Source organism: Acromyrmex echinatior, chromosome 7 (assembly GCF_024713525.1).
Source record: "Acromyrmex echinatior isolate Ae372 chromosome 7, ASM2471352v2, whole genome shotgun sequence".
Classification (NCBI taxonomy): Eukaryota; Metazoa; Arthropoda; class Insecta; order Hymenoptera; family Formicidae; genus Acromyrmex; species Acromyrmex echinatior.
In genome coordinates this window covers 15,724,465-15,868,643 of record NC_141858.1, presented here as the reverse complement: position 1 = coordinate 15,868,643, position 144,179 = coordinate 15,724,465, and the positions used below count along the sequence as shown (strand labels likewise).

Below are 144,179 nucleotides of genomic sequence, written 5' to 3'. Positions count from 1 at the left end.
TTACATTTCACATTGTACAGGATTAAAGTATCAAATAAAGAATGATAAATTAGATGTATTATTTGAATTTGTAACAGTAAAACATTATATTACACAATACGAACTGTAGTTTTTAAACGCTTCATAAGATGTATCATCTATCGATTCTCAAACACATTCAATGCCGTTTCGAATCGTCTTATATACACGCACAGCTTTAATTGAAAATGTTAAGTCATGAAAATTGCTATAAAATTAATAATTATCAAAATAATAATAAAATAAATAATACATGAAGAAAACCACTTTTTAAACGTGTATGAAAAATAAATATTAATTCAGTTAATTAATATTACAATTATGAAGAATTATTGTTTTTTTTTTGTTTTCAGTTGTTAATATATACAATGGATTGTTGTTAATACAATACATACGTGCATGAGGCAAACTAGATTATGCTATATAGATTATGCTTATATGTACACATATATTTGACTTTTAATTGACATAATATATTGCACAAGTACAACCTTCGAACAATCAATAATATTATAATACATAATATCAAATAATATTGCTCTAGGAGTCACTCAATCTTCATCTTTTTTCTACTTTTAATTGATTTAGATGAAATTTTCTATATATAAGAAAGTTATATAAATAATTTACAGTTAGAGAATATCTTAAAGATTTATCTGATTTATATTCGAGATATATCAAGATTACAGATTTAAACATACACACAGAATGAGTCAATGATGAAAAAAAAAAAAAATTTGTTGGACATCTGTTATACATTACGTGGTTATACATTAGGTGCTGGCGTCTTGGGAACAATCTTTTTGATCGTGAACGCTACACTGGGAGCTGGATTGTTGAATTTCCCACAAGCCTTCGATAAGGCTGGCGGGGTTGGGACTTGTATCGTGGCTCAATTTGTCTTGCTTGTATTGATCACAGCTACTCTGGTGATACTGGCCAGTTGTAGCAATAGTACAGGCACCGATACAATGCAAGATACATTCGCTGGATTATGTGGATCCAAGTCACTTGCTTTCTGCGGAATCTGCGTAGCTGTTTACAGTTTCGGTTGTTGTTTAACGTTTCTGATAATCGTTGGTGATCAGTTCGATAGAGTGTTTGCCACATATTATGGTCTTGATTATTGTCATACGTGGTAATTATAAAACAAAAGAAATGTAACGTCAGATTATCTTTATTTTAGAAATTTAATTTTTTAGGTATTTATCTAGGCCATTTGTGACAGCTTTATCTTGCAGTATATTTATACTGCCACTGTGTTTTTTTAAAAGACTGGACATTCTAAGTTATGCAAGTTCTATTGGTTGTATAACCATCATTTATGTTGTATGGTTAATTATTTATAAAAGCTTCGGAGAACAGAATAATACTGTATCACCCATAAAAATCTGGCCAAACAATGGATATGAAATTCTACAGATAATACCCATCACTTGCTTCGCTTATCAAGTACGAATTCTTAATCTATGTATTATTCGATTAAATACGAATTTAATATTTTATACATTAAATATTATATTAACAGTATAATCATTATATAATAATAATTTTAATGTAATCTTTATTAAATCTCTCACATAAATTATATTATTTAAATCAATACATATATATACAGGTATGCATATTTTACAGAATCACATGACGGCGATACCGACTTATGCCTGTATGAAGGACCGTAATTTGTGCAAGTTCACTCTGTGTGCCGTCGTCAGCATGCTGATCTGTTACGGCACATACAGCGTCGTCGGTTATTTTGGTTACGCCACGTTCGGTAGTGGCAAAGTCCCAAGCGATATCCTACAAGGCTATACCGATAAGAGTGCCATCGTGACCGTGACGATAATTGCAATCGCGATTAAAAATTTTACAACCTATCCCATCATATTATATTGCGGCCGAGACGCGCTTCTCAGTGTCTTCAATGTGAATTTCGATCGAATTGGCATCCGTGTGATCGTGACGTTGATTTGGTTCATCCTGTCATTAGTCATCGCTATTCTGGTGCCAGACATCTCACCGGTCATCAACTTATTAGGATCGTTGTCCGCGATGTTTATTTTCATCCTACCAGGTATCTGTCTCCTACAAAACGTATTGCTCAGAGATCCAGAATTGTACTTAAATAAGGGTCGCATGCTAGTCGTCTTCGCGGTTTTCCTGATTGCACTTGGGGCCTTTGTGTGTGGCGTCATATTTATGGAGACTCTTCAAGATCTACAGAAGACGCCAGCTAAACCGCCATTAGTCACTGGTTTCAGACAGCTCAGAAAGAGTTTGTGTGTTTGATAGCAACGGTATATTCGAAATACATATTAGACATAATACGATCTATAAAGAAACTTAGATTTTTTTTTTATTAATATCGGTAATAATTCATTAATAGCGTGCCATACTTTCTATAGATCTCATATGTAACACAATTCAAATGAAATTGAGAAAGCTAATTTGCAATCCGGATGTATGCTTTATTTTTAATCAATATTACGATAAAAAGATATAGTTGAGGCGTCGAAAAAGACTGACATATATATATATGTCAGTGTGTGTGTGTGTGTGTGTGTGTGTGTGTGTGTGTGTGTGTGTGTGTGTATATATACACAATTTTATCAGTTTTACAAGTTTTACAGATTAACTCATATATAATTGTGTGAATATAATTCTTTTCTACTTTTGACATCTTCCTTCGTCAAGATATGCTCAATAGTGTATAGGTTTATTATTTTATTTGTAAATAAAAAAAAAACTTTATGATATTTTATATAATCTCCTATTTCTTAATCATATAAACTCTTAATTTATCCCAGTTCTCTCTTTTCTTTTCCTCTCTCTTCCTCTGATAGAAGAATTTTTTTATTACACATTAAAATTATAAGCGAAAACTTTGTCGAAACTCGATGCTCGACGCACATATTGCAAGAATTCAAATCTTTAATATAATGTATCCAAGTTGTGAAACGATCTTATCATTGGATCAAGAAGTTGTTCTCGAAATTGGGAACTCACTAGTAAAATCATGCAAAATGTTTCCGCTTAGATCTTCGACCTTATCTATAATCGTTTTACAAAAGAAACATTCCCTAGTATTAAGCAAATGACGATCTATACAGGTGCGACACGTTTGATGATTGCATGGCCTAAATATAGCGGTAATTGGAAACGCATAACAAATTGTACAAGCGTTGTCATCATCACTTATTAATTTGGTATCGGGTAAAAGTGTGTGACAAGTGTCGAGATATGTTATCATCTGCTTTACTCGATTAATTTCGTCTGCCGTTACATCTTCCTGATCTACAAAAAAAGAATAAAATATTTATAATATATATATATATATATATATATATATATATATATATATATATACAAGTATATATATATATATAAAATTTTTAAAATAGTGTCATTATATACAAAGTGTTCCCTCTAATTTAAATATCTAGAATGGCTTTATTCTAAAATTTACTATCAGTGTTAAAAAGAATTATAGTACACGTAAATAAACTATAGATTTCCAGTTTTCAGACTGCGCTAGCAAGTTAAATTTAAAACACAGCTATAATCTTTATTCTTTCTAATCTGATACGAAAAAATATTAAAGAAAAAAATTGTAACAGTCGTATATAGCTCGTAATATGTAAAACGAATTAAGATAATAAGATCAACAATGAAGTACTTTAAGATGTAATTAGATACGCGCGCACACATGTGTGTGTGTGTACAATCCACATATCATAATTAGATGTAACATAAGATACTTACAGTTTAACAACGAAAATGGTTTTATATTTTTCGTCTTTGTATTTTTCAATTTTGTATCGCTCAAAACAAAACGCAGAGAACTGATCTGAAAGCTTGGTTCTGTTAATAAACTTCGTGTAACTCTGAGTATTTCGATTGTTGATTTTGCTAATAACAAAAGACACAAATTATTGAGGCTCATTTCATAAATATAATTTTCTTTATAATTTATTTGCGACAAAAGTTATAATTTACCTCCGAAATCCTTCATCTCTTTTTCGAGAAGAGCCAACAGAATACCGATAACGGCAGCTAATATAGGAAAGTGATCTACAGATTCTAAATCTGGTATTTCCAATAGCATCACATGTTGAAAACAGTTAGTTTGCGAGCTCATCCTGTTCAATACTTGGCAGAGTAACTGAAATCATGACATGATTATATACTCAAAGAATCAATTATGAATTCTATTCTGACTCACTTGACACAATCTGGCCAATAAGATATCGCTGGAAGGCTGTTTGGGATCGCTGAAAACGTCCCAGGCTACCGTGGAGATCATCTCTAAGACTCGAAGCAACGAGATAGCCAGGTCAAAGCAAGTGGCACAGATCTTCAATTGTCTTGACTCAATAAACACACGCTCCGGCCTGGACGACACATTGTGAATCTCCTGCACCATGCCAATAAACTCGGAGAATGCCCAATTCAATTGATTCAATAGAGAGTTTAAAAATTGTGTAGACGCCTGCGGATTACCCAACAACACATCCCTCACGTGTGCTTGATATATTACCGATGGACACGGTTCTGAAACAATACAGCGAATCCTGAAAATACCGAATTGGAATAAAGTTTAAATTTTATAAAAATCCATATGTCACACATTGTATAACAGTTGCATATAATTTAAATTTGCTACACTTCAATGATTCAGGTTTAATAATAAAATTTGAATATTTTAAGATTTAATAATAAAGTCTAAATATGAAAAAAGAGAACAACTTACTTATGAGCTGATAGACAGATTCCTGTTGCTTCATGCCGATCTTTGAGAGATGCGGGCTTTTCTCGTATCGAAAAGCAAAGCCGTTACCCTGCCAAAATCTAAGCAAGACCCAATTGGATTGCGCCCAGGCTCTATTCTCATACGGTTTCAACAAATTCGTGACAATTTTTATCCTGCTCTTACGCGGTACATTCTCCAATGCTTCCAGCATCAACGGGTTTGACACGAAACCAGCAAGTGCAAGTATCAGCACGTCTTTGGAATTGGCGTGTACTATGCGCGGATCAAGAAAGTGATCGCACAGAAATTCAGCAGCGTTGCACAGTATCGTTCGATAATCCGGAATATTCTCGATCGGAACAGTGGGATGCATGTGGGCGCGCAAACTCACGCTCAGATCGGATAACGTCTCCAGATAGAAATCGGGCACGAAACTGAACATGTTGCCCTGTTGACTGGCTGTTTGCAAAGTCAGTGTGATCACTTTCAGCAACCAGGCCAACTGCGCTTGTTTTTCTTCCGAGTATACGGCGGCCCTGATCCACGCCATGTGTCTTGCTTGTTCCGACAATTTTTTATTAAATATGTCCGTCGTACGGAGCAGTTCTCTTTGTATCGCTTTCGCGTTGGAATTCTTCCCCGGGCTTGTCTCTCCTTTAACGTGTTCGAGCCTTGCCTTGGTGTTGGCGATTGCGTTAATGTAGGCAGACATACTGTCGCGCAGACCAGCTACCTTGGCTAATTGCTTTTTCGCTGCTACATGATAGAATAAGATAATGTCGTCTAATAATTCCATCAACGAAGTCGCCGGATCCACAGGACCGTGACGTATTGGAGTCCTATCTTCTCTAATCCTATCTCTATACGAGAAAAATCCAAATCTCTCCAGTATCATAGAACTACCTACTTGGCTCGTTGATGCCGTCGACGGATTGATATTAATTAAGCGAGGGTAAATGGCTGCAGGTACAGTTACGGGCAAATCGACTATTTGTCTGATGACTGTATCGGTAACAGCGTAAGCGTTGTTTGTTGCTTCATTCGTTGCCGTTGTAGTATGCTGTTGCTGTTCCATTGCAACGATTACCTCATGATGTGAACCTAGGAGGCGTAGCAATTCATTCCTGAATGTCTTGTTTAAGTGGGTTATTACGCCACCAAGTCTGTCGATTCCAGAGTAATCAATCGATGCATCGTAGAACGCCCTGCCCATTCCAATTTATAAGGAAATGCTATTACGTAAATTAAACATCGCTCAATAATATTTGCGAATTATAACAATAATAATATACGAAGCGGATGCTTATATATATTCGGTAAAGAGAAATAAAAAAAGAAAATTGCAGTTCTCGGGTACATACCAGACAAAATACGCAATTAATAAAAACAATAAGAATCGTATTTTAGACCGTACACGTGAGAACACAATTAATACGAACTAGAAATGTCTATACCGGTCGAAGCTAGATGTTTAATGCTTAAATAATTCAATGTGAAATATATGTATAATGTGTGCACACACACACACACACACACACACACACACTCTCTCTCTCTCTCTCACTCACTCTCGCGCGCGCGCGCGCGCATGCACGCACACACCATACATATAGTATATGTATATATATACACACTATATATGTACATACATATATACCATATTTGTAATCACTCGACTGCGCATCGAATTGGTAATCCAGATTTATAAACACAATTTAACTACTGCAATATCACGAATTAAATTAAATTGACAATTTTTAATAATGTGATACTGAATCAGGCATCGTATTAGAAATATGGTAATGTGCTGAAAAACTGTAAATAAATTTATTGCGAAAAATATTACCTCGGTAATTAATAAACATGATGCATCAAACTAGTATTGTAAAGTTCAAGCATTTTAATATTATTGTATATAGATGCACGTATATAAACTTTATGAGAGAAAAATATTAAGCTGATTGAAAGTTTCTACGTTACTAAAGTAGAAAGAGCTGATTCCTTTCGCGGATGTATGTATCTGATAATTCTTGGTTATGTCTTATTACCTGCAAGGTATATAGACAGGACTTGTCCCAATTTCAGCGTCCCATAAAATTCTGAATGCAACCAGAAGACGGTGAAAGCAACATAATGTGATTGGCAGGGGTGTCTGCAGAATTGGTAAAATGCCTGCAGGTTGCTGGCTGAATGCACGATAATTACGCGGACAAGTCGCGCATATAAGTCTCCATATTTACTACATATCTACTACTACGTATGTAGTGTACTTACACGATTGGATATTAGATTTTCTTGAACAAAGCGTTTGAATTTTTTCAAAAAAATAGCCCTTGATGTTGGCCTCTTGGCTGTTCCATCGGTATTATTTAACAAAATGACTAGTAATTTGACTTGTAATGCTTCTATTTCTGCAAAAAATACAAAGTATAATATTATTATTTTGAAGATAAAATATTCATATATGTAAAAATTAAACAATTATATCTTTTCATTTTGCAAATTTGAGATAAAAAAAGATATCTTTATTCTTAATTCTTAAACACTAAGCTTAAGAATTAGGTAAATATTAATTTTAGGTGACACTTCACAGATTTCAATATCCTTTAGTTATATTGTAAGAGAGTGTCCTGAGTAATAAAAATTAAGTGAGGGACAATATTGGTTTAGGAGATATAGTAAATTAAAGTTTTATAATATGTAGAAGATAACATTCGTACAAGAAATATATTACGAATAGTGAAATGTATATATGCCGTATTAATCTCTTAAAAAATGTAAACAATCATCCTTCCCCCCCCCCTGCTTAAAAGCGTACGATTTCCACACAAAAAGTGACTCTCACGCCACATTCCCCCTGTTTAAGATCGCATGACTTTCTGAGATTTACCATATTTCTTTGGAAAATCTGAAGCAGGGGGGAGGAGATAAGGTGAAAGTCGTTTCGCATGAAAGTCGTACGTTCCTAAGCAGGGAGAGAGGATGGAGTTGGAATTGTTTCACCTGGAACTAGGATGTCGTGCGCCCCAGGGGGGAGGAATAGGGTGAAAAAGTCGCGTGAAAAGTCAGATGTGCTATGACTTTATTATGAAACTTTAATTTATTATATATTCTAAATCAATGCCGTTCCTCACTTAATTCTTGTGGGAAACTCACTCAGGATACTCTCCCCTACAACATATAAAGAACAATAAGAATATTATTTTAGATATTTTAGTAAATGTGAGAAATCGATAAACTAGAAGCCTATACCGGTTGAAGCTAATAGATCTTTAATGCTTAAATAATTTAATATGAATGACATACTATATATGTACATGCATATATACTATATTTTTAATTTAATTCGTGATATTATTACAGTAATTTAATTGCAATTATAAGTCTGGAAAACCAATTCGGCGCGCAGTTCGAATGACTACAAATATGCATGTATATAGGGTATGCCAAAAATTTGGATACATCCAAATATCTCATAAACGATGCATTTTAGAAAAAAATGTTTCTTACAAAAGTTGTAAGGCTTAAAAAGACGCATTCAATGATTAGTTATTTGACGAGTAGTTATTTGACCTAGAATGTCAAGGTCAGGTCAAAGTCAACATGAATTTTTTTAATAGAACCCCCTCTTTTTCATTACATATTGTAGCTTATCTCAAGAGCTTTCCAAAACACTATAATTAAGTTCATTTTTATTGCGTACTTTGCGAGTTATAAGACTTGAAAGTTACAGTACCGCCGACATTAGCATTATGCAAGGTACATAAAAATAAATTTTCCATGCAAAAATGAAAATAAGAAAAACAATCTCCAATGACTTTGATCTTGACAAATGTTATTCAGGACACAAGCCTGAACAATATTCAAAAGATTTTAGCTGTCGGTCAGACATCTAATACCGACAGTACTGTAACTTTCAAGCCTGATAATTCGCAAAGTACTTAATGAAAATGAATTTAATTATAGTTTTGGAAAGCTCTCGAGATGAGCTACAAGAATATAATGAAAAAGGGGAGGTTCCATTGAAAAAAATTCATGTTGACCTTGACCTGACCTTAACAATGTCATCCTAGGTTAAATAACTACTATTGTTCAATGCGTTTTTTTAAGGCTTAGAACTTTTATAAGAAACATTTTTTCTAAAATGCATCGTTTGTGAAATATTTGTATGTATCTAGACTTTTGGCCCACCCTGTATACAGTATATGTATGATTCACATTGAATTATTTAAGTATTAACGATCTAGCTTCGATCGGTATAAATATCTGAAGGACATTGAAATCAGTGAAGTAAGACACCTAAAATTAATATTTACCAAGAATTATTCTATAAATAGAATTCACAATTGTGAAAAAAATTTTAAAAGTTATTACAAGAGCCAAGCATTTAATCGCACCGGATATAGCAGCTTTGATGCGCTCACAGGCATACAGATAACTGGTCTTGTTTGTCTCAATCGACGAATCCAAGGGATTTGTCTCCCACCAGACTTTCTCCACTACATTCGTCAGTCCACCTTCATCAAGCGGTTTTACGTGTACAAAATTGGCAAAACGTACGCGATCGAACAACAAGTATTGTAGAAAATATTGCCGTGTGACAGTGTGCTGACAGATCTTAGTCAGCAGTATTAAGCTCTTGCACTGATCCGGATATTCGAGTAGCAAAGAAACATGCCGAAAAGCGGACAGTAAGTGGAGCACTGTGCTTTCTAAGCACATTTTAATTTCGTGCTCCTCCAGAAATGTCCACAGCAAATCCAGACAAACAATCGATCGCGTGCTGTGAATATTTGAGTAAGAAGATTTTGTCGCAGAATCATCGGTGGTCAGATTGCAGAGCATTTGTATGAACGGCACGAAAACTGTCTCAGTGACATAAGGAATGGTGAGCAACGGGCCAATATGTTTTAGTATGGATCTTGCTAGGCACATGAGAAACGCATGGGCACTCATAGTCTTATCATCCAATAGAATATTCTGTTTGTCAACATTCTTAGAATATTCCAGTAGTTCAATAACTTGCGAGAGCCACTGAAAAAGAAGCATAGCTTGCCGAACTTGCTTCATCGGCGGTGCTTGCAGAGATTTGTAATCCTCAATTGGATATCTAAATGGTATGGAGCCAAAATTGGCTGTTAGATTCTCAGTGAAAGCCAGGCTAACAGTAGGAAAGTATGCGATTCCAGCGCCCATTGGTATATTCTCGAACGCTCTGCCCAGACTCCTGCCATTCCTGTAGAAATCTATTGTTCCATCATCCATGTCCAGCGCGCAACCGATAATGTCTCCTGTTAACCAGGCTTCGCCATACTTATGCGTACTCACGTTCCATTTCCGCATACGATTTCCATCATAAGCGTATGAGTTTGGGGTGTCTCCTGAAGCAGAAATAGTACACTCTTAGTTATTAATAAATTTAAACTAAAATAATTTACAAAAATAAATAAAAATAAATTTTTACAATACTATTAGAAACTGTATAACTATGACCACAAGCGATTTTGTTAAAAACAAGAGAGAAAAATAAACATATTTTTCTGTGTACTTGTACTATCTCACTTTAACCTATATCTACAACTTTATTAAGATTATAAAGATAGTATAAATTAGGATGAGTGCGTGCGTGTACATATATAGAAAAAAAAAAATATATATATATATATATATATACCTTTCCGCTTCGTAATATTTTGACAAAATTGCTCATAGCTCTGTTAAGTCGATTCTACATTAGTTGCAAGCCAATATAAAGCATTGATTTCAAAATGCAAGTTTCAGATTGGCTGTCGCAACAAACTTGCGATCAGCTTGCAATTAATGTAGAACCGGCTTTATAGAATGGAATTCATAATCCGTTCTTATTTTAAAACCGTCTTAAATAATGTCTTAAGATGTCTGTTAACGCAGCTCTCTGATTGGTTCGTGACATCTTAAAGGCCATTCTACATTGGCCGTAGAGCCAGAAGCATCGTAAACATCATGCGACTTCAAAATTGAAGCATCGGATTGGCTGAAGCAACAAACTTGTGACTTGCGATACGACCAATGTAGAATAGCCTTTAAAAATATAAGATTAGACTATGAATACCGGCCATAGAGTCTGTAGATACTAGTAAGAAGATTTATTGGAAATTATTGCAAAAATATAGCAAGCATTGCTGCTTCAACGCACCAACTCCATATTGTTGATTAAATTTACATTGAGCAGTGCCCCATCCAACTTGCATCACTCCTTTGGATCCAAGTTGTACCTCATACATCCATTTTCCCTTGAACACTCCTGTATTGGCTCGTATTGTGCTGAAGCTACTTTGCGAATTGACACTCAATCTGTCAGGGGAGATAATGCAGAGACCATGTTGTATGGATATGTCGAATTTAACGAAAGGAGGACCTATACGCCCTTCTCTATTGTCCTCGGAATTCCACATATCAATATATAGATTCAAGAGGGATTTTCTGATATGTTCGTTTACCCAATTCAAATTCTGAAATGATCTAAAACAAAATATGACTTAGCAATTGTAATAATTAATAGAGAATGTCATATTAGTAGTAAAATTTAAAAGGGACAAAATATAAAAATATAACACATTTAAGTATATTACGTCTTATTTCATTTTCGTACATATCTAAGTTTTTTCAGCCGCTTTTTTCAGTACTGTCAAGTACTTTTTTGCGACATAATAAAGTAAAATGAAATAAGAATAAAAAATTGTAAAGCTAAGGTATTTAAAGCAGACACGTACATGAACTTTTAGATCTTATTTACAATAAGGTTTTCTGCAGCTTCAATCTTACTTCTTTTTTTATTCTTGTAAATTCGGATCTACAATAGATGTTTTAAGCTGTAAGAAAGTGACCAATTACAGTCGAATGCAAGGAGAATAATCGATTGCGATTTGCGATTCCATTTCTTATGACTTAAGACTTAAAAATCTATTGTAGATCTCCAGACTTAAAAAAAATCTGTTACATTGATGGCATAGAGGGTATACAAATTCTGTTTTATAAACATAAATTATCTGCTTTATAAAAACAGATTCTCTATTTAAAAAATACAAATTATATAGGAAATAATTTGTGTTTTTAAAGCAGAAAATTGTGTAATTGAAGCAGAAAATACTTCTAATCTCATTTGCATGTTCTCATATCCTTCTATAGTACTCTATCTATATCATCGATATGACAGATTTCCCAATCTGAATAGTCCTTAACTTTGGCAACAGCATTTTGTTATAGAGCGCTGATTGGTAAAAAGTCTGTTGTTGAGGTAAAATTTATCTCCATTACCCGTTTTTTACCAATCAGCGTTCGGTATCAAGGCGCTGTCTGTATGAGGATCCGGGTTAATACCTCGATCCACGGGACAGAGCGACTTTTTTGCCAGATTCGTTTATTTTGTACAAAAATGTGCCGAATTAACCTAATTTTATCAATGTCAAAGGTGAAGAGGCTAACTTAATAATTATCCTAATCTAGTCGTCAACTTTAAAGTTCTACATTAGTTGCAAACTGATCGCAAGTTTATTGCAATAGCTAATATGAAGCATTGATTTCAAAATGCAAGCTTCAGATTGGCTGTCGCAACAAATTGCAATCGGCTTGCAACTAATGTAGAATTGGCTTAACGCTTAATATCTCGGTTCGCGAGGCAAAGTGACGCTTATTTCTAAGTTCGGACTTGACCGGATCCTCATACACAGAGCGCTAATTGATGAAAAGTCGATTGTGGGGGTAAAATTTACCTCTATGATCTGTTTTTCACCAGCATTTGATGTCAAAGCGCTGTTGCTCGTATGAGGATCCAGACTAATAGATTCTTTCGTTTTATGCAAATAGGTGTCGAATAAACCTAATTTTATTTGTGAGATGCTGTAGCTAAACTGTGTAATTACCCTCATATATACGATTTTAAAAGCGACTTTTACCAAGATTCAGTTAACTTGATCAGTCTAGTAACTTTGCGGGATTCCAATTGAAGCTGAAAAAATGCGAACTGAAAAGTTAATATATTTACATTTACATTCATAATTTCGAAAAACTTTTAGAGGTGGCTTAAAAATACAAAATATAAATAAGTAATATACAGCCAACGCAAGATGTCTTAAGCGAAAGTCATATATTTAAGAATTTTTAATATGGTAAAGTAGTTTCGATCAAGTTTTGACCATCATCATTACAATAAAAATATAAAACGATGTGTCACAAACATTAAAAAGAATATTAACAATTATTCGTTAGTCCAGACTTGACGATAACAATTTTACATAAAATTTTACAATTTTATGAAGTGAAATTTTATTACGATATAAATTTCTTGTTACTTGAAACTTTGTGAGACTTCGTGTGAAAAATACGGAATTTCCAGATTCTAGTTAGATTTAAAAGAGAATAAAATTTTAATATATAACTTTTTTATATAATTGTCAATAATAAGAATCGGTTTAGATTTATAATCGAATTAGCTTACCACGTATTTTGTGACAAAAGTTCTCGCAAGTATAATTCGGAGTTTTAAATGTAAATTAACAACTATAGTCTTGGAAAACTTTTTAGTAAAAATTATTCTTGACAGAATGTGATAGCTGTATCTTGCAACAGTTCTTATACATTACATAGGGAAAGGAGAGGGAAAAAAAATAAAGGAGAATAGTTTATTGATGAGTAGAAAAGCTTTTTTCGATAATTAGATAGATTCAGGAAAGCGTTCTATATCGCTCTGTTTATTCAAACACATTTTTTATCTTTTGATATGTATCATCTCGGAGATCATTCTTTTATCATATGATTGTTCAGAATCTAAAATTTTTATGTTCTTCCACTCAATCCTATAATCGTGATCCAATCTGTGATATGAGATAACAGACATAGCATCACTTGGTTTTTTATGTCATTATTGTGTTCTTTTAAACGAGTCTTTAATTTTCTTTTTTATATAATTATCTATCCTACATGTGAAGAGTTGCAGTCGAGACAATTTTTATTTTTATACATTTGAGTGATCTTCTTTTTTAATTTTATCTTTGCCTGTTTTTAATAAAAGTATTTAAACAATTCATATTTCGTGGGCAATTTTGAAATCAAATTTTTGTGTAATAGTTTTGAATTTTTCTTATTATATTTTATTAAAATAAGGAAGAATGAAATATTTTTGTGTGGAATCCGAGCTGACATTATCTTTATGATCTTTGACATTATCAAAATTATTTTTGAAAGACAAAGCTTTTATCCTGTTATTGATCATATTGAAAATAGGAATTCCAAGTGGGGAGGGGGGGGGGGGAGTATCCATTATCTTGAAATATATTGATTAAAGAAACAATATCTTTTTTATAAAATTATGGATGGGCAAGGAATAGAATTCTGTCTAACTGTCCGATTACTATACCTTTTTAGGTTCTGTAGGATGATTTGAATTGAAATTCAAATATCTATCAGAATTAATAGCTTTTTGTCAAAGACAATTCCTCTATTAACAGTCTTACATCAAGAAAATTTATTCTTCTATTATCGTATATTATCGTATATTCAACCATAAATTTAATTCTTTCATGGTATGAATTAAAGGAGCAAAGAATTGTATCAATTAGATCTTTTGGAGCTGCCAAAATAATGTCGTCAACATTATAGCAATAATAGAATGAAATATAGGCGGTATTCATAGTCCGTTCTTATTTCAAGACTGTCTTAAGTAAAGTCTTAAGACGCTAATACAGCCCTCTGAGTGGTTCTTAAGATTGTCCTTAAGACGATCTTGAATATAAGATATGACTATGAATACTGCCCTATGTGTGAGATGGTTAGAGTCTAAAAAATGTCGATTTCCAAGTCTTGTATTACAACGTCAACTAAAATTGGAGAGAAAGGAGATCCCATGGGCAGATCAAAAACTTTGAAAATTTCGTCATTAAATTTGAAAAATGTAGAATTTAGAATAATTGAGATTACTATTTGAAATTCGCTGATCATGTTATACGCACTAAAATTTCGTTTCATAAACGAATGTAAATTTATCATCTTCAATTCTGAATTTAAAATATATAGTCAATTCGTTTTATAAGCGAATATAAAATTATCATCGTCAATTCTGGACTAGCGAATAATTGTTAATATTCTTTTTAATGTTTGTAACATTGTTTTATATTTTATTGTACTGATATGGTCAAGACTTGACCGAAACGTCTACTTTATCATATTAAAAATTCTTAAATATGACTTTTACTTAAGACATCTTGCATTGTGGTTGTATGCTCCTTATTATTTATATTTAAAATTTCTCTCTTTGCATTTTTTTCTCCGACATCTGTTTCAATTGAAATCCTGCAAAGTTATCCAGAGCTTGGTAAAAGTCGTCCTAAATATGGAGAACAATGCTCCATTTGTGAAACTATAAGCTAAATGCTAGTGAGTCTCTATTTAAGGGACAATATTTTCAGATATGATCGATATTACTATCCTGAATAAGGTATCAATTATGAAACTTTATCCCCAAAATAGAAAATGAAAAGTGAAAATTTTAACCATTGAAGTTAATGGAGAAATTTTTCACTTTTCACTTTTAATCCTAGAAAAAAATTTCATGATTGATACCCAAATCAAGTGTGGTTGACAAAATAAGGGCTTAAAGCCTGGTCAGAAAAAATGAACTTTATAGAAGGAACACTATTCCTAACTTCTACACAAAGTGTATTCTCTGCTCGAGAGGGATAAATATGTATCTTTCTTCTTCTTCTTTCCTCTTGAAGAGAAAAGGAAGAAAGATAAACTGATGCAAAAGTTCAGCTAAAAAGAATAGGCTTATTAAATACTATGACCTTTCATAGTGAGTTAGAAAACCAAACAGGATCTAAGCAGAACAACAAGTCATTATGATATTAAAATAATGTCAAAATGATTTCAAAATGATCATTAAAAGTCACTTTTCAATCATTTCTTCATTCATTTTAATGTCATTTTGACTTGTTGTTCTGCTTGGGGAGACTTAACAAGAATTCAGCTTCTGCTCAGACTAGAAACTTAATCCTCACCTAGACTGTCCGAGATGATCGTCTTTAGATCTACCGGCGGCGGTACGCTCGACGCTGAGAGGGTTCGCTCCGAAGATCCTATACAGAACTTTGTCCATGTCCATCACCGCTACTGGGAATTTACATTCAATGAGCAAGATGTTAAATAGGTTAAATCGTACAGCGATACGACATCGCCGATCTTACACGAGCGATTCCGCGCCTTGATCTCACGCTATCCTTCCGACCGCAGAACCGCTACGTCTCATTAGCGAGTCGCGTCGCGTGTCGATAGACAGCATCGACAGCGACAAACGGCGATAGAATAATCGATAGACAACGGCCCTTGCGAGTAGCGAAGAGAGTCGGGAGTTTCGATTTATGCAAATATGAACACGTCCGTCAAAGCGTTAACATCGCTATGTCTAAAATCCCTATACTACAGAATGTTTGGAGGGTCAATCACGTAATTTCACCTGAAACTTTTCAAGTTTCATCTTTACTTTTCACTTTTCATTTTTCGAGAGCGGTTCAATTGCTCAATGTAGAAATTATCCACTGCCAATCACAGTGACTTCTGCGTAGGGAGTTTTGGGTTATTTTTTTTTTAGCGCTGTGATTAGCTTGTGAGCAATTGTATCGTGGCCAATTGCCATACACTCCTAAGGTGCTTTCCATTTGATGACACAATTCGACACAAGTATTGTTTTATTTTTGTCACTCTCTGTTAAGAAGAATAGAATGACGTTTGTGTCGATTTGTGTCGGCTTGTGTCATCAAATGGAAAGCACCCCTATTTTTCAGGGGGCTATTTCATTTTTGCGTTTTTGTCGTATGACAAATGTATACAGAACAGGATATCAATCATGAAATTTTATCCCTAGGACGGAAAATAAAAGATGAAAACTTTAACCATTGAAGTTATGGAGAAATTTTTCATTTTTTACTTTTCATCCTAAAAAAAAAGTTTCATGATTCTCAGAAAGATCCTTGGATCTCTCTATGGCTGTGGTCAAAGTCTCGCTACAAATGCTTTGAAGCATTTAATTAGAAGAAAGAATTTTACAAACTGACCAGTTAAAAAACGCTTCAAAGCGTTTGCAGCATCACGTTGATCTATCCTATGAATATATTTATATGGCATGCTTAATCGGGTTTAATAACATCCATAGTTATGAAACTGGCCAATCATAGTCGTTTTATTCTTCCAACGAACAGCAATTTCATAACTACGGATGTTATTAAACCCGATTAGCGTGTAAATGTAGTCTATTCCATAGCCAATTACAGGCTTGAAAAATTTGTCATATGACAAAAACGCAAATAAAGTATCACCCTCACTCATCGAAATTATGCTTATATATGTATATTGGGATTATCTAAAAAGTATCCGCGGTACTTTGTCACTAGATATATGCCCATCAACACCATGTAGTGATAAAAAACCGCGGATACTTTTTAGATGATCCAATATATACAGATGGAATATTTTGATTGGTTAATTCATGACGACGCGACGCGTGATGCTCTCAATGGAAATATCCTTAATACTTTAATCTGCAGTCGGTGACTCTAGCTGCCTAGCATCGCTTAACGTCCCTGACTCCCCAATATACAATATATTTATCGGTCATTATTGGTATTTACCATTAATTTTCACGACCATTCTCGATAGGATACAGATCTGAAGAGGATAATTGAGTTTTGAAGAAAAATAAGAGGCGCGACGAGAAACGTCCACGACTCGTCTGATTATGTTTCGACGTATGTTTACATCAACTTCGCGCAGTGTATCGGTAAGCCCACGTGGTGTTTCGTCTGCGTATTTTGGATCAGTCTTTTTTTTATAGGTTATTTTACACACAGTGGACAATTAATTTAATGGCAGGTGATGACAAGATTGTTCTGAGCAATTTCTGGCTATATAATTTATTAGATTCTTATTTAATTATTTTGAGAAACTATGTGTGTGACGTTTATCGTTTTCTTGTATTGTGAGAAAAAAGTGTCGTGCTAAATTTGCGAAGTTAGCACGCCATATTTTTATATTTGGTTTTTTAATGTAAAAAGTAAAAACTTTTTTTATTTTTTTGCAAAGAATATAGAACTATGAAAAATGCTACTGGAATTGTCATTACTTTGATAACTATACAGTTTAGCACAATCATCCAAAAAAATTAATAAAATTAGGCTTGTTTGATGCGTTTTTGCATGAAATGAAATAATTTGGCAAAAAAAAGCGTCACTCTACCCTGTGATCCGAAATATTAAACGTTAAAGTTGGTAACTATTGAGATTTAAGAAATCTGTCAGAGATAAAATGAAAGTAATTCTTCAGAAGAACTACCTTCATTTTGGATGAAATTAGGTTCATTCGACATGTTTTTGTATAAAATGAAAGAATCTGGCAAAAAAAAGTCCAGGACTGCTCTGCGAAGCGAGATATTGAGCGTTGAAGTTGACTAAAGTGTTATGTTATAAAGTGCTATGTATCGCGATCATTAATCTGTCATGTAGACAGTGGAGTGTATAGACTAGTGCTTATTGATTTCGGGTGACTATGCAATTCGGAACCAAAAACAAAAATAACATCCTACTCGCTTAGGGCTTAACGGCCTAGAAGTTGCAGTCTAGACAGTAAAAAAGATTGTTTTTACACTCCACTGTTTTCATGGGTTTAAAAATATTCCAAGCGGATACTGTCTAGGCTGCAACTTCTAGGTGATTAGGCCCCAAACAGGATATGTTATTTAGTTTTTGTTCGGAATCGCGTAGTCAAACTTTTGTCTGAAAGATTTTTTTGAAAAAATATTTCCTTTTCGAGATATTTGCATCGGTTTAATCCGATAGATCGATGATCTATCCTGAATATATAATATGTATTACTACATATACAAACACGCTGTTTTGTTTTTTTGTGTATATAATAAATCTTAATTTAAATATTAAATATAATCTCTAAGTTAATAAATTTACAAATAGTATTTTTATAAATAAAAGAAAAATATATTCATTATAATCTTCACCTACATCTTTCTACACTTTTTGTAAATAAGAAAGATAAGTAAGCTTGTTGGAATTTAATAAAATTCATTTCTTTGCTCAAATTTAATCTCTCTTGAGCAATATTTTGCATGCTATAGATAAACGATGAGACTAACAAGAACTGCAATGAGAAAGATGAATGAAACCAAACTGTTGCAGCTGCTATCTCGGTTGTGGAATGGGTCCAATGGTGTACTTGCGGGTAAACATGCCGAAGAGAAAATGATATCCATCCTGAGGAACAGGTTTCCGCAAGCTCAATTGATTGAAGTTACCGATGTATCAGGTATGAACTTTACGCCTTATTATACCGGAAAATCCCGATGTGTCTTAAAAGGCTGCCGCACACAAAATTCCGCAAAAGGTCGTAAGACTTAAGTCGATGAGTCAATATCGGGATATTGCTTTAGATCTACGTAATCTGACGGAAATATAAATAGACGGAAATATAAACTAAAGGGAGCGTTTATATTGGTATACCATAATCGTATGCCGTATGCCATAATCTGTAAAAATTACCAATCACCTTCTCTTCTTACTGTCGAATGAGAGGGGAATACTTGACTGTGATTAGTCAATTTTTACAGATTACAGCATATGACGTACGATTACGGCCAATATAAACGCTACCTTATCCATAAAACAAACTTCAACTGATTAGTTGCTGCTTAAGACGCAAGCAGTATTGAAATCAACATATTGGATCGGTTATTGCTTACATTATAGTTTTACGGATTCTACTGTGATTGGTCAATTCGTTTATTGCTTACGTTTTACTGCTTAAGACTTCTGACTACTCAGCCAAGAACTCTGCGTTGATGGCGACACAGAATCAGACGGCGATCTGGCGAAATCGGTAGCTATACATTTAAGCACGAGCCCATGTCCAAAATGTGACTTGTCTCATACTTATCAAAACGTAACTATCGATGAAAACTAAAGTTATCTTGGAATTTTATAAAAGCGTATATTTTATTCTTTTTAACAGCCGTGGGACCATGTTTCTGTCCGAATATAGGCTCATTTTACGTGTCTTTTACGACCATTTACTGACTATGGGAGGAAAAGACAGTTTTCATCGATTTTTACAAGTGTTTTAAAGTGATCTCATCATTTCGTTTCATCCACATTGTCTTTATTTAAAAATGGCACGCAACATAAATTAACGTGTCATTCCTCGCTTCTGACGTCACGATTCCATGATCGCCGCGACTAGTCAGGAACCTTAAGTTTTTTTTTATACCATGGCTCTTAAAAAATATACTTAGCGATACATTGATATAATAGCAATTTTACTTTAGGAGGATGCGGTGCTATGTTTGACATAAATGTCGTTGCCTCAGAATTCAAAGGACTAAATACTGTAAAGCAACATCAAATTATTAATAAGGTAAAACGCAGTGTCCTTTGAATTTTTTTAAACCGAAGAATATATGAAAATGAAGGTAGTTGTATTATTTTAGGGAGTGTATGTAGTATAACTAATCTATTTTATTGCAGGTTCTTAAGGAAGAAATCAAAGATATGCATGGCCTCCGAATACGTACGAGTATCCCACAAACATAAATTTTATTTTTGGACTGTTGTTAAATTAATTTTACAGAAGGAATAACTAAAGGAATAATATCGATTTTAATGAATCTAATAATGGGCGTCTTAATATTTATATTTCAAGAGTTTTTAAAAGTTTATTCAAAATCACCAAAATTTTTTAATTTTGGATAATTAAAAATAATTCTACATTTTCGTCACATATTCGAGACAATTTGTTGTATGATCAGTCCATTATTAGTTCAAATCTTCATCAATATCTGAAGTTCTTGTATAAAATATAGATAATGTTATATATATTTTATAGGATGTAAATTATATGAACAAATGTAAAACAAATTTTAGAAAAAGAATAAGTGAGATAAAAGTGGAAATTTTATTAATGAAAAAAATAATTTATATTCATTGTGCAGAAAGTCAATTTGGCGAAAATTATTACTATTGTATCGGCGTCTACCCATTTTCGATCACGCCCAATTACGAACGAAAGCTTATCGCTTCTCGCTTAATTCTTATGTTATTCCGTTTTTTTGTCTTGCATGCGCTCGTCCAATTGTTTTGTGTCACAAAGAGATTGTGCGCGCGCGCGCGCGCGCGCGTGTGTGTGTCGCTTATGCATTTTAGCTGGCTCCCCTACTTTATATATATATATATATATATATATATATAGAGTAGGGGAGCCAGCTAAAAATGCAATACACTAAACATGGCGGCTTCCAAGCGAGTCCGCTCCAGTCTTCCTTGATTCTCTCTAATCATCTCGTATTCTGTTTCTTTCTCTTCGCTTATGCATTTTTAGCTGGCTTCCCTACTCGATATATGTATATATATATATATATATATAGAAAGAGAGAGAGAGAGAGAGAAAAAGAGAGTTCAAATCGCAAAACGCACATATAACCTAAAAATAGAGTACGTTATTCTTTGGCATGCTCTGACAGTAACAGGAAAACGTAAATTGTTATTAAAACTGTTCCATTCTTCATGTAAAATTAATATAACCTATCATGCAAATTGCGAGAACGGTGTCATGGAATGAAAGTGACATCTCGATCGAACTAATTCAGATGATCACTTTTGACCACGCTTTTTGATGGCCTCGTCCATGTAAGTTCGGTCTCCTATTCTCTATACTCATGAGAAGAATGTACTCCATTGATTCCGTTAGCAGAATGAGCTCTGTCTTCCGTTAATGGAGACTACTGTGTCAGCTGTGTTGCACAGCCTGTGTAATCAGCTGCAGTCACAATATGGCTGCTTCACTTAGGAAGGGATACCCAATTAAAATACATATCAGACTGCCAATCAGAGGATCGATTCTGTGTCTTGAAATGAGGTGAAAATGATAAAAGTGAGCGAATTTACTAGAATACTGATTATTTCATTGGTCAACACTTAGTAAATTTGCTCGCTTTTGTAATTTTCATCTTGTTTGATACAGAATCGACGCCCGGGAACTCGGACATCAATATCGGATTTCTTTATATAGGACTCTAGAGATCAAAGAGTGATAGGAGGGAATATATTAATAATGGAAGTAGCTAAATCCACAGATAAATGTACATCATGGCAGCCATCTTAAGCGTCCACTTTTTATGCTAATTTATTGGGTCATCTAAAAAGTATCCGCGGTTTTTAGATGATCCAATATATAGTCACTTTCGTCCGCTTACTTAGAATCAAACATTCCCTTCTGTTTCTCTTTACTCTTTGCTAGAGATAGCCTCAGTATCTTTGTTTAATCGCATATACGCTGTTGATTTTCACTGTTGAATGGAGAGATTTCAGTTGCTACTAGCAGTCCATGTTATATAAGGTATGATCAATACGATGTTGCAAACGCTTTGAAGGGTTTTTTAATTGGTCAATTTATAAAATTCTTCTAATTGGTCCAAATCAAACGTTTCAAAGCATTTGTAGTGAGACTTTGATCACAGCCATAGTCAAAGTCTCTATCATGAGAGTATCGATCATGTCATTTTTTTCTCTAGATCATGTAACTTTTTCTGTTTTTCTATTGAAAAATCATCGTACACTACCGCCAATACATCTGTTTTCGGTTTGGATACTACATGGTCACATACATTTTCTGACCCTGTCGATAAAATCATAACTACCGCACGAGCTAATACTACTAGCTAATACTACTGTTTTTTGTTCCTATACTAGACTGTTCTAGAACTCTCTTTCTCGCTTTAAACAAATATCAAACTGTAGCGGATTGCTATATATAATGAATTAAGGTATTGGAGGAAACTCAGATTTGTAAAATAACAAAATAATAAAAATGTTCGTTTATTCAATAGTACATACAATTTTCTATCACGACAGTGTAACTCGACTTGACTCGTGTATTACCATTAAGAGAGCAAAAAAAGAATAGGTATCTAGATGGATAATTCAGCATGGTGTTTTGTGTGAGCGCGCCATCTAGTCACGGAGTGTGTGAGTCTAAGCGAGTATGAAAGCATGGTTGAAGTGTAACTGAAAGAGTGAGTGAGTGAGTGAGTGTGTGTGTGCGTTAAGTGGAACGTGCTTCACAAAACATATATCTATCTCACTTTAAGTTCCAAAAGTGTATACTAGTTCAGCCACAGAAAACAGACCTTATATGGTATAAGACAGTCGGCCCTGAAATTTTCGTGATTTCGTGATCAATGAGGGGTAATTGAAGTCAATATCGACAATTGACATAAAATTACGATTATTAACATGAATGTCTGGATAATACACAATTATTAAATTCATAATTTTTTTATTATATAAATTCTGCATAAATAAGTATATAACTTGTAATATCTTATAATCTTATATACTATTGCAAAATTATTTTTGTTTCTCTATAGTTATCATGTCTATATTGATAATTGAACTCTGACGATAACATTAAAATCATAATTTTAAACAAAAATCGAGCATCATATCAAGTTTTAAACATATACATGTCTACGAAATTAATAAATCATAAAATTAGTATTATATTATTGGTGTCTTTTATTATCAATTATTTAAATTTTAACGATCACGCGAATTTATAATTTCTATAAAATCGGCCGTCTTTAATAACATCTCGTGGATGTTAGTACTTATTATTACATTCTTCTCTGTAATTGCATCCCCAGCAAACAAGAATGGATTAAAATGGATTGAAATTTTTTTTGAATGCGTATTTTAAATAGCGAATTTTTTTGGATTTAATTGGATGCAATTGAATTGAAAAACTGCATTTCCTATTCAAAATTTTGAATTGAATAATATTCACAATGTGTGTTGTGCGCAGAAAAAGTTAATATTATTTTTAGATTGAAAAGCATAGAGATATCCATGCAATTCCTATAAATGAATAAAAATGCATTCAGGATTGAAAAACATTCATTTTAACATTCGTGAATCAATATTTCTGAAAATCTGAATCCATTTCAATCCATTTAAATCTATTCTCGTTTGCTGAGTCAATTTTCCGAATTTTGCAATAAAATTTTTCTTTAAGTAGTAGTGTAGTTTTACTTTAAAAGAAGAATTTAAAGTATAAATTAGATTTTATAGAAGAATATAAATTTATAAAAGAATATAAAGTTATATAATTGAACTGTCCGAAATTCGCGTGCTCAGACATGGCACATTATATTGTACAGTAATAATAAAGATGTTTAAAAAAATAGGAGAGAATAGAATTCATTGAGCTTGAAAACATTTTAACCTTTCTTATTTAGAAATTATTATAGTCTCATTTTGGTATTTATAGAATTTTCGTCTTGAAATGATCTCAGAAATTTGCTATTGACTGGTACCATGCGAAGTCTGAAACATCCTACATATTTTTAAGACTATGTAGATGTTAAAGAAATAATTAAAAAATTTTTTTCTATACGATAAAGGAGTTAATTGATCAGCGTGACATTAAATCGTTAAAAAAAAATTAATATGTTGCTTTCATAGATTCATCGATCGTTTTGTGTCAGTTGCATTTGATCTCTTCGGAGCGATTATCTCTGTTAATTTTGCGGTATTTTGATAAAAGTGAGATTATTTGTAAACTAAAGCGACTTTGCCTGCTGAAAGATTACGAAGAGCGTAAAATCAAAGATGCTTAGTTTTCTTTTATATGGGGATTTTCTTAAATATTTTAATCAATTAAATATAATACACACTAAACAAAAAATTACCATATTAAAAAAAAAAATATATATATATATATACACACACACTTTATATTTCAATAATATAAAAAATAAAATAAGAATAAAATATTTTTAATCCGGAACGAAAATCGAAAGTTTGTTGAAAATCATGATTACCTGAAAGCGTCAAAGCGCAAATCGGGATGGATGCAGAGGAATTTGCCAATGTAGTCGGACGAATAAACCTCGTTTGCTGGTATAATATATAGTATAGCCTGTAAGTTTCGTTTATTATGATATCCATATGTGTCATTAGCCTTAATGGGAGAAACGATCGATTAAGATATTATACGCTCCTCTTAGATCATCCACTGATAAAAGATGGCTACACTAAATTATACATAAGTATGTTGTATATTAAATTACGTTTACAGATTCGTTAAAAATCGTTATCGTGCGGCGTGTAATCGGCGCCGTATAAAAAAAAGAAATGGAGAGATTACAAAAATACGCAATCCGTATCGCGTGGATATAAGACAATAAAAACAAAAGAAAAAGAGAGAACGATGGAGCAGCATTTAAAAATCGGAAAGACCGTATGAGGATTGATAATCCTACAAATTATTGTACGAGTCAACGTGGACGAGGGGCGTCGTATTCTCTTTTCGCTTTGGTATTTCATAGGTGCAGTGGGTATAGCGCCTGCAATGTTAAACGATTCTCACGTCTCAGCCAGTGCTATCGCGTGCTCGGACTTTCTTTCCGAATCATTCAATATATGATAAAATCCTCGACGTGCCGACATTAATTCCAACAACGACAGATTTACTTTGTATCAACATCTTTTTTTTCATAGTCGCGAATGTTTCAGATGCGCATTATTAAAAATAGAATATTTCTCGCGAATTATAAGTTACAAATTATTTTGTTATTCGCTTTTTGAGCGAATTGCGCGTTTCCCGAAACCATTGCTTTGGATTATAAAAATTATTGAGGCACTATCGGAGAAAAGTCCGTTAATCCTTCAAAGCTGACGTGAATCTAATTGAATCCATTCTATTGGATAATAAAGATTCTGATACATAAAAATAATTCAACTTTCTTTTGTGGAATAATAATATTGAAGTACATTATTATTTGAATTTACTATCGATTCTTAATTTTTGTATCTATTATTGTAGCAATTACATTATTTTACACAAAACGATTAAATTTTCTTCATGTTATCTGTAAAAATTTGGATTGTTCTTATTAAAATAAACTTAATAAATTAATAGTCACTTTATTTTATACGAATTATGTCATATTTTGGTTCTTTGAAATTAATTAGTGTCTTTTAATTAACATATATTAAATGGATCTCATAGATCCAATGTTATAGTAACTGTTAGGCTTAGTTTCCTTGGAGATTTTGACACATCAATTCTGAAAGGTTAATGTCCATTTCTACCAATGTAAATTTACTTTAATCTCGGTTTAATTTATCAATTGGAATTAGAAAAGAATAAAAAGTAAGTTAAGCTGAAACTAAAGACCCGTTTTTTGTGGCTGAACTAGTGTACACTTTTGGAACTTAAAGTGAGATAAATATATATTTAATATTTGGCGAAAGCGAGAGTTCTAGTACAGTCTAGTGTAGGAATAAAAAAAATAGACCTTAAAAAACTTAATTTACATTGATGAAAATTGTCAACTCAAAGTATATTGACGGAATTAAAGGCGAGAATTATTCGGCAACGTCCTCCACAAACGTATAGGGTTACAATTGTAAGTGCCAAGATATCGATCCATGATAAGGATAGCGATAATGCTGGCGACGCCAGAACCACTTAACGCGTGCTAAACATTTAGTCGATATACACATAAAGTGAGGAAGCGTCGCGCGTGTTTAAACACGCGACTTTTGAATTCGCGCGAATCCTGCCGAGCGAACGGATTTCTTTCGCGAATACGCGATTACACGGTATACATTTCTCTGCGTGTGACGTCGTGTACGTGTATACGTATAATCATTGAATCATGAATATAAGTTTCTCCTTTCTCTTCTTCTTTCCATCGATCGATTACAGTGGGGGGGGGGGGGGGGAGGATGACGATGTGGGAATAACATCGAGGTAAGTTGAGGAGAGTGTGTTCCTTTTATAATTTTCTTTTCCTTCTTTCCTCTCGTCTCGTTGGTACCGGAAGTGTAATAAACGACAATAAACGACAGCTCGACGACGTTGCGTCAATCGATAAATTTTCGCGTTATCGTCGTCGTCGTCGTCGTTGTCGCCGTAAATCACCTAGATCCTTCCTCCTTCTTCTCTCTCTGTTGTCTTTATCTCGAATATATCGAACATCGCTGTTTGGATTAGTTAGTACCTATAATTAAGATCGGCACGCGGTATACATAGTAGTATAATATATCCTATTACAATAAATCTATCGATAAAGTCGCGGGAACCCTTTCTTCTTTCACTCTCACTCTCACTCCCCGCTCTACGACGCGAGAAAAAATAGACCTGGACCCATGACCAGGAAGATGTCTTGGGAAGATGAGAAGATTAACGAGCAGCACGCACGTTCTTCCTTATATTTTATCCGAGAAATGTCCTGAAAATATCCCTGGGACATTCTGGAAACGATCTCAGAACGTCCTCTGGATATTGCGATAAAACATCCCTTGGAAATCTGTGCTGTATAGGTCTTTACTTCTTCTCTTTCTTTCTTTCTTCTCTCTTTTCATACTTTTCACTCGTTCACACATAAAGGAACCATTGAACGCGCTAGCCGCGGCTCGCAACAGTGCTCGTCAAGTGTATATGACAATAGCAGGAAAATTCATCATTGGCGTACACATTGGGCACAACGCGCTAAAAAATAAATTATACCATCGTCCAACTTTACAAACTCACGTTCTTCGATGCTAAACATCTTTCTTGCTCCTTTTCTTTCACACTCTCACATTTATCTCACATTTCTCTCTCTCTCTCTCTCTTTCTCTCTCTTTCTCATTTTATTTTTTTTCTCTTATTCTTATCTTCGCTCGATGACTAGAAACATCGCTTCGCGCGGATCACTTGGTAAAAAAATTAGCGAAAATGGAAAACATCTGTAGAAAAAATAAACTCGCCTCCGCGAGGATAGCACCGTGGTCTTGGCTCCAACACGCGCCAGATCCAGCGCAGTCGCGCGATCATCAATTCAGCTTCTGCGTCGCTATCCCGCGGCGACATTCCTTTCTTCTCGGGCACAATTAATACGATACAAGTCCTCGCGACTGGGCGGAGTAACTGGTCGATGGGTGGTCGCGTTTTTGTATATCGTTTTAAATTTACAACACGCCTCTGAAATCGGTGAGACCTCGGGAACTATCTCGATACACGGTTACGATCGGCTTTTGACATCCCGGTGCAACGACGACTCGGATTTCCGTTTCGTTATCGCGTCTCCTCTAATGATTCACGCGTGCGAGAAGGAAATTGCGGTTATTGTCAAGTAACATCGTCCAAGAGCGATCGCGATTCGAGCGGATCTTACAGACTGGGAGATGTACTTGCCCCAGTAAACACTAACAATAACGTTGCATCAATATTATAATTTTTCATTCAACGTGTGAACGATATAAACGTCATATTACACACGTTGTACGTAATAGTTACACTTCCTGTAGTAAGAAATTACAACATTGATGCTATATTATCGTTAATTGATTTACTAGATGCATCTCCTTAAAACGTACGTGATATCGTTGATCGACTTGGTATCACTTTCGGCGGCGACTTAAAAGAGGCAACCCGGAAGACAGGCCGGACACGTCGCTAGCCTGCGTTCCGGTCCAGAACACCAAGCCGACCAAGCGCGCGTCGATCGCGAATGATTAGCGAGAGTCGAAGCCCTCCCTCGAAGAGCTCCGCTCGGGTCTATTACAATGACAATCTCAATTGGCCTGTTCTGCGCTCTGCGCTTGTTTCTCGATCTTGCGCGCAAGTTCGGGGCTCATGTGCGGATGCGGGAACGGCAACACCGGTTTGCGCAGGATCGTCGGCTTGACCTTAACCTGCGGCTTAAACGACGAGACCACCTGGCTGCCGCCGGTCAGGTGCATGTCGGCGAATTTGGCAACGATCTTAGGGGTGGAGCGTGGTGGTAGTGGTGATCTAAGTAGCATTCCTCCGCCACTACTGCCGCCGCCACCACCATCGACGACGCCGCCACCGCTGCCGCCGCCGCCGCCGCCGCCGCCGCCGCCGTCAACGATCTGATTCGAGCTAGTCGACCGGACGATCTCGTCGTTCTCCGCGTCGACACCCGTTCCGTCGTGCTCCATCGTCTCGATTCGCTTCAACTTGTTATTGCCGGTCGCGGCGATGGCGTTCTCCGAATTCGCAGTCTTTGTGTTTTTCTTCAGGGTGCACTGATTTTGCTTGGCAAAGCGCTCAGCGGCGGTACTCATGTCCGGCGACTCCGGACCGCCGGTCGGCGACGTGGCCGCCTCCGATCGGGTGGGTGGCGTCTGCTGCTGCGGCGCTAGCAGAGATAACGGCATTGTCGTCTCCTCGTCCGAACTGCTCAGACTGCTGGATGACGCAGACTTTTTGCCAACTGGGTCCTGCGCCGACAACGGCAGATCCATCACCAGATCGGGTGTGTGTTTCTGTCGCATCTCGCGGAACTCCTGAGACGTGCGGGAGTAGGACGATGACTTGGGGGTCGACTGCGTCTGTGAGATGGCGCGACGCTGCCAAAGCTCGCGATTTACCGAGAAATTGGTTGTTGTCTGCTGCTGCTGCTGCTGCTGCTGTTGCTGCTGCGATTCCTGGTGCAACTCGTCGTCCTGCGTCACGATAGTCATAGTCGGCGTCGTCGTTGTTGCTGTCGTCGTCGTCGTAGTCGTCGGCATCGCCGCTATTGTGACGATCGTTGCCGAGCTCGGCAGAGAATTTGTATGGGACAGCTGCAACAGCTGCTGATGCTGTTGCGCCATTACGCTCTCACCGATGCTCTGCGACTTCCAATATTGTTGTTTTCGGCTGGCGCCGCGTTTCGTTACGATACCGTCCAGCGACAACATTGCTGTCAGCACATTGCTACCCAAATCCTCACTCGTGACTTCCTCGTTGTTGTTTCCGCCTCGTTGCTGCTGAGCACAGTTCGCGCTACCGCCATCGATGCTGTCAACGTTGTTCTCCAGAGAGATCTGGAGAACGCCGTCCGTGTTGTTCCTATGTTGCTGCTCCGAATGCATCTCGTTTTCCGTAGGGGAAGACGCTCTGACTGGCCTCAACGGAATCACGGTGTCAGCCTGCAAACAGTCACGGGAACAATCGTAGCGAGACTCGAAGCGCGCGCTAAGCGAGGGGCTAAATGAGTATATGTTGCCTGAGCGAAGCCGACAGACGGGTCTTGTTTACTATTGCGGGGAATACGCAGATACAACGTCGTCTTGATCTATCAGCGATCGTGCGCGCTGTAACGAGATACGAATTATTGTCGAATTATTATTGAATCACGTCTCCTTCCTTCTTTTCAGGGAGTCTCGCCACCCATAGATGTATCTTTCAATCACACAGATAAAAGAATTTATATCTGCTTTTTCAATACTGAAATGTCATCATAATTTCAAAATATATATATATGTTAATGACCAAAATTTTGTCCATCTTTTAAAATGGATCAGCGAGACAGGCGATGGGGTCTTATTCTTTATTCATTTTTAAATAACTTTTGCCTAGACTAAAATTTAAATTACAATTTAAATTACAATTGCTGACATATTTAATATTAAAAATAAAGAGAAGTAACAAATAACAATTATTAAAATTCACAATTATTAAAATTTTCTAAAAATGTTAATGACGAATTTGTAAGAATTTCTAGAAAGGCCATCCAATGGTAGTGGGACACCCTGCAGATAATTTTCTATGTAACAACGTATATATAGATAAAAATTGGGGCGAGTGAAATAATTCGTGTATAGTTTACAACTGCACGACAACGTGAAATATATATGTAAATACCGAATGAGAGGGGTGCTGATTGTGTAATTAAACAAAGTACATTAATAAAATAAAATAGTTTCAAGAAATTTCCATCTAGTAATTCAAATATTAAGGGTGGACTTTACATAATATGATTAAGTTGCAAGATGAAATTTGTCAATTTATTTTAGAGACAAGAATAAAACGACATAATTCTCTGTTATTTATTATTATGTTTCAGATATAGAAAAAATTAAGTTGTACAATAACAAAACTTATTAAAAATATAAAAATTTGTTTATTAGCAAATTCGATTGGACGCACTAGTGTATAATAGTGCATATTAAAACCATTGTACACTGATTTAATTTATGTAAAAGTAAACGGCAAATATTTCGAATTATAAAGTACAACAGATTTTATTAGATTTTATTTAACAACACAATAAAATGTATCGAAGATTTCATGGTATAATTCATTTTTATATTTATATTAAAACACACATTTTTACGTCAATTTGTGTACGACGGCTTTAATGTATACCAGTGCGCATCGAGTACATTCTATCGAATTCACTAATCGCTGTATGTGTGTTAATTCAAAACGAGCCCGAAAATTTAGAGTGCACATCGTTTTGCCAAAATAATTTCTAAGGAAGCAATTTATTATTTTCTGATCTAGTTTTCCTCAAGACACTTTGTTTTATAAATTGAACCTAAAATAAATCATTAGGAAAATTTACAAAATGATAACAATATAAATATAAAACATTTTCGCATAAAAATTAATATTATTTATATCACCATTTTGTAACATTTTTCCATTATCTATTTTAAATTCAATTTATAACAAAATGTCCTCAGAAAAATTAAAAAATAACAAATTGCTTTTTTAAAGTCCAGAAATAGTGACTAAATTCATCATGAACACACTGTTCTGTTTCCAGGTAAAACTGCCAAATTTAAAATATGAATTTAAAGCCTATTCTACAATGTGCTTTTTGTTTCTTACTTTTTACCTCTCGCTTTTTTCCCTTTTGCAAACGTTTTATCAATTGCATTGCTTGCTACGTGTTTCCTGTTTCTTCCGAAGTTCGTTAACTTTTATCTTGGGCGATATAAAACAAAAAAAAAACCGATAAGAAGCAAAAAACAAGATGTAAAAAATAGCAAAAAACAGAAAATAAAAAGCACATTGTAGAATAGGCTTAAGATCTCAAAACAAAATTTCTCAAAACAAAATTTTCTTCTGGAAGTTTGCTTTAAGAGACTTCTTAAGTTACAAAATTATAGGAATGAATATGTAATTTAGATTTTTTTTTCTTTTACTGCTTTACAATAATCAAAATACAATTATTGAATGTTTTATTCAAAATGATGACCTCTAATCCTGAGATAAATATTGCACCTACCTGATAGAACGAGATGCTGACTGACAATGTACGTTTGTAATTTCTTCGCACGCTTGCATTATCTGCTTTAATGATTAAAAACCGAATTAATGGGTATTTCATTCACTTTTTGCTTCAGAGAAAATAAAATCACAAGAGATATTTATGAACAAATTTCCAAAGAAAATTTTGTTTGTTTTAAAATTCCTATTGTAAGTTTGGCGGTTTAACCCGAGACACCCTGCACAACAATAAATAATAGCTCAAACTTTGTCCTTTCTTTTCCTTGAAAGAAATTCACAAATTTTTTTTCCAATTTATAATCATACAAACTTCCTGTCCCTCTTTAATCATTCTTTGAAAGCATTCTCGACACACACGATCGATTTGGAATAGCGTCTGTAAAATTGATAAATTTCGGGATATTGTTGCTAATCAGTTACATGCAAATCGACGGACAAATATAAAAGAATAAAGTGCACGCACGCACGCACGCAGGACAATACCACTTGAGGAGGACAAGATTAAAAACTGCTCGTAAAACTGACAATAAGATACACATAAGCGGGTACGCATACCGTCGTAATAAACGATGAAATAGCTTACCTCTCTTTCTTTCTCTTTATTTCCCGGATGAATTAATAGTGGCTACATAAAACTATTGCAATGGATAAGATTACTCTCTTTACTCACCTCGAAAGCCGAAAGGATATCCGCTGGAAACAAGCAGGTCCCCCCATGCGAGCGACATTTTTTTTATCTCATCTACAAATCAATGAGGGAAAATTCGCTCTACGAAGAAACTTTTAGGAAACTCTCACAAAACTCGACAAAGAAAAAAATATTTTTGAAAGAAAGAAAACGAAGCTTGAACACATTCTACTGTTTTAATCACGCGAGCTTAACGACACAACACGACAATAAAAAAAAAACTAGTCACACAACTAACAACACTGGCGATCAGTTTTATCGAACAGTTTTTAGTCCACGTTTCATTCTGCGTATATGTGTGTGGCGCGTGAAAACAGCACGGCTTTTCTCGCCAACTAAAGGACCAAGAGACTAAACGTATATCTGGAAACACATCAACCATCCCAATCGTTAAAACAATCGTTAACAAAAAAGGAAAAAAAAATATAAGGAAGAAAAATCAAAACATACATACGTACATAATAAAAAAACGGTGCAATGAAGGACAAGACAACAGGTGGCGAACAAGACAAGAACAACCACAAGGCGAGGACATGCAGCACAAAGTAAACGTGTGTATTTATATTTTATTTACAGATGTATCGTACAAATTCGTATAAAAATCCTACAAGTGCTCGTGTGCTATACCAAACTGTGAAGTTAACTTAAAAAATAAAACGTCTCTATAAGAGCAAAGTGCTCTCCTACGTCTCGTTGTTTTCCCCAATTCTGCGTCACTGCGTTGTCGGTTCTGCCCGCGAAACTCTTTCGAATACTTATATTATATCTCAAAATCACGGCAACGATCGCATACATTTCAAACGACAACTTGTTGAATTAACCCTCGAATTTATTCAGCCACAAAACTTTCTTTTCGAGAACTTTTTCATGGAGAACGAAAAGTAACATTTAACCATGAGAATAAATCCACGCGGATTATACAACGAAACGATACGAGGATCTGATATCATACAAGTGCAGTGCAAGGCAAGAGTGTTGTCAATCTGTGTTGTGCAAACGGCGATTTCGTTTGCTTGAGAATATAATAGATGAAAAAAAAAAGATATTTTATAGCTCTCGAACAGTCATGCACCGTAAAGTGCACGTCGTAAAGAGTACAAAGAGACGATAAAACCCTGTCGCGTCGGTGCGTCGGTATACTATTAACAGTGCGACAAATACACGCCAAAAAGCGAATACAAGAAGGAGAGAGAATCGGGCACATAGATTGAATCAGATCAACTACTAAACAGTAGTTTCTAATACCTCTCGACTGATGATCGGCTGTGCCGATGACGAGATGCAGGGCACATTCGTCACCACGGACGCAATAATACCGCTGGCGTTACTATTGTCCGTTATTATGTTCGTCGTGGCGGATGATGACATGTCGGACGCTGCACCAGATGACCAGGTGCTCGGATTCGCCGACGGGCCCATCAACGGCGAATTATTGCTCGACAATACGCTGTCCGCTGAACTGGACGCTCTTCTACGCATAGATTCCTCGCTGGATGATTTTAAAAGTTCCTTCTCACGCTCCTCATCCCTGAGAAAAATACAGAAATGAAATGAGATTAAAATTGATTAAATAAATTCGAATTTAAAGCATAAATTAAATAGTAAATTTACTTAAATAATAATTTAATTTAAATTGCGATCTTGACAAAGACTTCACATATATTTTATAAGAAATTGTTTCCCGATTAATAATAAGTCATATGATTTGTTGAAACTTGCAGAGAACTGTGAACACGATAAGTTTTGCTTCTGTATAGTTTCCCCAAGCCCATTGAAATTTTTCGATGAGACTGACGTTCCGTGAACTATAAAATTCCAAAGTTTGAATAAATTCTACCGGGAAAGAATTTTCCATAAGAGGGGTGCGTAGTCTTTTCTTATTAAGCATTAAGCATTAAAATAAAATTCATAATAATTAATATAATTACTAACTTTATCTTGAGCATAATATATTTGTCTGGAATCAATCCCTCTCTGCCAGCTAGAGCGCCTCGCCACCAATCATTGCTGACTTGCGTGTATAGCGTCAAGGTATCGCCCTTCTTAAAGCTCAGCTCTCTCTCTGATCTTGCATTAAAGTCAAACTGCGCCGTAGCTTCGAGATTCTCTGATTCTAATAGATAGAAAATAAAATATATTACACCTTATACAAAATATTTTTTAATTTAACGATATCTTACATGTTCAAAAAAAAATTGCATTACCATCTTCGGATGGGTAAACTTCCGAGTCCATGTCTTCCTGTACTTGATCCGTCGGTGAATCTCCCACATCTCTAAATTATGAATTTAATAATTATGAATTTAATGTCAATAGTAAAAAAATTTTTTAAATACAAGAGATACCTAAAGATTGATAAAAAGTTGCGACATTTCTTACAATTAGATTCATTTACAATGTTTATATTATACATATACGTTAAATGTTAATTGTCTTAACATAATATTCGATATAAATAGATCAACTTATTTGTACTTACACGTCGTCGGGTTCTCTGCTGATATATTTTTCATACTGAGTGCCCCCGATGTCCTCCGGGAAGATTTCCTCGCAAAATGTGATGATGTTCTTGATAAGCTCGTTGACCTGATTTTGATATTGGACCTGATCCTTGTCTTCTGGAACGGGCACCAAAGTTGGGCCAAAGCAGATAGCCAAGTTGTACGGATCCATCATGTTCTCGTCCGAGAATTCCGACAGACTGTTTAAATATAGACCAGGCAATTTAAAATCTAGCACAACTTTACAGTGAATTCTTCGCAGAGCAATAATACTCACTGGTTGAGAAAGGCAAAAAGATATCGCATGACGATTACAACTGGACGTGGCAGACTTGCTATCATCTCTTTCATTTTGTTTACAAAGTCCTGTTTCGATTCGAGTTGCGCCAACTCCATCAGATGCTCGAAATAGATGATAGGAAAGAGGGGTTCGCGCAACTCCCTCAGATAGAGCTTTAACACCCCAGCGACACTATTGATGTCTGAAGCATCAGTGACATCCGCAAGTGGATCTTCGCCACGCTCGAACCACTCGCGGAAATTGTTGATCTCTACCTGCGAGCCCGACACACGGAAGATACCCTGATGGTGCAAGCCATATAGATTAATCACGCGGATGCAGCTCTTCATGATCAGCGGTATCTCCTGATTCGTGCTCTCCAGATACTCCTCGAGCGAACCGCCAAACAGTTTCGGTTGACCGTTCATCTGCAGACGACCGATTCGTTTGCGGCGTGCTTGCTTCTGCTTTGTCGTGGAAATCGACGGGTTCGGGCTAGCATTTGAGCCATCCAGCAGACTCTGTCGGATATACTCCTGTTTCGCGTCTAACCTGGCTATTCTCGATGTCCCAAGAAGATACTCCCTAAATTTCTACATTAACATGAAGGATAACATGATTTTTGTAAATCACATTTTTTCTATCATGTCGAAGACGATTCTTGTAACTGGCAGAATTTATCAGAGTTTATTGTATCAATCATTTTATGTTGCATAACATGAGCAATTGTTGTTCTGAATACACCCAAACTTATCGTTTTATATTTATTATATTATTATATACCACAAAATGTTAAAACGTCACTTAAAATTAACATTAAAAAAAAACCAATTTCAAAATTACGTATTTTCGCAAAAAATGATTGTAGAGCAATGTTTAAAAACGCGTTAAAAAAAAAGAGAAAGATATGTAACTTTGAATTTTTGTTCTTTTTAGTTCTAATTTTAAGTAATGTTTTAATTTTGTGTGTGTGTGTGTGTGTGTGTGTGTGTGTGTTTTGAATAGTATATTATGCATTATTATAATATATTTTTTTATGTTAACAGTTTTTTTTTAAAAACAATTATTACAGAATATAAAGTCTAATTCTGCATGCCAATAATTCTCAGTTTTAATATAGTCTACATATAAAAGAAATTGAATAATAATATCATATATGTTCGATGTTTAATTCCTTTTTTGAAAATTCTACAATATAGATGAAAAATCACATTTTTATTTCGAAAAATAATAAATACTTCGTATCGTAATGCGCGTCCGGCTGCTTTCTATTTGTCCTATTGCATTTCCTTTATCTTTCGAATGTTAAGTGTTGTATGCGATGATCAATATTTTACCGTACGATCGTGCGTCTTTTTATACTCACCGTGAGGTAGAATTCTTCAGTCTCTTGTCTGTCAGCTCGTAACTTGATTTGCAACGTCTCCGGCGGCCTGGACGTAGATACGGCGTTCTCGCCGAAATATCTCGAACAATCATAATCTTTAGCGGTCAACATTTCGAGCAGGCTCGCTTCCGCCGTCTCCAAAGTCTTCCACACTTCCTCTGATTCAGTTCGCAGCGACGTCACCCTCTGTTGTAGCTGCTGCAATCGTTGCTCCATTTCAGAGTGCAGCATCTTTTGCAATTCGGGTTCGGGCGTCTATCGAGAAGAAACAGATTGATGGATCACAAGCGACAATGGCTATGAAGAAATTTTGAAAAATCAGAATATTTTCCATAATTTTTAAAATTCATTCTCTCATGCTTTCGTAATTGTATTATTAAAATACTATTAAAGTACTATTATATCATTAAAATTAGGGATGCACCGAAAATTACCGGATATCGGTTATCGAATATCTGAGAAGTACATGACCGAATATCCTATATCCAATCGAACCGATCCGATAGGGCAATTATCCAGCCGAATTCTGGATATTTTCTCGAATATCTGATACAAATTTCCCAAAATTAAAAAAAAACAGGGAAAAAATAAAAGCGATAATAATTTATCCAAAGCCGAGTGTTCAATCCCACTTGGCTTTGGATAATATTGTATAAAATGCCACATCCTCCGTCAGCAAATCTCAGAACACTTAAAAAACTGTGAATAACTATATTAAGAAATACATTTGCATACATCACGTGAACTATCAATCACTGTTCGCGCATTTTGAATTCAAATCGTATTTCACAAACTCGGGCTATCATTTCATCAGTCTTTCTAAAACTTGGCTAAAACCGACTATTTCCAGCCACATGATCTCTCTAGGGGACTATTATCTGCTTCGTTATATTATCTGCTCCAGATCGACAAGACGGGCGGCGATATTACATAATGCGCTCTTCTCTATAAATTTGTTATTCTAAGCATATTTCTACTATAATTGTAATTCATACCAATTACTCTGTATATTCTTCTTTTTGTATATCGAATCTTGCGACAAAATTTTTTTTATATATACAATTTACACGCACGCACGCACGCATTCCTCTCTCTCTCTCTCTCTCTCTCTCTCTCTCTCTCTCTCTCTCTCTCTCTCTCTCTTTCACTCACTCACTCACTCACTCACTCATTCACTCAGTCACGCTCGCTTATACTCACATTTTTTTGTCTGTATTCATGATCAGACCTTATATTTAAAGCTTTCTTAAATTTATCTTTAGATGCTCAGTAGCCAATAAAATAATTTGTAAAGCGTCTGAAGATAAGAAAGCCTTAAATATAAAGTATGACTATGAATACAGACATTTGTACCGTTATTGATTTGCTTTTTCTTTTATCACATATTACTTATTGTAATAATTTTTATTTTTTGTAGAAATTTGAGGGGACTTTGTCTAAGAGCACTAAATAAATATGATATCTCTCTCTCTTCATCTGTCTCATTCTTTTTCATACCTCATCTCCACGCTGTCCTTGGAATTCAAACTTTTTGGGAATCATGAAGGCCGCGTGATGAGATTCCATAAATCTCTGCTTATCCGCTCGGGAGTCGAGTGCACCGACGAACGCAGCTAATTGTTCAGCACCAGATTGTAGGGAACGCTGCCTACCCTCTTCCGCGCTACAGTGCATCAACAGTGCCCTTGCTATGCAATTGTGGAATCCAAAATCCATGCACTAAGGGTGAAAACAAATACATATTTAATCTTTATTTATCTCTTATTCCAAAATAAATTACATTAATGATTAAAAGTAATTCTTTTCTAGTTTAGGATTTCAATCTCAGTAGAGGCCCAGTATCAAGAAAAGTAGAAATTAATAAGTTGAATCTACTCCTGAACTTCTTCAAAGTTTTTAAATCTTTTTTATGATTATTTTTATGTTTTATTATTTTATCTTTTCCAATTATTTTTATATTTTCTATTTAAATCACTGGATAATGATTTGTTAAATGACAGTATAAATTCAGTCCGAACGATTTATATATCGTCACGTTATTTCATATGTCAATATAATAAGACTTTTCAAGCCTGTTGATTGGCTGTAGGACAGAGAGATCCGAGAACCTCTTTGTCCTGCAGCCAATCAACAGGCTTGAAAAGCTTGTCGTATAGCAAAAAATGGATGAATGTGATATTACTGAATGTGATATTATTGAGTCTTACAATGTGACGAATATGTAAGTGCAACGATTATAGAGATTGGTGAAAACGTAGCCATTGGTCGCGGGATCAATAGGATATACGTGCGAATCTGAACATAGATGAATAACTTACGTCAATGAGATCGGACAGGTCATCGACGAAATACTTGTGTATCGTCGTGTTTGAAGCCTCCAGGCACAGAATGTACTCGTTTCTCGCTTTGAGCGCCTTTAGTTTCGCCTCTTGATACTTGCTCTTCCTCTAAAAAGGGAATATTTCGAATTAAAGATAATAATGTGTCTTATTCTGGAGAGCGACCGGAGAGACTAAGGCAAGCCCAAGTAATTTCATTAATCGACGGCGCCGACTAGCATATTAATTGACTCCGCTGATTCCCCGGGATGAACTTCCTTCATCTTTGTCTCGCTTTTCTCCCCAAGGATTGTTCACATTATCGCTGCTCATATTATTACAATTAAGATCTTCGTTTTGCCAATAAATAAAATCACTTATGTAGCTTTCATGCGTCTTGTGCTTTCAATGGTATTTTATCAAAGTTTATTTATCTTAGACTTAAACCTAATAGCTTGCACGCACAGCTTTCGTAACTTATACGAAACTGTTTAACTCAATCGAATATATATATATATATATATATATATATATATATATATATATATTAGGTGTTGGAATTAATTCGTAGCGTTTTTAATGAAAGAATGTTATTTATTTCACATGAGCATTAAAAAATACATTAATGAAAGTACTTCCCATCACTTGTAAAACGCTACGAATTAATTCCAACACCTAATATATATATATATATATATATATATATATATATATATACCTACACTGGATACTTTTACTCTCATGGAAATGTTTCTCATTCTTCTTATTTTAAATATTACATTCATGTTTTTAGCATTATGTTGTACCGTGCATCTAGCAGCGCCAGTGTTTACTTCTTTAACTTTTTATGATAACACTTGAATGGACAATGCAATTATGGATTGTATTCTTTATTTTATTTGATATAGGACCATTTAACTTGGCGTCAATTGTTGATATCAAATCTTTTTTATGAATGATACATATCATTAGAGTTAAATAAATAACAAAGATAATATCACTTGAGTTTTATATTTTTTAATTTGATAGAATTTAACTTGATTATTTAAGACTGTAGCGTCTGGGTTTTAATTTTTCATTTGGTACATTGGAATTTAAATTTTTTTCGAGGAATAATAATTTTTGACAAAGAATTAAAGCTGCTATTACTTGAGTTGCAATAAGATCTCCAATAAGAATAAAGAATATCCGTGAAGAAAAATTAAAACTACTATTAATTGATTTGGAAAATTAAGTTTTATTCGTCGTCATTAACCAGAGAGGATCGCCCGCTCCGAAAAATCGTATCCATCTCCGTATGCATTGAATCACTCATTGCATATCCTCAATACATTTCACAAATTTGACGGTGAATTTCATTAATGTTTCTCGCATTTAAGAAATGGATCATAGACCGTATTTCACTGCAAACTGCGGGCGTCGCGATTTGTGTTTAAACATTATAAACACACGTTACAATGCGTATGCACTGAACCAATAATTGAAAATCGCGTCAATCCCTTGCCAATGAATCAATAAACTCGGCATGCATGCATATCATCGCGACTGCATCACCGTGACGGCAAAATTTAAAAACGGAACTTACTTTCTGGATAGCCTTCGTAATAAGCTAGCAGAGTCACAGTTTGCTTGGAAATAACAAATAATATAAAATTGTTTTTGCTAATGCAAATTAGTACAAATTCAATCATATTGATGTCTGTTATTATTTTTCTTTTTTTTTAATTGATCCTGCCAACTTAATATTAAGCTAGCAGCGCCACGATTTTTTTTCGAAATGGCATACAGTACAAAATCATCATTAATTATGACAATTTGATACAATTTAGTACGAAATATATAAGTACTAAATATTCCGATAGTTCCGATTTGAATTGGTTCTGCTAGCTTCACAGAGCTCTTTTTGGAGCATAAGTTATTTTAGAAATCCTCCTGTATAAATATAAAACTAATAGGATTTGTAGTAATTAATGCTATTGTCAAACTCTTCGTCAGCGACAGCTAAGTGCATATTTTAATGACCTTTACTATTCAGTGGTAAACTGATAAACTTTTGTCAGCTTGAGTTGTAGGATGTTATAATAAGGGTTTGTATAATTTACTGAAATATTTGACTTCTTTTTCTAAAGTCTAATTTTGAACTTGTAATAGAAAGTTGAACTTGTAAGCATCTATGGAAAAGACTGTACCATTCAAAAACTATTAGGTACTAAAACTGAAACTATCGACTGTACAAGACAAAAGTTAATTGCGGATTAATTATTCGCTCCTTATTATACTAAAGTGGCAACAATTCCCTCGCGCGGGATTTTCTACGCATCTACTACTTTTTATTCAGGAATATCTATAAAAAAAAAGGAGAAAATTTTTGCCCATGCGAAATCGAATCTAAAATCAATATTATGATGTTGGCGGCATTTCATTCATCATTTGACAAAATATAAGTCGTTGTTACATGATTTTAATCACTTAAGACTTCCTCCGATTTTTGCTTTTGAAATAATTTAATCGTTAATTTAGAAAGAAGTACCGTAATATCATGTTAGAAAAAAGAATTAAATTTAAAAATCAAACTCTAAAAATTTCTTTCAGTCGTAACAATAAAATTTCAATGAAAATCCCTCATTTTCAAGGATAAAAAAGAAACTCTTTGAAAATTCTAAATTTTTTAGATAGTAAATGCTCTATTATGTAAATTTTATAAACAAGATTTATACTCTTTTAAAATACGAGCGGTGACGATCGAGTTCAACTATGCCAACGAGGAGTCAATGTTACACGTGTTGTTGGTTTCTTTCTCTCTTGCTCTCTTTTTTTTTTTCTCCTAGCTGTGCTTGGTCTCCTACACTTCTCTCACATCTCTCAAGTATCCCTTTCGCATCAAGACTGCTTTGTCTTATCGCACTTATAACTGCTTGAGGGGGACTGCTATTTATTTTTCCATCGAGTTATATGTGCCCGACAAAAAAGCCCACTGACAAGACGATCCTAAATTCTCGGTCGGCGTTTGCTTAGATTGGAAAGAGATAGAAAAAAAAAGAAAAAAACACGAAGAGAGAAAGAGAGAGAGAGAGAGAGAGAGATACAGATTTCCTAACATTCTTCTTTCGATTCACTCCGCAAATGATTTCGGGTATAAGCTGGAGAAATATTTTATATCCCCAGAGATTTTTAACACATGCGAACAAAATGGTGAAACATATGGCCCCGTAGAATATGTAGACACAAATGCATTTATCACGGAGCAGAAATATGGACGGACAAATGCTTTCTTAACTCATCTTTACTCAAATCTTTCGACGTATAAATACGCTTGCCTGCTAAATAAAAAAAAATTAACAATGAGTCAGAATGTTTATTTAAAATAAATTTTCTTACTAAACAAATTCACTGCAGAAACAAAATTCTCCAGATTTTCCAGATATTTTTATATCACAAATAAAAAATATAGAAAAATTCTTAATGCAATTTTTAAATTGAAATAAAAGCAACACGATAAATTATTATACAGTAAGTTAATAGAAATCATAAGATTATATCTATTCTTTTCTGCAATTGGAACAGTGAAATCTATAAAATAGTAAAGAGAAAGTTTGCTTTAGTACAATATTAAATAAGCTCTCTTCTATCGTGTGTATTGTCTTCTATGATTACCTTGATCTTTTTAAATAAAAATTTATAAACACGAGAATGTACGTGAATGTACACGCATGTGTGTATTTATTGCTAACTAATTATCAATATTTTGCATTGTTAAGAAAAATAATCAAAGAATAAATAAATTTTTATTTAGAAAAAAATTAAATTTTAAAAATACAATTTTAAAAATTTTCCTGAATACCAATAAAATGACTAACTTTGAATCTCAGTCTCGCAAAGTATACTTCAAAAGTTTTAATAAGATTCTTCATGTTTTGTAACATGAAGAATCTCGAAGTTAAAAAAGTTTCGCGCAAACAAATTACAAGAAATTAATCAAGAATTAATCTCATAATTTCATATTTGCAGAAATTATTTTGGGAATATTCCAAAGGACCGTGCACAAATCGTATGGAAAAGTAGTATAGTTTTAGTCAAATTGGCTGAATTTTTAATATGTTGTAGTTCTCGTCATTTTTAATGTTTCAATGGGCACAAGTTGATCCTATGAGCCGTTTCCATGTTGTAGGCCTTAGAAGGTCCAATTATAACATATAAAAGTATAGGCTTTTCGATAGCATATGTAACTCTCACGGTTCACTCTTGTAGAATTTAATGATTTCAAATCCTCTCTGGTGCGTACGTGCGTGCGTGCGTGCGTGCGTGCGTGCGTATGTGTGTGTGTATGTGTGTGCGCGCGCGTGCGTGTGTGTGATCATACATGACATAGTAAAGATGATGAACTCATTATCTTTACTATGTACATGATATTTTATTTTTTATTATCTATATTTTATTACATTTTATATTTTATTTTTTTTATTTTATTATATTTTACATGTTATTTTACGTATTATTTTATATATATACATATATATATATATAAAATTATACACATACACATGTACAGGTGCAGAAGTGAATCGTAGAGCTACATGACTTTCAAAAAAGCTATACTTTTACATGTTGCAGGACCTTCTAGCAAGTCTGTAGCACGGAATCGGCTTATCGAATCAAGCATTATGCTCACTGAGACATTCGTTCAAATGACGAGAAGTTTGACGAGAAGACTGCATATAAAAAATTCAGCCAATTCGACTGAAACCATATAATTTGTATGGAATTCTTTATTAATTTGAATGGATAACGCGCGAAAATTTTTCAAAAATTTTGCTTTTTTGTCTTTTCATTTTACGACCATTACTTCTTTGCGCCATTCTTGTTACACAAATTCGAATTGCAATTCTAGAAACGATTGAGTTTTTCAGAGAACTGAAAGCACAAAAATATAGCGCTCAAGATTCGAGGTAGTTGTTCGTTCAATTCCACGAAGAATGAGATAGTCGACGATGGACAAAAAGCGGAACAATTGTTGAGACTGATGATGACGCAGATGCCTAATTCGGACATCCTGCGGCTGGCCTGGATGTCGTCTATCCGACGACGCGACGTATTGCGACCATTCGTTCGCGTTTCTATCTACCGCCTAAATGTTTCCGTCGATCCACACTTTAAGTATCGAGCGAGTAATGTTTCGTACAGATATTTCTGGTGATGTATCACACGTGTATGGTAAAGCATATGGAACAGCATCGACGAGAATCAAATATTTATATTGACGCGAAAAGCGCAATAATAATAATAATAATAATAATAATAATAATAATAATAATAATAATAATAATAATATTAGGTGTTGGAATTAATTCGTAGCGTTTTTTAATGAAAGAATGTTATTTATTTCACATGAGCATTAAAAAATACATTAATGAAAGTACTTCCCATCACTTGTAAAACGCTACGAATTAATTCCAACACCTAATAATAACAACAATAATAATAATAATAATAATAATAATAATTCTCATTATCACTGTTCATAACTCTTAAAAAATTCTCATCAAATTACAGATTTTCTCCTCGAAACGACGAATTGTCAAAATTAAATAAGATTCATTCATTGGAAAGTAATATCTTGATTAGCAATTCTTTAATTATGTCTACAAACTAACAATGTCTTTAACAATGTCTGCTGCAAAATTATCACTTCTAACTTTCGGGAAAAGTTATCCCAGCATATTTACGAATCATCATACAATGGCAAGCATATATCGAAGCATATATCGAAGCTTCCCGTTGTGTGACTTGGCGAACAGAGTTAGTGGAAGCGTAATGACTGATAACGATAAAGACGTACATCGAATCCGCATCAATATATTCATCGTTGTTGAAAAGAGTTCGTCGGCGATTAATGTCGTAAATAATCGATAAATCGTTGCGTCTTTGGCATAAAATCACCGTTAAAATCTTTCGTCAGAATCAACGACCGTTTCGTTGCATCAAATGCCAGTATTACCAGATTGGCGAAGGAAGTAAGAGGAAAAGTAGCGCGCGGTGAGATGATCGTCAACAAATAATTTCTCGATCGACTGCATCTCATAATATGTTATTGCGGTCGTCATATCTCGGTGCCAAAATCTAAAGGACGCACGCAAAATCGCAATATGCCAGATTTATCCACGGCCAGTTTCGCTCCCGAAAGAGGCTGGATAAATCGCGTACGATCGAGGCAATATCTAATACGTTACTACGACATATGAAAAATGACGTGCATGAATTAAAAAATGTAAATATTTTCATTATCTTAAATACCACTTGTGTGAAATTTTTATTTAGAATTGTTGGATTGTGTTCGTCAAATTTTGTTGAGCTCATGGTTGAGCTCAAATATACTCGGATTTTACTCCTCTTGACAATTTTAATAAAACGCTACGAATGTGAGATATTGTTAAGCGGCCTTTTATTTTTGAACTCACGATTAGTCCGCTAAACTTTCTACCTACCCACGAGAGAGTCTCTCTGTAGACTCTGTATACATATGTCCATTAACTTCAAAATTATAAATGAGACATTACAAAAAATGATTGTCAACTCTAAATGATCTGAAACAGAAATTTCAAGAAATCTTCATTCATGAGAATAATTGAGAGGGAAGCTTAAATCACAGATTTCCTAAAATTTCAAAAATTAATATTTTTTTTTGCTCTGTTAATTCTCCGTAATCATATTTTTGCTTCCTCCATCCGCAATTTGAATATTTTTTTATCTAGATCAAGTTTTTAAAGATTTTTCAAAAATGTTGAAAAATTCAGGATTATTTTTCCATATCTCTATTTTACATCACTAAATAGATATTACAAGATAGTTTAGGAGAGGGATTCCGTTCTCCTTTATTTCGGAGAAATTTGAGTGTATATCTTATGCCAAAGGAACTACAGACAGAGGATTAAAAATTTCTTTGCGTAAAACCGATTTTTTTTTCAAACTGACGTAATTTTTTAAAATTAATGAACATAACTATGTCAAATTTTACCTCTGTCAAGCTAGCAAGAAAAAAAATGAGCAGAATCGAAAAAGACTTTTTCAACTATTTTGTGTGCTAATTTGTACTTCAAAGAACAATTTTGTACTACATGCCATTTAGAAGAAACGCGTGTCTAACATCTGCTAGTCTAACATCAAACTAGCAGGACAAGAAAGCAAGATAAGAAAAAAAAGAGGGAAAAAAGTAAAAGATATATAAATAGTATCGATTTTGTGCTAATTGGTGTTACAAAAAATAACTTTGCAGATTTTTTCTAAAAAATACATTTACCCCGCAGATAAAATAAAATACAAGAAAGAACTTAAAATGCTGTGTACAATTTTCTTTCACCGCGCCAGGTACAATTTGTCAAGACAGTTCGACGCAAATGGTTGAAGCGACTAGATAGAAAAACTTAAACCGCTTCCACTTTCGCGAAGATTAAGCGCCGATATGAGTACTCTTACTGAAAAACATTCGAGCTCAACCTTCAATACGTTCTATTTTATAATAGAACCTATTATTAACCTACCTTGTTAACTTCCTTCTCGATGAGCTTATATTTCTTGCTACGTGCAAGTTTCTCACGACTGTCTGCGTTCGCTACCTCGAGTTTGTTGCGTTGTTGCTCAGCGACGCGGAGCTTCGTCTCCGCCTGTCTGGACTCGGCCTGGTAGGCTTGATAAGTCTTCATTGTCGTGTGCAGCTCGTGCAATACTCGAAGTATCTCCTCGTGCGTCTCATAGCCGATCTCGCGACACTGCGGTAACAGATACCAAAAAGATGTAATTGTGATTAAAAAACATACAGAGTGTATGATCTCTTCATAACGTGAATTTAATTGGAATTGAATGCAATAGAAACAACATTTCTTTCTTCGAAAGAATTTACGATTGTACAAAAACATGTATAAAAATAAATTTACGAGACATAGAGAGTTCATAGAGAAATTCTTAAGTATTTTAAAAGATATAAAGAATGCTATATTCGGGCAAAGCGAATCTTGATGCCTAATAACATTTTTGTGTGAATTTTTACAATTTCTAGTTTAAGCACACTACTAGTTTAGGCCACGCATAAATAATGCATTAGGCGTTTAGTTGCTTGAAAAATCACACAAAAATATTATCAAGCACCGAGACTTGCTTTAACTGAATATAAATATACAGGTCTTATTCTGATTTATTTGTATTAAACATTTCTTTCTGATCAATTTTCACTTATTTTTGTTTATTCTAAAAGATTGTAAGACATGATTCCTCACATATAATTACATAAACACATATATTAATATTTACATCTTAAGCAAATTATATACACGTGAAAGTTGTGTTTATAATATTCAGTTTTTATTGAGCATTTTTATCGATTATTTTATCTGTTATTATTTTCACTGTTATAAACAAAAATTTTTTAAATAATAACAAATCTAAATTTTGTTTGTATTATATAAAGATGCGAGAGCTCATTGCGTGTGCAATGATAAAACCTAAGTTAGAAGTTTTATTTTTCCACTCCGCGACATCCCTATAATTACTTTAAGTGTTAAAAATAACTTATGCAAAGTTTCATTGAGATTCACCAATTAGTTTTTTTTTATAACAAATAAATGTTTCGTTTACTTACTGGACAACTAATGTCTGCAATATCTTAATGTGACTTTACATAAATATTTCTGAATTCATAAAATACGTATATTCAAAAAATTGAGATGTCTATCATTATTTTATAATGCATTTCCATATATTACTATTAGAGTGTAAATTAAAAAAATATTACTTTTTATGGAACTAACTTTTGATCCAGATGGTAAACTGTCTTTAATTTTTTTGTATTACTTTTAAATGCAATTTAGAATAATATGTAATTTTTTTCAAGTAATTCTTAACTTATTGCCTTTGCTTTACAACCTCTTTAATGTTATAACAGTGTTTACATTGTGTTATACCATCTATATATATGTCTGCATCCGAACAGCTACTACTGTACTGAATAGCGCTGACAGTGAGCTCCTTGAACGCACCTATAACCATTAATGAAATTTTCGTCTTGAATTAATATAAGTCATAAGGAATCACCTTAAATCTTTTAGAATACTTAAGGACCACTATGTATAAGAAGAGTGCAGTAAAAAGAGATTTATGAGAGTATAATTGCAAAAGTAAAAGTAAACGAAGATGTGTGTAATTGTAAGAGAATGTGAGAGGCAACATTGAGAATATCGTCATAATAGAATTAGTATTCGTTTCTGTTTCCAGTATATCGATAATGCCATCAAGTTGTAACGAAAGGTCGCGAGGTGGGTGGCGACGCGGCGACGGCGGAATGAAGAGGCGGCATTTGAGGTTAATTAATTCGACGAGACAATGGAGCAATCGAACTTCTCAAAGTTAGGCGCGCGGTGATGCAATTGCGCGATCTCGACTTAAGTCTAGTCAGCTACTAACGGCGGCATCGTGTACCGCCGTAATCGCGTAGCGGTATGACACTCACACGCTTGTAAATTCGCTGCACGTCCTCCATCACCTGATTGAGACGGCCCACGAGGTGGGTGCTATAGACCTCAGATAGGGCGGCATGGTCCCTGCTGAGTGACTTGGTCTCGTTTACGAGCTGCTGCCAGCAGGCGTAGCTGGAGAATAGGGGCCATTGTTCCCGCCTGCAGAAAACGATAGATAAGAGGCGATATGGAATTGACGGCGGACGTGCATGTTCTGCACGCGTGTATATCGACGTAATTACATCGGCAATTAAATTGACTGCGCTAATGAGCCGATAAAGCGTCGCGTTCGCGACGTCTTGCGAATGCATATCGTTCCTTGCATATCCGTCCTTACATTTTCAATGTTTGCATACGTAATAGGGATCGTTCCACTTGCTCGTTCATGCAGCTCAAATGCGCTATATACAATGTACGCACGCACGCACGCACGCACGCACGCATATCCTTAGATTGAAGATAAAATAATATTTAATATTATATCAAATAAGCAAGTTGCCTAAAATCACCCTATTTTATAAATCTAAGATTGTTTTGATATTATATGTATAATCTCTGCTTATATTATTAGACACATCATATTTTTTTAATCATTTACTGATTTTTAAAGAACAGATTTGTCTTGTATTATAATCTATTTATCAGTGTTGTACTTAATCGATTGAAATATAAAAAAAATAGTAATATAAAAGGAAAAGTTGTATAAAATGAATGCATTTTTTTAACAGTTGCAGAGACTAGGGAAAGTGTACATTTATTCTGTTTCTATTATAGAAATTTCGTTTTGTTTGTTATCTGTTATAGTAAACTTTAATTTACACATTACATAACATTAGTATAAAAATTGGATATTTAATATTTTGGATAGCTTATTATTTTCAGAATAGTTATTATTTTCCAGTAGTTTTAGAGTTAGAGAACTACCGCCAGAATTGATAAAGGCTAAAAAAGATTTCGTCGGGGCTTAGTCAAATTCGTGCGAGTTGCACTTTCGAGGTTGAATAACTTCTTAATTATCGACCCGATCGTTTCTTACCAGAATAATTTCTTGTAGAATTCTTAGAGTACTATCTAGAACTGTCGAAACTACGACTCTAAAAAAACATAAGTATGTTATATTTACCAAGAATATTGAAATAATAAGTTAACAGCATATTTAGCCATATAGTTGTATAATGATTTCAAATAAAATCGAACAATTATTTTATATCTCTCTTTTCAATTTAGCGATTAGATTCTTATCTTCTTGTTTTATCAAAATTGATATTCTAAGTAAAGCAAAAAGTGAAGTACAAGAAAAATGCCTGAATATACAATTTATTAATTTTTATATGTATATCAATTTAATTATTTTTAAAAAATACTATAAACTAGCGGCATGCAAAAATTAAAAGCATGAATATTATTAAATTATAATGATGAAATATGTAATTAACAAACTATAATCCCGATTTACGCGAAATTCGAATAAATTAAGTCCCAACAAAATGGTTTTTAAAGTTCCAGTAATTCTCTCTCTGATGACTGCAAAAAATCGTAATAAATATAGAAATCATAATAAAACAATTCGACTAATAATTAAGAAATTATTCGACGTCAAAGGTTTACTACTTCTAATGATTTTTTGTAACTCTGAATCGATTTTTTAAAATAATTATAGAAATTTGATATTTGTTATTTATCGGGCACATTAGAATTCATCGAAAGAATCAGATATTCTATTCATTCAGGTTTGATATTAATTTTTTAATAATTTTATTTTTTTAAAAAAGTAAATAATTTTTTTATATCAGGAACTCTAATAATTGTTAAGAGGCATTAAACAAACTATTCGCGCTAATGAAGTTAGAACGCCCATTTTTCACAGTCTTTTGTTGTTTTAATCAACGAAATTCTCTGCAAAATTATTTTAGAAGAAATCTTTTTTTTTTATTCTAAATAATCTAGAACTCTAAAAAGAACTACGATTTTGAAACCTAAAGGTGTTAATTTCATAGTCACTCATTTCAAAGACTGAAAAAGATTTTAGGCGTGAATTGGATATGTAAACTTATAGAAAAAATTTAAGCACTAACAAAGACCGTCGCTTTAATCGAAAATAAGATTTTTTTAAAATAAAACAGTAAAGTAAGTAAGTTTTTCAGAAAATAAGTTTGGATGTTTTTAAAATTTTGTAATACTGTGTAGGAGTCAGCGGAAAAATTAATAGAGCCTATTGAGATTTGAAAAACTCGTCGGAATCTCTCGTTTTCAATTCTAGCACTCTCAGTGTGCTACGCCAATGACACTCCACTGACTCTTGTCATATTTATTTCGGTATATTTCCTATGTATATTTTTAAATGGCCAGTTTTCTTTATTTTTCTACACTTTTAATTTTGAAATGCATTTTTGGTGTCATAACTGACTGTAGAAGAAATAAAAGTATGTAGTTTTAAAAGTATGTTTTCATTCTTTTTCTGCAAGCAATTAAAAAAATTGCAATTTTTTTAGTTGCGTCATTATTGTAACAAATAAACGATATATATATATATATATATCTTTCTATTTTACAAAAATAAATAAATATTTGATGTAGAACAAAACTGTATTTTTATGTGTAATTGAGAATGTCCAAATAAAAAAAAATCTTATTTTATGTATGTAAATATAAATATAGCTGTCATTCTATTTTTATTTAGAAATAAAAATAGTTATCATTTTCACACAAGATGAATCTAACAAAAAATCTGCGCATTTAATAATATGGCCAAAAATTTGTGGAATAAATTATTTTGAAATTATTTTGACATAACAAACAGATTTCCTACATTTGTTTTGTAGTAACAGTATGCATAATTCTTCCATATGTATTGCAAGTTACAAGCACATAGAAAATAATTTTATAAACATTTACGGACAATATTTTTAAAACTACAAGTAGGTCAGCTGAAAAGAGGTTATCCGGTTATCGACCATAAAACTTACTTTATGATAATTATATTTCTTGGGAAAGGGTAAACAAATATGACGACGTAATCCCGGATGCGCCTTCGCAACGAAGAGAACTATCGATTCGCAATATCTCCTGGAGCGAAATGAGGGAAATGTGCAAGTGGGAAACGAGAGTGTGTCGTCGTGGTTACGGATTACATTTTACCCGTGTACAACCATGTACAGCGCGAGAGGCATCCCTTTTGTGGACGCTGAATACGCTGCATAAAAGGGGCGCCCCGCGTTCAGGGTTGAATGACGAGAAGGAACTGGGGCATGTCGTAAATGCGGGAACGGTGCCAGCAGATGTGCACGCGCGTGTAGGACGCGAAAAAATGAGAAGCCATCTACTTTTCCGTCGTCCATCCGTCTCTCTGTCCGTCGCAAAAGTGGAACGCGGAAAACATTAATTGCATGGAATACAAGAAATATAAATCGTCATGAGATGTGCGCAGAGGAATTCATAAATCTCTATTTTATATATATATATATATATATATATATATATATATATATATATATATATATATATAATAGGCTCTCTTATTCATACGTTCTTATTCATAGCCCATACGCTCTCCTATTCATTAATTAATATTTTTCTGATACTATAACGTAATATTAACAATGAAATACAATCTTGACCGACCATAATTTATTATAAAACATCCCCACAAATTGATTTACATGGTTTATATTTAACAAAAAATAAATTTAAAAAACTTTATTAAATTAGAGTTTAATTTTCTTACAATGATAAGGAAAAATATTATATAAAATTATTTTCATAAAATTGTTTTCATATTATGGAATGTCTCTCCAAACAAGACAGCACAAAGGACAAAATCCAATACGATTATACATTGAAAAGTCATACTTTAATTATCTGTACTTATACAAGAATGCGTACTTATACATAAAAATTAGTTCATTATAATTTTTAACAGCATTAAATAAAACGCAGCTTATGTATCACACGTTTATTTCGGCATAATTATAATGTCATAATCCAATATAAATTATGCATTGAAACAATAGTCGTATGTATCTTTAATAATTATGCGAGGATGCGTTATAATTTTTAACAGCGTTAAGAAAGACGCAGTCTACGTGTATCACACGTATATTTTACTAAATACTAATGGCACTACCTCACTCTTTGTGTTCAACTGCCGCGAGTCTCTAAGTTTGTCTCTCGAATGTTTAGACCTATTCGCAAATTGCATGTGTTCGGTATTATGACTGCCTTACTTAAGTCTTGTTTCCGAAAGTGACAATCCTTAAAGTCAGTGACCATGTGTATGGAATGCGTTTCTGTTTTCACGCTCACACGCTGTAAACATCACTTCATTCTTGTTTTCTATCAAATATCAAACAAAGACAAATGATGCTTACAAGCGCTATAAGCCAAAAACGAATCGCACGCGTACAGAGACTGCGCGCGCAGCTACTAGAGAGTGAACGCCATATCGCGAACGTAACACAGGCCATTTTGCTATAATATAATAGTAAACTCAGTCGCACTAATGGACACTGGTGCGTATTAAAGCTGTTGTACACTTAATAATGAATATTTTAAATTATATGTATATAACTATACACTTTATCCGAGAGAAATTCTAGGGATATCCTCTGGATAACCAAGGGATGTTTGTAGGATATCCTATAGACTGTTCGTCCTAGTGCTGCTATTTAGTTTTTAAAAAATATGAATTTCTATCTTCTGCAAACATTTAATGATATAATATTAACTCTTAAGAAGAAGAAATACAATTTCTCGGAAGTATATACTCAAATATTTGAGATCGTTGTTGATTTTAGTATAGGAACAGTTCTGCAATAGGTACTTAAGGTATCTAGATCGATCTCCGCGCCAATTTATCATACATTTCATGACTAAATGTAATCATACATAATCAAGATTTATCTCAAATATAATCGCAAGCTCAAAATTTACGTAATATAATCGTGAAACAATTCGCGTTGCGCAATGTGTAATGTAATTGCAAATGTAAGCGCAAATGTATCTAATGTTATACGCATATCATCGTTTAATTGTATCGTGCAACACGTGGTATACGAGCCTGAATTATAATACAATTAATTGACGCATGCGTCGTTAATTATTTAATATTGTAATCTACAGTAGAATTATTTTTCCTTTTCGCCATTTTGCTTTAGATCCAGTTACCAAACGTCTATATTGTAATTTTATTCTATCGCACTTTTAGTAAAAAAAAAGGAGGGGCGATGTAAACTATTATTAAAACTATTACTGTTCATTTTAACTTTTCTCCTAAGCTAGTAATTTTCTTACAATAAAAATGTCAATTAAATAATAATATTTTACTTTGACGCACGATAAATACAAATTTACATAATTGTCTTACGCATTTGTGCCGATGTTTCTAAGATGATGAAATTGTATGTTTTAGCCGTATTTTTCTGTGATTTATGCATTCCTTCTCATCAAATGCTCTTTATAATGAAAAACGTTAAAAAGTATATGTATAATAAAATATAGAATTGATAAACATGATGTACTTATCGTACTTTTGTTTCTGCTCCTTATGCCTCAACTGTATGCTCCTAGCCATCTTGTCGAGAGACTTGCTGTAATCCAGCTCCAGTTCCGCTCTTTTGCGGAAGAAATCCTGGAGCTCGACCACGAGGGCGACTTGTGCCTCCATCCTTACATCGAGACATCTCAGTTGCTCGTTCAGCTGTAACCGTATATCTGCAAGCAGAGAAAAAAGAAAACTCCGTCAGTATTCTGAGCATGATCACGCTTTTTGGGTGTCTTGAGATACGCTCGAAGATTCAAGATTCTTAAAATAATCCCCGGAAATTAATCACGATCGAACTTGCGAGTCTTCTGGTAGATAAATTTTGATCTTCTCTGAAAGTTAAAACTGGATATCGGGCTATTAATATTATACTTCGAAGATTATAAATTTCCGGAGATTAAAAGGAAAAGACTTCCGCGCGAGTTCTTATAGTCTTCAGGATCGTTTTCGAAACCGATACCCACAGAAGAGTTTATTATTAAAGACGACCGGGCAAATTTTCGTGTCTATCAATGGGGTTCGGAGGGAAGAGGGGGAAGTCCAAGGATAATTAAAGAACGATGATATTATCGACAATTGATAAAAATTTGAAATTATTAACATAAATATTTGGACAATACATTATTAAATTCATAATTTTTTATTAAATGCTGCATAAATAAGTAGTAAAATGCCGTTTATCTAAATACGATGAACGCTAAGGTCAGTTATCTTGTTCTTAATAACTAAATAAGAAAAGAATAACGCGACTTTAACATTCACTGTATGAGGTCTAAGTAATTATTTACCATAAATAAGTAATTAAGTCGCTATTATTTCGTTATAAATTAATAATATACAAATATTGTTGTTGTATTTTTATAGTGCTGAGTATCATAATAGTTGCTATTACTCTGTAAAACTAATTACAGATATTATAATTTCAAATTATACCAAATTTATAGTTGCTACAATTATTCGTTCTCTCTCTCTCTCTCTCTCTCTCTCTCTCTCTACATATAGTATAGTTCTACTAATGAAAAAAAAGCAAAACAATTATTTTCATGATATAGTTGCATGCCGAGTTACTATTTGTAAGATTAAAAAATTATATAGTTAGAATAAAAAATTACGTAGACTTGAATTATAGTTAAATTAAGGTAACAGCCTTTTTTTTAATCATATTACAGAAATTATTTCATTTCCATCTTGGCTCAAAGGATCAATAATATGGATGCAGACTTAATAAACATTATTACGCTTATAGCTGTTTAGAGAAATTAATATATAATTAAACCACTTTGAGATATAAATTTTGATCAGATTCTGTTTTTCGTTTTTTTAACTTTGCATAGCAATACTCCACGTCAAAGTCATTTTATTCCCGCACCGATAACAATGGCAAAGAGGCGGACGCTGCTCGGAATAATAATCATCTTAGGAATAACGGATGTCGTGAGGAAAGACTTCGATACGATCGTATCAGAGACTTCCGACACACACACACACACACACACACACTCTCTCTCTCTCTCTCTCTCTCTCTCTCTCTCTCTCTCTCTCTCTCTTCTCCCTCCCTCTCTCTGTCTCTTTCTTTTTCCACAGTAATCTGTATTTCATTAATGTTATCCGCAAGACAATGACGAGAAAGAGGAACGACATCTCAGCTTCTCAAGACGACTGCTAAAAATAAACGATCATATGTAACGCGAAACAATCTATCGTTCTGTAGGCTTTATCAGACTTTCCTAGAATGAGGAAAGAGACCTCTTTTACACCAAGCACTTGATACGCGTATTAACTTTCTATTAAATTATGTTAATTTCAATGTATTCAAAATATAATATAATAAAATGATACAATACGTATCAAAATGATTAAATACACATATCATGTATATATATATATATATATATATATATATATATATATATTTGTACGTATTAGGTGTAGTAAAAAGAAATCCATTATTTTTCCAATAGATCTCGTCTACGCGTGATACAGATTATTAAAGCCATCTATTGGAAAAATAATGAATTTCTTTTTACTACACCTAATATCACTGAAATTAAGATAATTCAATATAAAAAATTATTACCAGTATCAAGTGCACAATGTAAACTAGATGAGAGTCTCATGTTCGCGTACCACATGATTTATTGTCGCGACCGCGCGCATGCGCGTATCTCGTTTCCGTTCCGAAACTTCCTTTGCTTCCGATAATATAAATGACACGAAGTGATTACGGTTGAATACATTGTTCACATAATCCATTATCGGTACGAGTAGAAGCAATTTTCATTTCTCCAACATTTTCTCTCTCTCTCTCTCTCTTTCTCTCTCCTCCCCTTGTTTTAAATCTTTCTTGATGTATTTTGAGCCATAGGCCAGTATTCATAGTCGGTTCTTATTTTAAAATCTTCTTAAGTAATGTCTTAAGATGCTAATACAGCTCTCTAATTGGTTTGTGACATCTTAAGACTATACTTAAGACAGTTCTAAATATAAGATCTAACTATGAATACCGTACTCATATGATGAAAGCAAATTAGTTATGGGAAAAAGATTGCGATCTCTTTTTTGTCGACATAATTTGATCAGTATTATATATCAAATTAATATTAAACGTGCAGAGACTCAAAAAATTTTAATGAACAAAGCTTTCTCTGTGACATAGAGGAATGTGATTTGGTCAGATTTTATACATATATCTTCTAATAGCTTCAAGGACAAAGCTATTAGATAGACATATTTAACAGTAACTTTTAGATTATTTCAACAAGCATGCTCCTAAGCACAAGATGTTCTTTTTAGAAATCTACCGGCACCATGGGTGATGTAAGAGATCTAGAGGCATGTGCGTGAAAGGAATAGACTAGAAGAATATGGAGAATAGAAATAATGTCGGTTATAAATGTTAAAACTTTAAAAAATATTGTACAGAACATAGTTTATGAAACAAAGACTTATTATCTATCCGTTTTTGTTCAAGAAAATAATCCTGCTACTGTATGAAGTAGATTATGATACTTGGGACTGATTAAAGTAAAGGAGACCAGCAGATGCCTAGCGTGTACGATGAAGGAACTCAATAAACACTTTGTAGGTGACGCAATCTAGCATGGTAAAGAAGAAAATAATGACTTCTTAGTACAATGAAATTTTTTATGATGGCCAGCTATATTTTAAGTACGCAATACCGAAAACCATCAAAGGCTCTCTCTTTTTCTGGAATCAAATCTAACTCTGCTCTAACGAAATTTTGTTAAAGATTATCAGAATGGTTCTGTTTTATGTCTATAATTAAACATCTGTTAAATTTTTCATTAATACATGGATATTTCAAATGGCTGGAAATCTGCATTCGAGATCCTTGTAAAAATTCATTTTTTAAGCTTCTGGAATGGTCATCCCTTTTTATTTTATAAATTGCCTGCTCGATATGATTCTTGGTCTTGGTAAAATTCGTCTTAGCGCCGAGAGACACTACCGTGTCTGATAATTTGAAAATACATTCAAAAAATAAAAAATGGATTCGAAATAATGCATTCAATATGATGGAAAGAATTAAAAAAAAATAATTTGATTATCATAGAATTTAATTTGTAGAATTTTTAATTACAAAGCACAACATTAAATTTCGCTTTATTTGAAACTCATCAAAGCTACTGATTTCCAAACTGACTTTCAAACTCTGATTATCGCTTGTGACACTTGATTCTTTTTCCTGGAGTATTCTTTTGAAATTCGATGTTTTTAGATTCAGCGAGCAATTCAAATTCAACAAGGATTTCCTAAAATCAAGTTTTGCAACCAATTTTTTTTTAAATTTGAATTTTAAAGGCTGGAATCAAATTTAGTGACCCCATAAACTCTCTCTTAAAAAACAAAATATTGTATAAGTTACTTTAAAAAGCTCCGAAAGTTCTTTAAGAAGAGTTAACGATCTATAATATTTGTCCCTCAGTGCTGCACAATTTAAATCAGTAAATGAACTTTTATTCTAATGTTCCACATTCATACGTTATCACTAACATTTATACATTCCATTATGTTCCGTTTTATGCCAATCAAAATTTCCACTTTCCTGCCGCTCACTCAAAAAGTTAACAATCAAATAAAAATGGAAAAATTTCCAAGAGATCCGAATTCAATGGCGTTTTTACATACGCTTATACATACGCTTTGTTTGATATATAGGCGAACGTAGCTCACGATATACTATTCAGATCTCATGATAAGAGCGTGGAGAAGATTCGTATACATTCAAGATAATAATTTTTTCGCAATTTCATGCATTTTACGCATGAAATTGCACACGTGATAAGTGAGAGGGCGAATGTTCAATAGCACCGTCAAGATTAACGCCAGGTATGTGTATGCATAACAGAATCTCTCGCGATGACACGTCGCAAGCCGCGAGTCACGATTTAATTATTGCCTCATTGCGTCGCGCGAGAATCTGTTATGGAGCAGTGCATACGGTATATATACACATGTGAGAAAACATAACTGTATATCGGACAGCTGGATGCAATCCTGTCTAGTCGTAACAATGTTACGGCTATCGAGCGGATCTCCTCGCAATGCATCACGAAAATAAGTGATTTGCGCCGTTGCTTATCGGAACTAGTCTAATAATTCTTATTTTTCAATATTGCTTTACTATTGAGTTTACTATATTGAATTATAATATCGATGTTTTTCACTATGCAATAAAAATATATATTTCTCTCAATTTAATGTATGTATTATTAAATAAACTATTTTATAGTTACAGTGATTGCGATCAGCAAAATGTTTATTAAATTTAATTTTTTTTTTCGATGAAACGAAAGTGGCTTAAGTTGATCATGTGAAATAATATTACGAGAGATACAAAATTTAAGAAATTTGATTCTGACTTTATTTTTTATAATAATATTTTGTTGCTTGACACAACTTCATGAGTCTGCATGAAACCATAGTTTCATCAATGTCACAAAAATCAAACTAAAGAACGAGTAACGTCAAAAAAATGCATATTTCAGCCAGCACAAATTCAATACAAAAAAAACTTATTAAAGACTCTGAAAATATTACAAATAAATATTGCAAACAAAATATTAATACATAAAAATCTTATCTTCTAACTCTTCGCACGTTTCTCTTGATTCTGCCTCGCCCAATACCGCCCAATATCGCCCAATATCGCCCAATATTGCAGAAGAGCTCTTATCAATCACCAGCGATTCCCTCACTTTTTTTGTGAGCCACCCCGTATACTCTCGCAGGACGAGATTACCCCTTTCATCTTTCTTACCGCCTACACGCTCACTGAATTTACCTTTTGTCCAGGCCTCCCACTCGTGGCGTCCGGCAAGTTTGAACATTTCTTCTCTTCACGTTATTTATTATCGAGTAAGAGCCTCGGTTAGTCTGTTGTTACCGTCGTAGTTTCTCGTTCACCCTCGTACACGTTCACTACTCGTACACGTCACGACGACGACGACGTCGACGACGACGGGACTCTTCGTGCGACTGTCTCTCGCATGTGCACATGCAACAACGAGCACGCTAAGCACGAACATGCACACAAACATCACACACGTATATACCCTGTGTAATCCCCGTGATGTTTCCTCGTGACCGCCCGGTATATATATTACAGTATATGTGTATCACGCGAGCCTTTTCTCCAGAATGTACCGCGGCTTTCTAAATGAGCGACGGAGATAGATTAGATCTCATCTGGAGAATACTCCAAGATGAATCTTATTCTTACGATTTAGTACTATTCACATACTTGTGCTTATACTTGTATTTGCGAATGATACGGGATAGACGAAGAGCGTGAATAGTTATTTATCAAATATATTACGTCTATAAAAACGTTGGCTTTCAACGTGGCGGAGACTGGTGACGTCATACTGACTAGAATGCGATATTTGAGATTTTCACTTGATTCTTTATCGTTTACACTTTTGAATCGCGATTCAATTCGTGGAATGCCTATTAGAAATTAATTCACTTCTTTACAATGTTAATAAGCAAATTGGGGGGGATATCGCACGTGGTAACAAAAGTTCCTTCTCGAAATCATTTTGCAATATCTAATTATGGGTGAATAATATTATGATTATATAACATTACATAATTTTGAACTTATGCATTCAAATTAAGAATTAGAAATGTATGAAAACATCGATACTTGATGATCTCTTTTACTTTATGCTTATATTTTTATTATAGGGCCATGCCCTTCCCCCACCCTCTTGGAATTTCTTTTTTTAAAAATATTTTGTAGTAAAATGTTAGATATATTTTTAATATTTCTAAAATGTTCAATCACAATTTTGACATTCTAAAAATATTTTTTAATTTAAAAAATTCCCAAATTTTTACAGCTTAAGGCTTACTCTAGTAGATACCGCGTTATGGAAAGAAGTTACTACTTGCAAGATACTACTTAAAATATTACTGTATCTGTCAATAAATGTTCCTTTTGCTGAACAAAGTTTTTCAGTCCTTTGGATTTGAAAATCTGATTGAAGAAAGACTTCACAATATATATACATATATAATAGTAATTCAGATTGAATTATTCAAGCATTAAGGTCTCTCTCTCTCTCTCTCTCTCTCTCTCTCTCTCTCTCTCTCTCTCTCTGACCATTATGGCCATTACTTCTATTTGTTATGGTTGAGTTTTCAAATGTACGGTCCAGTAAGATTTCTACCCCGATCCGTTTGTTCAACAAGAGTGCAGGCGATAAAACGATCGCGACAATATCGAGTAGAAGGCCCGAGCGAGAAAGTTCGCCATTTATCGTTTATGTCCAGTGAAAGAACTCTGTTGATACAACGCGCTATAGTTCCGCTTAAGTGATTGTTATCGAAGTTTAACACACGTCGTCCGTATATCTGGCTCCGGAGAAGCCAGGCACGTCGTGCAAAGCCTCGATAATGTCGGACAACTATTTTTATCATTACGCTCCTTCGCTTCGCACACACCTAATCGACCCCGTATGATCAGTTAGATCACTCCAGTTACGTGATTGAATATTTATGAGAGCGCGCGGCGACACGATTGCCCGGTGAATTGATAATTCAAAGACGCGTGTGAATTTACAGCGGTCGATCATGGATCCTGAATATTATCGCCTGAATATTATAGCCTATTATCGACTAAAATGAATTCAATAGCTGATGACGATCGTAAAATCATTTGAGATATCGATCGCGAAGATGACAAAAAATCGAAAGATTAAAAGTGAATTTCATATGAATTTCGCAAAATTGTTGCTTAATTTCTCTGATGCAAAACAACGTTATCCAATTGAATGAGATTTACGTAATACATTTAAAGAAATAAAAGATGTAAAACATTTGACGAAAGATCAAAATGTGTGCTGAATAAATTCACTTTCAAACTAATCGGCATTTAACAAACAATTATTTTATCTTTCCATATAATTTTTCGAACAGCTGTAGCATAAAGAAAAAAGTACGGAATTGATTTAAACGAAATTAAAAGTTTAAAGAAACCGTAATATATATATATAGAGTTGGAAAAACTTTAATACATTTTTCACATGTCCCGAACAATTTATCCAAACACAAATTGTGTCAATTAAACATAAGATAATTACATTAGAAATAGTGCTTAAAAAAAATTAACATCAAAAACGTAACATTGACACTAATAGCGCGTTAACTTATGAACTTATGAGATGCTTGAGCCCTGAAAGGGCTTGAATATCAATTTAACACCAAATCTTTAAATAATATTATCACATTATGTTAAATTAATACTCGAATATTGTGTTGACAGATTCACACAAACGACAGATTTAACAAGAACGTGAGTGGATTGTTTCAAGAAATATATAAATATATAATGTTTTTTGCCATGTGAATTATCATGTACAATATAATAGTTGTCGAGCTGGGAATCGTTCGATCGCGCGAGCGAAGGCAGGAAGAGGGAATAATTTCGCATTCCGACGGGAAGGGCGACACGCCTTCTTTCCATTATTTGATTACATCGCGTATCGCGTACTCGACATCCGTTAATTACTTTCAATGCTAAAAATTAAAACCGGACGATCCGTCGATACCCAATATCAATCGGACTGTATCTTTCTTGCTTGATCAATTCTCTTCACTGATTTGTTTCGCCTCACTTATCGTACAGCGTATTAAAAAAATAAAATTTGTATGATTTTAATAACGGAAAAATCATTCAGGTTAGGAGAATATATTCAAAGTAAGGTCAACGAAAACAACACGTGACAGTAAAATCGTTCAGCCTCGTGTCTCTCAGTAGACATCTTCATCTTTCCAGAGAGAATATGGTAATTAATCAGATAGCAGAGCCGTATAAAATCATATATTCATGAGCAATTATCATTGAAATATTATTTCACGTTCACCAGATACGGTGATCGAGTCCAAACGATTTTTCCACGTTGATCACAGGCCATGATCTCTCGGTTCCGCAACTATTATTCGAAAACGATTTCCACAAGATAAAAAAAGACTAAAATGTTCTTCAGATTACGTCTGTTCGCAAAGATCGGTCATATCGCAATTGATTTCTTAACAGCGGCCGCAGGTGTTAAAGCCGCGTCGATTACGCGAAATGATCGGTATGAAACGATTACCGTTACTAACGTTGTAAAAATTAATTTTCTGCGTATTTAATTAATTCTCTCTATGTATTTAATTTGAACAAAAATTTGGTAAATGTACAAAAAATTAAAATAACTAAATCTAATAATTTTTCACATTATTTAAAGACTCCAACTTTTTGCTCGATTATCAGACTTTGGAGAATTCATTTTTCCTCTACTACGTCTATATATTTCATCTTACATATGATATTTTACTGTTCTCCAAATTAACTTTCACGAACAACTCCCTCGAATCTTGATTAATTGATTAAATTAATTTTGCCAAATGCACACGCACTTATCGTTTCCAAGACAATATAGATTCATCGAATTGTAGTAAACGGCACGGAAATCACCGTTTTGTAATTTCGACGAGAACGAGATTTTGCGCGCGAATGATGCAGCCTGAGCTCGGGACTCGACCGCATAAACTGGCCTATAAGGACAGGCAGTGACTGCTTTGACCGTCGTTAAATTAACCACAATTACCACCGTTCCCGGGGCCCACACACGCTCTCTCTCTCTCTCTCTCTCTCCCTCCCCCCTCTCTCTCTCTCTCTATCTCTCCCTGTATCTCTTTCACGCACGCACGCCTCGAGAAGTGTGCAGTTGGGCAGGCGCGAGCGGAAAACAGGCATGGCGAGACGTCTCAAAGGGCCCTGCCCTTGACATTGCCTCGTTAACTTGAGTCGAGAGTTGATTTTCAAGATTAAAGAAACAAAATTAAAAGTACATTTAGAAGATAATCCCGAATGTTATCTTTTTCTAGGGAAGGCAACATGTCAATAACTTACATTTTGTTTTAAGAAAGAATGGAATATAGTTACCAAACGTTCCTGTATAATTCACCATAATAACGAGTAATCAATAAGGCTGAGGCTGAGGTGCATAATCGGCGCAGCGATGCGAAACAACAGAAACTTCGATAATAATAATAATAATGATAACGTTGTCATTGAATAGAAATATGGCATGGACTTTACAGAATAAAGCTACACGTTAAAGCACTTGCGATCCTGAGAATAAAATTGTCAGATATAATGACTTTAATTGCCTTCGCTTTACACCGATTAACACGCGTCGTGAGGCGCAAATGACTTTCGAGGAGAGCAAAATATAAAATTGCGAAATTTTCATTTCGCATGCAATTTTATCTCTTATCAGCCTAGATTAACAATCTCTCCCACAACGCATCATAATAATAATCGAGAAATCCGACGAAAGCGAAATAGAGAAATAATAATTACTAATGACGAAGCCGATCCGATGGAATATGCATCCATTCATGCTGAAAATATCATTAAAATAATACGGACGGGTACTTATGAATCGACTGTCTACTACATCGAAAATTGAATTTTCTTGGAAAAGTGATTATAATGGCAGTAAATAAAATTGATGAGTAAATAAAAGGCTCAAACAAGGATTGAACATTATATGAACTACAAAAATTAGATTTAAACTGTGCTGAATAATTAAATTCATACGGCGTACATTCCACGTCATTGTACGTATTCATGACCGTGATAAATTCCGAATACGAATGAAGTGGCGCCTAAGCGCGTAATATATCTCAGACTTCCTGCTCCTTTCTCGTTGTTACGTACGTTAATGATTAGCACATAATGTTAACTCGAAGATCCATCGGTTACTAAACTTCCCATACTTAATTAAATAAGACTCCTAATAATTTGCACAAATCAAAGTAGCAGACTCTTGTTTACATCGAATTAAATCAATTTATAACGTGGTTTACCTACGATTGTAAAATCAAACATCTTTTTATAAACAGAGATTATTAAATTATAATCTAAAAGATTCTAAATTAAAGATCGAGAGAACTTCGATGGATCATTGTTTTACCAATTTATTTACGATTTACGAAACATCGACGTACCACTATACACTATCATATTAATATCATACATATACGTACATATGAAATTTTCGACAAGCATTCTATTCTCTTATACTAGAGCTTCTATTCTCTTATACTATTCTGGTTCATTTTAAAAAATACAGTATTATTTTTTTCAGATAATCTCTAATTCAAACTAAATTTGTATTGTGTAATGTATAAAACTTTGGTAAAAATTTCGATCAAGAGACTCCGCTCCAATGACTCGCGAAGTTGCGACTTTCCATGCAAAGTGAGGTCCAACTCACCCCCTCCCCCCTCTACTTAAAGGCGTTCGATTTTCCACGCGAAACGAGTCTACTCCTCCCCCTCCCTCTCCCCGTCTAAGGGTGTTCAACTTTCCCATTTTGCATAGAAAGTCCTACTCCCCTGGTCAGTCCATCTCATATTCCCCCCCCCCCTCTCTCCTCTAAAGACCTAGAGACTTTTCATGTAAAGCGAGAAAATGATACCTTTGATTATTGATAATTTTTGAACGAATATCGAGCGGTGACTGAAACCAGTCAGAGATCACTCAGTATCATGATCTTAATAACTTAAGTCAAGGTCCCCAAAGCAGGATTCCCTGATCAAAACTTTTACTAAACTTTTATATAAAGTAAATATTACGAATCAACGTTAAAAGCTGATAACAAAGTTGTAATTTTCCAACTTTCTTTGTTAACAAACAATCAAACGGTTCTTTTTTAGTCAACCGTGTTATTGTACTTCAATTGTAGAAAAGAATTTTTTAATTTATCTGTATAAAGACAATTAGAAAAAATAATGTTGAAAAATAATCGCATTCAGTCGGTAAAACAGACTTTAGAATTTTTTTAAGCTTTCCTGTATGTAAACTCTGAAATTCAATATGTTGTTAAAAACTTGTTTTCTATCGCTCGCTGATTCTATATTTTATTCATTCATCACAAACGTTAGCTATGAATAATTCACAATATGTCGTATGTATAGCGTTACACACTTGTTACATACTTAACATATCTCCCGTCCATACATATTCCGTAGTAAAAATCCTTCTAAATTAACGTTTTAAGAAATTTAAGTTTTATTTTCTCAATTATGTTTTCTGCGAATTTTTATCTTTGTCCATCTATTTTTGTGAGCCACAACATTGGAAAGGCCTATGAAGCAACTTTCGTAATGCACTTTACGATGCATGTTTCCGGTACAGTCTACGCGTTCTTTCAAAAAAAAAAGGCTTACGAGTTCAGCTTTTTTGAAATATTGAAGAAGACAGCACAAGTGCAAATCTTGTCAGAGGTAATCGTCAATCGTTTTCTTTTTTTAAATATCAAACCAGTATTTTCATACAAGAATAGTTAAAAATATTTTTGCTATAAAACTAAATTTGTATCTTTATATTTATTCAAAACAGATAAGTCATAAATGTGGATGAATCCCCCCCCCCCTCCCCTCCCCTCCTCTTTCTCTCTCTTGTGATCTATAAAAACTTAGGACACTCGCACAGAATGCTAGAGAATCCAAGTTTGATTCCCGGGCGAATATTTTTTACAATAAATAAATTTCTTTAGTGATTTCCAGCATATTAAGATTTCTTAAATAGATACCTATTGAGCATCAACATTTAATTCTGATATTATTTTAGTAATTTAGCTAGCTAGTTTTTAAGTCCAATAAAATTTCGGCGCACAGTTCAAAATAATAACGAATATACATGTAAGTATATGATGTATAATATATACAAATTCATATTGAATTATTTAATTAAAAATCCGACTTCGATCGTTATGAGCCTTTAATTCCTACTCCCTTTTGGTTGATTTTTAATTAGATAAGATCGTTCTTTGACTCATACATTTATGACGATATCTCCCCGTCTCTCCCCCTTCTCTCTTCCCCCACTCTCTCAGCAAAATTGGAAATTAATTAGCGAAATAACTTCTCTCGCTCTAAAACTGAAATTCTTCCAATCGGCGCCGCATTTAAGCGGTTGAGCCAAATGCGTAATTCTGCTGTGCGCGACCAAAGATCGCAAACGAATTCGATTTGTCGCGCCGCCAATGTCGCTTTTATACTCGGCACAATTGCACACGAAGCAATTAGTGGGAATGCTCGGGGAAAAAAGGTTATGTGTGTGCCCGCGAGAAATAGTCGACTGACGAATAGCGTCGAACTCTGCAACATAAAATTCTACGGCGCAAAATCTTCCATTTTTGGCATCGTGCACAAGCTCCTTAAAATATGTCCCATGATTGACATAAATAATTCTCAATAACGCGCTTTAAAAATCGGGGACTGGATAAGTTTTCCATTTTTATTATATTTTACTATATTTTACTACATTTTACATATACATTAGACTAAATCTGTCTCATTCTCTCTTTTTTAAAGTTTATTATATTATTAGGTGTTGGAATTAATTCGTAGCGTTTTACAAGTGATGGGAAGTACTTTCATTAATGTATTTTTTAATGCTCATGTGAAATAAATAACATTCTTTCATTAAAAAACGCTACGAATTAATTCCAACACCTAATATATTTAACATTCAGCAATTAAAAGATATCTATTAAGAAATTGATTAATGATGTCTAACTAAGAAAAGCATAAAAAAATATAAAAAAAAAACAATTAAACCTACTTACACAACACAACAAGTAAAACGGATTATTTGCACAAGTGTTCGTGAGAAAAAGAGAAACATCGACCAAGTAGTAATTGCTTTTATTCGGCTATATTGAAAGAAAGTGAAGATTAAATTTTAACTCTTGAAAATTGGGAAAACGATGGACGATCACGTTGATTACGGATGAGATCTTGGCTTTTGTGTTGACGCATCCTGAACTATTTTTGTTAACAACCTTCGCGCTCGGGCCAATCGGATATCAACACTGAGAATTACCACAAATGTACATACGGGGTGTCTCAAAGTTATCATTTCTTTTAAGTTAATCGTGCGTCTCTAGACAGAGGGGGAGGTGGGGTGGAACTCGCTTTGCGTAGAAAATCCAACGTCCCTTAGAGGAGAGAATAGTTCTTAATATTGTATATAGCAGAAATAAGACATTATTTCTTAAACTTATTTGGTTAATAATTTTTGTGTCTCTTTTTGTGTTATGAGAGATTTTGTGTTGTAGCGTGAATAATGTAGACGGATGGATTGTTAATGAACATTTTATTATTTAATAAATGACAACGGTGACGTGTGTCTCTGCTACACTTATCACAGAACAAGCACGAAAACTCTATCGAAAACTCGCTCGTGATTGGTTGGGATATAAAGTGCGTTCATACGTAACAAACTTTTTAACGAATAACAAGCGACAGCTAAAATCTTTGGGAGGTCATTCAGGGTCATGATCGTTACAACATATATCAAGATTAAAGTCATCGGAGTAGTCTCCCCTGATTGGCATATTTATCTTCTATTCAAATATTCTAGAAACACTACAAACTATATTCTTAGCGTCTCCTTTATCTTTTTTAAAAAAGTAACAACATGAGAGTTAAATTTACATCATGACAGTGTTAATATTAATACCAACACGGTGAAAATTATAAACAATCGTATATAGTATTAAATCCACATCAATATATTTTTTAAGAGTATAGAAATGTTTTGAAAGACACAAAAATTAGCGCAGAAACTAATTGTTAACTTTAACGTACCTACTTTCTTGCTGTACGTGACGCTACTGGATATGAAATCGAATGAGAAGTTTGACGGCAGAGTTAGATGAGCAAATTTCACATTGCATCACTACGCGTTCGCGTCAGTCTATTTATATATCGCGCGAACAGGTACATACACGTAGGCCGACACACATCAACGATTTGCCCGATAGCAAACATCGGGCATCGGCATCGGCATCGGCATCGTACATCGTACATCGTACATCGGCGAATGCACCTGGCGCCGCGGCGCGACGTTATGGTAATGCACGCATGCAGATATTTCTCGTAGCAAATTGCACGGACTCTCTCCCTCCCCCCTCCCGCAAACCTGTTCAAATTATTTCTCTCGCATGTCGATCAAGTATTTTTTCATATCTTATTAATTAATTCAAATTCATTTAATTTCATGCATTTAAGTAAATCTAATATGAATACAAAAATTTTATTATGCTCTTGTTTACTTATTGTTTTATTATTCGATGAAAATTTTAAAGGTTCCAAAATATATAAAATATAAATTGGCTTATCGTAATCATGCACTGATTCGAATATTTGAAAGATAATGCAAAAGATTGTCGCAAAGATATAAGATAACCGTTTATTTTTATCTCTTTCGAGTCAAGGACACATTATCTATATACACAAAAAATTTTTACAATAAGAACAAAAAGGGAAATACGAGGGAAATCAAATTAAGAATTATATTATTTAATTTAATTGATAATTTATAAATCCATTTTCATTTTTTAAAGATGTTTTAAAATTCATTTAGGAAAGAGATTTATAATTTTGTATCAAAAAGTCACGGTGACTCTTGCAGTTGATAAAGTAGTGTAATAATTTTTTGTGCTTCTTCCGTCTTTCCTGAAAATTAAGAGCTAGAAGCGCCAGTAATAATCCTTTATACAAGCGTATGTATAGTTGATGCATGTGTCGCATCGTTGCACACGGTTATGGAGGAAACGCGACGCAACCCGCACGCACGCACTCCTCCTCGTCGACGTGTCAATTTAACGGCTTCCTGTTTTGGCGTCGAGTTTCGTCGTGCACGCACGTTTATCGACCGAAATGTTCCGCGTCCCTTTTGTATCGTATGCGTGCACTGTTAAAAAACGTTGCAGCAGTAAATAGTAAAAGAATAGTAAACAATACAGCGGCTAGATACGAGCGGCTAAACACAAACGTGCGGCACTGCTTTTTTTAATATGTATAACAGTTTTTAAGCGTGAAAAAGCAGCATTACCAATTTGTATACCGATACGACTTTTGTCTAATTCTGTAACACGCATTTGTTCATATACAATCAAGTTTCTATTAAGAGCTCAAGCTAAATATATCGCTTATTTGCAATGGCATAATTAAAAAATTAAATTAGTCAAAAAATAAGTTTGAATATCTTTGAATTATAAAAATTTTGTAATATTCTTTTTTCAATAATATTTTATATTTCCTTTTTTATGTTTTCGTTTCCCCATTTTTTTTTTGCAAGAAACTAAAGTGATAATTTTTAAATTGTATCGTTAATTATATCGAAAATTAGCGATATATACATACATCGGCAGTTTTATTAAGAAAATCGCGACTCTAAATTTACTGTAAAATCGATTGTAAAATTACATACGGCATCGGAATAAACTCAAATAATATTAGAACCATGCTTTTGCGATGTATAAAATTTAAAAATAAAGAATTCTATCCTTGACGTGCTTTAAAATTCTTCATTAAAAGAATTAAAGCATTTTGATATTGCTTCTTCGCGCACAGTTATATCTGTAATTATCGGTATATTTGAGTGTATTAAATATCGCCGATGCTGAAAGTAAGGATGTTAATTGAACGCGAAACGAAAAGCTTCAAAGCGTCTTATCGAGAAACTCTTATGATTCGTCTGCATTTTAATTTGCATCGAGTGTAGTCGTCCTCTCCGTCCTGTCTCCGTCTAAATCTTCGCGTTGACTTTTGTCAACAACAAATATGAGTCTATTGGCGTTTACCGATTACTAACCGGTAATTATCGGTGAAATTAGCTATCGGTGACTGGTCATTGTGAAACTCTTTTTATCGCGGGGTTCTACGTCGTACCGACGTTCTCTGTACTCAAGCATATTTTTCCCCCTTTTTTTCCGCTTTGCTAGCTACTGACCACGGTAGTTATCTCGTGCGCGAGTTATCTTTTAACTTACAATGTTTTTCTATGCGTCATACGCGTCACACTCCCTCGTGTATTCCACTCGCTGTCAGAAATTCTAAAGCTATAACGAATGCCCGCACCCCCATTCTGCAATTCCTTAAATTTATGTGTATAAGGCTCTGACGCGTTCTGATAATTCTTTATAAAAAGATTTGCAATAAAAAGTTTAATTTCTAGTGCAAAATTCCTTCTTATAAAATACAATTCGTTTTTTATATTATAATTTCAAATGTGAAAAGAAAGCTCGAATTAAATAACTGAGGGAAATACAATATAATGGTTTAACAAAAAAAAAATTAAAAACACTTAAAAATAACAATAAATATCATTAGGCAACAAATGAGTAAAGAATCAAATAATAAGAAAGCTTCAGTTGGGATCTTGATGCTTAAATAATATTTCGCGCGATGTGAATTTAAATCCAATTCTGTAAATTGCACGTTGACATGATTGAAACGCAATCCTAAACTGGGATAGTAAAATATCATGAATTAATTATCAGATATTAATAAACATCTTATAAAATTGTAATACACTTGAATAATGTAGATATATAAAAAAATATAAAATGTAAATACGCAATATTTGACACATATAATGCATTTATGACCACATACTAATTATTTTATTATGTTAATATATTCAAATATTAAATATTTTATTAAACAGCTATAAAAATGTTATAAAAATTATATATAAAATTTTGATTGATCACTTGTAGTTAATATATTAATCTTTTCTTCAAAACTTATTTGTATAAGTCGTATTTTCTGATTTCTATTGTAACCTCTAGACTTTTAGAATTGAATGTAATTTATAAGACTTATTTATATTAAGAGATTTTCGTTTTATGATACCTGGGAAAACATCTTTGGTGTCGGGAGTGTAGGGATGAATCCAACCGTTCCTTTGCTGGATGATGCATTGAAACATGATGTCGTAAATTTCGCAGACTTCTGTCCGTGAGAAAAAAATCGATTTTCCAGAGTGCGTCGACTCTCTTCCGAAGATAGGACAGTCTCTTCTTGTCACGCTAGACGAAGCGCACTTAATCTAGATTACGCATCTACGAGATTTTTATCGTGAATCGTGGTGGCACATAAATGCACGGCCAATCGAAGGCAAATCTCGCATTTTAATTTCGAATAATGTAGATTTCGATGGATAGTCGTCGCTCTCTCATGGATTCTGCTGTAGAAGTCGCCATGTCATTCAAAGGATCGTAATTCAATTTCCCGCGACAAGAAGTACTCTCTTTTATTTCGATTCGTTTCCGGATTTACGTACTAAGGAAAGAAACAGGTGACCTCTTCGTTGTTCAGTCAAGATAAGTCAAGTTTTATATCGCCATCGATGTCCGATATCCGGTGACGTATTACGCCACGTTCCGGAAAAGGGCAGTCAATTAAGCGCGAATCTCGTGCGTAAGTCGTAGAGCTCTATAAACACAGCTCCAAGTCGTTGAACCGTATGACGCCGTTCTATCGAAGGCCACCTTCATCGCTGTCATTCTCACGACGATCCTGCCTGCACGATCCCGCGAATCTCGATGATCCAAACTCATCTTCCTCGTTTCCACTTTTTATTGTCCCTCGCGCACTTTGAGTGAATCCACCACTTTGATTTCACCCCAGGAAAGATTACCTTCGTGAACTTTTCCTAAAATCGATATATTTCTTTCATATTTCTTCCGCTTGTCCTTCCTATTCTTAATTTCTCTCTGTAGATTAATCCCACAAGCTGATGACCTTTTCCTTTCCTTTTATAAATCAATCTCTCTCCTTCACCTCGTATTTCTGTAATTGATTTAGATATCTTCGTAATTATCAATTTTATTTTGTTCTTTAATGAATATTTTATTCTCTTTTCTTTTATAGCTGTGGCAATCCTTCGCTTATGAAAATTGAACTAATTAGTGACAAAATGGCATGTCTAGTTACATAATTTAATATAATGCTTTCGTTATAAATGTTGCTAGACATTTATATTTGTCTTTACACAACACTTATTTTATACGTTTTTATTCCGAGTAGATAAATATTATTTGTGTATATGGAACTAATTTCGTTTTGCCTTCACTTCTCGGGAGAAAATCATTCGTGAACGGAGAACGCACCACGGTTCCTGTCTATTCTTCTCCGTGCGAGAATATTGCTGTTATAATTTTGTTATAGCAAAAACGACGCCAGGCGCAGTTCCTCTCGCTTTGTTACGACAGGCGAAGGACATCACCTGTGAGCGCAGCCCACAGAGAGATGCGCTAGGACGACGTCCTTGGGAAACGCACTTGCCATCACGGTCCCTCTTTCTTTCCCTCTCGCCAGAGGGAAAGGCGAGAGAGAGAGAGAGAGAGAGAGAGAGAGAGAGAGAGAGAGAGAGAGGAACGAGGGCGTACTCACAATACTCACAATTTCCCACGCTGTCACGTCGAGGTGGCAAACACCGACAAAGCGCGCACACACACACTCGCACCACAGAAGAGATCAATCGGATAATTCTGGACGCGAAACGTCCTATGGAAATGTCGCTGCGTCAGAAATTTACACACCGACGACGCACGACCACTACGTCCAGAATATCGAATTGTCCCGTGCTCACGTCTCACGACGCGGAGAGAGAGAGTTGCGACCAAGACAGAGTTTTTCTGAGCTCTTCCAGAGCTCGCCGTGGATCGGAAACGAAGGCGCTAACAATGGTATCCGTGATCTCGCGTACCGAGCGCATCTCACGCGACCAATGGCGAGAAAATCCCTAAGAGAGATAGAGGGAGAAGAATTCCTTCTCTTTTCTCCCCCCCCCCTTCTCTCTCTCTTTCACTATATATATGTATATATATATATATGTGTGTATATATATATATATATATATATATATATTCCTCTTCCGATGGCGACTCTCAGCTCTCGGAAAGAAAACCGGAGCCGGCGACAGAATAAAACGGAATAGAAACGAGCGGAACACCGTTTCTCTCGGCACGGCGCTCTATCGTCGCTCTTGCGACAACGACGACGACCACGGCAACGATGACGAGGAGAGACCAGAGGAGGGTGGCTGGTCGGATGGCTGGCTGGGATCGAACTAGATGGCTCGTCGCCAGGCAACCGGATTTTCCCTCTCGGTCTCTCACACGGTTCTCTCCCCCTTCTTCCGCTCTCCTTTCTGGTCCCGGTTGGCTCGCTCGCTCGCTCGCTCGCTCGCTCGCTCACTCACTTACTCGCTCACTCGCTCACTCGCACGTTCGCTCGACCGTTCTCTCTTCTTTGCCCGCTGGTTCATCATTCCACTCCGTTCCGCTAGTTGCGAGCTCTCCTCCCGCGCAACGCTACTTGCTCGCGCCCGTTCTCTCCTTCTTACCTTCCCCCGATCCCCTCACCGAAACCCCATATACATCACCTGTGTGGTTACACACCGGTTCCTCTGCGATTCTCTCGCTCGCTCACCCCCTCCGCATACTGAAGGATGTGGCGGAGGATTCTCCTCCCTCACCATTTCTTCCTCAGATGATGTGCCGCATCGCGAACACTGCACAGATGCTACGAGAGGAATGTCCTGAACACGTCTTGTTCGACAATAGTGTTCGATTGTTTACACTTGCCACATTTCACTCTTAACTTTGTCGTAATCTGTGAAAACTTGACATTATTCGAGATTATGTGTGAAGAAATATGTTGATTCAACTTGCGATTAACGACATCTATATTGAGCTTCTTGCGCGATGAGAAGCTGAATGATTTTCCGCGACTTCCTCGAACTTTCAGTTTTGCCGGTCGCAACGCAAAATAGTATGCAGAAAATAAACAGTATGATTCCTCATTCTCAATACTCGGGCTACTCTCGGCACGATAAATATTTGTCGAGTCGTGTGATAAAGATAAGATATACGTCAGATTTGTTACGTACTTTGATTGCATTGCATATCATTGGCGACGAAGTTGCTGTTGCCGGAAATAATATTTTCGCCGAATATCCTCGCACTTGTTCGGCTCATTAATAAATCCTTACAATCGCGACAAATCGATAAACTTTGCTCCTCGTGAAACTTGAAATAATCTACAATTTTCCGTTTAATTTTCGCTCGTAAGTTCGCAACTTTTGCACAATACGCGACCTACAATTTTATTAAGTCAATTTCATTAACAATTAGTATATGTAACGACTCTATTAGAAATAATTGAAATTAATATAATTAAATAAAGGGCGCTATGTTCGCGCGCGCGCGTGCGCGTGTGTGTGTGTGTGTGTGTAGCTCCTTAATTATCAACTTTAAATTTAGACACGCGTAAGTTTTTATTCTTTCTCTCTCTCTCTCTCTCTCTCTCTATCAATAATTTCTCGATCGATCTTTTTGGAGCTAATTGCTCCTTCGAGCTATGTCTACTACTATCAGCGTACTGGCGAGGTGCCGGTCGCAGAGAAATCGTTTGCGATTCGCGCTTTTCAGCGACTGGCTGACCGGCACTTTCTACGTTCTACTTGGAAGTGCAAAAGACTCTGCCGGTTTTTAAGCGGAAAAAATGTCGAATCGAGGAAACGAAACTCGGAGAAACTTGATATGTTAATGTTCAGGTGCACGATACAGGATAGAATTTCCCCAATTGTCCGTCATCTGCAGCAAGACAGCAGAAGAAGGAATAATACTATACAAATAAAGAGAGATAGATATCGCTATTTATTGAGAGAGAGAGAGAGAGAGAGAGAGAGAGAGAGAATGGAGTAGATATTTATTACATGCTCCGGAAAGTACGCCTTAGGAACAAATAACGATTAAATGAAAGAAAGTAATTTAACCGGAACATAACAATACGAGACTGTGACGAGAAAAAAAAAAGATTTTGTTTTGAAGAATAAATCTATATTATAGAGAAAATTGTTGTTTGAGATGACAGATATGAAATTGCAAATAATATACAATAATAATAAAACACGTAAATATAAGCATTTTGGCATAAGCGCTTAATGGCAAAATTGCAGAGAAAAAAAGAGATTGTAAAGGACGGAAACGGCGATAGGTACAGGGATCAATGGGTACTACTCCACGATCTCATGTCTCTCTCTCTCTCTCTCTCTCTCTCTCTCTCTCTCTCTCTCACTCACTCACTCACTCACTCACTCACTCACTCACTCTCTCCTTTTTCTCTCTCATTCAAGCTCGCCGACGTTACGCTCCCACCGTACCCACCCTGTATCGAGTGTCCAACCCTCGAAGCGTGACCGTGACTGTGACTCTCTGGTCTGTGAAAGAGCGAAGTGCGCGTGTCCGCGTTGCATCGACGCCACCGCTGCTGTCGGTTTTTATATGCATTGCACACGTAACGCGATTCGCTGTAACGTGATGCGCGATGCATTCACCGTAACGAAATCAGAATGAATAAAGACCGCGTATAAAAATTTTCTCGCACAAACATAAAGAATTATTATCACAATTATTAATACTGACTTTTTTTCACTTGTTTGCATCGTACAGAACTTGGATTTTTAAATTCTAACGAAGGAACATTCCCCAGTGGAAATCTCATAACAATAACGTCAAACAGATTTGTTCTTTGGATGACTCCAGAAAATGAACTTCATCATTCATACATAAGCCCTACACTTAAAAAATAAGTGTTTAATTGTAAGATATTATTATAAAATGTTTTATTCCTGCCTCCGTTTTTTAAACACTTAAAGGGAATAACTTAAAAACAATTCGTCAAAGTAAGTAGAACTTATATACAGACGATTCGACACTACATACTCATCGATACTGCATACTACTTCATCAAAATCTCATTCACGAGTGCCACACATATACATAAATTTTATATATAAATGTATAACATTTTAATTAGTTATAACGTTTTAATTATAAATCTAATTCTATCTCCGTTGTTTCTTCATGCAAACTACTAATCTGTGGATTGCTATTTCATAAGATTGTACAGTTTTTATATGAAACAAAACGATGTGACAGCTCTAAAGCGCCATATTGAACTAAGAAACGGTAAAGATCTCAATTTTGAAATTTTTTTATATTCTCGGTCTAAACTCCACCTCACAGACATGTATTAATGCATATACTTTAATCCTGGAAAAGAATTTTCGAATCTGTAAAGAAGGAAAAAGTTGTTACACAAAAATTATATGGTTTAGTCGATAATACAGGCGGCTTTAGGATCTCCTAAAAATGAAACATTAAAGATGTTTTAATTTTAAACATTTTCAAAATAAAACATCAGTGTTTAAAAACAGAGAAAACATTTTAATATCTTAAAATTAAACACTTCTTTTCACAGGGTATCTTTGCGGTATAAGCGAAAAAAAATCAAGTAATGTCCAAATTTTTACTAATCATTGGCTATGTTATTTTGTCAATTCTTGCTTGTTAACAAAATTATAATTTTTCTGGTTGCATTAACTGTGAAATTTGTAACTTACACCTATGAAAATAGTGAAATCAAGATAGCAGACATACACATTTAATGATTAGGCATAAATTATATACTAAAAATGTATCGTGTCATATACTTATATTATAGATTCTCAGTGACACTCACAGCGTATATTGGAATGTAAGAAAAATTTCTGATAAAATACTATCAACTTTGTTTGTGCGAATTGCATTGTATTACAGCTATTACAATTTGTACATATAATTTATCGTCAAAACGTCTTAAAAGCGTAACAAAGATTTGTCTTTTAGAAAAATTTTAGTAAGGATGAATAAGATCAGACGAGCTAGTCTGCGATATTTAAAACATATTCTTAACAATGTATCGTTGTATAAACATACACATGTTACACTCATATTGAGTTTATTCTGAAGAATTTCTTATTTCTGATCAATATCCTTCCATTCTACTCAATATGCTTTTCAACGCGAGATTACTCCAACCTTGGCAACCTTGAACGCGATTGCGAGATAAAGGCGGAACAATGATCTAAAATTACGGTTCGCGGTGTCGGTTGCGCGAGACGTTATTTCAGGGCATGATTAAATCTCCATTAGAGACGCAAACGTTCGAGATTCAATAGGCGTCGTTCTCGCGGCTGTAAACTTCTCCATACGACCTTTGTTACCCCCACGACGTCGCAGCCTACCCACGTAAAAGACCGTGAGGCGCCAACCGGCTATTTCCGGCACAGATTTCCGGACTGATTTTAGTTTTCGTGTACGCCCACGATGTATATGATCAGAAACGGAAACGGCATGCTTAACTCTCTTTCCACACACACACACACACTAGTGTGTGTTCTTCACTATTGCAGTCAGCCTTACTGATTATCCGCGTTCACGTGACTTCACATCATCTCTCAGTCTACTCCTCCTGGGAATATCGCATGACAAAATTTCGCTGATTCTAGTCAAGCTCTCGGCACTTCTCAAAATATCGCAATGTCCATAATCATCCACGACAAACATCATGATATTCCAGGGTAAAAATCATCGAACATAATCATAGAATTATATCACAAGAGACAATTTTATATCACGTTATACATGTGTATGCATTTAAACAAACATGTTTTTCATAAAACAAAATTCTTGAGTTCTCCAAAGAAATAAATCATAATAATTATACTAAATAATTATACATAATATTGTAATTGTATACAATGTAATATTTCAAAATTGCCACATCTTTGACAGTCGATACAAAAAATATATTTATCACAGCTTGGAGGGAACTCTCTGTATTTGGAACAATCTCCTTGTAATCTTTATATTCCCTATAATTTTCCTGAGCACAACTGAGTCGCGCTTTGTAAGGTGTATTATTCCGGCTATAACGATTCCGGACTACACTCCTTGAATCTCGTTCCAACGGTGATTTATCTCGATTAATTTATCTCAATTAACGAACGGTTCCGTCGATTATATTACAGCTTGATGTGTGCATCAAGATAGGAATTTACGACTCAATAAGACGGTAAATATGAGCCGTTTAATCTAACGATGATACACAAATGCAAGCGCAATGTTCCAACGCGACATGGCGTGGCTCCCTTCTTGCGCGCAATACCCTTTTTATTGTGCCTCTCAAATCAGATTAAAACAAACGACCAAACTTACTCGCCCTGGGGCGCATCGCCCTATTTTCTATTAACGCAATCGAACACAACACACTTGAGAATTTAACTTGAACTATAATACTTATTGAGCGAGCAGGGAAATATTAATTATATTAATTTACATTATCGAAGAGGGAAGAAGAACGGGATAGAGTTCCGAAAGGGTGAACCCTATAATTTGGTTGTCGTTTGATATACTACAGAAATTTTGGTGTGCTGATTATAAATATAGTCATAAAAATTATCAATAAGGTTATTTTCAAAGTCAAATAAAAAAACATATTTTTTTTATATTTTTTCTCACATTGGATCTTGTCGCCAATTTTCATTGTCATATTCTTTATCACACTAAAATATAATAATAGTTTACATATTTTACATAGTTTACAATTGATAGCAAAATCAGAAGTAGCCCTCTTCGAGGGGTCAAAAATAAATCATCAGTAATTATTTAGGTAAATCTTGATAAAAAGGATTCGGCTTCGATGACCTTAACCTTGACTTATATCCTCAACATTATAACTCTGAGTCTTTGAAAAGGTTTTAGCGAAAAGGTCGTCGCTCGTTATTCATTAATAAATTACAATCTTAAAAATATTGTGAAAATTACCTCCACAATCCGCATAGTATAGGATAAAGATTATATAAATATATGTATAAAGAAATAGTATATGTTTAAAATGAGAGAACTTTTTTCGTATAGTATGCGAAAATAGGTAAATAAAAATAGATAAATTAATAGTCAGAACTCTCTTTAAAACTATGTATTTTTTTAAATTCTGTTTTCGATTATTTTTAAAAAGATAAGTTTGTACTCACGCATTTTTTTTTGTTTATATCAGGAAACACGCAATTGTATAATTTGGTAGAAATTTGTGCAGTTTGACTGAGCACCCAGTCAGTTACTATCTAGTACTACTGATTTCTCCTTATAATACCGAAATACTGCGTAGCAACTGGGCAAAATTAGTTAAAGCAGTTTTACTAAGTAACATATGGGTTAATTCTTTACAAGAGATTTTATATCAATACTAAAAAAGCAATTGTCCATTTTTCGACCAGTTATACAGTGCTCATGTCCATATGTAACATATTACGAGTATGATGATGTGTATGTCTCATACTAAATATACTTATTTTTATATGTTATATGTTATATGTAAAATTGTATAATTAAATATGTGTAAAAGTCGTGAACGCGTACAAAAATATAAAGCAAAGAAAAAAATCTGAAGAATTTAGACAGTTTACAGCATATACTGTCACAAAATGACGATGGCTAAAACTTCTTGAATGTTGTTCAGGATCATGTCCTGGATAATATTTGTCAAGATTAAGGCTACTGGAGATCATTCCTTTTATTTTCAGTTTTGTTGAAAATAAACTAAAAATTCATTTTTACTTAAAAATGAAAATAAGAGGTACAACCTCCAATGAGTTTGATCTTGACAAATGATATCCAGGGCATGATCCTGAACAACATTCAAGAGGTTTTAAGCGATTGGACACCTTGGGTAATGCTAATACGGCGGTACTGTAACTTTCAAATATCATAACTCAAAAAGTACTGAATGAAAAAAATTTCTTACAGCGAAGGCTCTTGATATCAACCATTAGATTTTAGAAACAAAAATAGCGTGTTCTATTTAAAAAAAATCGATGTGACCTTGACCTGACTTCGACTTTGAACCCTAAAACTATTGTCTGAACAATTTTTCTCAATAATACCGTGTTTCCGAGATAAAAATTTGTAACGCTTTATTTTGATACAGATATACCCGGTATACCTGTACATAAAAAATATTAAGGTATAATATGCCGAGATACATTTTCACACTCAAATTAACATTACATTAATATATAAACGTATAATTCGCAAATTAAATTTCCAAAATTTAAATCCAAAAGATATTAAATCTTTACGTATTTTTTAATGTAAATTTAAATGCAAAGAAATAAAAAACTTACAAAAATATCATTGCTCACACACATCTTTACACATCATTACATATTAAATGTAATGTGAATCTATATTAACTTCTTTTTACACAACCAACACAACAACTCTTACATTTTCTCTTTCAAATCATATAAAATTATTTAATTTGTATGTTCGACGGTATTTGTATGACGTTTCTTAAAACGAAATCGCGAAAGTCGTTAAAATTTCATCAAAACTTTGCATCGCAATATCTCCGGTCATACGGCACGTAGAAAAAAAAATAAAGATACTTTCATTTCACTCAGACGGAAGCTATCGATTAAACCTACTTAAGAACTTGATCGGGTTAATCCTTATTGAGATTCCATAATTGCAGTCTCAACGGTTCGTGAAGTACAACAGCCAGTCTCGCGCTGAGACAGACATGTCGCTGCGCGTATTTCAGCGCGAGACACTACCATACCCAGAGTATATGTAAAATATATAGCTTATGTTGAAAAATTCTTTTTATAAAAATTATTTTATTAACAATTTTGTAACGAGTAATGAGCGATGGCTAAACTTATCAGAGGTCATTCAGAGTCATGACCTTAGTAATATATGTCAAAGTCAAGATCATTGGAGCGGGGATTTCTGTACAGTTTATTTATCGAATCTCAATATTCGATTTCCATTAATTAATTCATCGCGTTATGTTCTGCATTTATTTCAACTCTCACTGCCGTCCGCCACCTGCTGTTTCACTTTATCATTATTTCTTGCACGGAATTATTCAATAAGCCGTTATCTCGAACAGCTGTACATGTGAGCAGAGAACGGCAAATTAAATTATTTACGACAGACTCATTTCATTTTGCGATACGCATTTTGCGATCCCCGTGTGTGCGTACACAGGAATGCGCAGATGAAAATTCGACGTTTTATCGAGATGCAGCACGCGACTACTAACAGTCAGCAATCCGATGCAACTGATGGCGACAGCTGCAGCAGCCAGAGCGCATGATCATTCCTGCCGGGTGTGAAAGAGTAGCAATAATTTTCTTGTAACATTCAAATAGATACATTTCCCCCTCGTCCCTTCCTCATTTATCTCGTCCTTGTCTCCCTTTCTTTTCTTGCTGTCACCTCGAACTTGACATGTATACGTGCTTCGCAGATGAGATTCATATGCATGCGAGAAAAAGCACTTCAAAATAAATCTCAGTCTGCGAAGACGTTTTACAGAATATCTCTGTAGCATCATTACATGTTTGACTTCCATTGTTTGAAGACAAAATTTCATTTCAATAGAGAAACGGTAACATATTTGATACTGGAAATAAATTTTATTTCTTACAGCATAATATACGATTTGTCTTTCACACTACGGTTCTCTAGCGGAACATCTGGCAGCATCTGCGGTATCCTGTGTAAAGCACTTCTATTCACAATTGACCTTGTCAGTTGTCGAGACGTTTTTCGTGCAGCTTTAGCGGACGAGATTTCTTTAAACAAAGAATATACTGTGTTAGTCGATTATGCCATCGTCAGTAGCGTCGAGAAAGAAGCTGACAAGACTGATTTGCGAGACAGTCGATTTGATAAGGCGCAAAATGCACTGTAGTCGGATAGAAAACGAGCAGCCGCCGAGCAGCCGCCGAGCAGCGGTTGTTCCCCGTTCATAATGTGCACATTATCAACTTGTCGAGAGAAATTGAAGGGAGAAGTGGTGTAATTATCAGATATGCATGACATTAATATTTTAACGCAATTTACTAATTGCCAGTAATTTGTGTAATTTACGAATTAATGAATCTGCTTATATTATATCATCGCAATCTGATATTTATGTGTCGTCACGAGAGCGACGAAACGAACTTGGCATCTGCAGGATTTCGAATCTTATTTTATATTTCACCAAGTAACGATAATCTTCTATATGATCTAGCTAAGATAATGAAACTTTATGCCTTTCTCACATCTAGGGCGTGGCACTCGGCAGCAATACGTCGTTCGACCGACGAAAGAGAGGAGAAAGAGAAGAAAGCCAAAGAAACGTGCTATACCTGTGTTACGAAGTCGCATACAATCCGTGGAAGAAGACAAAGACGCATCCACGTTTGAGGATGCCGGAAAGACGCCGGAAGAATATTAAGACAAGCGGTGTAACTAAAATTACTATGAAAATTTCTGTCCAATTTAGGATTCCAAAAGCAGTGGACGATCAGAGAATGCCAGAATAATTCCGAATAAAGGGGAATAAGAATTAAGAATACGTACAATATATATATATATAAACATCTCTTAGATTCTTGGACTTGTTCAGAGAATGTCGCACGGAATGAAGATCACGACGTGAGTTAGAATCTTCGAACAGGATAATTGAGATTGCAGGAAAAAAATTCAAGGGAAAAGGAGGAGAGAAATGCGAATATGTAGATATAAGGAGACAGAAAAAATTTGGAGGATGCTAAACTTCCTGTTCGAAGGATGTGTAGGATCGTGCCATGGGATAAAAATTGCAATAATGAGGGTTGCGCGGGTTAGGATTCGGGCGAAGATCTGCTCCCTAGAGGGCAAGAGATCAGAATTTATGGCTGGAGGGTTCGCCCAGTGCGAAACACAGCGCGCGCACGAGGCATTTCGTAAAATGCATTGCGACGGGTCGGGAAAGTGTGCCAAATCGGCGCCAGTCGGCCGATAGGCGCCCTAAATTTTCAAATCCCGGAAGTGCGGAACTCCGAACGAGCGGATGACCCCGATTGTTCCCAGAAGTAACGAGATTTTCGAGGATACTCTGTGAAGAGGTCAACTCCAAGTGATATTGGTACACTCTCGTAAACTTTAACGTCTAATAATTTAATATCTGTTTGTACCATAAAGCGAAGATAACAATTAAATGGCAATTTTCATATCTCTCTCTTCTCCCCCTCCCCCCGAAATTAGTGGTCTTCGTTTTCTATTTTTGCACTGTTTGTGTGTACCATATCCGTAATTATTTTAAAGGACCGCGCACTAATCCTATATGAAATTGAGTCCCAGTGAAATCAAATGGTTTTCTTATATATTATAGGTTTATGACTTGCTAAAGTCTTTCATTTTCTTGTAATCCTTGCTGAGATCTTCTCAAAACACTATAATTTTATCTATTTTAGCCGTTTAGAAGTTATTGATTATTTTATGGTGAGATGTCAGCAACTGTAGATAAATCAAACACGAAAAATGTTCATTTTTTTGTGCTAAAGCTTATATGTTTTGTTTAGCAAGTCATAAACCTATAATATATAAGAAAACCATTTGATTTCACCGGGACTCAATTTCATATAGGATTAGTGCAGGATCCTTTTATTTTTTCTGAACATTATTTAATCCTATTTTTTTACGTAAACAAAAATCCAATTGGATTGATTTTTATACTCCAATTAGAAATTATTATTATTAATTACATACATTATTGTATATTATTGATTACAAATCTTTATTATTATTATGTACTATTATGTATAAATATTTAGTATTTTACTAAATATTTTCTAAAAAAAAAGTAGGGAGAAATAAAAAAAATTAATAAATTTTCAATTTTAATAAAGGAAACTACTGTGATTAAACTTTATTTTTCATTGCTGTTATAAATAAAAATAATCTCAAGTGGCAAAAATTAAAAAAATTTAAGAATGATACAAACACACAGGAATAATTATACGAATTAAAAAAACAATACAGATAAAATAATATTCTGTTTTACGCGTAATGATGCTAACATCATCATTGTTCGTAAAACCAATTTTCATCATGATAACGCATGATAACGCAGAAGAAAGTGACTGATCAATGCGTTTTTACATGATCGCAGCTGTGCAGAGCAAAAGCTGTGAAATAATTCATTGCCTCTCGATCACGTGCGCGAAAATGGTGCACCGAGAGGCGGAAAATCTTTTATTTATTAAGGTTCCCCATAGTTATTAGAGTAGTTCTCTCTTTGATGTAAAAAACGCGATATTACATGTCGCAGTTTCTGCTTTATTTGTGTATAAAGCGTACATTCGAATACACGCGCCTGACCATAAGGGATGCACGTGTTGAAACGAAAGACTCGCCCCTTTTAACTCTCGAGAAAACAACTGCTGTTGCCGTTTGTAAAAATACCCAAGGACAGGAAACGCCGCGTCGTCGTCGGCGTCTTCTACTTTTTTCCGCGTGTGTAGTGGAAAAAAAAAGGCATATAGATTATCATGGTTGTTTCCGAAATAATGCAAAGATATGTATTGATAAAATACTTCTTAACGAAAATAAGGTTTTTCATATTTAATAACGTCATGTCTTGAAGTCATGTCGCGCAGAAAAAAATTGATTCAAAATTCCATTCAAGATTAAATATAAAAATCCACAGAGTGAGAAATACTCGTATAATCCGCGACGCAACATACGTGCATGTGCCTTAAAATAATAGCAAACTTCGGTGTTTGTTCGCTTGAGAAAATATTTTAGTACGCACGCTTTTAAACGAATCCGTTGTCGATGGAATCGCCTCGAGAATGGAGTCAATATATACGAGGCCGTCTAATGTATTTATGGTGCACGAATGGAGAAACTGTAGAAAACCGTTTTTTTTTTCAAGCGTTTCTTATTTTTAGATCGTCATCCAAAGAATAACACAATCTACCAATTTGAAAAATGCAAAAAGGCCTAAACGACGAGATATTGTTAATGTATATTATTATGTCTGCGTTAATGTTGAAATTATATGCAGTATTAATATTTAATAATAGATAAGTTAGATTCGTTACATGTAAAGTGATAAGGAAAGGAAGCAATGATCAAATAACGTGCAAAAAAGTAAGGATTATTTAATATTAGGAATATTTAATATTAGAATCATTGGAGTGAGAAAATTAATATTGTTATAAATATTTTAAAATTAATATCAATATTTTAAAGTCTTTCATACAAGAAATATGTGTTTTATATATTTGTATAAAACAATTATATTTTAAATAAGTATGATATACTCTTTGTATAAATGAAATTTATCATTTTTAAATAAATATTTACTCTTTTTAATACAATATTTGTAACAATTAAAAAAAAAGCTTAAGTATTAAAATACTTATTTTATTTTATACAAGACTTTCTTTCTTTGCGTAAATCTTACATTTGAATGTTGACAAATTTTTGCCTTAAAAAATTGAATAATTTAAGGGGTTATACTGCGATAGAGAGAGACCCAGAAATCATGTGTATTTTTATGAATCTTATATATGTATATATAGGGTGTATTAAAAGTTTGGAAACGGTCGAATTCTCGAAAGCAAGCATTTTTGAGAAAAACGACTAAAAACCTCTTTGATGTTGTTCAGAATCATGTCCTGAATAAGTATATACTAATAAAGTCATTTTAAGGAGAAAACATGTAAAATATTAACTTACTTTCAATGGTACAAATTTAATTATATTAATTTTTGCTGTTTTTTTTTTATAATTCTGCTAGTTTAAATATTAAATTAGCAGCATCACTGTTTTCTTGTAAATGACACATAATATAGAATTGTTTTTGGTAATACAAAATAATATAAATTCAATCCTATTGATTTCTGATATTATTTTTGTTTTTTCTTTTATTTTAAATTGGTGCTGCCAGCTTAATATTAAATTAATACCGCCACGATATTTTTCGAAATGGCACATGGCATAAAATTATCATTAATGGCATAATTTAGTACAAAATGAATACTAAAAATATATTACCGATAGGTTCGATTTGATTCTGCTGATTTGATCCTGTAAGCTTCATAAAACTCAATTAAAACGCGCTTTATGCAACATTTTAGCCATAGTTTTAACAATACACATAAAAAAATTTAGATGTAAGTGCAGATCTAGTTTAGTTATGTTGGTTTTTTCTTTCCAAAAAATAATATTTCCGTATGAAACCTTTTTAGATTTCTTTCTTATATTGTTGGGAAGGCTCGTAGAGAGCCGAATTTTGAAAATTGGCTTTTGATAAATAAAATTACATGCGTCCCAACTACACTACAGTACACATCGGATACAGATATCAGAACAAATTTTTATTTTGCTTTAAAAAAAAGTTACTGTACGAGACCTCAGATGATTTTTCTGATCATGAATATCACAATTAAAACGCTATTCATGCAACATATTTTAACCATAATTTCAGCATAAAGAAATTCGTCTATAAGAAGTCTCTATAGTCTACACTGTGAGGATTTGTATACCATGCGGGAGACGCATAATCAGCGGCGCGTATACACAACTGACTGGATAACGAGATCGATATTATGGCAGACGGTGGCCGTTCTACGTGCGCCGCCTTGTGCACACAACAAACACGAATGCACGCACGCACGCACGCACGCACGCACGCACGCACGCACGCACGCACTCACAATGAAAGATGTCGACATATACGAAAAGGTATCGCTACGGCAGCGATGATTTACATAAGATACACGCGCATGTTCTATTACTACAGTAAAAAAATTTAAAAATTTGATATTAAGGATTAAAAATTTTTCTTTATCTCATAGAAAAATATTTGTATGTGCATCTGTTGAACATAAAATATATCAATATACTAAAATAATAAAACTTGAATATATATAAAACTTCTTTAATTTACGAAAAATAGTTTATAATTATAATAAAATATTAAGTGAATTATTTGCATGAATCAAATTATGAACAATACATCAAATATGTTGCTGCTAGAGATCTTGCTCATTTTCGATTTTTTATCTCTACAATTTTCTACTTGTTATCAATGTAAAAATCTCTTTTTAGTTTCTGTTTACGTTTCTTATTACGCTGTCTATTGCATTTCATCCTCTCATTTTAATGTGTTGTTATACTTAATACACCTCAAATGTCATCCGTACTTTGTGTAGTATATTGTAATTATGAGAAAAAAAAATTATTCCATACAACAGTATCTTCTTAAAGGTATCCAAAGAACGACGCCTACATCGTAAGGATGCCTTCAAGATGACGCTCGGAAAACTGTGTTCTATAGAACTTTTTAAATACTTGAAATATTTTATTTTGATTTCACTTCTTTTTTTATGGCATTATCTTTGGTATCTATTTTCTCTATCTATTTTCTGCAAAATATACATGATGCCTTTTTTTACATTTTTAATGTTTTTTCCAGTAGATTATTATTATATCTAAATAATATATAATAAAATTATTCAATATTTAATATATAATAATTACTATATAATAATAATAATAAAAAATATCATCATATTTATTATTATTATTATATTTAAATTATTATTTTGTCTATACATATACATACAATTTTTCAATCCTATAAAATTATAATCTCCATCTATTCCTAGTTCCTATCTAACCGAATTCCTACCTGTATTCCAATCTATTGTACATTCCTACTTGTCCATCCATTTTTCTCCATCCATTTCCTTATATATATATTATAATTTAACGTATATTTTAACTTAATAAAGAAAATCTTTAATTAAAACCGCGACGTGATATGCGACTTATTAATTCCCTGTTGATTAATCCAGCGGGATACTTGAAACCTATCCGAGCGAGACATCTGAAAAGAATTGCAGTTTTAATACGTGCTTGATTAGAATTTAAATAAGATACTTCCAATCTCGCATATATATGACAAAATAGGGAAAAATGTACATAAGAAAATAGGAAAAAATTAAGCAAATGGATGACCTACAATGTACATTATCTTATACATTACGTGATCAATATTGACCACTTACCTTATTCCTTGTATCGTATTCCTTCTGCCTTCTTCGGGTCAAATTGAACTTACCTGGCCATTTGATTACATTTTCACCAAAAATCAATAAAAAGAAAAAATTCTTCTCTAGTCGATTATTATCATTGTTGACAATATTACGTTCAATTCGAACGTAAATACGCAAGTCGATAGTATCGAAAAATGTAAGACAAAGAGAAATTAATTTAAAAAAATGGATGCATAAAAGTTGTGCAAAACTTCTCTGTGACGCATTATTTCAATTTGGAATTATATTTAAGTTTAGAAAAAATTTACTTATCACAATAGTGTATGATCCGTATATATTCGCCTGATAAGTAAATTTTTTTGCATTCATTTTTTTTTAATTAATTTCTCTTTGTGTGTATGATTGAATACACTCTGAGACTTTAATTTTTTACACAATTTTAAATTTTCCATTAACTTGTCCAAATTACTCCGCTATATCTTATCATATTCAACAGATGTACATACAAATATTTTTCTATGAGATAAAGAAAAATTTTTAACTTTTAAATTTTTTACTAGTAATAGAATTTGAAATTTATTATAGTAGTATTAGTAGTTCGACATAATACTATGTAACAGGATTTGTAATTTTTAAATGAATAATATTTACAATAAGGCACTATTTTTAGGTATAAACACGGTGTCGGAATAAACCGTGAATATATCAACGTCTACACGAGACTTCACTTCCCCTTCCTCCTGCTTTTCTGCACACGCATGTTGGTACACACATGTGAGTGTAGACCGCGTGCCTGCGTGTTTGCACGCATGTTGTATGTGGTTATGCTTACCAGTACAATGCGCAATGGTAAGAGCCAGATCTATAGGCCGGAAAATGTTGGTTTTATCTCATCAAAAAGATCGAAAGATTCGAAAGATCCCAGGTAACGGAAAAGCCACGTGAACGGCCAATAATACAATGAATTCATCGTTGAATCTATATATTTTCGAAACTATGACGTGTAATGTATAAAAATCTTATCACGTTCAAAACTTGTTTGAAATTTCTCACTATCTTTCTGACTGCGATCATTCTCCTCTACATAAAAAAAAAAAAAAAAAAAATACAAATTCGTAAAATTCTTCTCTAAAAACTAAACAAGAAAATTGTTCAATTGATAAACTTGATTCTAAATCAATTGCCTATCATATTTTTATTTCATACGAAAGATTTTTTTGTTTCTTTATTTGATTTTATGTTTTTCTAAAGGTACATTGTTCTTCGTTTTATGTTACTTTTGCGAAACTGCGATTTTGCTATAAACTATTGTACTTCCAGTGCAACATTAATGGATATTTCATAATGAGAGCATGAGGAATATCTGCACAATATCTTGTGATTTTTAAATTTTTCGAATTAAATATTCAGCTGCAATAATTAAGTGGAAAACTCAATTTCTTCAGTTCATTTGTAATTTTAATGTAAGAAAGATATTTACATGATTCAATAAATAAATTAGCTTAATTCTCAACACTCTAAGTGAAAAATCTCAATACATTATCATAATCTCTTTGTAATTTATTTATTCAGGAGAGCAAATTTTGTGATAATAGATGTAATCGCAAATACCATTATATGCGAGTGTCCGATCTCCCGAGCCGAGTTTGAATCAACATATGATCCGAGAACAACATACGATTCGACTAGGTGTGCCTGCTGCACATTGCAGTCTTCGGTATGGACCGACATTCCAATGTACTGCAACTATCTGCACCTTATCACCTCTCACCATGTTCTACCGGCGACAATAACAACAACATGTTCACGATAGTAATAAACGTGCAATTTCTTTACAGTTCAAATTATGCGCACGAATTTTTTATTTCACTCTTCCATGTTAACAAAATACAATATATATGAAGAAAAATATGCAAAAAATTGAAAGTATGCCAACTTAACTTTTATCGAAAAAAACGAAAAAAAAGTTGATTGCTTTACATTTACATGACCGAAACAAAGAAACTAATGAACGCATCTGTCTGAAATTTTAACAGCAGTCCTGTGCAGGATCAAATTTATCTAAAATTATAACGGTTTAATATGTGTCGTCATTTTTACTGATGTCAGGCCGAGAACTTTTCGAATAATCTTCGTATAAGGAGAATTTTTAATCAGTCATTGAATGTTGCTTTTATATTTCCTAAATATTTCGAAATATTCCAGAATACTATTAAAATGTTTTTTTTTATATTTTTTAGGAAATCTTTTTTATAAATATTTCAGGAATATTTAGCGCTAATTGTAAACCGTCACATTTCATGTAATGACTAAACGTATCATGAGCAAAGAGTTTGTTTGCATTAAATTTTGCTAAAAACTTGGCAATTCTTGTTCTGAAATCATTGGTGTAATTCGTAAAATTTATAGAAACAAATCTATGAGTAATAAACAGATTAAAGAGTCAGTCGGAACAGTGTCACTGTTTTCTTTGACCAGGAAGACATTGTTCATCATGTGAATACGATCCAAAAGATCAGTTAAACAAGGAGTGTTACCTAGAAATTCTAAAGCGGTTACGTGATGCAGAAAACGGCCTAAGTTATGGAAAAGTGGTGACTGGATATTTCACCACGAACAAAAAGCACCTATTCATTCATTGCATTCTTGTCCAATAATTCCTGGTGAAACACGACATCATGCAATTTCGTCAATCTCCGTAGCTCCCTACAACTTTTAGCTGTTCCCCAAAGTAAAAAATGTTTTAAAAGGAAAAAGATTTGAGGGCGTACAGAGGACATAAAACGAAATACGACGAGGCAGCTGTTGGCTATTCCGAAAGCCGATTTTAAGGAATGCTTTCGGAAGTGGGAGGGTCGTTAGAAGAAGATTGTGGTTTCCAAAGAGGAGTAGAAGACATTATATAGTTGTTGATTAAAATTAATCTTTTTCCTGCTACAACACAAGTCGGATACTTTCCGGACAGACCTCGTACATATATAATACAATAAAGCGATACAACTTAATTGTATCCATTAATTTCTCTAGCCATACATCAGTAAGTCAAGTATAAAAATTGATGCCATTGCAGCAATAAAAAGTTTCAAGAAATAATTTTACTGTAAAAAAAGTTACAGATTGCTTTTTTGTTTTTCCTTCAGTTTTTTTCGTTTATTTCTAAAGCCATTTTACAATGTGTTCTTCGTTTCCCGTTTTCTGTTTTTTATCTTTTGCTTTTATCTCCTTTGCAACCGTTTTATCGACAATTGTATTTCTTGCTATGTATTTCTTGTTTCTTTCAAAGTTCGTTAACTTTTATCTCAGGCGATACAGAACAAAAAACCGAATAAGAAGCAAAAAGACAAGATGTAAAAAATAGCAAAAAGCAAGAAACAGGAAACAACAAAAAGCACATTGTAGAACAGGCTTAAAACAAACCAGTTTATTGTAAGCAATAATGTAATGCATATAACTGAAAAAAAGTTTGCTTCTTGCAGCGACAGCATATCTCACTGTCAAGTTTCAATAATAATATAATAGAAAGAAAAAAATGACAAACATAAATGCGATCAAGTTTGATTTTGTTGTGTAAGTACTTTTGTTTCCTGTAAAATTAGCCAATCGAATTTTTTGTCTTTCGTTTAATTTCTGTTATATCTGTTTCAACAGCCTTGGAAGCATCTTCTTTCGTACCTGCATATTTTGTAATCTAATATTTTGTAATCTAAAAACATAGCCGATTACAATCGCATTCAGGGGGTTGATTGCATATCTTGAAACTAGTAGGTTTAGGTTATAATTACAAAAATGTACAAATTCACTAGGTAATAATAAATGAAATTATAAATATCCTAGTAATTATTTGCTCATTTTCATAATTTTCGCCTTATTTCGAGACATACAATCTACTTCCAAAATCGAATACTTAAAGAAAATCATGTAGTAAGCTACCTTACATCTTATCTTGGTTCTATATTATGTTATAGCAAGTCGATCGTAAGCTCGTTGCAATAATCAATTTGATCTTACCCTGATTCTACGTATAATTTAAATCGGAAGCACAATTGAAAAGCACAGGTAACAGATTTCAACTTGACATCGACACCGTGTATACCAAAAGTACTTTAGTTGCAAATCGATCGCAAGTACAATTTTAAAATTGATGCTTCAGATTGGCTGCCGCAACAAACTCGCGATCGACTTGCGACACGTACAAAGTTATAATTTCAAATCCAACTCAACGTAGGATCGCAAAGAATTAAAAAAAATCACAGACATGCTCCCTACTTTGTATTATTCCGATATTGAACAACTTTGTACACACTGATATCCCTTTTTTCATAATAATGTAATACTTTCAAAGAGCGATATGGTTTCAACGATATTCAAGATCGTTTAAGTATAAAAGAACAATTCTTTTATGTCCCTTTTATGACAGAATTTATCGCGCGACTCGAAAATTCGTCAATATTTGAGAAAAGCTGCAGTACCCTATGACTATTCTCGCGAAAGCGTTATAGCTTTTTAATACGGTAATGATCGATTATTGGAAAATGTTTATTTTAGGAAAGTACCTGATAAGAGCGAACCTATTGAAATTCACATCTCGCACATATTTAATAAGTACAGGCATAATAAAGTCGCAAAAAAAAAAAGAAAAAAAAAAGAAAAAAAAGAGGTATCGAATGAAAGCTTACTATTGAAGACGAGTAGCTTCCGCGTGGAACCAAGCCGCTTGATGGGTGACTTGACGCCGTCGATCTCCTCCTCGTCCATGATCCCGCGCGCGCCGGCGACGGCAATGTGCGGACCTTGATTTCCTCGGCTTCGGGCTTTCTCTTTCTCTTTCTCACGAGCAAACGGCCAAACGGCCAAACGCGCCTGCTCGCGTGCACCGTACGCACTCACACGCACTTGCGTAGCTTATATACGACAATACGACGCGACGCTACACTACGCGACGCAACGTACATACATAACGCGCGCACGCTGCCAGTTGCGCGTTCTTTCTATTACCGCGCGCGAACGACAAACGGAAGCCAAACTGAAGGTAGATGCGAAACGCGCGCGCGCGTGAGAGACGAGGGGGGAGAGAGAGAGTGAGAGAGACTCGCCACGTTCAGAGTTCAGAGTGTTCTCCCGAGCGCGAGCACACGACTCACACGAGGCGCTCCTCCACACAGCCGTGCCTCCACCGTGCCTGTGCGTCGGAACCGGTTTTACGGTGAACGGCCGATCTGTCAGTCGGCCGTTAAATAGGAGAAAAGAGCCGAGAAAAGAGCGAGTAAAATGCGGCCGTTTTCGTATGGATGTATATGGAATCTGATTCTTCGAACGTACACTCGCGAGTCGCGTTTATTTGCCGCGATTAACTCGCTCGCGTAGCGCTGCGCGAGCAATCGGCGAGAACGGTGGAGCGGAATACCGATTACCGATCTGTGATTACTCCGAAGTTGCGAGTTAGTCGAGTCTGTAGCTACTTGGCTACTTGGCTACTTAGCTCGACAGCTGGCAGCCTGGCAGGCGCCCGATCGAGACGTTACGCTCAATTCGACTGACTGAGATGACTGAGGTCGATCGCGATGAGGCACAAGCACGCCAAGTACGTTACTTGAACGGCTACTCGCCGCGTAATGTCTGCCTGCCGGTGTCGGTTCGCCGCCTTGGCTGTCCTCGAGGCGGTCGCGGCGTGGATATTCTTGGACGAACATACATTAAAGTCAACTTCGAAAGCTCTCCACCACTGCCGCCACCGCACCGGTGCCTCCCGCTCGAACATCGTCGTGCTCGGATAGAACGCGAGTCGCGTCGTCCCGTCTCGCTCTCGTTGCCTGGCAACCAATAAAAAATAATTGCTGCGCTCGAGCAGCTCGAGTGACCGATGGAATCACTGGCGCCATCCCTTGAAGAACATCGTACTAAACTATAAGCATGCGATTGCAGAAAATTTATTTCATGGTCATGGAACTATCTCCATTATATCGATATTAAAACTGGTCGATTCTTATTTTAAGATCGTCTCAAGTAATGTTTTAAAATATTAATACAGCCCTCTGATTGGTTCGTGACATCTTAAAACTGTACTTTCTTTCGATCTTAAATCAAATATATGATCCGACTACGAATACCGACCTAAGATCGCGCGAAGTTTATTATTTGAGATCAATCTCACACGTTTGTTATCGATAAGATATCCTTGTCATTTGAGAATAAATCTAATGTCAGAAATGACCAAATTTCTAGAAAAATAAAGAGAACCATTAATAACCATCCATAAATAAAAAACCCTATATCATGGCTAGTCAAATTCAGATTTCTGGTTTCTCTTGTTTTCTAGTGTGTACCAATTATTGGGTCATCTAAAAAGTATCCGCGGTTTTTTGTCACTAGATGTGTGTTGATGGTCATATATCTAGTGACAAAGTACCGCGGATACTTTTTAGATGACCCAATATAATCATATTCTTGTCACATTGATTAGATAATACAGTTTACATACACGCGCACACGCAGACACAGGATGTCGGGTAAAGATCAATTAAAAAAAAAAATATATATTTATATATATATACATATATTTTTTTTTCAATTAAATACACGAAGCAGATATAAAAACTCTATATATTAAAATAAATGTTCTCAATAATAAAAAATTTATTTTGATAAAGCAGAAGATCGTATATCTTAAAATTTTTATCAATTATTTTTATAAATTATATACATATATACAATTTTTTTTTTAACTAGAGACATAAGGGAAAGTATCAAAATATTTTTTTGTTTGAAACTCAGTCTCAAAAATTTCTACGTTAACTGATTATATAACGGATTTTCTGCTTTTAAACTAGATTGTACATTTTTGCAGTTATATGATATATACAAATATAAAATATTTAGCCTACAATTTTTTCGGTAATTACAATAGAGACACAATGTCATCGCGATCGCGATTGATAGGAGATAAATTATCATCGGAGTGATAAAGTTATTGTTAGTGATAAAATATCGAAAAACATTGGATTCACAGACACAATCATGAGAGGGACGTAGTTGCCGATCGAAAATCCTTATTAGATTCACAAACGTTTGACGTCTGACGCTTCATAAAAACATTAACTTCATCATCCTCGAGTTTCCTTTTTGCATTTCCATTCTCGCTCGATGTCGGCTTATTAATCTCTTGGTATAAGTTTTGTGCAACGTGAAAGTCTACATGTTCGCTGAACTTTGTTATAGGTATCATTTGATTGCATTCAGCACATCGCTCTAGAGGCACATTATACTTGTCCGAATTGGTCTTGATTAGGAAATTATATAGGGGACTACGCTTCTTGTCACTCTTGCCAGCGAGTGTAGCCTTGCTGGGTCTTCCTCTTCCAGTTTTCGGCAACTCCCAAGAGATCTTAATATTCTCCTGTTTCTTACTTCGCGATTTCATATACAATTTTGCTTCCTCCTGTAAATCGACTGGCAACAGAGATAGGATGTCTGGATCTATATCGTCCAAGTCTGGAAATATTTCTCGTAATCGCATCAAAGGATCTTGTGCACAAGTCCTTTTGTTATTCTCCTCTGTAGGCTCTTCATTATTGCTATTTACATGCATATGTACATGCCTTGTGGAAGGTGTTTCATAAACATTTACTTGTTTGCGTAAATCTATGTTGTAATCATCGATATTCTCATCATTCACATTTTTTTCATTCGCATTAGACACAATCAATCGTTTTTTACATTTCGATTCTTCCATAGTATTCGTGATTTCATCAACATTATTATAACATTTTTTCTCCTCTGTCTTATATACATTCATAAAGAAGGAATTTTGAAAGTCGTTATTATTTATTATCATACCTGGTAGACGTTTGTTCTTTGTTCTAGTCTTGTCGCGCTCATTGCACACTTGGATTAGCTTGGAAACTCTTTTTGACGTAGGCGAATCCTCAGCGCTCGTATTTAAGTCAATGATTCTTTTGCTTCCTTTCATCATCCCTTCATTAGTCTTTGAGGTTGATTCTTTGACTTTCTGAGACTTTTGTCTTTTACTTTCCAATGAATAAACTTCTTTGCTATTGGAAAGCGTCTTTTCTTTCGCTTCTGAATTGGACATCGAGTTCATCGTATCTCTATGTGAATTTAAAATAACGACTTCCTCCTCGTCTTTCAGTTTGGTATTTTTAAAGAATTTTAAGAAGCTACCGCTCTCTTTCGATGGTACAAATTTAGTAACAGAAATGCCCATGAATGCCACCGGGTACTGCGTGGACTTGGTGATAACGTCCACGCATTGATTCGCCATTTTCTCTGGTTTGTACGAGTTTAAGGCAAGCGAACGCGTTTGAGATACAGTACTTCTGTTGTGATAATAATGATAAGAGATTACGAGTAGTGTAGCACGTCGTTGATTCTCTATAAAATCCTCTTCAAGCCGTTCGCACACTTCCGCTGCCAGATCCCCAGCCCAGTGCTTCAACTAAACATGAAATATATACTTGTCGTGCAATCCAATAAACTATTTATAAATCCTTTACATGATATTTATCCTTTATATAATATTAGAAATTATTTTTTGATTTTACCACTTCTAATGAAGTAATAGCTTGCTTCCCAGGAAATTTTTTACACGCCCCAATGGACTTTGCTAATAGCCTATTGGTGACAGGCTCGTCATCTATACCTCGAGCAATATTGTACAACCAAAATCTGAAGAATTAAAATTACGAAAATTATATTAAAAATGACAAATCATAAGTTATTATCATTGAAATTTTGCTCACGCAAAAAAAGCTTCATATTTACCCTGTCTTTTCGTCAAAATGCTTTTTTAATTGTTCCAAAGAATATTGCAATAGGTCTCCCATAACTTTACAACCAAGAGACTCGACCACAACATCGCCAAACTTTCCACCGAGATTTCGGACCTTTTTCACTGGAAGCGTCGAATACAAGCTTGAAACAGCTGCTTCAGGTAAAATTGTTTGGCGATTCGGTTTATGTAAGCCACATGCTAGTTTTGCTAATATCTATTAGTTGATCAGAACATTCGATTAATATGCAAAATCATTAAAATATGGCACATAACAAAATACAGAGAATATAAAAAGGGTATTAGCCTTGTTCTGTGAAATTCCAGCAGAACATTTGAATCCGGTTTCTTTATATATACTATCTCTTATCTCCTCTACTATTATGCCAGCTATAGCGAGTTTCTGAGCTTGATCATCGTGCAGTTCTTTAAAGGAATTTAATATCCAAGTCTGTAGCCCTTTACATCTTTCCTCTGGAATGATAATGTGTTTGATACATGCAACATCTAAATCACTTTGAGTGTCAGGAGAAATTTTTACATTACCTTCATTATTTTTATTAATTTCCGAATATCCCACGACATATGTATTTGCAAGAAATGATATTAGTTGTTTTGGAGAGACTTTAGATGCAGCTAATCTCTTATCAACAATATCCGTAATGTCAAGATATGCCTCATCGACACTAGCACGCTCTATTACATTACAATGCTTTTTTATAACTTGGATAACCTCGCGACCGGCTTTTCTATATCTGCGTGACACAAATTATTATATTAATTAAATTGATCATGTACCGAATAATTTTTAATGTATATTAAGACTTTGAGAAGAACTTGATATCAAAATAAGAAAAAATATCAAATAAATTGAGTCATGAAATATAAACATATTATATCCAAATTAACATATTATATCCATAAAAATCTATTCCAACTGCAAACTATTACCTAGATGTATCTGCTTTTCCACGAAGGCATGGTACACTGACTAGAACTATATCCGGACACTTCTCTTTAGCTTCTTTACCTCTCATATGCCTAGTTACTCCAAAACTCCGTGCCTCATAATTAACTGCTATTATCCTGCAATTATATCAAATGTTACTGATATAATCATACCTAATCCTAAAGTCAATAAATATAACGCTTTTATACAAAAAAATTGAAATAAACCTATGATAAATCTTTTGGAGCTGAAGAAGACAAAATATGAATACATTTTTATCAAGTTTTTAGGGTGGGGAGACATATTTGAAACAATTACTTTGAAATTTAATTTTAAAACAGTGCGACCGGATAAAGTTAACAAATTCCGCTTACCCGCCCATCTCCCACTGATTATATTGGACAACAGCAAGGGGTTTTCCTTCATGTTGCGGTTGCAATTTAATTTCGACCTGACAAAAGAAGCAGTCCATGTCGATCAGGACAACGATCCTGTTATTCGAACTCGCCATTTCGCTAGGATATTTATAAGATTGATCAGCATAAGGTTACTTAAAAGTAAATACTCTGCATACACCGTCCACGTACAGCTGTACGATCTTTGCTTGAATCAGAGAAAAACTTGAGAGAAGACATGAGGATCTTTTAACCGTAAAATGCTTCCGCACACTACTGCCCTCTGAAGAAGTGGATGTAAACTACACAATATCCATTTTTGCGATGCTCCTGGTGGAAATAAATTGCTGAAATAACTAAAATCTATCAAATTAATATAGATTTCAACGATTTCAGAGATTTGTTTCCATTAACAATGGCAAAAAAATAAATAATAATAAATAAATAATGATAAAATAAATAAATAATAATAAATATTGTTGTCTAGCTTATATCCACTTTTTCACAAGGCATAGTGCGCTGCCATGCATTTTGCGATTACAAGAAAAGAACCCTCGCATGTCCTCTCTCAGGTTTTTCTCTGGCCTAATTTCCACCGAGGGTCCGATCCTAGTTTCGGTGGAAACTAGGCCTCTTATAACATACTGGAAACAATTAATTAAATTTGGGCCCAAATGCACTTTCCCGTGTATAATAGTAGTAGGTACAATATAGTTTTATGAGTTAGTTTTTTGTGTGCCATGGATGACCATGGGTACATTTAGAACGACAACTCTTGTATCTGTTTGGTCTATATTTTTAGATCTAATGGAATATGCCAATCAGATGCAAGAGTTGAGCACTCATCAGTGATTGGTCGTACTTGTGGATGCACTCCATGCCCTATGACTTCCATCAGCATCATCTCGACTGATTTCCACTGATCTCGGCTCTCGGCTCAAGTCAAGCATCAGTCTGGTCAGTTGTTGACACGTGCTCGATTTAACTTGGAGCGTGACGGAGCTGCGTCGATTTTGTAGTTAACATCGTTTAGGAAGACGAGGTTTATCATGGCAAAATTGGGTAAAATATTACTGAAAGTCCTACGCAATGAATGGCAAAACGACAGGAAATAATTGCACGTTTAGTCTGCTTGCGCAGTAATCGGCAAAAAAACTCAAGTAGTTAATTTACGCGGTGTAAATACTATTAGTGCCGAGACAGAGACGCTACTGTGTCTCCTGACTCCTGATAATTCTTATTGGCGTCTGATTGTGAAATATTTAGCTTGATGTGAAACAGAAAAAAAGAAATTTATTTTACACTATTATAATAATTAATCATATGTACGTTGTTTATTTATAATTGATTATATTTTGCGGTAATTGTGAAGGAGACAGGCTTCCTCACCTTCGATTTCGATGAAATTAGGCTTATTCGTCGCGTTTTTGCACGAAATGAATGAATCTGGCAGAAAAAGTTACTCTGCCCAGTGAACCGAGATATTAAACATTAAAATTGACGACTGTTGAGGTTAGGAAATCTGTCAGCCATAAAATACTGCGGTGCAAGCATGTGCTGCGATCATATTTTCATGCTCTGTGACTTTATGCGCATGTATTTTAATAGATATTTTTCCTATAATAAGGGGCACGAAACATTTAAACCGAATAAAAATAATCAAACAAATCAAGTATAATAGTAAAAAATTAGGGTAATTATTTAGAATACTCTTCCCCTAAAATCTTAATAAAAAATTGTTTTACAAACACAAATTCACTATTAATTTAAGCTTTAAAAATACAAAGTGAGAATTTATGTTTGCAAAGCAGTGAATTTTTTTTTAATTTTAAAAGTAACCACATGCTCACTGTTATATGCCTGTGACCTGTGACAGATTTCCTAACTTCAATAGTCGTCTTTAATGCTTAATACCGTACATCAGTTCGCAAGGCAGAGCGACACTTTTTCTACCAGATTCGTTCATTTTGTGCAAAAACGCATTGAATAAATTTCATCACCTAATTTCATTGAAATCGATGAAGGATAATATCTCTTTCATCTTACCTATTTATTTTTTTGTTGTAGGACATAATGACATGTCAAGTGACAGCGACAGTGGAGATGATTGGGAGGAAAATGGTGAAGATTACTATAACATTTTGTGCCTGTTTTGTACGGAAAATATGAACGGATTTCCCTCTGCATTGGACCATATTGAAATCTTTCACAAGTTTGACTTTTGTGATTTTATAAAGAAACATATTCACGACACTTATTCTTATATCAAATTAATCAATTTTGTTCGCCGCAAGGAGATTTTACCAGAACAACTGAATACATTAGACATAGAGGCTTGGGAAAAAGACGAGTATTTACATCCTGTTGTGGAAGATGATCCATGGTTAATGTATGGCGAGTATAAAGAACCAAGGCTATTATTTTATTGATGGCATTATATTTTCCAAAATTTATAATTCTGGGCTTGGCATTCATGCCTATTGCCTTCCCTTTTTTTTTCTTTTTTTTTTGGAAATAGAAAAAGATACACTGACATTTGAGTCAATGCTCAGAATTACAAATATTGTATTATGTTACGCAGATTATGCACTGAGTTGCAAATTTTATTATTTAATATAATGCAGACATTGAAGATCTTATCAAAATTAAGGATGTGAGTGAAGAAAGAGATGTAAAACAGATGCAAAGTGATAACAGTGTGACTTTATCAGAGGTACAGTATGAAGATATGAAAAGAATTATCAGGTCACTCAAATCTCAACTGAAGGAAAGTGAGACAACATGTTTTCTAATAAAGCAGGTATAGCTATTATAATCATTACACATATTTCCATATATGTGGCATAATGTAATGAATAAAAATTGCTTTTTCAGCAAATGGAGGAGATGAAAGAGAAGGCTCAGAAATTAATACTGGGTGATGATTTGGATGAAAGAGAAAAGAATGCTCAGGTTAATGCTCATAATTCTAATGTTGATGAAGGCTATTTCAATACATACAGTCACTTTGCTATACATCACGAAATGTTAAATGTAAGTTCTCTAACAGTACAAGACATCCTCAGGATGATCCTGACCATATCCATAAATATGTCGGGACTTATGTGGGATATATTTAGAACAATACATTAAGATGAAAATTTCAGAATGTTTGGGGGAACAAATGAGTGCCTAAAAATGTGCTAAATATTGCCAAAACATTCTAATCTGAGGTTTTAAAGATGTCCATTTGTAATCCTTAAGATATATCTTTGAATCTTTCTGATATTCTAGGATTGTTACTAAATGGCGTTATTTATCCAATTGATCATTTTAGTCACTTTCAATCTATCTTATGTGTCTTGTGTTATGAAATATTTGGTTAATTACATTTATTTCATTTTTTATTAAAAAGAATGTGATATTCGATACCTTTTTTATGATGTATATTTTTTCTTTTTTAAAGAGATTTTTTTTTTTAAAGAGGTTCTTTATTCTTTATGTATTCTTTGTTATTCCTTACTCATAAATTTATCCAACTCTAACTGAGGTTACATTTCTTCAAAGTTCTTTTAAATTGATAATATTTATCTATGAAAAAATAATAGAAATATATTTTATTAGGATAAAAAACGAACGGAGAGCTATCGTGATGCATTATTAACAAATTCTAATAAATTTCATGATTGTGTAATGTTGGACGTTGGTTGCGGAACTGGTATCCTGTCGATGTTTGCGGCAAAATCTGGTTGCAGTAAAGTTATCAGTGTCGATCAATCTGATGTGATATATCATGCTATGGATATAGTAAGGTGTATATTTAATTAAAGTATATATTAGGTGTAGTAAAAAGAAATCCATTATTTTTCCAATAGATGGCTTTAGTAATCTCGTCTACGCGTGATACAGATTACTAAAGCCATGTATTGGAAAAATAATGGATTTCTTTTTATTACACCTAATATAATAAATTGTATTGAAAGGTTATATTGCAAATTAGATAGCTCCTATTTTCATTTAGATTTCATATGAGGAAAATGTAATAAAGTATATTAATTGATTTCAGAGAGAACAACCTCAGTGATATAATCACTTTAAAAAGGGGTCGTCTGGAGGATATTAGTATAGGGGTAGACAAAGTGGATGCAATAATATCCGAGTGGATGGGATATTTTCTTTTGTTCGAAGGAATGCTGGATACAGTTATTTATGCTAGGGACCATTATTTGACGCCTGGTGGAACAATTCTTCCAAACAGATGTACAATTAGTATTGTGGGAAGTGGTGACACAAGTATGTGTTACAGTGTAATTCTTACTATAATAATATTAGCTATACTTCATGACGAAAGATCTCGCGCGTATTTGAAAAATAATTTATTAAGCTCGTACTTATAGTCGTGTTTCTGCTGAAGAACATCTGAAACTGATCTTGATATGAAGACAGTTTAATAGATGAATATTGAAAATTGATTTGATATTAATAACTACACATTAATAATAGTGATTCAAATGAGGAACTGAGATAAAATTTGTCTTGAGATATAACTTGAATCGCGAATGTTCGCGATTTAACAGACCTTGAAATTCATGCGTCATTAACATGTCAATAATTTGATTTTGGTAAAGATTATTTCAAAAACACTGTTAGAAATGTAATCACGAGCTTCCTTACATGTAAATGAAGCTCGTGGTTATGAACGAAATTAAAAGTATGATTGAACTGAAAATTAAGTTACAGTAATTACTTAAATGTAATGAATGTGTTCAACATTAAATTTAATGTAATGTCATGAAATTAAGTTCAAATTGTGTGATTTAAAAGTATATTAAATTTCGTGAAATTTTTAACAGTGAAGCACAAAATATAGCTTTATTCAATATCTTGTATCTCTGAAGTTAAAGTCTCACATGTTTGAGAATCGTGCTTCTCAGATTAATATAGTTTTAATTGATTTCTAATTAAGATATGACTATTGAATCGTTCATATCTTAAGACAGAAAATTTCATTCCGAGTATCTCACTTGATACGCTCTTGAGATGAGATTTGGGAAACGATTATAAATACAGGCCTAATGATTATTACATAATCATATATTATTCAATTGTTTGTAAGCTATTCTATATAGATTACTGTTGTTTTTGTGTAGAGAGATATATTGACTTGGTTGATTATTGGTCAAACGTATATGGTTTTAAAATGAGCTGTATGAAAGCGGAAGCGTTGCGTGAACCCAGTATAGAAATCTGTAATGTCGATGACTTGATAACGAGCGTCGCCGAGATCCAAGCCTTTGACTTATATAAAGTCACTACGGATTGCGTCAATTTTTCGTCTCCTTTCACGTTGAATGTGAAGAAAACAGGATCGTTAACCGCGATAATTGGTTATTTCGACATTTTCTTCGATCTCGACAATCCGGTTCATTTCAGTACAGGTCCCTATTCTACTCCAACACATTGGAAACAGACGGTATTTTCTTTAAGCGAACCCATTAGCATAACTGAAGGTAAGTTGTATGTTTATTTACTACAGTCATAATTAATATATATAATTATAATTATAATATTTCGTTCTGTAATTATGATATTAATTTGACAATTAATATCATATTAATTTAATTGTATATTTTATATTATTTTGTTATGATAATTGCATTGTTTTATTTCAAATAACGTTTTAATTGATTTATATTGATTTTTCTTCAAGATAATTAGATCAAGCGAAACATTATCTTTTCACAATATCTTTGAAAAATCTTCGGAATTATTATAGAAATGCATGTTTATACAAAAAGTCATAAAATAGTGCTATTTAAGTTCGATTCAAATGCTCTTCTCGAGTAAAATAATTAATCATTTTTCCGATTGTTGATAAGATAGATTACTTTATCTAGAGGACTACGAAATATTTGAATCGGATTTTATTCGCGTAATCTCTTATACCTTTCTATGAAAACATGTTTCCCTAATAATTTTTACTATTTTTTGAGAATATTCAGAAACGTCCAATTATCATTTAATTTTTTATGTTATCAAGTTTCTTGAAAAGAAAAATAAATTGACGTAACAAATGATATTTTAAAGTACTTTTCGAAACGAAATACACAATAGTTATAGCAGTTATTATAGTTAAAATATAATATCTGTATATTTATACTTTCTCTTATAGGTGAAGCTATAAATGGCACGTTGGTCTGCCGAAGACACTGTAAGGACATCCGAGGCTTAATGGTCGTTATTCACATCAAAAATTTTTCTCAGACGTATTTTCTGGATTAAACATTGAATATGCTTGTTCCAAGGGACTAATAGTCGCATGTGCCAACGGGAAGCTATCGCATTATGATGCTTTGAATTTCGTTGAACATTCTTTTTCACGAATATTCGCTTAAGCTTTATCTCTCTTACCAATTTGAATCTATAATATATAGAATCTGTAGTATTCGTTTACTTAAGGGAATCTTAAAGACGATTAATTGTTTTTCACGCACATATACACATAAATTTTTGTATAATAACGTCTTAATTAGACGTCTAAGTCCAATTCTAAGAATTCCACGTTGTTTCTCCGTACAAACTACTAGTCTGTGGACTATTATATCATAAGTAATAACAAATTGTACAACTTCTTAAAACATATCTATATGAAAGCAGAATTGCTTATATTATCCATGTATCAAACGCGAAGCCAACATCTATGCAAGAGAGAAAGTTATAACATTCCAAATGTTTGTAATCCGCATGCGTCAGTACCGTCGGTGAGTTCCATCGATGTGAGTTGTGTAGTTAGGGCCTAAAAGGTTGCTACACTTTTTTTTTAATGGGAATGTAGTCTATTCATCGAGCGATTGATTCTTTTTTGCCGATCCATGAATAAGAACCAATCGCTCGGTGAATAGGCTGCATTCCGAAACCCATTAAAAAAGAAGTGTTGCAATCTTTTAGGCCTTGACTATAAAGTTTAAATGCCTTGACCGTTCCGACACATAAAAATACTTAAGACATAAAATTTAGAGCTCTCTCACTAATCCTGATTAACACTAATCGATGATTAACTCAATCACCACGATTGTGTCACCAATGTGGGAACTAAACACAGAAAAGGAAGAGAGAGAGAGAAGAGGAAAGGGAAAGAGGGAGGGAAAGAGAGAGAGAGAGAGAGAGAGAGAGAGAGAGAGAGAGAGAGAGAGAGAGAGAGAGAGAGAGAGAGAGAGAGAGAGAGAGAGAAGACGTCTTTAGGATTCCCTTAAACGGAAACCTAACTTAAATGTTTCGGAACTCTAGATCTTCATTTTTATGCTGGAACTGTACATACATACATAAATTACTATATTAATACTTATATATAAAATATATATTAATACACCTATAATAATATTAATATATATATTATATGTATAATACTTTTTCTCTCTTTCGCAAGTGAGATATAGAATTTTCTTAAATATTTGTGATAATTACAGAATAATCATTGATCTAATAGCTATTTACATTTGTGCCTTTTTAGCTATTCATATACACAGAGTGTTCCAGAAATCGTGATATAACCGGAAAGGCGGTGATTTCTCATGTAAAAGTAAGTCAAAAATAAAATTATTGTATAGAGCTCTGTTTTTGAAAAAAACTGAAAATTTTAAATATTTGTTAAGTACGCGTGTACCGCTGCGCTGGTATAATCTGCTTGATTCATCCAATCTGACTATTCAACGCTATTTCTGTCAGTCTGGAAATTTGCAATAATTTAAAATAATGCAGTAAATTTTAATAATGTATTTATTTTGAAAAATTGTTGAAAATATCTATAAAAAATTTTATTTTATATTTTCGACTTGCTTTTATATTAGGAATCGCCTCTTTCCCGATTGTACCACGATTTTCGGAGTACTTTGTACATTACTAAACCAATTATAAACTTATGAAATCAATTTTAAGAATTTTTGCATGAACAATAGAATTTTAATCTTATATATATCATTACATTATACTAGCTGCGCAAGCGTGTAAACGTCAGAGATAGAAGAGAAGAGAATTTAAGAAAAAGATAAAAAGAAATCTCCGCAGAACTCATAATTAGTACACAGACAACGACCCGTAGAATCGCCGGCCGCGTGAATTCGCCCGGATTCAATTTTTTATCGAATTGTTGTAAGGAATATTTGGTGATTCACATTTGGCGAAAACTTTCTCGAAGAAGTTTTCTTATTGCTTCCGCTAGAATTTTTCTCTAAATAGAGTTCGTTAATATCTCGTCGACGGAATGATGCCATCGACAGATATAACACTTCGATCATCCGATATTAATATTGTGCGAATCCTCCTGCCACTTTTCGTGCGTACAAAATTACGCATCGAATTATTGAATAACCTAGAGATCGTTCTTGCTCTATCGAATTTAAATTGTAACCAAACGACTAATACAATTCTGTGATACGACAAAAAATTAGCTTATAGTGCTCATCGAGAGAGCGACACATCGATATTCTCTGCAGTTGTTATTGTCTGCATTGTACACGAAGATAAAATGTATGTATGTATGTACATACATACGTACATACATACATACGTACATACATACATACGTACATACATACATACGTACATACATACATACGTACATACATACATACATACATACATACATACACACATACATACACACATATATACATACATACGTACATACGTACGTACATCATATAAGGCCTGTTTTTTTATTCCTGCATTCTCTGAACTGATGCACACTGCACACGATGCAATAAGTTGAAGTGAAATAAATTTACGTTTGTTTTACTTCACTTATTGGACTGTATGCACCAGTTCAGAGAATGCATAAAAATAGACCTATACAATACTACTACATTATTGAGGGTGCGTTCCGATATTCACTGTCAGTGCCGAAAATCTGTAGCGCATGCAACGTATACCGTATAATTTCAGCACTGGTAGTAAATATCGGAATGCATTCTGTATAAGTACAATCTGCTGAATAGCGAATTTCGATCCGATTTGACCCGCACATATGTAATTGCTGAATAATTAAAAACGTCAATGGTCTTTTGAAATGTATGCAAATTGAAATAAATCTTTAGAATCTTATTCTTGTTAAATCATTGATGCATACATATATGCGTCGTCCTTGCTCCTTCAAGTATGTATATAGAATTTGAAATATCATAGCATATACATGGTATATACATAGTATACACATAGTATATATACACATAGTATCAAGTATATACATAGAACATTAAATATAAAATATTAGGTATAGTTTGTAATTATATATGGAATTAAAAATGAATTTTTAGTTGTTTTCAAAAATGAAAAATCTAAGAGAAACAACTTCCAATGCCTTGATCTTAACAAATGTTATTCGTAGCGTGACAAACACTGAACAATATTCAAAAGATTTTTAGCCGTCGATCGGACACCTTGGATAATGCTAACTTTGACGGTACTGTAACTTCCAACTTTCATAACTCGAAAAGTACTAAATAAAAAAATATTTTGTTATAGTGTTCTGAAGAACTCTCAAGCTAAGCTACAAGATTATACAATGAAAAATGAAGGTTTCCATTTAAAAAAATGATGTGATCTTGACCTGACCTTAGCGACGCTACTCAAGGTCACAATAATTCTGCTATCTAATGTGTGCTATAACTTCTGAAATATTTTTTTTGTAAAAGGCTTAACAATATATTTGGAGTGGTAGATTAAAATGGCTCATCTTGTATATATACAGGGTGTTCCGAATTTAAACATCAAAACTTGAAGAGTGTATAGAGAATCAATACACTAAGAAAAAAAAAAATCCTTTAGAAATATACTCGTTTTTACTTCATTTTGAGGTGCTATTTCATTTGTATGTTTTTGTTGTACGATAAATGTGTGCAGGACAGAGAGGTCCTTGGATCTTTCTATTCTGTAGCCAATCAATAGGCTTGAAAAATTTGTCGTACGACAAATGAAATAGTCGTAGGAGAAAATCGTAATAAAGATTAATGTAGTTATTTCATTCTCGCACTGTCTATGAAGTATTATTGTTACTGAAATCTTACACCAAAACAATAATATTTCGTTTTTGAAACTTTATTTACGTTCCTGCCTTTCTCCTATAAATTCGTTAGTTATTCATCAGAAGAAGAATATTGAATGAATTATTCCTGTTGTAATATGCGGCGTATATACGTATATGTCTTATACGTTGAATATGCTGATGTGGTTTTCATGTATGGTTTCTGCAACGATAATGCCGGAGGCGGTGCGAGCATGCGAGAGCATGCGCGCCGATTTCCAAACAGAAGAGTGCCTAAAAGTATCAGATCGGCATCATTACGATCAGATCAATGTTTGGCTGTAACGTGAGCTATTTGTACTTTAGATCTAGATGCTTACATTGCTCTGCAAAAGGTCAACATTTTGAATAAATAAATACGAATGAATAAGCAATAAATAAGTACAAAAATGAAAACTGTACGTTTTTCTTTTTTTTTACGATTTTCTATCTATTATTAAAACGAAGCGAAAACAAACATATCTCTTTTTCTTAGTTTCCTACACTCTCCTGGAGCTTTGACATTTAAATTTGAGACACTCTGTACACACACTCTCGCGCGCATGCACACGCACACAAACACAGAGTCGCTCGTAAAAACCGATTTTGAGATGAAAATCTTAATACTAAAATATCGAGGCAACAATAATTTTATAATATATAATAAAAATTAATAATTAAAAATATCAGTAATTTTATCTTTACATACGTATATAATCGATATTATAATAAGGAACGATAATTAATTTGCGCACTTTTAGCATTTTGCGTTGTATTACACTGCAAATTATAGTTGATATGATTCGCTATAACTATAACGCTTATATTATAATTTAAAAACTTATCATAGCCTCGATATTTTGATTCTAGAATTTTCATTTTAAAATAATCTTAAGAGTCTGTCCTTAAGTATTGTTACGCGCTCTTTATGGAACATACTGTTATACTATTCAAAAATTATTTGTGAAAAATGAATATATTATCAACGCAATTACCTAACAATTACATGCAATAAATGTTTAATATATCTTGTTTCTCAACGGGCTATAATGAAAATGACGAAGAGGATCACAGTAAAGCAGATACTTGGCGTGTCCGGATCATAGGTAAGAAACAGTAGCTTCATTCAGTCAAAAATAGATTTATAAGAAATAATATAACAAATGGGACACGTCAAGTATCTGCTTTTCTTTTTTTTATATAACTTAAGAAAAAGATTAAAAGTAGAAAAAAGCCTTCTTGAATCAAAATGCGAAATATAATTAAAAGTGATGCCTTAAAATTTCAAATTTCTTGAACAAGCCATCTTTTTTTTAAGTTATCGTAGTCACAACTTTTGAAAATAAAAAATACAAAAAGTGTATCATGTTGAAATACTTTGAACAGTAAATTTTATAATATTTTTAATAATTTACTTCCAATTTATCAATCTATACCAGTTATACTTTTACTTTAAACTTTAAACAAATAAAAGATGAAAAGATTTTTTTACAACTTGGAGTTTTTTTACAACTTCTTAAAAGAGACTGTTCTTTTATTAAGTGTATCAAGTATTCTTTTCCTAATCGATACATCCTGGGATCTCTACTAATCTAAACTGACATTCCGTTAAATTCTTAATTCTTTTATTACGAAACGAAGGAATAAATGATCAGTCGCTGATATTTATCATATAACCTGCTAAAGGAAAGTGCGTTATCAAATCCCCTCGCGTTTAATGCTATGTATGTCTTGTATAATAATTACGAGGGATGAGGCATGCCGTCGGTTAGAGATACGCGGACGTTCACTGTCGAATGGCGACGACGACATGACATATAACCGTATGTTTGTCGGCAGCAAACTCATCCATGTTCATCCGATATCCCGGCGGTGCGAATAATGCGCTCCACGAGCCGCGAGCCGCGAGGATACCGGCGCGGCGCAGCGCGGCGTAGCGCAGCGCAGCACAGCGCGGCGCAGCGCGGCGTCGGTAGCGAGAGGAAGCGCGTGACGCGCGTATACGTAATATATACATATATATATATTTAACGTAACTCTATCCAATAATGCACGTTCTGGCCTAGGGCGACCGAGCGCGAATCCCCTCGCAAACACTCACGGAAGGTAGGGCAGGGCGGACATTGCACACGCGTGTTCACGTTCAGAAATCTTCCCCTGTAAAAGTATTCGTTTTAACCGTGTAGCGTTACGGCATTCGCGCCTGTATAATCTTTCTCTATACCTACGCCAGACTCAATATTTTCTAAGTAAGAGAGAAAGAGAGGAGAAGTACAAAAGTAAGTATAGACAGGGAAAACTGACGTGTAGATTTTATTTTCTCGTTATTAGGATATAAAAATCATCCCAGATGACTAATCTCGGATTAATATCGAGATGTACTTCATTTAGGCACCCGGTTGCACCGATGTTACTTTAATTTTAAGCAAGGCTTAAAACTCTCTTTGGCCCTATCTCTTTACGGTTTTAAAACGAGATAGAGAGAGTTTTAAGTTTCGCTTAAAATCAAAGTAACATTGGTGCAACCGAACCTTATATACTTTAAATGCTTTGGTATTTAGAATTAATCGTGTTTCAACACGATAAATTTCCGATCATCGGGATTTTCCGGGAAAATCGTCCGGTTTAATTCTAAGCTATTCTATTATGAATCTGCTTTTTTTCCCTTCTCTTCGCGCATCTCGTGAATCTTCACTAAATACAAAGTAACTAATAAGTAACTAATATTATATCAATATTATAATTTCCCAGTACTCATCAGTACATATGTAATGTAATATATGTTGTACGTACCAGTTTGTTGATATTCATTTCCATTAATGTAGATTAATTTTAAATTTGATTTAATTTGTCTCTTTATCTTTTTATAATTTTTAGAACTCGAAAAAGATAAGAGTATAAGCTAAAGTTAATCCATATTGATAGAAATGGACATGAATTGGAAATTATAATATTGATATAATGTTACTATTACTTTAGCGAGTCACAATCGCGAGCTATGAAGAAGCCTGTCTATCAATAGTAAGATTGAATTAAGAATTGATTTGATTAGGAGATGAGTAGAATAGCTTAGAAGTGGACGATTTTCCCGGAATATCTCGATCAGAAACTTATAGTTGAAACGTGTATCACGGTTAATTCTAAAGTACCAAAGTATTTAAGGTATATCAAATACATATTAATCCAAGAATTATAGTCATCTGAGATGATTTTTATGGCCCAATAGAAATTAAAATCACATTTTATCTACTGATGTACTTTTTTATTTTTCCTTACTTTCATTAGAAAATATTAAGTAAATCTATATGTATAATATTAGGTTAATCAAAAATTTCCCTCTATTTTTGGGAAGTGGTTAACATCGAATGATAGCACTAGTAAATGTTTCATATTTATATAATTTATAGTAAATATTTTGTGAAAAATGACGTTTCAACATGCACTTAAAAAAGAAGTCTGCCAACATTGGTCAAGGCAATATCCTTTAAAATAAATATCTTCTTAAAAAAGTTTGCTAAGATTAGTTGAATTTTGAGCGTTTGGATATTGTTTTAAATATGAAAAACGAGAGTAAATATTACTGTTTTTTTAAATTATTATTTCTTTCTTTATGTCGTTTTATGGATCTATGCAGCGTTTTCTCGTTTGTGAAAATAAAATGGCATAATGCGCGCGGAGGAATTATTTTTGTTCCTCATATTTAAAACAATGCCAAATGCTCAAAATCCAACTAATCTTAGCAAACTTTTTTTAAAGGACATTTATTTTAAAGGATATTGCCTATGCAGTATCAACTAAAAGTCAAATCATCAACTAAAAGTAACTAATATCTATAGACTCCTACTCTATGCTATCAGTCAATATTATTCAAAAAATTTTGATGATATTAACTCGTAAATTTATCCAATTGCAAAAAAAAAACAACAAATCGGCTTGTAATAATTTTATATGTATACATCAAAATGACCTATTTTGTTACATAATTTTAGGTCAACCATTTTTAAACAAATAAATGGGTTGAAATAAATTTTTATATGAATACTTATTATTTTATTAGTAGATAAGACTCAAGACAAACAAAAAATATTAAATAACTTTTAAATCAATAAGAGAATTATCCTTAAATTTTACATACTCAGATTTACAAATAATAGAACAATCTTAAAAATTTTTCTTTAATTCTTGAAAATAGATACTAAGCATTCTTAAACACACATTGAAACGCGCACATTTTACATTACAAAATGTTTAATATAAATATAAGTGAGCGATTTAATATAAAGCGGTTTAATATAAATATAAGTGAGTGATTTACTAGTGACATCGTTTGCTAGTGACATCATTTTTTGCGCCACTTCTTAAAAACAGAGAGAAATTATTGAGAGAACCCATAAAACACAATTTCAAATGCTAATAAATTGAATAATATAATATAAAATAAATATAATATCGCTCAACAGCAACACCATTAAAAAAAAACAGTTTTTCGAAAAATAAATTTAAATGTTTTGAATCATCAAAATTTTGTAATATTAATTTTGAAATGTAATTTTAATGTAACTAATTGAAAAATAAAAATATGATCTTTCGATGTTATTTCTTTTTTCTTTAAATTTTTTCTTTTGTAAGCAATTAAAAAAGTGACAATTATATCATTCTTGTAAAATATATAATATAACTTATATAATATAACTTAATGTAGTAATATAGTAATATAGTGAGTATTAACTGAAAAATAAAGAGAAAACAATCCCAAGTGATCCCAAGTTACGCAAAAAAAATTAAATGATTATTTCTGGATTAAACGTCTGTATCTTGTTATATCTTATTTTGTAAGGGAAATGAACGAATAAAAAATCATATCAATTAGTCCAATCAGGAACGTTCTTCGCGATACAAAGAAAAATCTCCTGAGCAGAATATGCAACAACGCAAGTATTTATTTTTTTTATATGTATTGTATATATCGCCAAATCTATATGCGTCTAGCATTATCTTCCGAGGCGAACCTCGTAACTTTGCCGATGTGAAAGGCTACTTTTTAATTGAACTTCCATCCGTGGAAAACCCAGAGGGAGGGCTCCCACTCCTCGTCGTCGGCCACTTCGTCATTGGGAACTGTTGAAGTCCTTGAAGGATACGGGAGTGAGGCAACCGCAAAGTAATAGCTGTCGTTTAGGGCCCGGTGCGGATAAGGAGCGTCGGTAGAAGGCCCGGGGAAGAGCGGGGCAGAATATGGAGGAGGGGGTGGAAACGACAGAGCGACCGAGGCCGGGGATAAGGGTGGCTTGTTGCGTAAGCCGATTAGAGCATCACAGCAGTCACTCCTGCCCCGTGCAACGTGGTGGCACACGCTCTCTCTTTCTTCCATCCTCATTTCTCTCTCTCTCTCTCTCTCTCTCTCTCTCTCCTTCCCGGGGTTCTACCGGGTGTTCATCGAACGGAGCGCCAGCGGAGACACATTAAAATCGCATGAAATATGCAGAGCCACCTCCCGTTCCCTCCATACCAGCGGACGAGAGTACACTCGCCTACATCCGCGTAGGCAAAAAGCTTACTCGCTCGTCCTGGAAACCGTGTACTATATATATCTCTCTCCAACGCGGCGCGAAAGAGGCACTAGAGCGTTCCGCTTTTGCGAGATATTTAGGAGATCCCTCTGCCGCGCTTCCGTAACGGCTGCTGAGAGATCTTGCCTCTTCCTTCGTTCGAAAGCGACGCCGCGCCGCGGGCCGGTGCGATCGGGAAATGTCTCTATAATAATATCGTAGAACAGTTTAGCGACCTATCCTGTCAGAATTGAAACGACAATTCTGACAAGGTAGGCCGAGTAAATACGCATTCACTTTTAATGACACATTGCGGATTCGAATTTTGAAATTTAATGTCTACAATATAATATGGATATTCTCGTGGATTTCATAAAGTTTATGTTTAAAAAATCTTCAAATTCTTTAAAAAGAGAACCTTTTGTAGAAGAGATAATAAAAACAGAAAAGAAGAAATCATTATAACAATAATGATCATTAAACAAAGCTGACGAACTCAACGACATGTTCAAAGGCCAATAAGCTAAAGAGAATCTTAGTCGAGATTGAGATTTGTAATAAAATTTGCAAGTATTTGTAAATGCACAATAAAAACATTTTGTATTTGTGTTTAAAGATTATTATATGTACGTTTAAACAAAATGAAAAAATTGTGAAAAAATATGATTTTGTAATATTATATATATTTGTCTGTAAAAGTAAAAAGAAAAAATTATATAGCGACAATTTAGAAACAGGATAAAAAATTATTTCAATAAGTCACTTTTTGCAGAGACTTTACTCCTGATATATTCTTAAAATCTCATTAAAATTTTGTATTAAATTTTTAATATATTCGAGTGTTAAAGTAACATTATGTTAATTTATGAGTAAATTAACAATTAACATATACAAATAATGTATTTTAAAACGTAAATTCTGAGATAAATAAACAGAATGTGTTAATTTAACACAAATATTAATTTTATTGAAAAATATGCTTTCATAACTTGATTACAAAATGAGGCAATATTATTATATAATATTTTTTATATTAATTTTTTTACAAAACTTTTTATATACTCGTTATTTTCTGACATCATGATTCATCTTATATTAAATTAACATTAAAATTTGAATGGACCGTATGGGATACGTGAAATGTATTAAATTTAATGTATAAATTTTCCAACTGGCAACTGTATATAATTATTTACATTTTAAAATTTGATTAGTCGCATACACAACTCGCGCACCATACTCATATAATTGGCCATCGAGATTTGTAACTTGAGATTCTTTCTCGTAGTTTTTAAATTCGCAGAAGAGATTATATAGCTTAGAGAAAATCAGCTAGATCTATCAGTTATTAAAATTTTTTATACAACAAGTCGACTCACAGTTTGCTTGAACTGCATGGAAATCGTATAAATTAATTATATAAATTGCAGCTGGGAATGGAAGAATTACTATTCCGTTACTTTTACAGTACTTTTTATAATAACAATTTGCTAATGATGTTGCAATTTATTATTTAGTTGTAAGTGATAGTAATTGTAAGAATTCTTTCCAATCACAGTTGAATATTCTCCTCGTATTCAACTGTAATTGCTCAATTCTTACAACTACAATCAACTACAACTACATTTACAGTTTATAATTGTAGATCGGGCTTTACTAATTATTGAAAAAAGTAATAAATAACGCCGTAAAGTTATTCCAATGAGTTACAGTAGTTAGTTACTTCTATTCCCTGATAAATTATGTAAACAAGAAATATTATTAGGAAGAATTGTCTTGACCGAATTTGACGGTTTCCACTCATATGTATATGCGTGTAAAATTTTTTTAACATATATTGAAAACTCAAAAGTTACTATTAAAAAATAATGAGTTACGAATTGAGAGTTATTTTTTTCAGTAACGAATAACTTTTCCAACCCGTTATAATTAACTATTGACTGTTCCAATTCTGGTGTTACATTATCATCATAAAAAATTCGTAATGCCATTACCAAATCGTTATTAATTAACAATGAGTTACAGTAGTTAGTTACTTCTATTCCCTGATAAATTATGTAAACAAGAAATATTATTAGGAAGAACTGTCTTGACCGAATTTGACGGTTTCCCACTCATATGTACTATATATGCGTGTAAAATTTTTTTAACACATATTGAAAACTCAAAAGCTTAGATCCTACACGGACATTATATCTTCTTTCTTGATCTCAGATCGTTCTTCCTGCCAATATGAAATATGCATTAACTAAATTCTTTTACAATTTAACAGTCGTGCACGATCGCTGTTGCCCCTGGACATAATGCATTAGCTCGCTGTACAATTCCGCGGCCGAAAAGCGCAAACGTGTATCTAATGTCGCCTGTCCTGTGGGTAATCCGAACGATGCATCGCACGAGTATTTTCATATACATATACATGTATATATAAAATCTATATATATATATATATATGTATATATATATATATATATATATTGTATATACATATACGTTCCGCGAAACGCATTCTGTACATCGTACGCGGTAGCGCAACACGTGGCAAAATGTTTCGCCATCGATATCAAATAATCATGGCAAATCCGCACCGACTGCTGCAGGCTCGCCCGGCTCGGCTCTCGCGTTAATGCCTATATTTTACATCCGTCCGTATTTAGTTCGAATAACGTTTGGCGGATAATAATGGACCATTTGCCACTTGTTTTCGTTCGCCCGGCGGAATGATTACGCCGGGATACGCGTTGAAATTTTACGCCCATAGAGTGAGAGAGAGTGAGAGAGTGAGAGAGTGAGAGAGAGAGAGAGAGAGAGAGAGAGAGAGAGAGAGAAAGAGAGAGAGAGAGAGAGAGAGATTACGCGGGGCAAATGTACCGCGAACGGATTTCCGAATGTATGTTGCAATATTTCCCCTTCTCGGATCGGTGTAATAATATAACTGTGCCGAATGCAAAAATACAGAGAGAGAGAAACAGTTAGAATCGAAGAGATCGAAAATAATAACTAATCAATCGGCGAATATGGAAAGCTGCAAGTATTGAAGATATATATCAACTTCGTCTCTTTAAGAAATTTCACTATAGATTTACAATGCAGTTCATAAATTTTAAGACAAGAATCATACAAAAGAAAGACTACGTCAGAAAAATATTTTAAACATTATTTTATTTAAAATATAATTTTTTAATCCTGAAACACAATAGATACAGTAATTAACTTTAAGTCATAAGACATTGGCCAATCACAGTCGAACGCGAAGAGAATAATCGACTGTGAGTCATTGATTTTTTATGCAGTTTTAAGACTTACTAAAGTTAGGACCAGATTTTTCATTAACTGATTAACTTGTGGTGAAGCTTAACTTGATGTTTCACCCATGACATCATCATATGTCAAAATGACAATAAATAACGTCAACTTGTTTGCTGATTTTCTTTTTTATCGTCTTCAGTTAATTGATAACAGTTTGCATTTTTGAAATATATATCGTTGATTAACTTAAAAAAATGTCGTAATCTTACATTATCTATCCTACATACTCGACTTGCTTACATTTTACTATTTCTTGTTTCTGATATTGAAATTGCAGTTGTAGGATTAAAGACTCGATATTTCTCTCAAAAGCTGCTATGATTAACTAACTAAAAACGAAAAAAATATTTAACGATGTATGATGCGTCACATCTAAAAACAACACACTAAAAATATAAAAATTTCATAGACTGTTCTATTATTACGTCTGAGCATCTATAAAATTTGAGTATATTTCTCTTATCGATTTAAAAGTTATTTAATTTTGTTGTTTACCTCGATTCTGACAAAATCGTGTTTTGAAATATTTTTTGCAAATTTAATTTGTCTTTTTCAAATTTAATATGAAAGTAACATTAAAGATTAAATCAAAGGAAAATGGAAAAGTAACTCTGATTAAATTGATCCGTTTTGAAATATGTTATACTTCTTGTGATTCTGAACAAATGTCTCCATTGTCACATTCACATAAATTCAACAGATAAAAAGATATAGCGCTTTGAAGTCGCAAAATTTGAGAATCACCATATATCCTTAAGGTAATTTGTTGTTTTCTTTTATGTGTAATAGATACAAATACGCATGCGAGTAACCAGTCACATATGAAATAAGGACAAGAATAAGGAGATTGGAAGGACAAGAAAATTGACATAAAATATATTCCAAATAAATATTCCAAAAGGATTTAACGACACGTTCACATCTTACAGAATTAGATTCTGAGTAACGCTAAAATTGAGTTTTACGGATAATATATTATGTATGTATACACGTGTATGTGTCCATGTATAATTAATGAACGAAGTCATCGACATTCTTTTGATCTTTACTTATAGGTAATTGTCATCGACAGTCACATTTTTTAGTTGCTTTCAATATTTATCGATAACAACGAGTGCGACATTGTATCTAACAAATTGTTATCTGCAAATATACAATTTCTTGGATTTAAAATTGAATTCAACACGTGTTTCTGACAATGTTTTTTTTTTTTGGTCTAGAGGCTTAAGAAATTTGATGAAATTATAATATCAGCCTGGGAAAGTTAAACTTTAATATAAAAGTAAATCATTACTGTTACTATTACTCGTTATTGTACTGACTATGGCATCCAATTGTCTTAGTCACTAATTGAGTCACACTAGTTCAACATAAAATCTGCAGTGCTTATGATGATGTAAAAAATGTAACATCATTTTTCCTTTGTTATTGAAAATAAGTAACAATAATGCATTATTTTCCAACCCAGAAAATCACAAAGTTATTTTAGAAGTTACACAAAAGAATAACACGTGCATGAAAATCAAAGGTTGCTTTTTTCAATTATTTTTGTTAATAAGATCTCAATTATACGCTTCAATGATTTTTTAGGAATTTTTTGAAAGTTGCGCGATATCGGAGGATAATGACGGACAACAATCACCGGTAGGATGTCAATCGGTTCCTCGTCTTCGAGAGAGCGAACGAGAGATGACGGCGTCATCTCGAGTGCCGTTCTCGCCGGTTCCACTCGTCCAATTACAGGCGTGATTGTCCACCACGGTCTTGGTGAATCTCTCGGGGGTGCAGATCGACCGTCGTCGGTCCGACCTCCGTACACATATACGCCCGTACGTGCCACGCACACGAATGCATATCACGGACTCAGATCGACGCAACGTCGGTCATGTCCATCAGCATCGCGGAAATATTTATGGCGATTAATCGGCGAACGTGGCCGCGGTCTGTTAATTACGTAAGAAGATCAACGGATTACGACGCTGCTGCGCTTTTCGCGAGAGACGTCTCTTCTCCAGGACAGACGTCTTGTGATCTGTTCGTCGAAAAATTAAAGGGAAATGAAACTCTTCTCTGTTTCGTTCTTAAATTACATTTCAATACTTTCCCTTGTCTAATCACAAATTTCGAGAAGAAAAAGTTTTGCGTGGAAAGAGAAAAATAGTTTATTTTTAATTTAAAATGTTGCATTGTTCGAAAAAAAGGAAAAACATCAATTATTCTTAATGATAAACGTAATTCTCTGGTGAAAAGTTGCTCTACTAGAATCTTCTGTTAAAAGACAAAGAAAATGTCACTTTACAGGTACTTAAAAAAAAAAAGGATTTGCTGCAGTACGAGAATTTTACATTGTCCATCTATCATGCAAATTGTAAATAATTGTGATTCTACTGAGAGTTTTAGCTTTATCTCTTCCTTTTTCCAGAACATAATCGATTTTAACTAAATCAAACACAGTATGATTACCTAAATTGTGTTTCACTTAACGCTCGCAACGTTTTAGAAATTGGAATTATTTCATCCTTGTTCTTTATCAAATGTTAAACAAGGACAAATGATGCTTACGACCGTTATTGATCGAGCGTCAAGTGAAATACGCTCATGTATTGTATAATATAAGAAGATACGTATAGCTACGGAAATTCCTAATAAGCTTTTTAAATAACACCAATAAATATCTGTCCACGTTCTAGCGGTAAGGTTAATCATCATATTTTGCTCGACTTTACATGCTTAGTGCAGCTTAGAATGATCATTTTTGCCAAGTGTCGCGTTCACGAATTTATTCCACAAGGCAAGACAGTAATAACAAAGAATATTATTTAAAAATGAAATTATAATGTTTTCGTGAGGCTATTAGGAAAAAAAGGTTATGGTATTTGGAAGAAGAAACGTTAATCATTAATCGATATATATATATATATATATATATATATATATATATATATTCAAATGCAAGATTATATTGCAGTATAGTTCACAAATTTTTATAAATATTAGATAAAAGATTATATAAAACAAAAAAAAACGTTAGAAAAAAATACTTTGAACATTTGTTACTATCAATATACCGCTCGTTTTCAATCTTTCATCGCCATTGAGTACTCCTCTTTTGTACACGATAAAAAAATATTTTGTATTTGCGATGTAAACAATTCACTCGTTAAAGTCCTTGTATAAAAATTTGTATTATATTTTTGACATATCTCTGAATTAATTTAGCATAATGTAATTATGTTAGTTAAATATTTTAATTTATTAAAATATTTTACAAACATTATTATTAAAATTATTAAATTAAATTAATATTCAACATTTTCTGTGTCAAAATAATACAATTTACGAGTAAGTGAACAAATAACATAAAAGTAATATGTTTAAAATTACCTAAATTGTAAGATAAATGAATAAAATACCGTGTAAAATATTAATTTAACATACCATAAATGTTAATTTTACTAAAAAAAATATGCTTTTACAGTTTGCTTACAAATTGTATCAATATTAACTTTTTTATATAATATTTATGTTATCTTTTAGCAAGTTATTTCATGTTAAATTAATATAAAAATTGGATTCATTTGGGACACATGATGCGTTAAATTTTCTAACTGTGTAAACATTTTCAGTTACAACTGTCGATTACAATTGTCACGCAGCGGCTTGAATTTTTGGAATAGGAACTGCGATTTCAATTTCGGAAAACAAAAAATAATCAATAACATACAAGAGTGATTAGGATGAATGAAATAAGATAAAAACGATATATCTTCGAAGATGTTTCAGAAATTCAAGTTGATCAATTGTAATCAAAGACGATAACAAAAGAACAGTTTTGTAAACGTTTCAATAATGATGCAAAGAATGAAAAATGAGAGCAGAGCGCGATGTATTGAGCGCGGTGAAAGACCCTATTTTGAATAAAAAAATATTGAAAATGTTTTTCTCTAAAGGACCATGTCCTTTATTTTATATAAATTTTATCTAAAAATTTATCTCAACTGCACTGTGTAAGTCCGCAAGTTCCAGAAATGCGGAGGCAAGATCGACGAATTGTTTTTCCGTGGAATCCGAGGAAAGGATCGATCGATCGCCGCGTCGTCATAGTCATGACGACTATGACGATGCGACGATCGATAACCATCACCATCGTCGTCGTTGTCGTTGTCATCCTGTCGCGGGAATATGGCTTTACAGCCAAGGTATAGCCTCGGTTCGGCAGACGTGCTACCATCCGTTTCTATTGCAAGTGTAAAACATATCATTTTGTCCGCGCACGTAATGCCCGGTTATCAACGTGTCTCATCGCCCGCGACATTCGCAAGATCCGTTCGTTTCTATAGAGCTGCCAATGAAAAAAATGTATGCGGAATGTCGCGCGGTGGCTAAATTTAATACCACGAGGGATGATTCTTTAAACGTAATACGTAATATGTCGCGCTTCTTTCATACACGACTGAACGAAGTTGCCATAATAACGGACTTATCCGAGCCGACTGAATGATTGATCATCAACGTCGCGTAGCAATGTATTGAACTTGTATCATAGATACGATATTGGACGTTTTAGAAGGTAATAGATAGGTACGTTTCATTATTAAACGTATCCAAGGAAATATGTAAAATATGGGAGGGGGGAGAGAGAGAGAGAGAGAGAGAGAGAGAGAGAGAGAGAGAGAGAGAGCAATAAATTAAGAAAGTGAAATGGGAGAAATCATCACAGAAGTAAGGAAGAATACCGAGGAAGAATATTAAGGAAGAGAATAAGGGCAAGATAGAAATAAAAAGATGGAAGAAGTACAAGTGAAGAGGGTAATTAAAGGAAAAGATAAACGATATTAAGCAAGGACTAGTTGAAATTATGAAAAAGATCAGAATTTTAGTAGCCAAAGATAGAAGAGAATCTTTTAATAGGGAAGGATTTTAATGCTAGAATAGGAAATACAGGCACAATTATATAAGAACAAAGAATTTACGTATATAGAAGCAAGAGGGAACTCAATAATTGATTATGGAATAGGAAATATAGAAGCAAGAGGAAAGATTGATAGATTAGTTATAGAAGAAAGAACAGAATCGGATCATAATAAAAGAATGCCTTAGGAAATGGAGAATAAGAAAAATAAATAGGAGTCAAAAAGAGGAAAATGTTTTCAAGAATGAAGGAATAGAAGTTAAAAATTTACGATATATAGGAATACTAGATACCTAAGAAAGCAAGAACATAAAAAATTATTTTAAAAATTATTGCGACATTTAGAATTATTTAATAAAATTTGGCGCTATTTGGAATAGAATAAAAATATTTATAGACTGACCATAGCGAAGCTGGAATATTGGAACATTTAGTGACAAATTGTATAGTAGAAATAAAAAATAGCACAGGAATAACTCAATTATTAGAAATGTTTATATAGAGCGAAAAATAAATCTAAGCAACTAAAATCTTTTGTTAGATTAAATAGTCATACCAATTTTTTATATGTTAAGCAAGTCTACATTAAATCAATAAAAAACCCCTTTCAAAGCCTTAAAAGGAGTCTACGTATCAGACTACGGATTGACGATTACGATTGATGGTTGTCCAGTTCTGTTTCAATCAATTACGATGGACTTGCTATCGATTGGAGTAGAACCGGGCCATCATTAATTGTAATCGTTAATCCGTAGTCTGATACGTAGACTCCTTTTAAGGCTTTGAAAGGGGTTTTTTATTGATTTAATATAGACTTGCTTAACATATAGCAAGAAATAATTTTATCTATTTCTATCTATTGATTGAAGGGGGATAAGGATTATAGCTTTCGTCCATTTTTACAATTTTTAAAGTGATCTCATCTTGTTTTTTTTTTTTGTCCAAATTGTCTTCATTTCTCTCGAGTTTATTCATGTTATAAAATACCAATTTCATATTCAAATTTTTTCTTGGTAATGCCCTTAAATTTGTCAGAAATTAAAGTAACATAAGACAATAAAAACCACGATAGGGAACACAAAGTTTTTAATGATCATATTTACATTATCTATATACAATTTATATGTATATATTATATAAATGTACATATGTAATACATAGTAAAAAACATTGTGTTTATTTCAAAACCAAATTCCTTTCAAGTACTTATTAAAAATTTAAGACTTTGTGTCAATATCGACTTGAGTGTTAATAATGTAATTATATGCAATATGATTATGTGTTTAAACTATTAGGTGTTGGAATTAATTCGTAGCGTTTTTAATGAAAGAATGTTATTTATTTCACATGAGCATTAAAAAATACATTAATGAAAGTACTTCCCATCACTTGTAAAACGCTACGAATTAATTCCAACACCTAATACTTTACATTGATGATATCGTTTATATGTTTTGTTAAGAAATAAAATATTTCAGCATCATAATTTACAAATCAAATTCTAAAAATAATGTGTATAAATAAATTATTTATATTATAAGAAATATATTCGAGAAGTATATTCTACTCTTCTATAAAATGTTATCTTACGCTCTATTTTAACCTAACTTGACGAGTGCTACCGATACTACATTGTTATTTATAAAGCTTGCTAACATTAATAATTCTATCGCGTTATTGGCTCTACGAACAGCATTGGTAGCGTTTGCATTCATAGCGTCTCCACGAACGCACTCAAAATGTGTAAAGCAATCTTTGGGTGTTGAAAAGCACCCAAAGAATAAAACACTTTTATTCTTACAAATTTCAAGTCAGCTACAAGGTATTGATCATGTAACTTTTTCTGTAGAATGGAAACGTAAAAACTAAAATTTTTTATGTGCGTACACACACACACACACACACACACACACACACACACACACACACACACAAATCATACAAAAAATTTCACTTTTTACGTTTCCGCGGCACACTTTATACAGAAAAAGTACATAATTGATCCCCGAGAAAAAAGGTAATTATAGTGACTCATTTTGAAAGATAGTAATATTTTAGTGATTTGTCAAAAAAAAAAGATTTAAGTAAAAACTGAATGGCACCTCTAATGGCGGCACAAACCTAATTTCCAATATCGCACTAAACTGAATGCATAAATTTATAATTTTGTACTATATTATTTAAATATATTGCTGTGATATATTAAAAGAGTTTAGATATTCTCCGATAATTCTAAGATAAATGAATAAAAAATGAATGTATATGTACTTATTTAATTTAACATATTATAATATCACATATATCAAATGTTAATTTCATCGATAAAAAAAATGCAATGCTCCCGCAATCTGTTTCCAAATTGTGTAAAAGTTTTATGTCACATATTGTAACATATTTATTTTGTGTTAAATTAACATAAACGTTGAATTGGACCATTTAGGACATATAAAGTATTAAACTTAACACAAATTTTCTGTTGTGTATCTCTGAAAAGAGAAAATAAAGAGAGAAAATAATTTATGAATTTAAGCTTTTACATATATTGTAACAAAAATCAGGGGAAATCTGAAAAATGTGTTCTAAATAACAGCCATTTTGACCGTTTTGATGATAAACCGATTCTATAAACACTTTATATATTCTAACTATACATTTTTTATTAATATCTTGTAATTTAAAAAATTATAATAATCAATTTGTTCGCCTCAACGATATAGTGACATTTTTTTCATATAATTCTGAACAACTCGATAATCCGAAGAATAATAAAATGACTGATTAATTATTACGTATTTTTCTATCCATTAGAGAACTGGCATTATAGAAGCTCGCACTCGAGATAGCTACAGGTAGAGTAGTTACAATTATTCCATCATTATAATTCATTAATTATTTGTAAGGACTGTAAGATTGATTAATATCACATGCACGTAACACATAATTGCACCAATATATCGATGCTATAAAATCATATCACTTATGATCTCCTTCAAAATTCTACATGCTTCGCAGGACTTTTGCGAGCAATCGAGGCAAGACGGCAAGACGAGAAACTCTCTACCCCACCAGCTGCTCGGTAGCGTTTGCCCGCGCCGAGAGGCGCGTCACGCATTCGGACGAGCACGCATGCGTTTGATGAGGGAACAGAGAGAGGGTGGAAACGTCGACCAATGAGTGTCGAACGAGCGGTGGCTGCCCGGGCGGAGCGTACGGGCATAAACGAGACGCAGCACAAGCGGATTCTGCCACACGACGTCCGACAGCTGAGGGAAGACGTACGTCGTACCATCCAAAGAGACTTTAAGAGGGTATCCCTGTCAAAAGTCCAGTATTTCTTTCCCCAGTGAAAGTGTCCTCGTGACGACGGTTGGTCGTTTTTAAACTTCCCTCGGCAACGTGTCGTGCGAAAATTGCCGCTCGACATGGAAAGACAAAGCGAAAAACGAAAGGCGCAGCGCGAGTTTTGAAGAAAATTCAGCAGGCAGATAAAGAAGTAGGTAAAGATGCTTCACGGCGCTTTACCGCGGGCCTTTTTGGCTCCGGGTCTTAATTACATGAGCTATTACAGCGAAGAAATTCATCCTACTTACGCTGCGCCGCCGACCACGTGGCATATTCCAATGGAGGATCCATCCTCGCCGATTTACTCACGAATCCCATCAACTGAACATCATGCATCCTGGGAGTCCTCGAGATCTTCGACGCCGTGTCCGTTGGATCTGTCCTTGAAGCCGCCACCGACACCGAATACCCCGAAGACAGAAGAGATGATCGAAGTGGGTGTCGAAAAAGATCTCAGGATCCGCGAGGAAGTTGAAGCTCGTCCCGAAGATCGCAGAGATAGCGAGGAGGATCAACAGCTGATTGTCGACGATTTGGACACCTTACGAAGCTCCTCGGCGCAGAGCCATCAAAGCCAGTACGAACGATTGGTCCTTAATAAAGAATCGCCTCGCTTTCACGATTCGATCGTTGACAAGTTTCATTTTCCCGAAGAAACTACTCGATTGCCGCCATATCCCGGAAGTGAACTCGCCTCAAAGTATCACCTGCATAATCAGAAGCTCCTTTTGGCAAGTCCAACGCACTTACAATCGATGCAGAGTTATCATCAACAATTGCTTTTAACACCGCAGCAACATCTTCAAAGTGTGCACGCGCCTATGACCCCGCCTAGTACACCATCACCGCCTCAATGTCCTAGGAGAAGAGTCCGAGAGGAAGATCTCATCTTACCGTCCTCGGGGATGTCCGCCAACGGCTCTTCGTTATCGACCCCAAAGCAGATTAGCAACGAGAAAACCATCGCCCAGAGGCCCAAGAAGAAACACGCCAGGCGGCTCAAATTCGACGAGGACACCAGCAGCCCGGTATCGGGCACCGTCATCTTGGGTCCGGACGAGGCGGTGGTGACCGGCGACATCGATCCCGCCTTCAACATTGTCGAGGTCACGGAGGAGGCGCGCGCCGAGTTAGCCAAGATCGAAAATCGACTCGGACCGTATCAGTGTAAGCTTTGTCGACAGCTGCACGAGGACGCCTTCCAGTTGGCGCAACACCGATGCTCCCGAATCGCCCACGTGGAGTATCGTTGTCCTGAATGCGACAAGCGGTTTTCCTGCCCGGCTAATTTAGCGTCTCATCGACGTTGGCATAAACCCAGACTACCCAACACTGACAGTTCCACTACGTCGTCATCTACGTCATCATCGTCAGGAAACAACGCTGAGATCCCGTGCACCAGATGCGAAGCCAAGTTCACGAGGCAAGCTGCTCTGCGTAAACATCTCGCCACTCAACATCCTGAGACCAATAACAATGTCAGCAATAGTAATAACAACAACATCGGAGTCGACAGTCAGGAAGTCATCGGTAAATCAGACATCGCCCATACAGTTCCGACCAGCCAGTTGACCAGCGAGATGACTTGACACCAATTTCCGGCGAGACCTCTGCCGAGACGACCTGGGCTCTACTGGAGATTCGGCCTCGATTTGTAAGAAAAGGTGACATTTTTTTCGTTCATTGATTCGGCAGTTTTCGTAATGAGTATACAATCAAAATGCTCAGTACGCTTTTTCTAAGAGAGATATTAGTCCTCTATTTTATGGGAATTAAATTCTCTTATTAAAGGAAGAAATAAAAAAAAAACAATCGAAAATTAATATGAAAGAGCAAGAGCATTATTGTTATTGTTGTTAAGAAGGGACACTTAATTTTTATTTATTATTATCGTTTTATAATTTTATTATGTTTGATCTCGTTACCGTTTGTTTTATCCTGACTTTTTGTTTAATTTTATTTTATTTTTGCTGTTTTATCTCATCTTATTTTAGTCTGTTTTATTTTGTTAATTATTTGTTGTAATTATATAATATTAACTTTCATTTTTTAAATTTCTTCTCCATATATAATAACAATGCAAAGTTTAAATTAAATAAAAATAAAAACAAAATGTGTAAATTAGAAGTTAGAATTGAAAAAAACTTTGCACGGAGCAATACAAGAAGATTAAAAATAAAATAACATTAAATTAAGTATGGCTAAAAAATTGAGTGTCTCTTTAATGTGTATAATCTATAATATTTTTGTCATTATTAATTATACAGTATTTTTAATTCTTATATGTACAAAGATGGCACTACTTCTAGTCTTTGCATGTACAAAGATGACTATTTATTGTAATTCTAAAGAAGATGAGCTAGTAATACCAAAAAAAGTAGTAATTCGAAGAAACTAATAAATATTGCTAATAAGATTTCTTTTTAATCCATTTATGTGTGTAGAAAGGAGTCAATCATCCTCTGATAAGAAATTTCTTATTAGAGGATGATTAGCTCCTTTCTATATACATATATCTATGATGTGCGTCATTTCTAATTTGCACAGATATATGGAACAATTTACACGCTAGTTTTAAACGGCCTATTACACGGGTTGTCCTGGGAAATCTCTTGGGGATTTGTTATTGCCTTCTGAAATAGCAATTAAATAACAATCGGATATTTCTGGCCCTATTTGAATTTAAGTTTTTGATACAGAGAGCAAATGCACAATTCTCTGCATCACGATCGCCACGTAAAGAGATCCTATTCGATCGATAAAATTAATGCAGTCTCCATTAGAAATTAATGTATACATAGCATTATACTATCAAAAATTCTTCGAACTAAATCTGAAAAAAGAATAGCTAATTATCATAAATAATTTTTTCTAAGAGTGGCTCAAGACTAATCATAAAAATGAACAATCATTTACGACAATTATGAACAAATGTAAAGAATGTTTCTTCTTTGATGAAAAAAATCAGAATATATTTATCAATATTTGATTTTTGATTATATATTCGTGAATATATATATGTATATATTCACTGAAGCAAATTTGTTCGTTCGCACGCTTTGCTTTGTCTGGAGTTACTCTTACTGAGATTGTTATTAAATTTCATTCATAATATTCACCGGGAAAAACAGGGTTGCACATCACCATTGCAAATTGTGTGTCGATTATATCATATCTATAGATAATGGAAAAATTTAAGTATCGTTGATAAAATTCATTCTTCATTGTTTTTTTCATTTCATTATATATTCTGGCATGTATTATATATATATATATATACTCTGAATATATATTCTTAGCAATCTTTATTGCAGAATCTGATGAGCACTGTTTACAATTCTAAAATTCTAAAATAATACAGTTTTAAATATTTAGTACAATATTTAAAAAAATTAATTGCTATATGTGCTAAATACAAGCGTCGCATTATTTTACGATTGAATAGCTGATATGTGTGTAAATGTCGATTGAATTTATCGAGTGCACTATTGCCAAAGAGATATAGTAATTGTAGAATCCAAAGATCTCTCTAGTCATCTCCAATTACTCGAATAATTAATTCTAGTCATAGACTGTGTCATGTAATTAGAAGCAGGTTTTAGTGAGAGTATATATTCTTTGTAAATTTCTGTAAAATTTCGACAACGTTAATCGCGAACAGGCAATAAACAGAAACGATCTTTTACGTGATGTAGATATGTATATATACATATAGCATGCGCGATGTATATATAGCGGGACGCGATTAAGCTAAGTGATAGACTATCTAATATAACGATCTCAATTTGTCTGACGTTAAGTTGGTAAAGATATAACAGATTCATTCGCGTTTAAATCTATCCGTTACGCTGTTTAAAAAGAGAAGTTAATTCAAATATCAAAGGATATTTAACCAAAAGATATTTAGCTTTTAATTTTCTTTTATATTTTCTTATAATTGTTTATTCATTCATAATTTGATCAAAATAAATTATAATTACGTAGATTCATATAATATAATTAATTTGTTATTTGTGATTTTATTTTTTAGAGTTATAATTTTATATCATTTATCATTTATTGTAATTATTGTCTTGGGGGGGGGGGGCAGTTAATTTTATATTTATCTTTTCAATTTTTTTTTAATATTACAAATTAGGTTATTAGAATCAGAAATTTTTTTTTCTTGATATTAGTTTATCTATACATGGCATGGACGTATCCAAGGAGAGAGTTTGAGGGGTTCAATCCGAAATTTGTTATTAATTTTTTTATTTTTAATTATAAAAATATATAACTTTACTTTTAATTTTAAAAATAATATTTTTTTTATCATATAAAAATATTTTTTCTTTCTATTACTATATAAGAAATTTCTGGAACTTTTGAAATTTCTAACTTTTTTAGTTAGAATTTTGAGTCCGATATACAGGTACGTAAGAAAAATTTTCGCAAGTTTTTTGAAAAAAATCTCGGATACGCTTATAACTTCTGGTCAATGATGAATATTTTGGAACAACTTCTCAGACAACAAGCATGTTAAAAGACGTCATAATGACATACATGTTGTCTTTGTTGAGAACGTTACAATGTACAGATTGTTCTTGAACGTACTGAGACATTAGTAATTAATTAATATTGTACATAGCACATTGATCTTAGAGATCGTATATACAGCTATAAACCAAAGATTAAATAGTAGAGATAGATATACAAAGTAATTATAAAGTCCTTGTGCGGTTTTAAAATATTTCGTTTTAAATATAATAAAATTGATCTGAAAGAATAATTGAAAGAAATAATTATTATATACATATTCTTGGGAAATGTTATTTTTTACACTACTTATACAAATTAAAATGATTCCAAAATTTTATAAATATGTTTTGTAATCGATTTACGTTAATATCTCAAGAAAAAATCTAACGGATTCAAAATTGATAAACACAGTAGACCTTGAATTCATCCATCAAGAAAATTTTAAATAGATGGATCACTTATAATATTTAAATTTTTTTAAATTGCAAGTCTAACGTTTTTTTTACAGATTATCATGTTTATTATATTTTTAAAGAAGGTTATGAAAATTTAAGCACAAAGACTTTACAAAATCTCAGCCTATATACAGGATGTCCGAGACCACTCACGTCATTTAAAAAGAGAAGTAATTCTTATCAAAAATTTCATGTTCCATTAAAATAACTCAATTTCCAGTATGATTAACCCATTTTTGTTCGGAATCGGAAAATATCACCATTAATATCATCATATTAAAGCGTATTCGATTTATTAGATTTTTTATAAACACCTCTTCCTTCGTTTTTAAATGGATACCGCAGATAGTCTGGGACATCCTATATAAGATTCCTTATGTCCATTTCCACTAATGTAGATTAACTTTAATACCGGATTTCTTAAAACTAAAAAAAAATAAAAAGTAAATTGAACTTAAGATTGAAGTTAATCTATATTGATGAAAGACATTAATTAGCAATTAAGTTTCTTCTTTTAATTTTCCTTTCTCATTTCATAATTCTTCTATCCTTTTATTTTATATCTTAGCAAACATCGATGATGAATGCTTTGTTCTTGATGAATTTGTACACTGAGATATTAGCTAGATATAAACGTAATATAAATGAAACTATACTAAACATACTAAATACGCATTCAAGCAATTGAGCGGCATACTGTAATATTATATGTATATCTTTCTCTAAAGTATCAAACTATTCATTTTCTGCGGATGACCGATCTATAGTTATATCTAATAATATAATAGTATTAGCAGCGGACTCTCAAAAGTTATTGAACACATTTATGCTAATGACAATTAAATGTTGCGACTCTAATTATAAAAGCAAAACTCTGCTATACGGCCATATACATAGTTGATCGAGACTTACTTTAATTTTTAATCGTATAAGATATTCTTATTAGTTATAGCAATAATGCATTTTATTCTGCATTTCATAGTTTATATACAGTCTTTGATTCGAACTATTTTAAGTTTCTTGTTATGTCGTTCGTTCTGCTAATTCAGAGCGGAAGAGTATTTTCTAATCATGATTTATAAGGCAAACTTTTATAAGTGCAACGATAGATACGAAGCAGTGCAAATGTTCAAATAATAATACGCGTAATTTTTAATCAATTGTAATACAAATTGAAAGTTAAGTTAGTTGCAATAAGTATATATATATATATATATATATATATATATATGCGTGTGTGTGTGTAAGAGAGAATCTAGATTAGAATTATAAACATTCTGAGAAAAGCTTTGCTCTCTTGCTTGCGAATTAAATATCGCTAATAATTAAATAAAAAATTCAAATGGACAATTAGGAATCAGTGCCGTAAGTGTTGCGCTTAAATAATTAACAGACCTTACGATTGCCCATTTAAAATTTTTATTTAATTATTGTTGATTTAAGGAATCTCTTAATTATTAAATTAATATTTTAAAAAACTTTTAAATAAAAAATTTTAAATAAAATATCGCTAGCGTCATTTTTTTTACAATGTTTCCGATCACTGTCACAAATCGCTAAAGAATCGCGTGAAACAATGTAGACACGAACAATTAGTTTTAATTTCGGGCAGAATGCAATTTTAGTTTTAAATTCCAAGTTAATGCATGTGATCAACCTGGAGTTCCCATCGCTTCGTATTTCAATTGCAATGGAATGGAAATCTACTCGCAATGTAGAAACCTAGATATAGAATTACGTAAAAGCATAGCTTACCGACCTATCTAATCCGTTAAAACATATAATATTAAATACATGTCGTATACGTTATATGTTTACATATAATTATTCGGACGTAATATGATGTATTATCGAGAGCGACGAAAGAGATCACATAAATGTTTAAGGCGTTATACTTACTCGAGCGTTTTTTGAAATTGTAAATAAAATGAACGCACGTATGCGTGTATATGTATGTATAAATGTATGATATTATTGTATTCGTCGGATAAAAATCACACGATAAATCTCAAACTTGTGTTATTTGTATTGCATCCGACTGCTTTGCATTAGATTAATTTACGGATGCGTTACGCTGTCTATACTTGTAAATAACGCGTCTTGACTTCTGAAATACATGTCTCTCAGGAAATGAATTACTTTTTTCTGTACCCAATACTCACAATATCTGGTCTTTTAATGAATATATACACATGAAAATTTTGAAAATAATTGTGCTAATAATATAATAATAATAACTCAAAGCAATATTAATTTCAATATAATAAATAAATATAATAAAGGTAACAGTAATACACATATCTTTTTCATAAGCAAGAATTTTTCGAGAAATTTTTTGGAACTTTTCAAATTTTCATAGTAAATTAATTTTATAAGCCATGCTGTCCGCAGTCGGGATAATTTCGTTTTACATTATTCGTTTTATATTACGGCCAGCACGCCGTTATTAATTTTATACTTACGATTTATTGTATCATGATAAATTTTGTTATTAAGAAAAATGGAGATTAATTTCATATCTAAAATAAAATACAGTATGGAATGTATATTCGTTTTATTGATCAATAAAGAAAATAATCATAACTAAATATGTTCATCTTTCGACTCCACTTTCAAATGGTCGGATTTCAAATTCTTATAACACGTAAAACTTCAATCAATGAATATCGACATGTATATTTTATGAGGAATTTTATGAAGATGTAGTGAGTGCCTACGATTGTTTTCAGTTTTTTGAAATTATGGATTTCAATTTTAAAATCACAGATTTCAAATTTAGATCTCCTATGATCAGGTATCTATTAGATCGAAAAAAAGAAGAATGTTTCACTGCTTTCAATCTTTACGATCTCGATATTTCGATGAGATTTAGAACAAACTATTTAAAATGTAAACAAAAACACGAAGCAATTTCAAGATGGTGTGACAGTTTGAAGCCTGTTTGAAGAAATTTGTAGAGTGAATATGTTTAGTAGTTATTATTAAGTTGTTTGTTAACTTAATTTGTGATATATTATTAATCTATTCTTAGGATTACAATTCAAGTCTGTATTTCAAGTCTGAAAATAAATTCAACGCGCAGTTTTCAAGGATTTGTGGTATATATATGTATATAAATTCACACGGAATTGTTCCAGCATTAAAAATCCAAGCTTTAGTCTTCCAATCTACCGTTTAGCCTTCATTTTTTAACTGATTCTTGAACTTTATTTGTTACTCCAATAGGCTTTCTGTGGCGTTGGTAGTTATGATTACACAGTAGATCGAGGGGGAGGAAAACGCACGCACGCACGCACACGCACACGCACACGCATACAGAGAGAGAGAGAGAGACCCTTTCTTTTTCTTTTCCCTCTCTCTTAACCATTGTGTAATCATAACTATCGCCACAAAAAAATCCATTGCAGTAACAAATAAAATTCTACGTTTTGTAAGATTAAATATTGCTAGATCACAGATCTTACATAGTTGTTATGTCAGCTATTTCAAAATACAACTCCTTAAATAATCTAAATTTTACAAAATTTAAGTGACATTAAATAATATATAAGGAACAGACTTGCAAAATGTATTTTGTCTAAAATTTATAATTTTCAGAAAACGAGAAAGAAAGTCATAAGGAAACCGTCTTACAGAAAATAACAATTTGCCAATCAGTAAGATGTAAAATGTTAAACAAAATTGAACAATTTCTAATAAACAAATGAATTTTATTTGTTTCTAGTTAAAAGACATAACGCACATCAAATCTAGATTTTTTCAATATGTAAATTGACGCTGAAAAAGTGCTTTTTGAACATTCCAAAATAGCTTATCTTTTATTATTAAATACTATATCTTTTATTATTGAATACTATTGCATCACTGACTAAAAAAATGATATTTTGGACAAAATGCATTTTGAAAGTCTGCTTTTTATATATTCTTTTAACATTTGCTTAAATGGTTCATTTCTCACACTGTTTTATTTCACATAGCAAGCCGTTATACATTTTCATTCTTTCATAAAACATTTCTTTTGCGCATTTCTTGTTCTGTTGAATTTTATTGTAATATTTCCAGCCTATTGTATTTGTTTGTCGTTCTAATCTCTTATTTCTACTATTCCTAACTTATTTCTTACTTATTAATTATTCAGATAACATGTTTTTTAGAAGCTTAAAAGTAAAAATACACATCAATATAGTATCTATTTTATAAACATAAACTGTAGTGCTTGCAGCGTATGTTCTACTTTGATATATCTGATACATTGCAATATGATTTTCATAGCCCGATTTTGACCTTCTGTAATTTGCTCAGCTGTGTTTCTCTCATATCAATCAACATCGTACAATATCTCAAAGTGAGGTGTTAGGATAATCTTATAATGTAATATATGTATACAATATATCTAGTATATGCCGATACTAAATTACTTATAATATTTTTTAAAAAATTCGATTTTTCCCTATTTTCTTCTCAACAGGTAATCACAATCTTTTTAGCGAAATCTATCATCAATAATTATTTCTAGGGACTTCTTATCTACCTGTTCTCTTTTAGTCCCATCTAAGCTTTTAATATTACTACTCAGATCTTTCTTTATACTTATTCTGATTACCATGTATTTCGTTTTTCCTATATTTAATTTTAACTTATTTATATTCATCCATTCTTTTACTATAATAAATAATATTCATTTTTCTCTAACTCCGCACTACTTTGTCCAGTTACATATATATATATAAAATCTGCAAACATTTTTATGCTGCATTCTTCTGGACAGATTTTTATTATATCATTGATATAGACAATTAAATAAATGACAATTAAAGATACCTAAACAGATTCTTACCGTATTCTATATTCTGTGGTCAATAATTTTAATCATTTATTATTGAATCGAATCTGTTGTGTTTTATTTTCTAAATATGACCTTAACCATTCTAAAATTTCATATTTATACCTCTAATTTATACAATACTAATATCATTTTCCTAATAATCTTTCTCTATTTCTTGTTTCAAGTGCTCGTTTAAGTATAAGATTCATAAAAATTATCCCTACCATTTTTCCTTCATTAATTCTTTCCATTCGTCGATAATGGTTTGAATCGCTGTTTCACATGAATATTATATTACTCTTTCAAAATCCAATTAATACATTCTTGTTATAGTATCATTATTTTCCAAAAACTCATAAATTTGCCTTTTTAACATTAACTCTAATACTTTCTCTCTGCGGTATGTAGCACTACAATTTCAATACCTTTTTATTCCTCTCCCTCACTATTTAACTTAAAAGTTATTATTTTTGCGGAATGAACTTTGACACGTATGTCTTCTTTTCAAGAATGAGAGAGCGAGAGCGAGAAAGACAGAGGGAAAGAGAGAAAGTGACAAAGGAAGAGAGAAAAAAGCTTCAAGGATTCTCAGGCGCTGTATTGTCCAGGGATGAGATGCCCTTCCATATTACTTCACTATGTGTCGCCATAATGCCCCTTCGTAAAATCCATACAACGAAGGAGAGGGAGGGAAGGATCGGCGGTTCCGTAATCTTCGCGAAACCTTTGTATGTCGTCCGAATAAAGAGACGTGTCGCGTCCCCCATGGGAAAGAGGGAAAGAGAGAGAGAGATAGAGAGAGAGGAGAGCTTTAAACGTAAGAGGCTGATTTCTTCTCGAAATCCTCCGCAACTGTTCGCTAATAGGTTCTATCGTCTTTGACGTACGAATTCTTACTTGCAAGTCGAACGTGACTTATAGTTGTTAGCCCATCAAGTAAAGAATTGAGTAGATATCTCGACAAGTCTACTACAAGTTGACATCAGACATTCAAAATATGAGATATACAATATTAAAATAATATATTAAAAAATAAATACTATCAAATTTCTTATGCAGAATATATTTTTTTCTGCCCACGCTATTTTAAAATTCGTTATTCAAAATGTTACAATATTTATGAAAAAATAAAATAGTTCATAACAAAATAGTTATCGAAAAATTAAATAAAAAAATTATTTGTAAATTTTTATTTTAAGCAGTAGTTTTTGAGACATACATACGTTTAGAACATACGTTCACCTGTCTACCAAAATGCATTGAGTCCAAAATTTTATTTTTTTAATTAAAGATATATATAATTGAATTAAAGAATGGCATAGTGTTCAGTGTTGAGAGATTCAAGGATATTTTAAGCTATTGTGATGTTCTGAAAGCATTTCTACACTATCAATTTATGTGCTGAAAAAAATCTTGACATTCAAAGTGCATTATATCCTTTAACTAGAAACGAACAAAATATATTTGTTTAAAATTTTTAGCAACTGTTTAGCAATTTTATTGAATATTTCATATCTTAATAATCGGCAAATTGTTATTTTCTGTAAGGTGTGCAGTTTTCTTATAACTTTTTTTCTTGTTTTCTGAAAATTATAAATTTTGGACAAAACGCATTTTGAAAATCTGCTCCTTAATTGACTATATTTAAACTCCTTATTATCTTGAAAGCTTAAAAAAAAAATAAAAATTTACAAATAACATTTTTACTCAATTTTTTTGCTATAGTATTTTGAGTCACGAATTTTGAGATAACTTGTATATACTTTAAAGGAAGAAAACAAACTTTACTTAAGTCTTGTGTCTTATATTCCAGTCTTCATTTCTAGATTTAAATGTGAAATGCGTGCTATTGTATAATAAAAATATCGTTAATTCCTGCAGACAATTGGGATATTACAGATAAGAAGCGACTATTTTATAAGTAAATTCTACAATGAAAAATCAAAGAATCTGATCATAAATTCTTAGGTTTCTTTTTCTCCCTTTCTTTCTTTGTCTTTCTTCTCTTTTTCTTTATTCTATTCCTCACCATGACGTTGCGTCAACTAGAAATTCAATTGGCAGTGCATTTACTGGCGGCAGAGATATATCCTGGTCCGAAAGAAAGACATCGTGCCGATGTTCTAGAAGAACGCAACGTCTACAAAGGTACGGCGGGATCTATTTACTTCTCTTCTCTCTCTCTCTCAAATCCTTTTCACTTCTATTCTTTCTTACTTTACGCCGGCGCGCCGCTGACAACTTGGCACCGAAACCGACCGATGTACCGAATATTTCAAGGATAGTACATATCGTCGAATCGAGCGAAGAATCGGACGGTGGGTTCAAGTCCCGCGCTTGCAGGAAGCAATTTCGCAATTTTCCTCCTTGACTTTGTCATCTTCGCTTTGCTATTCGCCTCGGCGAAATAGAATTTTCCCAGGTCGAGACGGGAGTTGCGAGCGTGGCAGGGACAGCCTCGAGTGCAGCCTCTACATCGACGTGTCCTCCAAGAATTTTCAGAATCGCTTTTCCCGTGAGACATCTCCCTTCGGCGTCTTAAGTGCGTCTGTATGAGTATATGTCTATAAAGCATATATTCGATAGGTTTGAAAAAAAGTTCCTTCTTTCTTTTATAGTTCAAGTAAGATCTTTAAAAATATCACGCTGTAGAATATGTAGAATGATTCTTCTTATATTAAATTCTTTAGTCTTTCTAACCAAGTTTGTTCTTGAATAGTCTTTTGGGATTTAATGGATTAATTTAAAATCTAAAATCCCTACGTTTGAATGATGCGAAGAAAGATCAGTCATTTCGTCGAAGAATTTTTGATACGCTTTTATCCATTCATCCATTTTGTTGACAAATTCCTTTTAATTCAAATGATATAGTCGTATCTCATTATCTGGACAGTGAAAGCGTCTTAAAAATATCCTTTATAAAATTTCGAAAAATATTACTTGTAGATTGAAACAATAACAATGTAATTACTTAGAACGTTAATAATATTAAGTTTTCAAAACTTTGGATTTTTCTATGAATTTCAAAATGCGACTTTTGGAATTTATATGCAGAATGATTTTTAACTAGCCAACGGCGATAACATATACGATACAGCGTGATGTAGAGAGAAGCTCGAGGGTATTACGTCTGCGATGGCACTCTCAAAACACTAACTCATGTCAGTTTCTCAATGAAAACTCAAAACTTTAATTGAATTGTAAGCATAATTTTCGAAATGTCTTAAAATATGAATTTTTTGCGGCTTGATAATTAAACGTAATAAAAAAGTGAATGTAAACCTAAAAAAGTTTAGATAGGTTCACATATAACGGAATCCTAATGCTTATCAAACTGCCGACCAAGTTTGTGACTATATTGATTAAAAACTGTACTATTGTATAAAATAAAAATCAAACATAAACATTATAATTTAACAGTAACATTTTTACTACTTCACTCATTGTTTTGTAATAAAATAAAAAATAAAATATCGAAACATATATATAGAAAATGTTTGAAAGTTCTACAAAAAATATTTTTACGCTTCTTTTTTACAAAAAAAAGCATAAGAGAATATTACACCTTTTTCGTCAAAATAGTGTAAATCATCATTACATTTTTTAAAAACTAATTTAGAAAATCTAGCTACGATTTCTTTTGATGGAAGACTCTTCCACTTATCTTCTAAAATAATTCAGTTTTGAGAAAAAAAGCTATATGAACATAATCCATTTTCTTGAAATTATACAATATTATATTAATCACAATTGTGCTAAATACGATACTCATATTCACTTTCAATTTAGAGAAAAATATTAAACAAAACATGAATCGAACTTTTAAGTTTTTCACTGGAAGATTATAAACTTTATGCAATCTCAAACTTTTACTCAGCATTGTAATTGAATTAGAAGAAATTGTGACAGATTAACTTTCCATGAGAAAAAAGTCATCATCAAGCTCAAAGCAGAAAATATCACCATCAATAATAATCCTTTCGATATGATTTCGCACATTCTATATAACAGAGCGAGCCAATGACGAATTATATTAGAGGCAGAACGGAAATTGCTTGCCGCTTCACGCTGGACCCGTGGAGGGGAATCGAGAAAATCGGTGTGAATCATATAATTGTTTGATGCCAGCGACTACCGGCCCTAGGTCCTGACACATTCTTGCGAGCCCCCGAGAAGACGACCCTTATATTTGTCCGGGAGGAAAGGATCACCACGAAACGCCCTTAACTACGGCGTGCCGTCGACGCTGATGTGTACGCTTACCATCCCCGTAATCTCCGTGACATCAAACATTTTGTACGATCAACCCAATGGGGAAGATGTCGGTCTACATTGACACAATGATAAAGTATGCCGATACCAAGAGCCTTCAAAGAACACATCCTTTCGCGAAATAAATTTTGGGGCGCAGTTCATATTTTCATTGAGAGCTCCCCTCTTATTCTTTTATCCCAATTTAATAAGAAAATAGCTCTAAATAAAATTTTAATTAACCAGCTTAAAACCGCCGCTCTTTTTTGTTTACTTACATTAAGAGAAAATATTTAACTATAATTTATATTATAGTCCTTTTTAGTGTCAAATACATATATAATATTTTTTTTAAAACTATATATAAATATAATTATATTAGTGATATGTGATAGTTTGATAAATACAATAAGACATAAAAATTATCGCTTTGATTTATTAATTGCTGATAATTGGAATTTAGAACTTGAACAATTTGAAACTATTGTTTACGCGTTATTTTCGGTTTATTAAACAGACATATACACATACATACATATATATATATATATATATATATATATATATATATATATATATGTATACATATGTTGGAAAATATTGAAATGAAAATGTTTCTTTCAAGACACCGGACATTTTGTGTCCTCGGACGGAAATTGATCGCATTCGAGACGGAAATTTCTCTTTCGAGATATCCGGACATCGTCGGTGGGGAAAGGTCCGCGAGACGTGCCTGACCGAAGCTTTCATCGTTATTATCCTTCAGATACTTGTCGTTTAAGAGATCAAAATCAGGATAGAAACAATCAGTTTTGGTGCCCCGGATGACAAATATAAAAATTCGAAATCATATTAAATATAATTTTTCTTTTTTGTAATTTCTTGCACTCAAGAAATTTTTTCTATAAAAATCAAAATCCATGTTTAGCAAAAAGATATGTCACGAATAAAGTAATATTTAGTACGGAAGAGGTAAATAACAATGCTAAATAAAGAGTAAATTATAAAAGAGCAATGCGTTAGGCATTTTTGATATAGTAACGTCATGATAAATAAAAGAGATACTTTTTTAAATGCAATGTGCCATATATTTTAACCCACCCCTGATTAGAACGATGTTGATGCGGCGATGTGAGCTAGAGAGCGCTGGTTGTTTGCCGAGTGGTAAAAGCATCGTTTTCTGTTTGTCCATCTCCTGCTGTCCGATACTTTTGTACACATATTGCACGAACAACGTGCTCCTTCCCACACGATTTCATACCGAAAGTAAAGCCAGAAACACATAAAAAAAACGTAAGGCAGTAAGACCTGTAAGTAGTAAGCGAATAGACTAATTATAATAGAAAATGTAGGCAATATAATCTTACGTTCTCTATTGTAGTCTCTATTGTAATCGACCGATTCGCTTACTGCTTACTTGCGTCTTACATTTTTCTATGTGTTTCTGGCTTTACAATTGAATGTAGTATAACAATGCAAAGCATTTGCTTTTTTGTCATAATTTGTTACTTTAATTAATTAATAGGTTGGAAGAAAAATTTGTATAAATGCTACAAACTTCAAAATTTAAGCAGCTATAATTTTATTAAAATGAGCAAAATTTAAATTTAAAGAAAGGTTTTAAAGTTTCTATCTGCGTCTTAAAATCTCTATTTTCGAAAGATCACTATGTCTTTTAAATTTCTATGAGTAATGGTAATTTTTACATAGAAAATTAGAGATGGGTTTTCGTCTCACTTTGCTTGTCACGTGTCTAAAAAAAACTTACAAAAATATTTTTATATTTTATTTTTAACATGAAAAATTTAAGTTTTTTAAAATTGTTTTTCAAAAATGTTCTTAAGATTTTTTTGTTACTAAGTTGTCGCAAATTATATAAAAGGAATTTTAACTTTGATTATCATAATCGCGTTAAAAATTATCATACTACAATTAAATAAATTAATTTTTAAAACTGAAACTTTGTTTTATCACAAATCCTTGAAATAAAAATTGAAGCGTAAGTTGAATTAAAATGTGCGTAGCTTCTATTACTCTCTCTTTACATTCGATTGACTTACGCTCTGATTTTTATTTGATGATAAATATAATTACAATTTTTTTTAAAGACATGTAGATATAATATAAATGAAATAGCGCTATGAATTTTTATTCCGATTCAATAAATTAATATTATATTATATAGGAGATCATGTAGTAAATATAATTGCAAATATAATGAATTTCACTATTTTCTTAATATTCGTTTACAAATGCTTACATGATAACAATAATAATAAATAATGTAATAATGTAAAAAATAAAGAAATAATCACTTTTGTGATATAGTTAATGCATAATATAATTGCAATAATCGTAATGCAGTATCTCCTCGACTATAAAAATATTAACATCAAAAATAACTGCAAAACATATATAGTTAAATTATGATAATTGCAACCACTTTTCTTCTCTCAATATTAGAAAAATAAGATTAGTCTAAAAAAATAAAATTAGTAACACGCAGTGTAATACAATTAGAATTAATAGTGCAGAGGGCAATTTTGATGTATTATTTTGTCAGACTGGTGTTAATGCATAATCGTTTCCTGAGGCGAAAATTGCCCTGGACCGACCCTAGAGGATGTATCCGCTCATCACGGGCCTGACCCTTCGGCAACCCCGGTAGATTGATCATTTTGCTCTAACAATTCATTGAATGTGTATACATAGTAAATGTAGATGCGATATAGATCTGACATTTTATCTCTAAGTAGTATATATTGGCAGAAATTTTTGGTGACTGTAATAATTACATCCTATCATATTTATAATTATTACTGTTATAATATTAATAATAATAACGAATAATGGGGATGGAAATGAAGAATTCTGATTCTCTTATACGTTATGCGTTATGTAAAACTCTGTGTTCCCCGCTTAACACACATTCTACAATAAGCCATTAGTAATAAATCAGAAGCTAGAAATTGATCAATCATAGTCGAGTGTGAGAAGAATAATTGATTATGATTGGTTAATTTCTAGCTTCTGATTTCCAATTTATTATTAATGGCTTATTAAATGTTAGCCTTGGCAATGTCGATATCTGTAATCCATAATCACTGTGAATAGCTTCCTCGATCACACTTCATCATTCCTTCGCGTGTTGTCATTCTTAAAGTGCTTCCATAACCAAAATGCTATAGCACTAACGTTTTATTACTATATATATATATTCGATGTAACATTTCCAAAATTTCATCATCGCTTTTATCAAACTTAATGCAAAATTCAACCACATACCTCTGCCGTATTTTCGACATGTACGAGATGCTTTTACAGTGAAAGTTAGCCACAGTACAGACTTTTGCATAATGCATAAGAGAATCAATCAATCAAAATTATTTTTTTCCGAAATGGAAAGAAAAGAAGGATTCTGATTGATTGATTCACTTATGCACTATGCGTTATGCGTTATGCGTTATGGAAAAGTCTGTATCGCGGCCTTCCACTAACATGTATATCGTTCATAAACGCCTATGTAGATGTGTTGCTACATCTAATAAATACCTCGCAGAGAGAGAAACAGAGGCAGTCTTATCATTTTTCAATTAGCCCTCGTACATTAATTATACATAATATAATATAAAACTTGCATTATTGTTCATATAATTGCCAGTACTAAATTTTTGTCTGAGGATACTCAGAAGAATTTTTATCCAACTTTTCAGCAAGGAACGTTCTTCTCTTTAGTCTTTTACGTCGTCGCCGTAAATTCACAAACGAAAGGAGCATAATTACTTTCCTAACGAAATTGAAAGAGAGAGAGAGAGAGAGAGAGAGAGAACGGAGAGACGCACTTCTCAATCCGCAATTCCTTCCCATTCACGATGACGGAGGATCAGCCGCGGGAAAGCACCTTATACTCGGTAGCTCGCGATACCTAATTCCCCAAGAGTTCTTTGATACGCCGTCACGAAGGCCCGCACAAAGGAGAAAATAAGTATCACCTGGTGATAATCTCGAATCCGTGCAATGTGGGACACATATCCTTGCCTGCACTCCGCGATAATTCGACGCGAGCACCGCATTCTCAGTTCTATACATGGGGTCGTGGACGATTAAATTCCGTATCCAAAATCTCGACGATAAGATCCGAGGAAAGATCCGCAAGAAAGTGATTGTTACGATTACTACTATGAAGATACTAAAGTAGGAGAGAAGGAATCCAAACTCCGTGAGACGAAAGTGGATCTGACCCTTCTAATTGGGATCGAGGGAATTTGCCGAAGGGAATAGTTGAAGGGAATAGTCATGGTTGTAAGTTAATCATAATCATAATTTAAATGATAAATGTCTGAGAGAGTATAAATCAAATGTTAATCAATTATAAATACTTCAAATGTTGTAATACACTCATTGATTATTAGCTTCAGAATAAACTTTAGATGTTAGTCAATATAACTTGTATCCCTTTCTGTTCATTTTAGACCCTAGGACCTCGTAATCACCTCCTTGCCTTTTAAGACCCATCTATCGTAACGCTGCAATGGTGATCGTAAGAATAGAAGCTACCGTAAACATTGTCTGTCTACATAAAATCGTAAGTATCATCACAGCAGCTAACTAGCGAAACAGAATGTTAGGGTCGAACGTTGTAGATATCGCTTTTTTATCATGGAG

At 33.5% G+C, this 144,179-nt stretch overlaps 7 protein-coding genes across 35 annotated transcripts in view; 4 read left to right on the top strand and 3 right to left on the bottom strand.

The window, feature by feature from the left end:
* LOC105154203 (sodium-coupled neutral amino acid transporter 7) overlaps positions 1-2,375 on the top strand; it is a 4,215-nt gene extending 1,840 nt beyond the window's left edge. Inside the window, exons 2-4 of the mRNA XM_011069563.2 lie at positions 796-1,156; positions 1,221-1,470; positions 1,654-2,375. Of these exons, the coding sequence (XP_011067865.1) occupies positions 796-1,156; positions 1,221-1,470; positions 1,654-2,307 (1,265 nt within the window). The 3' untranslated portion in view covers positions 2,308-2,375. The remainder of the gene's footprint in view (positions 1-795; positions 1,157-1,220; positions 1,471-1,653) is intronic.
* On the bottom strand, positions 1,566-16,158 carry LOC105154204 (Kip1 ubiquitination-promoting complex subunit 1). Of its 6 annotated transcripts, none has more exons than XM_087408032.1 (11): positions 15,802-16,158; positions 10,944-11,269; positions 9,166-10,149; positions 7,043-7,179; positions 6,817-6,920; positions 4,769-5,973; positions 4,241-4,569; positions 4,015-4,180; positions 3,781-3,927; positions 3,025-3,312; positions 1,566-2,103 (listed from the first exon to the last, which is right to left on the bottom strand). In XM_087408032.1, the coding sequence occupies exons 1-11, from the start codon at positions 15,903-15,905 to the stop codon at positions 2,081-2,083; spliced, it is 3,813 nt and encodes a 1,270-aa protein (XP_087264158.1). In that variant the 5' UTR covers positions 15,906-16,158; the 3' UTR covers positions 1,566-2,080. The 6 variants fall into 6 exon arrangements, with proteins under 6 accessions (XP_087264158.1, XP_087264157.1, XP_087264162.1 ...); XM_087408031.1 differs by lacking the exon at positions 1,566-2,103 and having other exon boundaries at positions 2,466-3,312; positions 15,802-15,913; positions 15,988-16,158; XM_087408036.1 differs by lacking the exon at positions 1,566-2,103 and having other exon boundaries at positions 2,466-3,312; positions 6,817-6,954; positions 7,026-7,179.
* Positions 16,159-17,306: 1,148 nt separating this feature from the next.
* On the top strand, positions 17,307-20,771 carry LOC105154202 (bolA-like protein 3). 2 transcript variants are annotated; one of them, XM_011069561.2, is made up of 4 exons: positions 17,307-17,576; positions 18,924-19,111; positions 20,127-20,215; positions 20,326-20,771. In XM_011069561.2, the coding sequence occupies exons 2-4, from the start codon at positions 18,931-18,933 to the stop codon at positions 20,389-20,391; spliced, it is 336 nt and encodes a 111-aa protein (XP_011067863.1). In that variant the 5' UTR covers positions 17,307-17,576; positions 18,924-18,930; the 3' UTR covers positions 20,392-20,771. The 2 variants fall into 2 exon arrangements, with proteins under 2 accessions (XP_011067863.1, XP_011067864.1); XM_011069562.2 differs by having other exon boundaries at positions 17,309-17,576; positions 18,985-19,111.
* Positions 20,772-24,761: 3,990 nt separating this feature from the next.
* On the bottom strand, positions 24,762-94,385 carry LOC105154201 (SLIT-ROBO Rho GTPase-activating protein 1). Of its 21 annotated transcripts, none has more exons than XM_087408023.1 (15): positions 73,426-73,809; positions 72,864-72,977; positions 71,322-72,618; positions 54,076-54,259; positions 48,544-48,709; positions 46,583-46,810; positions 39,048-39,176; positions 38,227-38,448; positions 36,709-36,984; positions 35,340-35,935; positions 35,041-35,262; positions 34,766-34,836; positions 34,494-34,674; positions 33,807-34,089; positions 24,762-29,784 (listed from the first exon to the last, which is right to left on the bottom strand). In XM_087408023.1, exons 3-15 carry the CDS (start codon positions 71,395-71,397, stop codon positions 28,420-28,422), a joined length of 3,999 nt encoding a protein of 1,332 aa, XP_087264149.1. In that variant the 5' UTR covers positions 71,398-72,618; positions 72,864-72,977; positions 73,426-73,809; the 3' UTR covers positions 24,762-28,419. The 21 variants fall into 21 exon arrangements, with proteins under 21 accessions (XP_087264149.1, XP_087264148.1, XP_087264139.1 ...); XM_087408022.1 differs by having other exon boundaries at positions 71,322-72,260; XM_087408013.1 differs by having other exon boundaries at positions 71,322-72,737; positions 72,864-73,809.
* A 339-nt stretch (positions 94,386-94,724) lies between these two features.
* On the bottom strand, positions 94,725-98,570 carry DNApol-eta (DNA polymerase eta). Its single transcript, XM_011069559.2, has 7 exons — positions 98,297-98,570; positions 97,925-98,059; positions 97,520-97,728; positions 97,281-97,447; positions 96,967-97,190; positions 96,747-96,870; positions 94,725-96,640 (listed from the first exon to the last, which is right to left on the bottom strand). Exons 1-7 carry the CDS (start codon positions 98,431-98,433, stop codon positions 95,201-95,203), a joined length of 2,436 nt encoding a protein of 811 aa, XP_011067861.1. The 5' UTR covers positions 98,434-98,570; the 3' UTR covers positions 94,725-95,200.
* Positions 98,571-99,196: 626 nt separating this feature from the next.
* Art3 (arginine methyltransferase 3) lies at positions 99,197-107,395 on the top strand. Of its 3 annotated transcripts, none has more exons than XM_087407765.1 (8): positions 99,197-99,642; positions 100,385-100,711; positions 100,942-101,117; positions 101,192-101,350; positions 101,921-102,108; positions 102,363-102,589; positions 103,447-103,806; positions 104,469-107,395. In XM_087407765.1, exons 2-8 carry the CDS (start codon positions 100,396-100,398, stop codon positions 104,576-104,578), a joined length of 1,536 nt encoding a protein of 511 aa, XP_087263891.1. In that variant the 5' UTR covers positions 99,197-99,642; positions 100,385-100,395; the 3' UTR covers positions 104,579-107,395. The 3 variants fall into 3 exon arrangements, with proteins under 3 accessions (XP_087263891.1, XP_011067860.1, XP_087263892.1); XM_011069558.2 differs by having other exon boundaries at positions 99,198-99,379; XM_087407766.1 differs by lacking the exon at positions 99,197-99,642 and adding an exon at positions 99,655-100,010.
* A 17,929-nt stretch (positions 107,396-125,324) lies between these two features.
* LOC105154198 (Insulinoma-associated protein 1) lies at positions 125,325-132,569 on the top strand. Its single transcript, XM_087407781.1, has one exon. The coding sequence runs from the start codon at positions 125,627-125,629 to the stop codon at positions 127,052-127,054; it is 1,428 nt and encodes a 475-aa protein (XP_087263907.1). The 5' UTR covers positions 125,325-125,626; the 3' UTR covers positions 127,055-132,569.
* Positions 132,570-144,179: the final 11,610 nt, after the last annotated feature.

What these genes read in the sequence shown, in the direction of transcription:
- Art3 (XM_011069558.2), top strand. An exon ending in TACATCACGAAATGTTAAAT is followed by an intron (nt 101,351 to 101,920) that starts GTAAGTTCTCTA and finishes ATATTTTATTAG; the next exon opens with GATAAAAAACGAACGGAGAG. An exon ending in ACCCATTAGCATAACTGAAG is followed by an intron (nt 103,807 to 104,468) that starts GTAAGTTGTATG and finishes TTTCTCTTATAG; the next exon opens with GTGAAGCTATAAATGGCACG.
- LOC105154204 (XM_087408036.1), bottom strand. Translation starts at nt 15,905, where the DNA reads ATGGACATGGACAAAGTTCTGTATAGGATCTTCGGAGCGAACCCTCTC. An exon ending in ATCTGTCTATCAGCTCATAA is followed by an intron (nt 4,570 to 4,768) that starts GTAAGTTGTTCT and finishes GTATTGTTTCAG; the next exon opens with AACCGTGTCCATCGGTAATA. An exon ending in AGAGATGAAGGATTTCGGAG is followed by an intron (nt 3,928 to 4,014) that starts GTAAATTATAAC and finishes TTTTGTTATTAG; the next exon opens with CAAAATCAACAATCGAAATA.
- LOC105154202 (XM_011069561.2), top strand. Translation starts at nt 18,931, where the DNA reads ATGAGACTAACAAGAACTGCAATGAGAAAGATGAATGAAACCAAACTG. An exon ending in TGAAGTTACCGATGTATCAG is followed by an intron (nt 19,112 to 20,126) that starts GTATGAACTTTA and finishes ATTTTACTTTAG; the next exon opens with GAGGATGCGGTGCTATGTTT. An exon ending in AACATCAAATTATTAATAAG is followed by an intron (nt 20,216 to 20,325) that starts GTAAAACGCAGT and finishes ATTTTATTGCAG; the next exon opens with GTTCTTAAGGAAGAAATCAA.
- LOC105154198 (XM_087407781.1), top strand. Translation starts at nt 125,627, where the DNA reads ATGCTTCACGGCGCTTTACCGCGGGCCTTTTTGGCTCCGGGTCTTAAT.
- LOC105154201 (XM_011069560.2), bottom strand. Translation starts at nt 92,943, where the DNA reads ATGGACGAGGAGGAGATCGACGGCGTCAAGTCACCCATCAAGCGGCTT. An exon ending in ACCTGTCCGATCTCATTGAC is followed by an intron (nt 38,449 to 39,047) that starts GTAAGTTATTCA and finishes TTTCACCCTTAG; the next exon opens with TGCATGGATTTTGGATTCCA. An exon ending in CTTTTTGCCTTTCTCAACCA is followed by an intron (nt 35,263 to 35,339) that starts GTGAGTATTATT and finishes ATATTTAAACAG; the next exon opens with TCTGTCGGAATTCTCGGACG.
- DNApol-eta (XM_011069559.2), bottom strand. Translation starts at nt 98,433, where the DNA reads ATGGCGAGTTCGAATAACAGGATCGTTGTCCTGATCGACATGGACTGC. An exon ending in AATTAATAAAAATAATGAAG is followed by an intron (nt 97,448 to 97,519) that starts GTAATGTAAAAA and finishes TTATCATTCCAG; the next exon opens with AGGAAAGATGTAAAGGGCTA. An exon ending in CTATTACTTCATTAGAAGTG is followed by an intron (nt 96,641 to 96,746) that starts GTAAAATCAAAA and finishes TTTCATGTTTAG; the next exon opens with TTGAAGCACTGGGCTGGGGA.